The 101,462-nt window shown below is 46.1% G+C and overlaps 2 protein-coding genes and 1 pseudogene across 3 annotated transcripts; 2 read left to right on the top strand and 1 right to left on the bottom strand.

Annotated features, from left to right (window-relative positions):
• Positions 1 to 5,087: 5,087 nt before the first annotated feature.
• On the bottom strand, positions 5,088 to 34,558 carry KLHL36 (kelch like family member 36). Of its 2 annotated transcripts, none has more exons than XM_075009077.1 (5): positions 34,264 to 34,558; positions 25,451 to 25,532; positions 18,071 to 19,144; positions 16,420 to 16,577; positions 5,088 to 9,213 (listed from the first exon to the last, which is right to left on the bottom strand). In XM_075009077.1, exons 2-5 carry the CDS (start codon positions 25,508 to 25,510, stop codon positions 8,658 to 8,660), a joined length of 1,848 nt encoding a protein of 615 aa, XP_074865178.1. In that variant the 5' UTR covers positions 25,511 to 25,532; positions 34,264 to 34,558; the 3' UTR covers positions 5,088 to 8,657. The 2 variants fall into 2 exon arrangements, with proteins under 2 accessions (XP_074865178.1, XP_074865180.1); XM_075009079.1 differs by lacking the exon at positions 34,264 to 34,558 and adding an exon at positions 26,770 to 26,897.
• A 136-nt stretch (positions 34,559 to 34,694) lies between these two features.
• On the top strand, positions 34,695 to 68,603 carry COTL1 (coactosin like F-actin binding protein 1). The gene is made up of 4 exons (XM_075008650.1): positions 34,695 to 35,121; positions 35,433 to 35,515; positions 50,780 to 50,937; positions 67,000 to 68,603. Exons 1-4 carry the CDS (start codon positions 35,045 to 35,047, stop codon positions 67,108 to 67,110), a joined length of 429 nt encoding a protein of 142 aa, XP_074864751.1. The 5' UTR covers positions 34,695 to 35,044; the 3' UTR covers positions 67,111 to 68,603.
• On the top strand, positions 59,150 to 59,235 carry LOC142020944 (U6atac minor spliceosomal RNA; annotated as a pseudogene).
• Positions 68,604 to 101,462: the final 32,859 nt, after the last annotated feature.

The following is a 101,462-nucleotide window of genomic DNA, read 5'->3' as shown; positions in this document are numbered from 1 at the left end:
CCAGACTGATGCTTTGTCCTTTAAGCTTCATAAATGTTAGCGGTCCGGCTGTGGTGAGTCGGAGGTGCACAGTTGCAGTTGGCCAGTTGAAGTCTGGCCCCTCCCTGGAGTTGCCACCACGGGGAGAATTTTGCTTAGCCCAGGCTGGCTCTGCCTCCTATAAGGCTGCTGGCAGCAGCAAGATGTTTGTTCTAGAGCAGGTCCCAGGAAGTGTCACCTTTAGGGCTGCCACTTTTCATTCAGGTGTGGAGCTGTTTGCCCAACTGGAAAACCTCCAAAAGATGATGTTTCTGTTCACCACAGAATACCAAAGTAGATAAGCCATTAATGCACAGTATAAAATTGGTTCATTGGTGAGGATAATTTATCTTCAATATGTTAAGAAAGAACATACTTGCACGGTGGCAGTAGTACACCCAGCAAAAGGTTGCCTCCAAGAAATTAAAGTTTTTATACTTTGGTAGGTGACTGTAGCTGCTGCTACACTACCACTTTCCTGTTGGAGGAGCCACGGTAATGAGGCAATTCAAAGCAGGCTAATGAGGTGCTAACGTGCATATTCAGTGCCTCATTAGCATAACAGTGGCCATGCTAATTTCGAAGTGCAGACTTCTAATTGCAGATTGACAGTTAAGGTGGGGCAGCTTCAAAACAAGCAACCCATTTTGACATTCCCTTACTCTGATCTAGTTCTGTGGGAGGAAGGGAATGTCGAAGTGGGGTGCTTATTTCGAAGCTGCCCCCATCTTTGCTGTCAATCTGCAATTCAAAGTCTGTTTGCGTGGTCACTGTTATGCTAATGACTGCTGAATACGCACATTAGCACCTCATTACCATGGCTCCTCCAATTGGAGAATGATAGTGTAGCAGCAGCCTGTCACAATCCCTGCTGCAGCTTAGCAGAGTTTTTAGTTTTGACTTTACAGTACTGGTCAGATAATTCATTTCTAAAGTTTTCCTACCCAAAATACAAAATGTCTTTTAAAATGTTTCAGAAAGAGTTACATCATCTACTTCTCTTATCAGTGTTTTCCCAAGCCAGGAATCTCTGCAAATTTAGGAATGTGGGACAGGCAGACGCTCACAACCTCTACTATTGCCAAAACTTTAGTGTAAGTGAAAATGTTTTGCTTAAAATCCCAACTCATAGAGTCATGTTATTACTTGAAAATCTCAGCTTTAGTAACAAAATAACAAGAAAGGTAAGTTTCTAAACCTTGTGTTGCTGAGGAAAGTTTGAAAATATGGACCATAAAGCCTCAAACATCAGTAAACAAACTAAAAGGACTCAAAATCTGTATCTGAGGGGAAAAAATCTCAAATATTTAAGATAATTTAATGAGGCTCAGGGAGCCGATTCATACTTTTAGATTGCGAAAGATTGGCAATACTTCAGTCTCCAGGTTGAAAATCCACAATTTACTTCACTAATTAGCCCATCAGAGTGATGTATTTCTTTTGCTCTATATTTGTTCTCTTTTAAAAAAAAAATCTCACTGTGTCCTCCTAAAGAACAGCTGGAATCTCATGGTCAAAGTAACCTATGAATGTCTTGCTATGATTAAAACCTATGACTGTTTTTTAAGAAAATAGGCAACGGTAAAAATTTTTGAAGGAAGGATTTGAGGAGAGGGCTAACAAAATATACAGGAGAAGAGGGAGTAATGAATGAAAGGAGACATTCGTGTTGGGCAGTTCTTGGAGATTGTGAATTTTGAGCTCACCCAAGTTGCAATTTGAAAAGAAATTCCAATCATAAAAATAAATCTCCTTTTTTACCTGAATGGAAGTCTGTTTTGTATGCAATGAGACAGATTCCAACTAGTTTGAATGAAATAAAATATCACGCATGGAAATACAGTACCTGACTCTTGGGAAAGTTTGTGATTTTTGTTTAAGCTAAACTTAGTTATTTGAGGAGGTCACGTCATATATCAAAACAAAAAGCAGTCCAGTGGTACTTTAAAGACTAGCTAAATAGTTTATTAGGTGAGCTTTCATGGGACAGACCCACTTCTTCAAACCATAGCCATACCAGAACAGCATTTGGTCTGAAGAAGTGGGTCTGTCCCATGAAAGCTCACCTAATAAACTATTTTGCTAGTCTTTAAAGTGCTGCTGGACTGCTTTTTGTTTTGATAGTGTATAGACTAGCACGGCTCCCTCTCTGTTACTATTCACTTCATATAAAAAGTGTTCCTCCTCGATTTTGCTTTTGGTAACAGGGTTTACATCAGTCTTTTTAAGGTGAATCACTCAACACATTTGCTAACATATTGGCCTTTGCAATGTGAGGAAATCACACAGCTTAATTTCTCAGGCCATATCTACACAAGCAAACTTTCAGTGGCACAGCTGTTTTGATGCAGCTGTGCCACTGTGAGATCATTTTGTAGTCATTCTATGCCAATGAAAAAGAGCTCTCCTGCTGACACCATAAAGCCAGCTAAACAATCTGCAGTACCTCTGTTGGCAAAAGGAGCTCTCCTGCTCACATAGCTCTGTTGCAGGAGGCTTAGGCTGGCAAAATTTATTTAGCGGATGTTTTCACACCCCTGAGCAACACAACATAAGTGATAACGGAGGTGTAATGCAGACACCTTCTGGGTGTGGTGTACTTAGACATAACCTTCTTGAATAGATGTTGGGCATCCCTTTTCTTGCAACACACCCTGTCTCCACCACTCCCACTCTTGTTTCTGTTTCAGGAAAGTGTATCTCTTCTTCCTCAAATTGAGAGAAGCGAAAGTATTAAAATATTACCAAAATGAATGTTATTAGGTTGGGTGTTACTTATGATAAAATGCCAAGGAGTGGTTAGTTTATAAAGAGAACTATGGAGTACTGCACAAACCCAGAAGAAACACGACTAATTGGAGGCAAGATTTGCTTCAACATAGAGTACTGCCCCCAATAAACTGCTAGTATTTGTTAAGAACTGGCTGAGTGTACAAATGAGAGTTTTACAGCAAAGTGCCACCCACATAAACTGGGGATAATTAATTATTATAAAAGCAGTAGTTGGGAGAAAATTAGGGTGTGGCTAAAAAAGGAATGCAAGACCCAAAGAGTCAGTCAGGCTGAGACTGAGGAGGGAAAACGCCCAGAACTAAATTCTGGCCTTTCAAACATTGTCATAAGATGAGTTTGTGGGGAAGAGTGGGCTATTTATAACAGAAGTAACATTTCTAAACTGAAACACTCTTGCAGTGTTTTGGTGTGGTTCAAACTTTGTGAAATTACAGTCAGACATTCAATCTTTCAATAAGAGGATAGACGATTATATTGATTCTAGTTCCTGGTAGGCTAGCAGAGACTAAGGGTATGTCTAGATTACGCGAAAGACACTTCCGCAGTTCCAGATTTCATGCATCTACTTGGGATATGCAAAATCAAACTATCTGGGGTCAACAGTTGACCCCTGTACTCCATATTGCAAGGAGTAAGGAAAGTCAACCTAACTGTAATCATGACGATCCCCCTGCCAAGTTCCTTCTCACCAGTCATGTGTGGGTCTCTCCCACCACTCAGTGGGGGGCACAGGATTCTGTAATCACTGGGCTATGTGATATTCTAATATATATTTCCCTCATCTTCCACTGTGGCTCAATAATGAAAGAAGAATTGGAGCAGTGAGATGGACCCAAGGTGTCCCATCTATCAGCCCGAGCCCCCAGCCTACTGTCATTCTCGCTCACTCTCTTTATCTCTGGCTCAGTGAATGTCCAATTGTGGATGAATACTTGAGTGTACATAAGCTGACAGCAGGCATTTTTCAACCAATAGGAGGAGTTCAGGAGAGGCAGTAGCCAGAAAAATTCTTCTGGTGATCTAGCGGTGTCTACAGTGGGGATGAGGCAATTTACCTTTAGATTTTTCACACCTCTGATCCAAGTAGCTGAGTTGACCCCACTTTTTAAACCTCATCAAAGTCAGTCCAGTGCCCCTGCTCCAACCACTCTTTCATTATTCATCCTCAGTGGAATAGCTTCAACGGGCAGAATGAGGGAGCTCCCCAGGAAAGTTCAGTGATAAAGAACCTTCCTAGGTGGTGGGAGACCCCCTATTTAATCTCTGCTCCCTGTTTGGCAGAGAGGTGGGAACTGAACCGACATAGTCCACATTCCACACAAATGCCCTAACCCCTGGGGTAAAAGAAGTTATGAAGGTAGGTGGCCAGACTGTGAATAGGACCCAGTCCTATAAGCAGGCCTCTGAAATACCAACTGGCTTGAGTCCTCCGCTTTGGCAGATGAATGCCGATCTCCCCCTGAAGAACAGCTCTGTAGGAGCCTAATATCATGTCTCTCCCCCAATAGAAGTTGGTTCAATAAAAGATGTTTCCTCACCCTCTGTCTCTATGTTCCCCCAGTTTGTAAATTGCTTTGAGCTTAGTGGGATCTCAACCATCATGCTTCTGACAGTCTTCAGTTCTAAAATGCCCAATCATCATCATCATTATATCTCTAAACAGTTATTTCAGATCAGCTACAGCCAGCACATCTATGGTTACATAATCACTTCCAGGTGAAGTGAGCAATAGCTAGGGATCTTGCTGACAGTGTGGGCAAAGGGGACAGCTGCCCTGAGACCCAGTGATTTAAAAGCAGCAGTGGTAGCAGCCAGAGCCCCAGTCCCTTTAAATGACCACCAGACCCCTGGACAGCTCTGAAGGGCTGTCTCAGGGAGGCTAGCCCCAGCCTCGCTGCTTCCATCCAATGCCCCATCCATTCTGGGGCCCAGAGCAGCCTTGACCTCTTCCCCCCACCCACCTTACCCCAGAGCCCAGTGAAGTCTGTTGGCTGCCCTGATTTTGCCTAACAAATTAAGTCTTACTCTCATACAAGGCATTCACTGGGACTCGATCCAACTTGGTGAAATATTCTTTTTGACACCATTGGAATCTGAATGAGGTCCACTATGTTTTGACTGTCAAATGCTTTGCTGAGAAGTGGGGCAAGATCAAACTATTGCTACCATTTCTGAAAAAGTTATCAAAAAGCCATTTCCTTTCCAGTTATCAAGAAAGAAAAACATCAGTTAGGGGGTAAACAATGCCCACAAAGAAGAATAAAGTCAGATATTCTTAACTTGTTTAATTTTTTTAAATTGTGAACACATCATGACAACACACCAACATGTATAATTAAAACAAACACACAAACAAACAAAACTGACAAGCAGCCAATTAGTAGAAACAAAGAAGAGTCCTGGGGAATCTTTGTGTATTTACACATGAAAAGGGTTGCACAAAGATGAATTAGGAGTTGTCAGTCAAAGTAGTTTTCAGATCAACCATTCTTTTATCTTTTTTTTTTTAAGGTACGGTTAAAAATATTCACTAATGCAATGGAAAGGCATCATTACAAAAAGTTCTCTCCATGAGGCAATTTAGTAGTTTCTATTGTTTACAAAAATAAATAAAAATACAAAACAAAAAATATCCAGGTTTTTAAAATTATATTTCTCAAACCAGTTTTATTTAATCTTTTGTCTAACAAGGCATCAGTTGTTTCTTTTCTTTCACTCTATTCACAAGATGCCACTTTGAAATTTAAAAAAAACAAACAAACAAAAACAAAAAACAAAACCCTATTCATAGAGGACCCAGCATTCCCCAAACACTAAATGATGATAAACATGTTCTGTCTTTTAAAGTGCAAACAAGTTTTTCTTAGAAGAATTTTCACATTAAATGAGGCATACACACCCTAGGGGCAAAATCAGGCAGGGCATTGCTTGTACATGAGATGGAAAAGAAAATGGCAGTTCTGAAAACCTGGTTATGTTGTGCACTGAAGGAGATGTGGATGGAAAGGGACTTGGAAGAAATTTGGAGAAAAACTGATCAATAGCACCAAAGAAGTACTTTAAATCAAGGCTCTTGAAATCCACTCAGTGGATCACAGTGTGACAATAAAAGAGCGTTTGTTAGCAAATCTGACAATCTGCACTGCCAGAGAAAGCCTTGCAATAGTCACAATAGGGATGACAATGCTAAAAATCTAAATGCCGCCTTAACAGCTGCATCACATCACAACAGACTATACACAATGCCTGAAAGAGCCAACAAATTTTGAGCTCCTGATTATAACAATAGGACCATGATTATAGGTCAGACACTTCAACAGTAAATAACATAATATGGCAAACCAGAAATTAGGTATTAGCAAAGTGTGTTATAAAAAGTACAAAAGTTTCAAAAATTTCTCTACAAATTGCTTTGTGTTGGGATGAGAAATAGAAATCTGTGGCCTGGAATTATTAGCAATTGTTGTTATAAAAATGACAGAGACTGCATGAGATTGCTGGTTCTCAAACTCTTGCAAATCAAGCAGAAGATCCATTTGTAAACGGCTCTGGGGTGAATGCAGAATGGCTAGCCAGACATTTGGTGAATTTCAGTACTTGCAGTAGACACAACCCCGCCTGTGGCAGATGGAATGGCAGAAGGATTGTACCTGGTGGGGTAATGCAGAAGTGAGAAAACTTTTTAGGTCAGGCCCCAGTTTTCATCCCTGCAGTTAGTACACACTGCCTCCCGCCCAATCTGTCTAATGTCATCCAAACCAACGGACATTTCAGTTATGTTCAGAGGAGGGAAAAAAAATTTCGTACATGTAAAAAAATAAGTATGTAGAATGTAAAAAACCTTTATTAATCAGTATATCAATGTAAATACAGACATAAAAACAGTAACGTTTCAACATTTTTTATGAGATGGATGAGCCTGAGACCCAGCAGCCTATTGTGCTGCCCCCCCTTACAAAATTTCATACCTCCCTTGAGAAGGTGTGCCCCCCACTTTGCATCCCCCTGGATTAATACATTCTACTGGGGAGTGATTTTTCAAATGCAAGAACATGTCTGCGTTAATCCTGCTGGTGCACTTCAACTCAGTGCTGTTTTAAACTGTCATGTGAAAATGCATTGGCAATTTTTAGGGTGTACTGATAAAATCTACAATCAAAATTTGCTTTAGGGTGATAAGTATAGCCAGATCCCTTTGGTATCACTCTAATACAGTCATCCCTAAGTTACACGAGGGTTGCGTTCCCACGCACCTTTGCATAACTCAAATTTCGCGGAAATCAGGGGGTGGCTTTTTTCTCTGGCAGAACGCACATTCTGCAACCAGGGAAGCTGCAGGAAGACCTGGAGCTCCTTTTGAAGGTAAGTCCTGGGTTTTGGGGGACAGCTGGGGAGGGTTAAGCCTGGCAGTGAGTTGGCGCAGTGGGAGAGGGGCAGGGGGTTAAGCCTGGGGTGGCTTAGGGCTGAAGGGAGTGTGGTGGATGGAGTTGAGCAAGGACTGTGTGACCCTGCAGGGGGTTGAGCCACAGCCTCACAAGGGGGTGAGGGGTGTGGAGTTGAGCTGGAGCCAGAGCCATGCAGGGGGCAGGGGTTGAACCAGGGCCGGGGACAGCGGGATTTTGAGTTTTAACGCGAGTTAAGCACAACTTAATCACACATGGAGGGATTACGGTATATGATTTCCCCTTTCGTTCATTCATCATTTGTGCCCCAAAGGACATCCCAAGAATCCACCACAACTTTTCCCAATGGTAAGTCCATCCTTCCAAGAACAGTGTTGCAGTCACCTGACAAAGTAGTTCTGGGCCTTTTGCGCTGGTTGATCAAGGTCATAATTTTTCTAGGCCAATGCTAAATTCAGCAGTTCCCCGTTTCCGCAAATTCCCCCCACCCCAATCCCATGGATGGTTTGCTTTTTGTCTCACATTCATTAGGAGTTTTGGATTTCAAACTACTTTCCCTTCCGCCCACGTAACTCTCAGAGGACTTTATTTGTCTCACCTGGACAAAGTTCTCTATAATTTTTGCCCAAAGCCACAAACCCAGTCAAATTCTCTAAAAGGATTAAAAACCTGATCCTGAACTAGGAGATATCAACAAGACTGAACTTGGTAATGGGTTTTGTAATGAAAGTTTTGCACAGTTCTAGTGATTAACAAGTGACGTAAAGATTATGTAACCTCTCCTGAATCTTGTAGACCATTACACTATGGAAAGATCAGCCAACGTTCCAAAATAACCTTGCCGTGCAGACTTACCCTTTGTCAGCTGCAATTCATGAGACCTTATGCCCAAATAAATGTATTTGCTTACCAAGATGTCTTGATATACATACTTTAAATGGTTACTCATGCATACTAGAACTCTGGTACTCATAACTCTAGAATGCATTGTACATTAAATTTAATGAGGGAAGAACAACAGGATTTACAAGATCCATATCAAATTTTCAATTTCAACTGGTTCTAGATTTCTCTTTGTAACTGCGAATCAAAGTTGGGTCTTCTTTTACCTCCCCATCATTTAATTTGCTAAGTCAAAGTTTTCAATTTTTTAAATTTTATACCTTTATTATTTACAAGTGTGTAAAAACCGAGAACCACAGAAAGTAACCGACTGGACTGAAATGCACAAGACAGGTAGCATTCCACCCTTTGCAACCTCACCACTATTCTGAGTAATAGTTACGCTCACATGACCCTCACCCAATGATGTTCAACCACATGTTCTTTAAAGGTTCAGAAACTGTTTTCTTTTTTCCTTTTAAAAAAGTTGGGTTTAGAAAGAGATATTAGTGTCAAGTTTCCTTTGGATTCTGCCCACAAAGGTGAGTTATCTAAGCTGTGTCATCTTCCTCTATCCTGGTGCTTCTTTGTTTTTGTCTTTTTCTTTTTGTCCTCCTTTCTGGGTTTCAATGCGCAGACGCACGCAGACACACCAGCAATAGCTTTGGGAAGGTCGGTACCTCTATACCACTTATTTTTCTCCTTGTCATACACCTGGACGGTTTTGGAGAAGACGGTATCTTCCCAGCTGTAGCCACCCAAAATATAAATTTTGCCTTCCCAGACCGCCACTCCAGACTCACTGTTTGCTTGCAACAAGGGAGAGACTCTAGTCCACTGGTTACACTGAGGGCTGTAAGACTCCACGCTCAGAATGTCAAAGCGCGCCATGGTTTCTATGTTGTCATCACTTCCACCGATGGAGTAGATATTGTCCTCCAACGTGCACATGCTGTGCCACCCCCGGGCAGTGATCATTGGCCTCTTTTCCTCCCAGACATCTGTGCGGTAATCGTAGCAGAGGAGATTTTTTCTATAAGGACCAATTTGGTAATCATGGCCCCCAGATATATAAACAAATTCCTTGTAGACCGTGCCAGCATGTCCATAGGTAAACCTAGAATAGGCCAACAAGAACATTGTCATTGTTTTTGCAGACTAGGGTAACTGTTTAACCACGATGGGGACTTATCCACGCTGCCCATACAGTGAAGTGGTGAGTTACTTAATCTACTACAGTATATATATTGGAGGCTCTCTGTTGGCACTATGTTTGTTCAAGAACTCCTCTTAAACCATAAGAGCTACGACCACGTGAAGTGGCATGCAGCTTCCTCCTACCTTAGCTTATTCCCAGATCAGGGTTTGGCTGTGCCTGGAAATTGGGAAATGCCTGAAATCCCAGTATGTCCCAAACTATGGAAGGGGAGGGGCACCAACAGGAGGAACGACATATGCCACCACTAGAGGTGGTGAGCGCAGGGAATAGCCATACTGCAGTGACCACTGGGGGCAGCCAAAGCAGGAAAACAGTGTTCAAGTGGAGACAGGGCTCTGCACCCTGCCAGGAGAGGTAAGTGCCCCTCTACTCCACCCCACCCTGGTGCTTGGCCATAGAACTGCACAAGGGAAGCCCCACTGGCCCCCTTACAACTCCCCTCAACTAGATTCCCCACCACAAGAAGTTGCAGCCATAAACCCCAACTCTGACTCTCCCTCCCCTGCCACATCTCTCTCCCTGGGGCCGGGGAAAACACCCCTCCCTCCCCTCAACTGCCACTGTGCTGGGGCCATGGCTTTTTCCCAGCACCAGCTCTGGCCCCCCAGCTCTGCCTGGGCCAAGGCTGGGAAAAAAAAGCTCCATCCCCTCAGCTCCTGCTAAACCAGAGCTAAGAAAAAAAGCTGTGGCCCTGGTCTCTCCTCCTCTGCTGCTGGCCCCCGACTCTTGCTGGGCTGGGGAAAAAGCACGAGACCGGGGCCAGTGAAAAAAAATGTGACCCCCCTCCCACACAACCCAGCTGCCATGTCAGGGGGCAAAAAAGAGCTGTGACACCAACCCTGCCGCCGACTGCCACTATGCTGGGGCGGTGGGAAAAATGCTGCGGCTGCAGCCCAGCTCCAATGCTGGCCCTGGCTCTAACGCTGCCCCTGCCCCTCTGCTGCTGTGCCAGGGTCGGGGAAAAGAGCCCTGGCATTGGCTCCATCCCTCCCTCCCAGTCCACACTGGTGGGGGATGGGCCTCCCCACCCCAGAAAGGAGCTCAGCCCCAGCCTCCCCTGGAGTGAGGGAAGGCGTCCTCCCCTCCAGGAGCTATGGCTGGGGCTGCAGAAGCAATCATTTGCTTAGGCCATATACGTTTCCCTTTTATACGGGGCTGGGGTTGGGGGGGAACCCATTTACTTCACTTAAGCAGCTGAGCAAAGCTGGGTCAGTTTGCGAGTATGCGCTATATTTAAAAGCGATATTCCAAATTAAATTCTAATTATTCAGCAGGGATCCACCAAACAGCAGCATGAAAAAGGCTTTAGGGAACAGCAAAAGCAGCACTGGACTCACTAGTATTAATAATAATAAACCCATGGAGGGTTTGGGTCTATCAAAATCCCAAGGAAAGCATGGAGGAAAAAGAAGGTTGCTAGGCCAGGAGTGGTTACTCAGGTTTGCTGGGAGCAATGGTAGTGTTTGATAGTATGGTTCCTTTGGCATCTTTAATTCAGGGAAATGGGCAACCTAGGCTAGTGAATGGGCCACATGAGTGTCCCTCCATCTCAGTCGGCCGCAAGATTGTTGTGACCAAGATGCCCCCCGGGCCAGGGCAGTTGCGCTAACTGCGCTTGCGTACTTGGAATCTGTGGGGTGTGTTGACTGAACTGTGACAGTGCTTAGCCTAGATGCAGAGGGAGCACACAGCTGTGACAGCCGATGTTGCCTGCAATCAGCACGCATCCCCCTTCCTGTGCCCCTGCTATGCCTGCCTGTCGCGTTAGTAATACCAGTCTGGGAAAAAAGATCACAGGGATGGAAACCAGCAGAATCTGGCAACCCTGTGCATGAGCTATGGTAACAAAATATCCCGTGAGCCACACACCGAACGCTGATGAGCTGCACGTGACCCTCGGGCCACAGGTTGGCCACCACTGGTCTAGCTTCTGTTAAATTGAGGATGGGGATGTGAAATATAAGTCAATTCACCATGTGAGGGATTTTCAAAACCACTCAGCTTTGACTTCACAACTTCCAGTGGCATCAGCGCCCGTGGACTTCAACAGAAATAGAGTTAGACCAACAGTAAGTGGGTTTGAGAAATTCCCCCCTAAATCAATATGCTGGCGGACTTATAACCCTGGCACAGGCCAGGAAACATCATCCATAGGTAAAGAGCTTTTAAGTACCTAGAACCTAGTTCTGTAGGAGTAAGGGAATGTCGAAGTGGGGCACTTATCTCAAAGCTGTCCCCATCTTCACTGTCAACCTGCACTTTGAAATTCGCGTGGCCACCATTATGCTAATGAGGTGTTGAATATGCATGTTAGTGCCTCGTTAGCCTGCTTTGAATTGCCTCATTAGGAGGTGACATGCGTAGAAGCAGCCTCAGGAAAAAAAAAAGGCAAAAACCCTCTCTCAGGGTGCATGCACCATGACAGCAACTCCAAAGAGAATTCTGAGGCAAAAAAGTTTTGCAACCAAATAGTGGATTGCATAAAAACTGCATTGAAGAGGTATGAGAGTATCAGATTATTACTATCCTCTCACTCATTTTCCACTAAAAAGACAAAACAACCCCTATACTCACACAGCCCAAATGCACCTAGTTCAGAAGTAGCTAATTCTTAGTGATACATTTCCATATTCTTGTCATATAAAAATTCAACATTTCTATACATTCAGTTACAGCAGAGATAGATTTCAGTTAAAAACACTTCTCTCCAGGAAATCTGGGATTGCCATGAAGAATCCCCTGCCACTTCTTATTATTAGCTCTCTCTTTACTCTTCCATTTGAGTCTAACCCATATTTCTGTAACAAAGACATGGACAGCTGGCAAAGCCAACTAAAAACCAGAAACACATTTCACCTCCTACAGCAGCAGTGTCCAATACGTTCTCCGTTTGCCAGATGGTTGGAGGTGGCAAACACGGTTCAGGGGAGCCGCACACATGGGGTGCCCCCCCCACTGCCCAAAGCATGTGCCCCACCATTGGTGGGACAAGCGCATGGCAGCAGCAGCTAGGAGGCTTTTCCTGATGCTGGCGGAGGCCAGGACAGCTCTCATGGGGCTGAGCAGCTCGGATGGGTGGGCAGCGCGGCTCAGGGCAGCTGGGGTGGCACAGCTCTGGAGGTGGCCCTGTTGAGTCACCAGCGGGGGGTTGTGGGTTTTTTTTTCGGGTGGGGAGTGGGTGTCTGGCTCCGGGGGTGGTGTCTGGCTTAGTGGGGTGGAGAGTGGTGAATTTTTTTTGGACACCACTGTCCTATAAGGTGACTTGCACCACTCCAACCCATCTAGTCTTGTAATCCATCCATTAAAACCCATGATTCCTGATGCACTAACTTTAGCTTCACACTGAAATGGTTTTAGCAGCATTTAGGCTAACCCAATGGCAGCTGAATCCATACTAAAATCAGTTTAGCACAAAATGATTTAAACCTGTGCTTAACCACACTCTTGGCTCAATGTGGACAGAATCTAGACCTGTTTTTATTTCACAGAGCAAGATTCTTTCTCAGCTACAGACTCCAAACTCTTTGGGCCTCACTATCTTGGCTTCTCCTGCACCTATACAGTGCCATGAGCCAAGAAAAGGCAAAAAAAATTTTCTTAAATTATCACGTTGAGGGATGACAAAAGATGTATGTGTGTTAATCCAGCTGTCTGCTAAAGTCCATGTCTGGGCACTCCTTCACAATATTCCTAGTATGGAAGATTTAGTAACAATACACAAAAGCAAGCACCAATGATAGGGTACAGAAGCGTCTTTGAGATGGAACCCAAAGACTACCACAGTGCTGTCTCACTTGGTGAAATGTTACAACAGGGCTGGAGCCTGGGCAACTGAGCAGCAGTACCATCCACCCAGAGATTTTGGAGGAAAGACCCCTCCAAGACTTAGTTGCCTTTGACCAAGTGATCAGATTCTCAGAAGAGGCTTAAAAGTGCTACCTGAAGCGAGGACAATTGAAAGACCTTCCAAAGGGGGATCCAAACTCGGATGTTGTGAGCCTCAAGCTGAATCTGTGCTAGGACCTCACAGAGTTCATAGACAGTGCCAAGCATTCACATCCCCCTTTTAATACAGTGGAAGCTGGGGATACATAGCAGCTTTGAAAAAGAGGGGGGGAAAGAAACAGGCCAAATGAGCTTCCCCATTCCAGGGATATGCAACCTGTAGCTCTGGAGCTACATGCAGCTCTTTAAGGACTTCTTTGTGGCTCCTGGCACTACAATTACAAAGTGAAAATGAAAAAAAACCCTCCTGGCTATTTTCAATAAACAATTAATGTCTAAAAGCCCAAAAAGGAACCACTCCGATCTAAATAGCAAACGATGCAGGAACTTCAAATGCTGGATAATTCCCCATAGCATCTTCCAGAGAGAGAAAGTTTGGGAGTGAAAGTCTGGAAGACAGTGGTACAAAACGTACATGTGAGAAAATAGAATGCGTAAAAATTTGTGACCGTCCCACAGTAAACATGTATTGCATTACAAATCATTGTGTGTGCTCTGTTCTTAAAATAAGTGTTACAAAAAAGTATGGTTTGATGTTAACTGTCTCGTATTCACATCCACTGCAGCTCTTGAATTATTGAGTTTGTGAGCGACTTGGAAAAAAATGGCTCTTCTTGCTATTTTGGTTGCTGTCTCCTGCGTATACCCTGTTGCATTCTGGTGTACTGCTGAGGTGGACAGGGTCAGCAACGAGCAGCGCCCATCGTAGCAGTTCATAGTCCACCATGGGTTTTTGTTTGCTTTTATTGTCAACTCTGCTGACCCTGAGTGAACTCAGCTGACTTTTATCTCCACCAACAAGACAGCGGAGCTTAGTACTGGCTGAGCGAAGAACTGTGTTTGACACCCCCCTTCAACGCAGCTGGAAAATCTAGCATAAACACTGCCACAAAAAAGCACTGAGGTTTTTCCTCTTTGCCTTTGGACTGCTGAACAATTTCATCGAGTGAGTTCTACTGCAGTACTGTAAGCAGATTCCTTTGAAGCATCCAAGTGTCCATTGCTTCATTACTTTCCAGTACCACAGATCATCTGCTGAAACAGCCTAAACACCTTTCAGCTAACTGGACTTAAAATGTGCTTGTCTGCAGCCATACTAACCAAGCAGACTTCAAAATCCTAGCAAATGGTTCAGAACATGAAAGCAAATGGGGTGCAGGGTCACCTCAAATGCTGGGCAAACCCCACTGTGTAAGCCTTGGAAAAGGATGTGGGGTAGAACATGACTGTGGTAGTTTTAACACCGCAGGCCCAGGCATGCTCCCACTGAAGGCACCAGGTGTTCTGTCTTACATATCTAAGGGAATGTGTTAGACTGGCTGAGCAGAAATGTCAAGAGGAAAAGGCTGCAATCCACAATACCAGTTAGCCACCATGCCAGTTTTGAAGAACCTTCTGATTCAATGCAGTGCAAACTGCAGCTTCTGCCGCAGCACAGCCATCCAGCGACTGCTAGAACCCCTCAGGATTTCTCTTGGGAAAAAAAAAATCGTGAGGAATGTGGCAGCAGGAATGCAATGCAGCTGAAGGCTAGGAGGAATGTCTCCCCCAGAGATCATTTGGATGAGAATGCAAAGGGGTGCATGTGTGATACTGAGGCTGGGAGGAATGTGTCTCCCAGAGATCATTTGCATGAGAATGCAAAGGGGTGAATGTGTGATACCTTTCAGGCAAAGCCTAATGGGCAGCAGGTAAGCCATGAGATTTTGTCTATTGTAAACAAATTGTTGTAAAATCACAATTTATGCTGACACTCAGTGTGGGAGTTGTGGGATCTCACCAATGCTCTAGGTTGTTGTGGAGGACAGGGCAGTCGCCATAGCTGTGTAAGACATTGATTACACAGGGCACCCTGGTTTAAAGCATTGTAAGGGAGGAGGGGAGGGGTTTTAGTTGAATTAACTTGCTAAGTGCCTTGGACCTGCCTGTGCCTTGGTCATATAGCTATAAGCCTGCTTTGACTAGCCCTCCCCACCTGTTGAAAAATAGAGCTGGATATTAGAGTGTTCATGAAACCCCACACTGGAGATATTAAGAACTGAAATTATGAGTGGCAGCTGAGACAACACAGAGCTGAAATCCATACACAGGAGGCTGGGGAATTAAATGCTATTAATCACAACCTGCCTGATTGGCCCACGTATGCAGAAGAATATCTGCTTCTGGAATCGCAGGAACACGGAGGAATACCTACATGGGTCCAACACAGAACCGGAAAAAGGCAGCTCCCTGCCATCCGCGCCTACGCTAGCTGCCCATGACTCAAACTCAACAGCTAGGGCCTGAATTGTTAGTCTCAGAGCTTTAAGAAAAACACCAAAAACTCTAGGCAAAATAGACACTGAAGGGTTCTATTAGCGAGACGATCTATAACAGCCAAGCAAACATGACCACTGAAGCCACAGGCTGCCATGCACCCCAGTACCAATCGGCCCAGCAGCTACCTTTTCAAGCCTCTAAGACTCATGCAATATCACAGCAACATCTGAACCAGCATTTGCAAACATATCAAAATGAACTGCTACTGCACCAGACAGAAAGCTTTCGCTACACTCCCCACCCCTTCCAAAAGTCACCATCCTGAAGTTCTAGGTATCAGTTTGGGAGTAAAGTAAACTCGAGCGCTAATGCTGCCCGCTATAAAATAAAAGAACTCTCAAAGCTGGAGTAACTAAGACTTATCTTTGATTGCAGACCTGTGGAACATCATCTGTGCCTGGACCTCTCCATATTGGCATGCGTACAAGCGGCCACCAAAAAATACCCATAAGGAAGAGTAGGTGGCAAAAAACCCAAAATATATAGAGGACATAAAATCCACTTTAAGGAAGCCTTACTCTGAGATCTAAATGATAGGAGGGAATTCCGCTGAGACCGACCTCAGGAAAGATAGCCTACAGCCACAGAAGGCTCTTGATGTAGCTGTGATCCTAAGGTGCAGATCACAGACAGTCCAGTGAATCTCAAATTCATTGCTCCAAGGACACAGCTGCTCAGATTAAGCTTCTTTTCCCTCCCAGGAGATAAGACTGAACTCAGGGCATCTTGGAGGGGTCTTTCTTTAAGGAAAACATGGGTTTCTAAACAGACCACTGTTACCTTGGCAAGCCGGCTATGTAAGACCAGGAGTCTTTCTGAGGACTATACATCTCAGCTGAAGAAAGAGCCCCATTTTCATTCCTTCCACCAACAGCTACCAGCATATCTGTAATGGCTGCAAGATAGAAATCTACTCGTCGTTGTCTCATGGAGGCAGCCTGCAAAATAAATAGATAAAATACCAACATCCTCAAACAATTGGTAAGTTGGTTTAACGAGCAAAGATGTCTCCACCTATGAGCTTTAAAAAGAGCTACTATTTGTGTTTGCCTATATCAGTACACCAACAGAACTTTGTTCTGCTGCACATGGTGCATTGGCATTGAAGTGAAAGGACACAGAGGGAAAATGGAAAACATCTAAAGCTCGATCTACGGATGGAGCTAGGGGTGTGATCCCCAGCATACGCTGACATACTGGTGTTAGCTTGCAAGCTAAAAATAGTAGCATAATTGTGTCAGCATGGGCAATTGTATGGACTCGCTGTCCCAAGTAGAAACCTGCCTGGACCTCAGCGATATGTACTTGGGGCAGCTAGCCACAGCTGCTTGGGATTCTATGGTTACCGTATAGTTTTTAGCTTACAAGAGCAATAAGAGCTAGGAATCACATCCCTAGCTCCAAGTTCAAGTGCAGCCTTGGCTACAGCTACACTACCTCAGAAGAGCGACCCACCTCAGGGTCAATATTCAGGGATTTGATTTCGCGCTCATGTGAAAGAACGTTCTCCGGGGTCGAAGTTGCACCCTGTGGTCCTCACAAGGAGGAGGAGAAATAAAGAAAGTTGATGGGAGAAATGCTCCCATTGACTTTCCCCTGTGTAAACAGACATGGAAGTCAACTGCAGATACGTCGATTTTAGCTACGCAACTGGCATAGCTATAATTGCATATCTGTGGTCAACTTCTATGTCTTGTGTAGAGACAAACCACTCCATGCCTTTGTGATTTCTGGTCCATCTTGCAATAATGCAGAGTCTCTGGACACAGGGAATCAACTCAAACACTGAACTCCCAAGGGCTTCTGAATAGAAGATCAGTCCAAAATGTAGTATCGGTTTGATAAATCAGGAGTCGTCCTGTATTCCAACACAGAAGGGAAAAGACTTGTTTTCCATCTTTAAACACTCTCATCCTCTATGATCTTAAAGCCATGCTGTCCAACATGCTAGCCACATGTGGCTCTTTGGCTGGTGGAGCATGACTAGCTGGCTTCCACAATCAATATATTTTCAGAATAATGTGCCTAGTTCACTCTAATCATGGCTACTTCTTCAGAACTGGTTGGACTTGACAGCTTTAAAGTCTTGCAAAGTGGCCCTTACACAGTACTTTAGGCCAGATCTTCACAGGAATTTGGCAGGTGGGTGCCAAATGCGATTTGCAAAGCATCTGAGGAGGTTAGATGCTTACATCCCAAGGGGAGTTGGAAATCTGGCTCCTTGTCATGAGCCATTTTGGGACAGGCCTAGTCTTTTGCAGCTGGCATAAAACAACATTCACAGAAGTTATCCAACTAGTTGTTTCTACTCAGAGGGGTGCTTTATGTCTGCAAAAATATGTGGGTATATTTTAGTTCCCAGCACCAACAAAAGACAAAAATAAAGATTTAAAGAAAAAAAAAAAAAGATGTAATACAGCTTGAATCTCACCTTTATCCACTGGTTACAGCGGGGGTCATACCTATATAGAAGATTTGAAGCTGCATCCCCTCCATTGTCTCTTGAGAAGCTGCCTCCAGCTATGAAGATGAAACCTCCTAGCACCGCAACACAGTGGTGACTTCGCCTGGCTGGGAGTGGCGTCTCAGTTATCCATTGGCCCTTTTTGGTGTCCAGGAAGCAGGTATCGTCACTTAGTTCCAGACACCGTTCTGAAACCTCCCCACCCACAAAGAGGAGCCTCTCTTCGTTGGTACGCAGAGCTGTCCGCTTGTTCTGGAGCACTGGCTGGGCTGTGACGTTGTTATGATAGTTCACCGCTTCTTCGATAAACCCCTCACAGTTGGCTTCCTTTGGGAGAAGGGAGCAGACTGCAGGCTTGACTCGATGGAGGAGGTCGCTCTTTGGTATCAAGGGAAAGTGAATGTTGTCCAGTACCTGGTAAGCCTCGGTTTCCCTTTCAGGATACTGCGTCAGCCACTGCAATGCAGCCTGCAGCAAGTCATGTTCACACTCCTGCTGCACGTTGCTGCTCCCTAGATACTGGCAGAGTTTTTGCATGGAAATGTTCTGCAGAAAGTTCGGCGTGAAAGAGAGAGTGCCAAAATTCTGCAGGATGAAGGAGTCAATGTAGGAATCCAGGCGTTTCAGGTTGTAAATAGAGGCCAGCTCTTGCAGGTACAGGTAGTTCTCCTCGCTGACCTCGTTTTCCAGATACTCACAACAGAAGTCAACCACTTTCCAGATCTGCAGCAGGTGAGCGGTTTCTAGCACATAATCAATGTTGCCACCGTCTAGGGACAGCTCACTGCCATACAGGAAATCCACCACAGCTTTGAGTCCAATGTAGGAGGCTCCAAACAGTTCAACCTCTTTCTGATAGGCCTCTCGCATTCCAATGGTGAACATGGATTTGAAGTAGTCACTGCAAACAGCCAGGAGATTCCTGTGGGCAGGGACTCTCTGCTCGTCCACCACCAGAATAATATCACAGAAAAGTCCCTGGTGTCTCTGCTCATTTAGACTCTGAAGGACTAGACTAGAGTGGTCAGCCCATCTGTACACCTGAAATAAAGAATTTTGCTATATAAATCCATGATTCACACACCTTGAATAGCTCAAGAAGTTCTTGCCATCCTCTCTTTAAAAAGACACATTAGAATTGGAAACGGTACAGAGAATGGCAACAAAAACAAGGAGTCTGGAGCAGCTGTCATAAGGAGAGATTACAAAGATTGGGACTGTTCATCTTCGAAAAGAGAAGACTAAAGGGAGATATGACAGAGGTCCTTAAAAATCACAAATGGTGTGGAGAAAGTAAATGAAGTTTTATGGACTGCTTGACTTAACACATGAAGAATGGGTCAATGAGATTAATAGGCAGCATCTTTAAAACAAACATAAGATATAACACGAAGTCCTGTGGCACCTTAGGCTGTGTCTACATGGGCACATATCTTCGAAACAGCCATATTTCGAAGATTACTAATGAGGCGCTGACTTGAATATTCAGCGCCTCATTAGCATTAGGACGCTTCCGGCCGTGGCACTACGAAAGTGCGCAGCTCGGCGTGGCTACACAGGGGTCCTCTTCGAAAGGACCCCGCACCTTTCGAAATCCCTGACAAGTGGATTTCGAAAGGTGCGGGGTCCTTTCGAAAAAGGCCCCCGTGTAGCCGCGCACAGCCTCGCACTTTCAAAGTGCCGCAGCCAGAAGCGTCCTAATGCTAATGAGGTGCTGAATATTCAAGTCAGCGCCTCATTAGTAATCTTCAAAATGGCCATTAGCACGGCTATTTCGAAGATTTGTAACCTTGTTGACACACCCTTAGAGACCAACAGATATTTTGGAGCACAGGCTTTTGTGGGCAAAGACCCGCTTCATGTTCGCCCACGAAAGCTCATGCTCCAAAATATCAGTTAGTCTATAAGGTGCCACAGGACTTGTTGTTGTTTCTGAAGATACAGACTAACTCGGCGACCTCTCTGAAACATGAGAATGAACTTCATGCAACTCACAGTCAGCCAGTGGAACTGATCACCAGGGATGTTATGAAGAACAAAAGGATAACTGGGTTTAAAAAGAAATAAAAACTAGAGAAGTTCACGGAGGGCAGGTCTATTAATGGCATTAGTGATTGTCAAGGGCACTAGCCCATGTTCCAGGTATCCCTAAAGCTCAAATTGCCAGAAACTAAAACTACACGACAGGGGAGGGATCACTTGATAATTGCCCTGTTTTGAAGCATCTGGCATTGGCCACTGTCAGAAAACAGGGTACTGCGCTAAATGGGGCATTGGGTTAGAGCCAGGGGTGGGGGGCTGGTTGTGCCTGGATCTAAGGAGATGGGAAGGGCATCAAGCTATATATTATATATTTATTTTTATCTATCTTTAAAGATAGATATCTAATATCAAAAAATAAATATATATAGTAAACTCTTCATATCTGTCAGCCCCAGGACCACGAGGTTGCTAGATATTCAGATACTCTGGATAAGACAGAGGTAAACCTAGCAATGCATAAAACACTAAAGAAAAACAAGCTTAGATATTAAGAAACAAACAAAAAATGCATGCAGAGTGTTTTATTCACCACCAACAACATCACTGTACACTGTAAACTTACAGGCTACGTCTATACTGCATTCTGCTTTCGGAAGCGGGATGCAGATGAGGAAGATGAAAAATGCAAATGAAGCGCTGATTTACAAATCGTGCACTTAATTTGCATAATCTCGTGTGATCACATGTCCATAAGAGTCTTTTCCGAAAGCAAAACTACAGCTGTTTTTGCCGTATTTGTTTCCCTTTACTTTCACTATACTGTACTTATGGAAAATGTAACTAAGATTTAGTTATGGTTAAAACGCCAGTTACTTGAGAGTTCCAGATGATACGAGGCCGTGAATGAAAGTGTTCACTGTAATATGTGGCTCTTTGTGCTCTATCCACAGCTATTTTGGCGCCTTCTCTCTAACTGGTTGGGCGCGTGTGGTCTAGAACGTGGTACGTAGTTAATCAAATACTTGATCGATATTAATAACAGCAGATGTGGAGCAGGTTACATCAAGGTTGTGAAAGCTTCTGTGGGTGGGATTCTGCCCCTATGACCATGCCCCATCTCCACTCTGGCACCATACTACAGCTGGAACAGAGCTGCAAGGGCCTAGAGCAGTGGTGTCCACGAGTAAGTCAAGGATTGCTACGCTTGTGGTGAAGGTCCTTCCATATTCGCCACAGCCCCCTCCTCCCCTGCTTTACATACATGACCTCCCCTTCTCTCAGAGCCAAGCTTCCTTAGCCCCTCTCCCCTGCTCTAACTGAATGCCCCCTCCCTCCCCCAGAGACAGGCAACCTCAGCCTCCGCTACTAACTGAATGCTGGCAAGTCACCACAGCTGCCACCGCCAGAGTCACCGGGGCTGCCAAGGCCAGAGCTGCCAGGGATGCACCAGGGCCGCAGGAACTGCTGGGGCCGAAGCCACCGGGGCTGGAGGAGCCACGCTGGGGCCCGAGCTGCAGAGGCTGCTGCTGCTGCCACCACGTGCTTGTCCCACCAAGCGGTGGGGCACGTGCCTGGAGTGGGCGGAGCACATGCCACGTCGGCAGCTCTGTGGAGCCACATTTAAAAGACTCGAAGAGCCCTATGCGGTTCCAGATCCCAGAATCAACACACTGCAATGTCCTGTTCATCACACATGATGAGTGAGGAACATATTGGACCCCGCGGGACTAGAGAAACCTCAAATAAGCATCCTGAAACTAGGGAAGTTTTGCTAGTTATACTTTGAAGTATCACTATAGTTACCCCTGTGAGCACACACACTTTCTGGGTAAAAGTGGCTTTTTTAGGTTTATCTTAAACATATTCCTAAGCAACATAAAAAACAAACACACCGAAAAAACAAAAAAAACAAACCATGATTCTACTGCAAGACGAGGGTTTACACCGGGAATGGGGGAGATAACACCAGTATAACTGCGGTGGTTTAAACTTGCACCTTAAAAATTATTAAAATAAATCCCCATGTAGACAAGGTCTTTACATTTAAGTTCCTCAGGACAGGAGCACTGTTCCTGCTCGTTTCTTCCCCACCCATGAATGGAATAAATTTTGTTACGTGCACCAAGGCATGTGGAGATGTGCACTGCTGCCAGAAACACAAGCTGCTGGCTCTGAGCAGCTGTGGGTGCTCTGCTAATCAGTCGGGCAGCACCTGAATCTCTCCAGGTGAACACCCAAGTGCTCAGCTTACAGGGAACACTGGACAGGAAGTAAGTGTTTGCACAGGACCCAGCATCATGGGGCCCTGATCTCAGTGAATGTCTTCAGACACTACTGTAATATCAGTAATAAAAAACAAAAATAGCATTGAAAGGATCTTATTAATCACAGAACTGTTAAAATGCTGCCAGCAGACTCCAAAGTGAGCCTCCAATGACAAACCAAATGTATTTGAAACTTTGGGAAGATTTTCTCTTTGTTGAAGCATTTTTCACAAGCAGTCAGAAATCACACAGCAAACAAATTAAAGAGCGTGCCATGTCATTAGATGCACAGATAAAGGATTAAACTAAAAATCGTACAGGTTTTACTTCCCTGGTCTGGCACCTTCAGGAACTGAGTGATCCTGAATGAGAGATTTTGCCAGGCCAGGTGGGTTAATGTCCCCTGGTCCTACTCCCCAACCACCGCTGCTGGACCCCTGGCCATGGTTCACCACCGGTGCCCCAGTTCCCTGGCCCCACGTGGCTGCTTGGGTACACCAGCCACTGGCACTCCTGTCCCAACCCCATTTGGCTCCCCAGCCCTGCTGTCCCCTGCAGCTGCTGGAAGATGACAATGCTCCGGTCCCACTGCCCTCTGTGGGGCTGCCAGGTCTGGTCTTGCTGCCCCCTGCAGGGCTGCTGAAAGGCCAGATTTGCTTGAACTCCTGCCCCAGCTCTCTGGTCCAGCAGCATTCCTGGTCTGGTAAGGTGTTACCAGACAAGAGAGTGCCAGTTTTAAAAGGTGCAACCTATATATGCACTCTTTCCCTTTTAACAGGATTATCAGCACTCTCCAGTACTCTAATACCATCATCTTGCACAATAAGATTACAACAGAATTTTGCAAGTTACCAAAGGCTCCTTCCTATTTATTATATGTGCCACTGAGTCAGCAGTGTAATCCTGCCTGCCACTTACGATAACTAACATTCCCTGATTTTTATCTCTGTGGAGAAGTGCTGTCACAGTGAATGCCAAGCCTAAACTGAGCACACACATGGGACCATGCAGTCAAAACAAAAAGCAGTCAAGTAGCACTTTAAAGACTAGCAAAATAATTTATTAGGTGAGCTTTCATGGGATACACCCACTTCTTCAGACCATAGCTGTACCAGAACAGACTTAATATTTAAGGCACAGAGAACCAAAACAGTAATCAAGGAGGACAAATCAGAAAAAAATGATCAAGGTGATCAAATCAGAGAATGGAGGTGTGTAGGGGAAGGTCAAGAATTAGATTAAGCCAAGTGTGCAGACAAGCCCCTATAGTGACTCAGAAAATTCCCACCCAGGGACCATGCAGGTATGACTCAGAATATGTTCCTACACTTCATCTGCTTACCAAGTCATCTATTCGCCCTTGGAGCATTGAGGAGAAAAAGTCAAGACCACAGTGACTTTGACATAACTAGCATGAAACAACTGTTATTCTGTAGAATATTAAGTCTGTTAACTAGGAATTCTGAAAGTAATCACTGACAGCAAGGACATATGCAAAAAGACAAAACAATGCTGTTGAGGTCATTTGTAAAGTTGTTATTATTATGTTACAGTTTTTAAATGCTACCTGTGATCTGGCTAGTGGTAAAGGAACAAGACCGAAAGGCACGTATTTTAAATGTACCTGTTTCTCAGTTCTTGTAGATAAGATAGCCAAGAAAAGTTTGAAGATCCATTTTACTTTGGACTTCTCGTGCTTTATTTACTCTTTTCATTCAACTTTGACAACAAAAATGTCGGAACTGACGAATTCAGCTTTCCTGTCTCCCTTGTAGCACAAGGTCGTAGCGTTTAGATTGCAAAACTGTTGAGCAACGTTGCAATCCAATCCTCTCCCATTTTCATTAAGATAAATTAAAATTAATAGACTTATTATTAACATTAAGATGAGGTCTGCACTAGGCAAAGTAAGCCGACTGCAGATATGCAGTTGTGTAGCTAGAATCGACCTATCTGCACTCAGCTTACTTGGCCATCCTTTCTAAAAAGGTCTATGGGAGAGGTATTCCCACCAACCTCTCTTATTCCTTGCATCTTGCAAAGAATATGGGGTCGACGGCGACTCCTGAGAGGTTGATTTAACGTATCCCCACTAGTCATGCAAAATCAAGCCCTGGCAGATCAATCCTGAGTGGGTCGATCTTCCGGGATAGTGTAGATGTAGCATTAGCTTTCATTTCTGCACCAGAATCTACGCGTATGTACTACAGCATACACCCAAGTGCAGTCAATGCAGCTGCGCACTGGTGTAGAAACAGATTTCCGCACCACCCAGGGCCCTAACACAGAAAGTGAACATTGAGCATATGAGCAGTTCCATGGAGTTCACAGAGCCTGTTCACATGCGCATGTTTGCTTGGTCAAGGCTCTGCTTTGTACAAAACCTGAAACTGGGCCTAAAATTTAACTTGTCTCTTTAAAAAATCTTAAAGCATTTCAGTTCAGCAAGAAAATTAAGTACTGCCCCCCCCATTTCTCTTTTGAATTACTGGGGGGTGGGAACAACACAGAGAAGGGTTGCCAGTATGTGCCATTTATAAAAGCCAAGAGTCACTCTGAACAGACACTGACCTATTTGCTGCAGTAGTTTTAGTTACTGTCAATGGAATATGCTTGTATTTAAAAAGCAACTTATTACATGCTAACTATATTATATACCTAGGAACTAAATAGCCAACGATTTCATTGTACAGTAAACGCTTCCATATCCATCATTCTATCATCTGGAACTCTCAGATAACTGGCATTTTAACCATAGCTAAATTTTAGTTTCATTTTCCACAAGTATGGTATAGTGAAAGTAAATACAAAGAAACACAGCTAATAGAGTATAAGGCTACAGTGTACAATACTACTGTTGATGGTAAATAGTCTACGTACATTTTGGTTTATTTCTTAATATATCTGATCTTGTTTTTCTTTAGTATTGTGCATTGCTAGGTATACTGCTCTCTTATCTAGAATATTTGACTGTCTGGCAACCTCTCAGTCCCGGGGCTGCCACACATGAAAGAGTTTAGTGTAGTTGTCTCATGCTTCCCACCTTAAAGAAGGTCTCTTTCAACGTAATCATAATTTTAATTCACAAACACTCACTAACCTTGGAGGATTCACTTATCTTGTGTGGGCGTGAAATTCTTGTTTGTCTGCTTGCCTCCATTATAGTCTGACTTGTGATATTTCTGAAACAGAAAACAGAAGATAAACTCTAAGCAAATCAGCCAAATGAATGAGCAAAATGAGTCTCTTAAGGAGGGCCAAACAGTCACACAGTGATTAAAAATAAACAGAACACACACAAACATATATTATTGAGCTATATAATAAAAAATATTTCAGTGTTGGAAATACATTCCCTAACCCCTTCTATTAGTCAGCTAACATTTTGTTTTACCAAGTTTATTAATAACTCCAATATACATTTATGTATTATAATAGCTCATCACACACTTATTGCCTATTGGTTTACTGCCAGTTGCTCTTCTACCATGAGAAGTCTGAACAGTAATATTATACAGAGCTTTCCCCCCCTAGCTTGCTGGTTTCAATTCAGCCCAAGTCAGTAGCTCATAGCACACAAAGCAAGTTTTAAAGCTAGGTCACACTTTGGAGCCAGAAATTCTTGGAAAAGCTCGCTGCACCAGCAAGCACTAACAAGCAGATTTGGCCAGAGGGATGGGGAAGGGGGATGGATTCAAACTCAAATATTTTTGAGCCCAGTAACAGGTCAAGATGACATTCGAACCATTTTGTCTCCACACAGACAGAAATTCACCAGCAGCTGCACAGGTCTGCCTGCTGGCTTTTTAGGACTGGTGAGATATCACTCACCGCCACCCGGGGGCCTACTCCTGCTGCCCTGAGCAGAGCTGTCATTTGAAAGGGCCTTCAGAGCTTGGCCCTCTCCATAACCATGAGGCAGACGAACCACCACCTCATTTGGCTCAGTATTACAATTATTCATCCAGACTCAGATACACAGAGAGATCCTTTTGGAGGGAATCTGTGCTGGTCAGGTCAGATTCCCTCTCCCACTGGGGCTCAGGTTTTCTACACACACTTCTAACCCGTACAGCAGATCAGGTTCTGCACGCACACACAAACACACACTTCAGCTGTTACCAGACAACAGCCTGATCAGATGCTCTGCAAGCCCAGAGAAAAGGGAGAAAACCAGCAATGTGGAAGATTTGAAATTTTGACTGCAATGCCACAGAGCACTCCCTCAGGGAGGGGGTGGAATGAAAAGGGGGAGAGTTCCCCTGACGAAAGGGGTTGGAGGTTAACTAAGGTTTCCTTTGCTCTGCTCAGCTCCATGCTGCAGCAAGAGGCAGATCCATGCCTGTTGTTTAGTGCAACTGGGACAGATGAGAGGCTGGGAGCCAGGGCCGGCAAGGTACTCAGGAAGGGGGAATTTACCGCTCTGCAGCGTCCCTACAGTCTGCAGGCCGGAGCGCCAGCTGCCCCAAAGGGACTCAGCACCGCAGGCTGGGGCTGAGGCTGTCCTGTCCGCTGCTGCTTCTGCTGGTGTCTCTCTCTCCTCTCCCTCTGCAGCCATGTCTCATCCAGGAAATGCTGGGTAGATTGAAAGGGGAAGGAGCCAATGGGCAGAGAGAAGCGGTGCTGTTTGGAGGGGATAATAAACGGGGTGGGCTTAGGAAAGGCTGCTTGACATCAGGCCAAATTACTGCCAACAAAAACAACAAGCAGCCCCCAAGAACAGCAGCTGTTGCTGTGGCAGCCAGAGGCTCAGTCTGTGGGAATTAAATATTCTACTCAGGCATGATGCTGGGCTCCTGTCTGCCTGGCCTGGGGAAAAGGTGCAGCATTGGTTTGCAGGCAGAGGGGGGAAGGGACTGCATCCTCCTGCTCCCAGTCCTAGCTAGAACACTGCCTCCTACTTGCCCTCTTCGGGCCCAGTCCTGTGGAGTTGCAAAACGTTCCTGGTGTGCACCGATTTTTGCCTGACCAGGACTTCATACTGTTCAGTTATTTCCTGCAGAGGGAGATCAGTTAATGACTTCTAAGTTACTATCACCTCCCCACTCTTCTCAGTTCGCTTCCTCTCCTGCCAAAGCTAAGGCCCAGGCCAAGTCTGGTGGCTTGACTCTTGCTTGCTTCCCAACAGATCTGAGCACTCCCTTACTACAACAGACCCGATGCAGGAGGCTGCTCTAAGATCTCGGCCATGCACCATGCTGAACATCTCTTGACTTCCCATGGGGCTAAGGGGGTATCAAATCTTGCAAGATCAGGCCCTGAAGGAGAGGCAGACTCTCACTAAGGGCATTCTGAAAGCATATCCTGGCAGGAGGCTAGTTAGAAGAAGCCTTCATGCTCAGCATGCAGCTGGAGGCTTCCTTTATAATTATTCTTTTATGATCCTAGAGACATGGGGTCTAACATACTAACCACGAGCCACAGGTAGCTATTTGGCCAGTTGAGTGTGGCTAGTTGGCTTGAACAATCAATATATTTTCAGAACAATGTGGCTAGTAAGCTATAGCAGTAGCCACTAGTGGCTACTGCTTCAAAACTGGTTGGACACCTTGGTCCTGGAGGATGCCCATTTTGGGAGTAACTCGCCACACAAAATCCCTATCAATGAAAAAGTTATCCCTTGGTCACAGGTTGTCTGGCAAATAGCTAAATGCCACCAAGCATGACGCAGCCTATTAAGTTTTTCTAGCACTTCTTATGTGTGATATTTGCAGCTACTATTATAATTCCGCCCAGCAGCAGTAGGTCTGTAATACAACTACGGTAACGTTTGCAAACATTTGAATCACAACACTCACTATATGGAGATGTTTAGACTGTATCCCTAACTTGAAATAAGTAACCCAATTTATGCAATGCAAATTGCATAAATTATTTTGAGTTACCTTATTTCGAACTTGATGCTGCACCAATGTTCAAAATAAGCACTTATTTCTAGGTTTCCACTACCCCTCTCTCAACGAGGGGTAGCAGAACCAAAATACTGCTAGCAGTGCTATTTCGAGCACGGGGAGTAGCGGCAGAGTTGCTATTTCAGGATACATATCCCAAAATAGCAACCATAGACTGAACATAGCTTAAAAGACTACACAACTACTTGGGTGATGATCACTAGTTAGGTTCTATTTAACATTGTAATGTTAAGGGTGTATACACAAACACACAGATTTTAGCACATTGCCAAGCTGTCAAAAACATGCTCATAACAACCCTGGGAACCACAAGATCTTTTCATTTATCTGGATATCAAACTGTAAGCCCTGAGGAAAAGACGAGGCTAAAACACAGCAGCACACCGCATAAGCGACATGGGTTGTTATGAGCAGGCACGCTCATGACAACCCCAACATCCACCATTCCTGCGCACGTGCAATCATGCGTACACAGAGGATTTGCAGCTGGATTCCTGGGCTGATTTGGGTTTTGGAAACCCAACTGCCTGGCGGGGTAGAAAGCCACCTTTTCACAGGTCTTTGTTCTTCCGACCCCCGGCTGCAGAGCAAGCAGGAGTCCTGGTGGAGACTGGGAGGAAGCAGGAGGAAGTCAGCAGCCTCACAGCTTCATCCCACCCTGTACTAGGGGTTTTCACCCCTCTCATGGAGCAGAGGGGATTCTTCTCCCCTCCCCTCTGTGCCTGGCCCAGATGCGCACCAACATAGCAGGGTCACTTCCTGAAGCGTTACCTGCTGAGCGAGAAGCAAAAGGTGGCTCAGCAGCAGAGTGGAATGGCAGAAGCAGCTAAAAGAGACAGGACAGGAGTGCTGCAATGGTGTGATGGACAAGTGGTGAAGGACCAGTGGAAGCTACTAATGGGCAGTTTTAACTTTTTCTTCCATGGCCAAAAGCCTCTGGGACAGGGCCCTCCCTACTGATACGTGACCCATGCAGCTGCATCGAGCACCGTGAAATGTAAGGCGCTAAATTGCCCCTAATTTCAGTGTGCCCTAGCAGCTGTGTACTGCATATCAACTCTGGTGGCTGAACCCTGGCCACGCTCTCCCCAGCACGGGCTGGGTCCGGCTGCAACTCATCGGGCAGCAGCGTGAGCCTGCAGAGCGGAAGATTCAGGAGAAGCAGCGGGTGACTGCACTGCCCGCCAGAGAGAAGGACAGAAAGGAAAACTGTTGCTTCTTTTTGACTAGCGGTGCAGCTACCCACTGCTTCTCCACAGTCCTCCAGTCTGCAGGCTCACGCCATTCAACCCTCCACCCCACGGCTTCTGCCCCCTCCTGTGGAGGGGCCACGCCCCCACAGAGCACATGCCCCCCTCAAGGTGAGATGCAGGTTCTGAGCTGTGCAGGACACCAGCATTGCTAGAGACAGCCCTGCTCTGGGAATCTTTATAGAAACACCACTCAGTGAATTGCCTCCTCCCCTCTTTCTAATCCAGAGATTCTTTTACTGTGGATAAATACTTGCATGGTCACTGGGTCAAAGAGCAAGCGTGTGAGAGGTCTTCGGTCCAGTGGTTAGGGCACCCAGGTGAGAGGCATATGCAGCTTTCTACAACTCCCTCTCACCCACCCACATGGGAGGATCCATGCACAGGGGAACTGGGGGGCGAGGAAGAGGATTGTCTTTTTTTATGGCAGTTCAGGGGGCCAATGGGCCAAAATCTCCTTTCAGTTACACAGGTGCAAATTTGGTGCCAACTACCAAAGCAGTTATTCCCCTGGCCCTCCTGCCCAATTCATATCAATGCAGATGAGAGCATCATTTTATCTTATGTGCCTATAAAAGTAAATAGTACTTTTAAAAAAATTGCCAGGAGAGAGGAGCTGAAGGGAAGGAAGAAAAGCGTCACATAAAATGCAAGATGTGGTCACATGCCGAGGGCCTGAATTCCCAGGACTTCCACAACGTTTGGGGCTCAGTGGCCCATTGAGACATGAGCACCCAGGCTCCTGATTCATCGTGCCATCTGCATTAACCCCCTTCATCCCTCAGGACTTCAAACATTCCAACTCCAGAAGAGCCGAGAAGAGTTCTACTAAACTGGATGGTTGAGGCTTGACCACGCTTTAACTTTTTTCTTTCCATTTAAAAGCAACAAGAAGTCCTGTGCCACCTTATAGACTAACAGATATTTTGGAGCATAAGCTTTCATGGACAAAGATCCGATTCAACAAATGCATCTGATGAAGTTGGTCCTTGCCCACGAAAGCTTGTGCTCCAAAATATCTGTTAGTCTATAAGGTGCCACAGGACTATTTGTTGTTTTTGAAAATACAGACTAACTCGGCTACTTCTCCGATACTTCTTTCCATCTAGTGATAATGGAGCAGCTACCTGGTAAGTAAAAATGGACATCTCCGAGGCTGCATCTACATTACCTAGAAGATCGACCTGCTCAGGGTCGACTTCCAGGGTTCAGTTTTGTGCACCTAATAGAGATGCATGAAATCAACCTTTCAGGTGTCAACGGTTGACCCCTGTACTTGCTCTCTCGTGAAGTAAGGGAGATTGACAGGGGAATCTCTCCTGTGGATCTTCCTCAGTGAGGATAGGCAGGTAAGTCAATTGCAGATAAGTAGATTCTAGCTATGCAATTGCTGTAGCTAGAATTAGGTATGTTTCATTGACTTACCTGCCTAGTGTGTACCATGCCTTAGACCATGGCTGTCCAACCTTTTGGCTTGCCTGGGCCACACTGAGTGAAGAGGAATTGTCTTGGGCCGCATATAAAATATATAATATAGTTAATGTATATAAATCACATAATAATGTTAAAAGTTTACGATCTTGTGGGGCTGCATTACTAGCTGTCCAGGGCCACATGCCGCCCGCGGGCTGGACACGCCTGCCTTAGACTTTCAAACAGGTCCATAAAGGAGTGGAAAGTGTGCCCACACCACCACCTGGTGGCTGCAGCCTACCAGACTGTCCGGCCTCATGGTCCCACACGAGACGTGCCCTCTGCTCCTGCTGACTTTAACGTGGATCGTTCTCTCCTCTTGCTGACTTTAAACTTTACCTATACCCAGAGCCATTCTGTGGTGGGGTGCAGGGGAAGAGGAGGAGGGCAGGGCAACCTCCTGGTAATGCCCTAGGCAACCTCTCCCCATGCTGTAGGTTCCACCCCTTCCTTTGTTCTGTCCCCACCCTACCTGCTTACCCCCTCCCCAAACAGCCTGGCTGGGGATTGCCTGGGGCAGGGCACAGCAGACAGCAGCAGCAGCAGGGAGCCATCTCCCCTCAGTCCCCACACCTGCACTAGCCATACAGGACGAGCTGCAGCCTGCTCTGCTCAGCCACACCCTCCCGGCTTGCTGAGCCCCACTTCTCCACAGCAGCAGGAGGCAGTCAGTGCTCTCAAGTCCCACTTCCCCATGGGCGGCTAGCGGGCTGGGAGGCCGTACATGGGCAGGGCAGGGCAGGCTGCCGATCACGCCGCGTGGTGAGTGCAAGGGGGTCAGGGTGAGGAGAGTGGAAGTGAGGGGACTGCCTGCTGCTGCCACCCTTTGCCCCCACTACCTGCACCCTGTCCCACATAATCTTCCTTGCTCCCAGCCGTAGGCAGCCCCCGCGAAGCTCCCAAAAGCACAGAGAGCGGCCGCTGCACCTCATCCTAGCGACAAGGTATTTCTGCCTGGATCATGGAGATTCACTGCTAAGATTAGCCTGATAAACTGTGAGGTGCTCGAGCCTCTGCTTACGTGGATCAGGGCTTCTAACCGTACAGCGCTAAGCCACCTACTTTATAATTAACCCGTCAATGAGTGAACTTCATAGTGACCTATGAAGAAAGGCTGAAAGAATTGGGCTTGTTTAGTTTGGAAAAGAGAAGATTAAGGGGGGACATGATAGCGGTTTTCAGGTATCTAAAAGGGTGTCACAAGGAGGAGGGAGAAATCTTGTTCTTTTTGGCCTCTGAGGATAGAATAAGAAGCAATGGGCTTAAACTGCAGCAAGGGAGGTTTAGGTTGGACATTAGGAAAAAGTTCCCAACTGTCAGGGCGGTCAAACAGTGGAATAAATTGCCTAGGGAGGTGGTGGAATCGCCAACTCTGGAGATATTTAGGAACAGGTTAGATAAATGTCTGTCAGGGATGGTCTCGAGAGTACTTGGTCGTGCCATGAGGGCAGGGGGCTGGACTCGATGACCTCTCAAGGTCCCTTCCAGTCATAGTATTCTATGATTAAACTGTTATTCCCAGTAAGTTTCCCAGATCTGAGGAAGAGCCCTATGTAAGCTTGTCTGTCTTCCCAACAGAAGGTGGTACCTCATCCACCTTGTCTCGCTTTTAATTAAAACTATTTCCTGTTATCAGTGGAAATGAACAGAGTACAGTGCATTCAATGGGATGGAACAGGCTCTTTTTTATGCATTGTTTTGGATGCATTTGATGAAGTGGCTCTTTGCACATGAAAGCTTATGCTCCAATAAATCTGTCAGTCTGCACAGTGCCACAGGATTTCTCGTTTTTTGGGTACAGACTTAACACAGGTACCCTCTGATACTCTTTTTTTATTTTGGTTGTTTGTTTATTTGAGAAATTTAGTCACTCACAATGAATCTGTAAAATCTTTAAGAACTGAATCCTAGGACAACTGTCTAGTTTTCAGAACTCAGATTTTCTTCACTATTAATTACAAACTCTGGTTAATGGGGACATTTTTCCAGGTTAATTTCAGGCTCAGGGATACATTTCCATTCTTGCGTGTGCAAAAATGCAGGTCCAGATTTTACAGCTGCAAATTCACCTCTTGTACGAGCTCCAGCCCGGTTAAGCCTGGGTCCCAAATGCCCACATCCCTGTTCTGTTTTCCATAGCTTAAAACAGTCTCAGAGGGGCAGCCGTGTGATACAGCTTGAAAAGAAATGCTCCTCTACAATGTACATTGGGCAAACACTTCACCAAACAATGAATGGACACAGAGCAGGCATTAGGAATCTCAATACACATAAGCCATTCAGTGAGCATTTGAATGGAGTGGGACATTTTATTAAAGACCTGAGAATATGCATCCTATAATAAAAAGACTTTAACAGCAGATTACATCGGTGTGAACTGGGGTTCATACTCAGATTCGACACATTAACACTTGATATGAGTCTTAACAGAGAGGTAGCCATGTTAGTCTGTATGCTAACAAAACAAACCAGCAGTCCTGTAGCACTTTAAAGACTGACAAAATGAATTATTAGGTGATGAGCTTTGGTTGGACAGACCCACTTCTTCTGATCTATAGGATTTCCAGTCCAGACTCAGCATATAGCACAGAGGTCCAAAAAAACTGCAACAAAAACTGACAAATCAAATACATAGTATTCTAACAAAACAAAACAGCAGTCATGTAGCATTATGTATTCGATTTATTAGTTTTTATTGCAATTTTTGGAACCTCTTTGCTATATAACTGAGTCTGGAGCGCAAACGCTATAGATCTGAAGAAGTGGGTCTGTCCCACGGAAGCTCATCACCTAATAAATCATTTTGTCAGTCTTTAAAGTGCTACATGACCGCTGCTTTGTTTTGCTAGAATACAGCCTAACACGGCTACCTCCCTGTTACTATTCAGCTTGAAAGGCATGTTTGCAATTTGCAAACCAAAAGAGGGCGCTAGCTGCCTCTGTTTCAGAGTCCAACCCCCCCGCCCCCCAAGCCTAAATAGACACCGGGCGCTGACACGCCCCCGCCCCAAGTTCAAACCTAGGGTAATCCCGAATGACGGAAATGCGATACGACCCACAGCCAGAGTGCAAGATCTTCACTATTCCCGCCACGGTGCAAAGCTGCTGGCTGGCTCCCCTGCGGCGTGGCCCCTCTTTTTACCCTTGTAATGCCCTTTTTTTTTTAAACGTGCATCAGCAGCATCGCCTGCTTGGTTGCACCGGTGCGGCACCTCCGGCTCTGAAGCTCAGCGAGCGCCCCCCAGCAGCACCCAGGCCCGGTGTGTCCCAGCTCCTACCTGCCCCTGCTCAGGTGTGCTCATGTTGGGTGGCCCCTGGATCGCCGGGAGCCTCTGCGTGACCCCGGGAAGTACCAAGGGACCGAGTCATCTCGCGCCGCCTTTGTCCCCCGGGTCCTCCTGGCCGGTGGGGGTGAATCGCTCACGCTGCGCCGCGCTCTGCCGGAGCCGGGTGGGGGTTTAGCCTCAGACACTCCGCCAGGGCCTCGTCGTCACCGCCATGAGCCACTCGGGCAGGAGGGGGGAAGGTGGGGGGGGTCAGTTTCCAGCCCCCCCTCCCCCGCTAAAGCGATGACATCATAGCATTGCAATCCCAACCATGCGTGGCAGAGGAGAAAGGCGCGTGGGGCGGGGGGTGAGAAAAAAAAAAAAGCCGTGGGAGGTGGGGCAGCACCACTGTGCTGCAAAGCGGAGGGGTGTTTCCATCCCCGCGGTGTGTTTGCATTGGCAGCGATGAGCCCGGCGAGCAGGCAAGTCCCCCCTGCCGCCCGCCGGACTTGGGAGCAACAGCCCGAGCTTCATTAGGCCCCGCGGCGGCGAGGAAGGGGTTAAGACGGGCTCATTGAGGGAGGCTCGCGGCGGTCCTACGTTGCACCGGCGGCCGTGGGAATCCTGAGCCCGGAGCTGCTGCGTTATCTCCTCGCGCCCACGCTGCAGCTCCTCTGCGGGCTTTTTGGAAGGCGTGCACAGTCCCCAGCCGGGCTTCTCGCTGCTGATCTGTTCGGGGCTCGAGGGAGTCTCTGAAATCCCAGCCTCGCTCCTAGCTGCAGCTCCCGAGCCAATGGCAACGAAAATCGACAAGGAGGCATGCCGAGAAGCCTACAACCTCGTCCGAGATGATGGCACGAATATTAACTGGTAAGTTTCGCCTCCCCTTGGGATCAGGGCTTCTCTTAGCGCAGCCTGGGATGAGCTGCAGCATCGTCACACTGCCCTGGCAAGCAGAAGAGTCCAGACTTCTGCAGTTCGAGCAGGTCTTTTAAGGTGCTCTCAGAGAAATTTCAAATACCGGGCAGAATGCGTACTTCTTATTGACACTTGGCCAGCTACCATTCACAACTAGCACTGTATTGCTGGTAAGTGCTGGCATCCCTCAGTTTCAAATCTGTCTATTGAAAGCCTTCCACCTTCGGGAATTAACACTGTGTTATTTACCTCCCTTCCCCAAGGGTGACTTTTAAATACGATGGCTCTACAATAGTCCCTGGAGACCAAGGCACAGACTATGAAGCATTTACAAGGGAATGCACAGGTAAGGCCAGTCTCATTACTTGTGTAGATGAGAGAGAATTTGCTGCTGCTTAATAAAAGGGAGGCAAAAATTAGAGTAAACTTGTGTAAAGTGGAGTGCATTCCTGGTTGTTTCTGTCGCTCATCCTGCTATTGGCTTTCATGTTGCTACAGGCTATAACTAGTCTAACTCTGTGCACTCCTATCAGTCAAACTTGTTAGTAATTCCTTTGTTTTGTTCACAAATTAAAATATGTGCAGCATTTAAAATTTTCTTTCTTCTGCACAGTGGATGGAAAAAAAATTGATTCCCTTCCAGTTTCTCTCTAACTCGGATCTTATTGTTTAACTCTAAACTTTAGAGGCTGGACTCTCTCCCTGAAGGGGAGAAATACCTATTTCAGTTATTATGGCTTAGAGCGACACTGATATTTTCTTTAAAGAAGCTTTCAAAATAAATTATAATAATAACACTAATCTATGTAGTAAGAACAACACTAACTGAAAAATTACATAAGTTAAGAATTGATAGTGAGACATTCTATAGGAGGTTTGATTGAACAAATAATGTTGAAAAAGATTAATTGTATGACATGGCATAAGCCTAACAGTTGCAGTTCAAGGTTTAAATGTGGCAGCTTTGTGTTAAACTGTGCCCCAAAAATAGGGCTGATGGAAGGTATCAGGTAATGGAATAGTGGAATATCAGGGAATAGTTAACTGTTGCTGATGTTCAGAGGGAAGTGTTTGCAAAAACTAGTCTTTATTACTTTCAGATTATTTCTATGGGAATATTGTATGTGTATGCAGTTCCCTGCACACCTGTTGGCTCTGTGCTGTTTAATTCATTTGGTGCATGCCAGGCATAACATTTATTGCTATTTGTTTCAAACACTAGCATGCATTCATTTCAAAGTGTTGGTCTGTAGTTCTGGCAAAGGCTTTTTAGGTGATCTGTCCCAGCTATGCCTTGTGTCTGTAATGTTGTTCGTCTTCCATGAAACAGATAATTGAGGAGTGTTGTAGTAGTCCCAGACCTACTAAATGCTAACCATCTAGAAAAGTTAACTAGGGTCTGGTCCACTCACTCTGAATTCAATGGCAAAATTTCCATGGACATAAGTGGTGGAGGACTTGGGTCTCTAATCAGCACGTAGCTCTTGACAGAGAAGATATTACATCCTCGGGAGCTAAAAATATGGGTTGTCTGTCATTGGATCACAATGCCTTAATTGCCCAACTCAAACCATTGCTGGAAGATGCTGTCAGATTGCATGAATACTCAGGAGTGGTTTGTGGTACTCAAGGGACTGCCAAGAAGTCCCTAGCTGATCTCACTTACTTTGCAGAGAAACTTAAATGCATGGAGCTCCTATCAGAAGAATTGGATTCCTGTACCCTGAAGAATGTGGGTGGGAGGAGCTAGCAAGCAATTGAAAAAGAAGCTGTAAGAGGAAAAGGTATTTGTTCTAAGAGGGCCCATAGAAATCCACTGTGAAGAGAGGAGACATGTCCTGACGGAGGTGGGAACCAAGAAGGTTCTGAGCACCTGCAGCTCCCATTGACATCAGTTGTGTCTCTGTGTACTCAGCCCTTCTGAAATTCAGGCATGCTGTTGCTTAAGAAAGGGTCTGCTGCAGGGCTCTGGGCTTGAACAAGGATGGTTAATAGAGGAGACTGACGGACTGACTACCTTAGTCATTGGAAAGAGAGAGAGAAATGCTGAGCCAAACAGCTCTTGAGGCTGGAACCCATCCACAATTATTTCCTCTGCCATTTAATTTTAATCCTAAATCTCTTGTTTTGTCTGGTTTGATTCTAACTGATTGGTCTGGGGAGATACTGGCTGTACCTCTTCCTGACAAGTGCGGCTTACGTGCCATCTTCTCCCAAACCTGCATCCTCCTGAGCAGTAGTTGAGAGACCAGGCTGTGTCAGACAGTTGACCTCCAGCACTTATCCTGGGCAGGCTATGGAACCAGTAACTGCTGGAGTCGCAACCTCTTGGGATCATAATCCAATTTCAGTTTCTTGCTCCCAATTTTGTGTGTGTCAAACTCTTATTGCAGGTAGCCTATTAAAAGGGAGATAAATAGACCAAAGGGGGACTCATCTCGCCTCTTCTCTCGGGGAATGTCTCCATGCAAAGCTCACCCTAGGAGTCCTGCAGTTCCTTCAGCAAAAGGGATATTCCAGATCTATGCCGCTCAGCCTAACAGGAGGAGTTTCATATAAGGGGTGTGGCCAGGATAGACTTATGGCTTTGCATTAACCCAACAGTAGGGGCTGGCCTGGTCCCCAGCAGGCCTTGAATAGGAGACAAGAACAAGTTAACCCTTGACAATAAAATATGCTCAAAGCTTTATTAAACCAGAGGAAGTGAACAAGTACCAGGTATAGCGACTCGTCCAAATATAGGACAATTAATTCCTCCACCCACAAACTAACGGATGTTGCATGAGTTGAGGAAGGAAGATCTGCTGGTTTACAGATTCCATCTGTGCAACAAGCCTGGACTAGCCCACGAGGCATCAGTCCAGAAGTGGGATTGGAGCCAGCTGTGAAAGTGGAGCTTTCCTTCCCAGCTGGAGGAAAGGTGATGACCCTTAAGGCACCAGAGAGGTGGTTGGAGAACTTCTGTTGCAACAAATTAATTGGAAAAATGGGGCAGAGGAGAATTCCCCCATTTTTGCTGTTGTTGCCTACTGGAGAGTGGAAAGCGGCAGCAACAAAAAGATGGGAATTTGTCTCTGCTCCTATTTTTTTTTTGTTTTTTCCTTTTTTCTAATGAATTACTAACCAAATAGGAGCAACAGATACGTGTGGCTTAAAAGCCACTGGCTTCAAAGCAAACTACTTTCCTTGGTGTTGATTCCTATGTCTGAACAATACAGACATGAAACTCCCCAGACCTGCAGCTGCCTTTTGTAGAGCCTCCTGTGATTCAGTAGCTGAAGGTAAGAGTGAGAGCTGGAATACAAAACCACAGTGCGCTAGGTGTAGGCTGAGATACCTCCATGCAAACTCACTCTGCTCAGCTTCCCAAGCCATCTGTTTCAGTTTGCTGGCAAATAGAAAGCATGTGTGTCTCCTGCTTTCTGTAATGGCCATGCTTATTAAAAGCCCCTTGGTGTGTGCATATTGCATTCCTCCTGGGCATTTAGAGTACAGGGAAAGTGGAGTCAGTGGGTGCTAATCTACTTGGCTGGAAGATACCGGAAGCTCTTGCGCATGGTTTTTATGGGGTGGCTTGCTTTTTGCACTTTTTGCCTGGTGCTAGGCGTCCTCAGGATTGCTGCCTGCCCCTTTAATAAAGAGTGCCTCAGACCTTTGGTGATTGCAGAAAATATCCGTAACAGCTCTACTAATAGCCTCCATGGGGAATGTCAAGAAATTATGTAGAGTATTTATTTTTGGCTTTTTAATGTGCTTTGGCATCTGGAAAAAGCTCATGTGGCCAGCCAGCTCTTTATAGACATTCAGGACCGCCATGCAGTACATGCACTAAAAATCATTAGGTGTTCAGGTGCAATGGTTTTGGGGACCATGAAAGGATTGTGGATCCCAATCTGAGCACTGTGGCACCAGTGTTCCTTGTAAGGTGAGCACTTGGGCGGTTGCCCAGGAGAGATTCTGGTACCACCCGGCTGATTAACAGGGCACCCACAAACAGTGGCATGTTTCTATGTGTGGTGCACTTCCCTTCTGACTTGGTGCACATAATAAAATTTATTCTGTCCATGGCTGGAAAAAATTAAAGGGCACCCTGTTCTGCACTCAACAGAGCTCGTGAGGCTTTGTTCCTATGTATTTTGTGGATGTACAAGTCTGTTCTACACCAGAACTGTGGCTTAGAGGTCCCAGCTCTGGAGCCTCGTACCGATTGTGAGTCATCTGCAGAAAAGCAGAGCTTTGAGATAGGCAGTAAACCCACAATTTTACCACTTCCCTGTTCTGGGACACGGAAACTACATGGGTGACATTTTTAAATAGGAAGAGGGGAAATTGAATGGGAAACTAACAGACATGCATGGGGGGGGAAAAAAGTGACTGCACATGTGTCCATTTCCTTTAAGCCTAGACCAAAGGCTGCAGAAGTGGGTTTGCTAATATTCCCCAGGCTTGCTCGCCATTAAACGAGGATTTAATTCAAGGCTTTTGAGCCACTTCATTTGGCAGAAAGTGCTCTACAGCATTTGCCTGTGCAGGTGGCATGGATCCAGCTGTAGTATTAATTTGACATAACACTTCGTGCCATCAATACGCTCTTAAAAGCTGAGTTGTTGTAGTCAGAGCCAGGAATCTAGATAGGGATGGGAAGAATCTATTCTTATTTCAAACCCTTATCAATGGGGGCTACTGAACACATGGAACACTAGACCTGGAAGGGACTTTGAGAGGTCATCAAGGCCAGTCCTGAGCCCTCACAGCAAGATCAGGCATCATCTAGATCAGCGGTCCCCAGCCTTTTAGAAATGGCAACCTATTTTGACAATTCAGTACAATTTTGTGACCCAAGGCAATTCAACACCTGTTGGGGAGTTGTCCCCTGAGAAAAATGCACCCCCTGCCACCCTCCCAGTTTAAACCCCTCTCAGCCCCAAAACACCCCCTCACCTACCTCACACAAGCTCTGCACACTATTACTGCTGCTCCTTTGCCAGGCTGCCGCCACCACCTCCTTTTCTTGGCTTCCCCCATCCCTCCTATTCCCACCTACAGCCCGGGCGGTTCCCAGCCCTGCCATGCTGAAATGGGACTCGGTTTAATCAGTTTAACAGCCAGATCCCTCCTGCCAGCAACTAAATTGTTCCATTTCAGTGTGGCAGGGCAGGGGCTGGAGGAGTGAGTGGCAACAGCAGCAGAAGATGCAAATGGCTCCTTAAAGAGCCACAGGTGGCTCGATGCCACCCAACCAGTGACCCATGTTTGGGTCCTGACCCATAGACTGGGAATCCCTGATCTAGATCATCCCTGATAAATATTTATCTAACCTGCTCTTAAAGATCTCTAGTGATAGAGATTCTCCAACCTCCCTAGGCAATTTATTCCAGGGCTCAAGCACATGCCCTAGAAGAATGGACTGACCTTATCTGGAATCCTGAGCTAAAATAATACCAGTCAGAAACACACAGGTAAGGGTTTGTAAATGTCATTGATACCCGACTGTAATCTGTAGCTGGGCTTAATGTATAAGGCAAAGTCCATATCAGCATTTTTTTTATTGTTACACTTCAGTTTCTTAGTATGGCACTTAGAAGTTTCTTCACCCTAAAGAGAACCAAATACTTACAATCCCGACCAAAGAAATGATGAGCCTGCTGTTAGTCCCAGTACTGGTGAATTCCTGTATTGACAGCATGGGATGGAAGGACTATTTATGTGTCTGCAAAGAGCAGACCAAAGATACTATGCAGCTGGCGTAAGGGGGAATGAAAACTCTTGATATGGAATAGCTCAGAAATAAAGGGTTTCTGGTAGGCATCAGTATGGGGGTGGGATGGGAGAGGAGCCAGGCCCTAAGATGAGCAATGCAATATGGCTAGACCTTGCAACATTCCTCTTATAAAGGTGTGGGTTGGAGCAGGGAAGTATAGATTTTTAGTAGTTAAGAATCCCACTAAGGGCACGTCTACACTTGCATTCCTCTTTCGAAAGAGGCATGCAAATGAGGGAAACTGAAAATGCAGATGAGCTGCATATTTACATATCTGGCACATCATTTGCATATTATTTCAAAAGAGCTTCTTTTGAAAGAATAAAAGCAGTGCAGGCACTGCTCTTTCAAAAGTAAACTCCATCTTTGAAAGAATCATTCTTCCCTACGCTGCTTTTGTTCTTTTGAAAGAAGAAAGGTAAATCTACAGCTCATTTGCATTTTTGATTTCCCTCATTTGCATGCCTCTTTCAAAAGATGAATGCAAGTGTAGGTGCAGCCTAAGTGTTGGGTTTTTTGCATCATTAGGCATCAAAATTCCTTTGTAATTTTGGACTTTACAGGAAATGTTTCTTTCTTTCTCATGCTCAGTTGAGTTCTTGCTTTGCCTGCAATCCCCCTTAATATCTATTTGAAGGACAAGCCTGTGAAAATCAATGATCTGTCATTTGTGATTATTTCTGGGGATTTTTCACAATGACCCTATGTTCTTGACTGTGTATTCTCCAGCCCCATCCCCTACTGCTTTATAAGCCTAGCTCCTTGGAGGATCCGTTAAGTGGCATCTGTTTGCTAGCCACTTCCCTATGGCCATCTGGAACTTTGTTTGCTTCCACCATCCCCGTTTAAGCACAGGAACTAGTGGGAAAGGGTTTTATGTTCCCTCCTTTACAGTACCTGTACTCTCAAACCTATCAGAGGTCTGTCTGGTCCTTGGCATCAGAGTGGTCTTAGGGCTGCTGTGACTTAAACTCTGCTTCCCATAGGCTCAAAACGTGGCCATAGCATAGAGTTCTGGGTCCACTCCCAGTCCTTGCCCTACTAACATCATCATAGCTTGTTTCTTACACTTGTTAGCAGTAGACAGCCAGATGTCACAATACCTGTGTATTTTTTTCACAGTGCCTCAGTAAAAAATAGCCTCTCTGGGCCTCCAGTCCCTAAGTTATAGGCCCATAGTTATACAGGCAGTCTTTGCTGAGGCTGGGAATTTAAAACCAGGTTTCCCATGTCCTAAGTTATGCTCTAACCACTGGACAATGCTGCCCCTTATACGAGAAGAGAAGCCAATACAGGACCATTGTGGGTCTTGGAGGTATTCCCTGAAAGTCGCTTATATCACTTAAAGGCCTTTCATGCATTTGTTGCATGGGATGGATTGACTCAAGATGCTAATAATGGAGCAGCAAATGGGTTTTGAGGTGTTGGAGGAGGAATTGCACTGTTCACAATCCTGCCGGAATCTAAATCTTTCTTGTCTTTGAAATTTGTTTTCTCATATCTGTGGGAAGCTGCTGTGTCTCACGTTCATGAGCATGTGTCCAGAGATGTGCCCTCAGTCTTTAGAGAGACCAGATGCCCTGGTAAATGGCGTTCTGTGACACAGGTGCCTATTCCACTCCCCCTCGCCGCCCCCCCCCCCCCCCGCCCCCCAACTTTCCTGACTATCTGGTCATCCCAATCAGGCATCTAATAATTATAAGAAACAAAGGGCTCAGTTATGATACTACTGGAGTCAACAGATGGTTTTGTCATTAGAATGAACTGAACAGGTCTTGAGGACTTGGATCTTCTTCTCTCCGGACATCCTGGCTATGCTGAGACTTGATAGAATTTTGGTACACCGGGACAAGTACTGAGCACTTCCTTCACTGATGGGTGAAAGCAAGAGAGTTCTGCTGTGGCTAACAGTTCATCGTTCTCCTGAGCTCGTGTCTGCCCAACACTCATCACTTGCTTAGGACTTTGGAATGGACCATTGGCCTTGCTTACATTTTTGTCTCGTTAATAATCACAATACTATAAACCAGTGTTGTCTTTTATAGGATCTGAGCCAAAGCCCATTGAAGTCAATGGAAAGCCCCTGGGGCTTTCAGTAAGGTGCCGAAGGCCTGAATTTGCTAGGGACGAAGTGCTGCAGCAGGGCTGGGCCCTCAACATTGTGATGATACAGATGGTTGGTTGAGGAGTGCCCCATGCCAGAGATCTCAGAGCATAAGCATCCATGTACTGAGCTTTAACTAGTGAAGAACTACCGCCAGAGCCAGGTCTTTGAAAGAGAAAGCAGATGGTGTACCTTTCCCACTGCTAAACTAGGCTCGTGTCTTTTCCTTCCCTGGTATCTCTTACACAGCATGGTTCTGACGGCCTCCTTGAAATAAAACCGAAAAATGGCAGCTTAGACAGTCTTGCTTCCTCTTTGTTAACCTTAGCTTATCATTCTAGCTTGTATCAGGGAGGGTCAAGGTGGGGACAGAGCATGTGTCATGATAGCAGACCACTTTCTTTCCCGCTAAACAACTAGAGGACCCATGAGTGTTATTACCTGGCATATTTTGTACAGCTTACCCATGACAAGCAGTAGATATCAGTGAATGCTGACTGGGGCTGTAGAGTAATAATGGGTCACCGTGTTGGTCTGTATTCTAACAAAACCAGCAATCATGTAGGATTTTAAAGACGAACAAAATAATGTATTAGGTGATGAGCTTTTGTGGGACAGACCTTCTGATCTGAAGAAGTGGGTCTGTCCCACGAAAGCTCATCACCTAATACATAATTTTGTTAGCTTTTAAAGTGCTCCATGACACGGGGCTATAGAGTGATGCTTTGTGCATCTGGGCACAAAATGAGCATCCAAGGCCTTGAGGTGGTGCCTTCTGAGTCTCCAGTTTAATGTTCTATGAGACTGGAACCAGTATCTAGCCATAAGAATATGCTACATTGTCGCCATGCAGATTCCCTTTGGTTTCATGTCATGTTACTTTGAGTTTATGTATTTTTCACACTCAAGAGGAGCTGGTACTCAGCTGGCTTTCCCCACCCCTCCACACGCCACCAGGGATCCTGCAACTGGGTCTGCCAGCAGGATAGTGGGGGCTCCAGCTCCCTGCTCTCCTGTGCCTCTGGGCACAGGAACTCTGGCTTCTAGCCTCAGGGCAGCCTCCTGACCCCTGTGCTACTGTGGGGCCAGCGGGGGCTCTGTCTGCCAGCCCCTGCATTGCTGCAGAGCCATCAGGGCAGCCTGGATCCCCACCAGCAGCCCTAGCTGCAGGAATCCCGGCTGAGTGGTGGGATGGAAACCACAGCTGGGAGCTGGCTGGGGCATGGAGCCCTGCTGGCAGCCCCAGCTGCAGGAACTCTGGCAGGGGAACAGGGATGCAGAGGTGCTGGTACTGAGTACCAGCATGTACCACCACAAATAAAACTGTGTGTGTGTGTGTGTGTGTGTGTGTGTGTGTGTGTACATGCAGAGTTCTTCTGCCAAAGATCCCTAAAACACTTGCAGACATCTTGTTATGAACAAAAAGAGCTGCATCCATAAAAAATAGTATATCACTGAAATTAACGTCCTGCATATTGCCTTGTTCATGAGTGTCATATTTGCTGCTGGCATATGTAATGGGAGAGAAAAGTGGTGAACTTTTTCTAAGAGTTTTTGTTGTCTTTCTATTTTTACCCTCCGCTAATTAATCACGAATAAAAATATGTACATAGGAGATCATTTAAGGGAGGGGAGGCTACAATTCTTGCTTCCTGTTTGGATAGGGCTGCGGGGAGGGGAGGAAAACTGGTTCCCAAAATGTTGGCGCATGTTTGTCAGTGGTAGGGTTTATGGAAAACAGAGGTAGGAGGTCGATGATTGTAAATAGCTGTAGCTCAACTGTTCACACCATCTGTGGATCTGGACCCCTAATATTCACAGCCTGAAGAACGGAACTTCAGTTGTCCGGTTTTCCTTAATATACTTGGCCATATCAGTTAACAGTATGTTAAAGGTATGTCCTTGGAGGCTTTTAAAGGTTACTTTAATTAGTTATGAAAGTGGAGTAGCTCTTAGAGGAAAAATTCCTCCCCAGTTTCAGTTCCTTTTAAACTCTTTCCTTCCCCTTTTTACTTTGTGCTAGTACAGTAGCATACTTGCACTGTGGTATCCTGATTAAAATGAAATATGGCCTGGGTGCAACAAGAAGTGTAGGAAACTGAACTGTCTAATCTGTTCCTGGAAGATTCAGTTAAACGTGGAATGAAGAACTTTCACTTTCTCCATGCGAGTCTCTTTCTGTGAAGGCTAAATAAACAAAGTTTTTTCCAAGTAAAATATGAATAAAGCCCAATGGAAAGCAATAAGAGTTAGGAGGGGGAATCTGCCGCATAGTCAGGGCCCAGGTATTTATAACACAGAGTATGTGCCAGACTCATCCTTGCAGTCCCTAGGTGCCATAATGCTGGGATCCTATGACGAGTCAAACTGTGGGAGTGGTGACCTTGTCTAAGAATATGATTGGTTTTGTTAGAACAATGGGACTAATGTTCTAAGGCTTTTTGCAGTCAGTTTTACCTTTCATTGTTCTAGTTGGTGTGAAATGTCGCAGCTTTGCAGTCTGATGGGGAAACTTTGATTCAACTGTATTACATTTCTGATCCACTCAAGCAGGGGTCCTGTCATCATGGAAACCACTCCTACCACCTACTGATAAGGAAGGAACAAACCCGGAGGGGGAGATTAAGTGATCATACTGTTGAGGTGTTCCTTGTATTACTTCATTATTTACATAGTTCCTATCTCATGCTTAGCAGGGACAATTGGAAGGGAATATATCTGAGTTACTAGATCCAAGGTTCAGCTTGGTGATATCTTCCAAGCTATGCAAGGTCCAAAGCTATGAATAATACCCTTTTGTTTTTTCAGGCTGTCCTGATATTCCAGGGTTTATGCCTCAGAAGATGGCTATGTGGGAACCAAGGAGGGATTTCTATTTTTGGAGGAAATTTGCCAATTTTTTTTTTTTTTTACATATTTAAAAAAAAAAAAAAGCCCTCTTCAGATGCAGACATCCATCTTCTAAACCCAAATGCAATTGTTTTTGGAGACAGGGAGTAGGGAGCTGGGAGGGGTAGTGTCTTGGGGAGAGATCTGGATTTGACTAAGGTGCTAACTACCCTAAATAAGAACAGCCACATTGCATCAGACCAATAGGCCATCTAACCCAGTGTCCCATCTCCTGATGGTGGCCTGTGTCAGGAGGTGGATCATTTGAACTTGCACCAATCTTCCAGTTAAGTTGTCAGGAGCTGGGAGGCTGGGGCTTGGGCCTGCATCCCTACCGTCTTGGATAGAAGCCACTGATAGACTCATCCTCCATGAAACTATCTAATTGTTTCTGAACCCAGTGACACCTTTTGGCTTTCAGAACCTCTCTTGGCAACGAGGGTCACGGGTTGACTGTTCCAATGCTGTGTGAGGTGCTACTGATTGACTCTGGAAGAGGAAATCTGTGAACGCACAAGAATTTAAGCTCATATCCTGTTTCAGTGACATGTCCCTGTAAATGTGCTCCAGGCTGTTTGTGAAACTCAACCAGTTCTGCTCAGGGATTCTGACTGCACATCCTGAGCTTTGGCAGAAAGATCTGCTTCTCTGGGCAGTGAACTGTTAGTGATTATACCAGCTTCTTCTTCTGGGTCTAACCTTTTTCAGTTGGTAAACTCAATGGGTGTGTCTACACAGCAAAATTAAACACCCCCAGCTGGCTTGCACTGCAGGGCAGTAAAATTATGGTATGGACATTCAGACTAGGATTAGAGTCCAGGCTGTTGAACTGTGTGATGGGGGAGGGTCCCATCTGAGCCACTGTATTCCACACCCTCCGCTGTGGTCCCAAGAACAGAGGCCGGTGCTGGAGCCAGAGCCCTGCCCCTTCTTGGGGCCACCAGCAGAACAGAGAAGCTCTGTCCCCACCCACCATGATCCCAGGGTTGGAGCAGGGAGTGACAGGCCCTCCTGTTTAGGGGCCACAGATGGGGTCTGGATACAGGATTCCCCTGCCCAGCACTTCTGCTGAGGTTGAGGTGCTGTGGCTTTCCCTGTCTGCCCCATGGCTTCTGCCAGAACTCCATGCTTTCACTGCCCCACAGCAAACTTCTGCTGGAGTGGCCCATTTGTCTGGCACCCCCTAACTAGCCAGAGCCCCTGGGCATGGGTTCCATGGACCCATTGGCTAAACTGCCACTGGACTTGCATCATCACATTATGCCTTCCTAGGCAACAATTGGTCTACTAACCAGAACAGTGATGGGTTATAATGCCCCTTTGAGTTGCATTTTTGTCCGCTGCATTCTGAGCAGACGCTAAAATAGCAGCTCTTACAGAGGGCTCAAGCACCCTTCCTCCCGTACTTCCATTGGAATCAAAACTGTCCTGGCATCTGTGGGTCATAACTCAAGCTGAAGTTCATCTGTTAGATGGTTTGACTCTTCCTCAAAATGCAGACCAAGTTTTCTAGGCTTCTCTGGGACCAGGAACTTTCAGAGCTTAGCAGAACATGGCGTTGTTTCACTTTTCATTGTTAATATGTATTGTCCATTCCTCCCTTCTGGATGCATGCTAGCTCTTTCATTCAGGAGGTATAGAAGGTTCTAGAAATTCTCCAGGGAAGTAGAGTGAGGGTGCAGCTTTCTCTTCTGACTCTCTCCTCTGACGTCTTCTCAAAGCCCCAGCTTCTGCAATTGTGAAAGTTTTAGCCGTAAAAAGAAAATGTTGAGTTACTAGTCTGGTTGCAGAGAAAAGCTAAAGAACGTTACTCCTGAAGGTTCTGAAATGGCCTCAATTTACTGTTTATAAATTTACTGACTCCCGCCCGCCCACCCACCCACCCAGTTATGATTTTTTGGGTGACCTGACTGTTCAGTTTGGAAACCTGGGGGGTTGAAAACACTAGTGATGGTGCCCCCACCCCCATTCTGGAAAAAGCATCTTGTCCCATATTGAGGGGGAGAGGCATCTACACTGCCACCCTCCTTTGAAGGAAGGATGGTAATTAGGGTGTTGGGAGCTCACTAAAGAAGTGCTGCTGTGTATAGGCAGCACTTCATTAAGCAAATTCCTCCCCCCGCCCCCGCGGCAACTTTTGAGGAGTCAAGGGACTTCGAAGTTGCCCTGGCGGGCGCGTGCGCTACAGCTAGATGCGAGCTCGTACTTTGAAGTTTAAAACTTGGAAGTTGCCACAGGGGGGAATTTGCTTAAAGAAGCACTGCCCATGCCCAGCAGCACTTCATTAGTAAACTCCCTACACCCTAATTACCATCCTTCCTTCGGAGGAGGGTGGTAGTATTGACACAGCCTCTGTGGTTCTTGGCTACAGCCATGTGAGGGAGCACAGGAAGCAGGCGATGAGATGTCTTTTGAAGCTCACTCCTGATGCTGAAAAACGGGGGGATATTGGTAGGCCAGCTGCTTAACTGGGACATCGACAGGGCTTGGACTTTGGATTTCTCTCAACATGGCAGCGCCTCTGTAGACTAGACCAATTTGTAATGTGGCTCTTTGGGGACAGTAGGGAATAGTAATAGTCTGAGAGCTCTGAGATCTGAGGTCGTCTACAGATATCCAGAACGCAGGTCGGCCGACAGTGCGGGCGGGGGGGTGGGGTAGGGAGCTGTGGGTAGAGCAAAGGGAGCAATGGTGTCCGTGATTCCAAGGGGCCTGGGGTTCTGAGCTGCCCCCAGTGCTACAGGCCCAAGGTTAGCTCACCGCTGGAAAGCTGCGCTGTGCAGGCCAAGTGGCCCTGGGCAGGGGCTGAAGGTTGCATGCCCCCAGCCACTCCTTTTCTGCCTGGGGATGTGGAACCAGCCCCCACACTCCTGGCCCAGGGGCCTGTGGAAGCTGTCATCCCCCCCACCATCACATGCTTTTCAACATGAGACACTGTGAAAGGGCACATGGGTAACCACTAACCCAGACTTTAAAGGGTTAATGCAACTGTCAGTTCTTAAACCCTTGCACCACAAGTGGAGCATAGGTCCTCAACAAGTCCTCTCCACTCTGGCTCCAGACAAAGCTTCTACCTGACTCCAGGAGTACCCCAGTTGTCCTTCAGCCTCAGTGCATCTCCTCCATCCTGCCATATTAATGGGAGCAGAGGAAGTCTGAAGGGTTGCCTGGGAATAGCTCGGTGGGAGCGAGAGCCCTGCCCGGAGGTGTGTGTGGAGACCGGTGGCTGTAGTTACTGCTTCTGCCTTGTTTTGGTGGTGGTTCTGCTTGACTGGGAAGAAGGGATGACAACTGACTGGAAGCTGCCTGACTATCTTATTTTGTGGGCTGAGAAAGCGGCACACCAGCCTATTGATGCGTCTACACCTAAGCAACGACTGGTCTTAGTTCTTGTTCGGTCAGTGCTCTTCTTAGTCTCTCTGGTTCTTTTGGTGGCTGTAGACTAACAATGCCCTCTATGACAATAACCTGTGTTTGTGACTAGTCCCTGCTGTTGCTTGTATAGTCAGGCTTGAGTGTGAATCTGGTCAGAGGTCTGCTGTCCTTCCAACTGCCTTTCAATGAAGCATATTTGCCTTTCAAAAGCAGCATGTGGCATAGGGTCCAGTGATTTTAAGTCTTCTCTTCCCTGCATGTTAGAGTCTAAATGCATCATCCAAGCAAACTGTCTGGAGCAGCCAAGTCCACGAGAGAGCAAAAGCAAAAGGCAGATGTAACCTAGCAAGAATATATCCTGTATAGGGGGTGTGTTGTGCATGTGTAACCGACACCTCTAGGTGTGGTTGGTTCACTGTCCCATGTAGTGGCAGTTAACCTGTATCACAGAGAAAGGATAAGTGTCCTCTACAGCCAAAGCTGTAGAGCCAGCTGGCCTTTAGTGCAGGAGCCTCTACAGTCTGAGCTAATCTCCAGAGGTCCCAGGTTGGAATCTGCCTGTGGGCACTTACATACATATTTCCTCCCTTAAAATGGCTTTTATTTATTTATTAAATCCAGAATATTGGTAAAAATCATGAAATTCAGATTGGGAGATCTGGCTATGCTCAGAATCAACTAAGATGAATTCTTCAATGTTAACATAGAATCATAGAATACTAGGACTGAAAGGACCTTGAGAGATCGAGTCCAGCCCCCTGCCCTCATGGCAGGACAAAGTACGGTTGAGACCATCCCTGATAGACATTTATCTAACCTGTTCGTAAATATCTCCAGAGATGGAGATTCCACAACCTCCTGAGGAAATTTATTCCAGTATTTGACCACCCTGACAGTTATGAAATTTTTCCTAATGTCCAACCTAAACCTCCCTTGCTGCAGTATAAGCCCATTGCTTCTTGCTCTATCCTCAGAGGCCAAGAAGAGCAAGTTTGCTCTCTCCTCAGTCCCCCTCAATCCTCTCTTCTCCAAACTAAACAGCCCAATTCTTTCAGCCTTCCTTCATAAGTGATGTTCTCTAGAACTTTGATCATTCTTGTTGCTCTTTTCTGGATCCTCTCCAATTTCTCCATCTTTCTTGAAATGTGGTGCCCAGAACTGGACACAATACTCCAGCTAAGGCCAAACCAGCACAGAGTAGAGCAGAAGAATGTCATCTTTGTGTCTTGTTCACAACACACCTGTTAATGCATCCCAGAATCATGTTTGCTTTTTTTTGTAACAGCAGCACACTGTTGACTCGTGTTTAGCTTATGGTCCACTATAACTCCAATATCCCTTTCTGCCATACTCATTCCTAGACAGTCGCTTCCCATTCTGTATGTGTGAAACTGATTGTTCCTTCCTAAGTGAAGCACTTTGCATTTGTCTTTATTAAATGATTGTCTCCCTTCTAATGACATCTCCTTGTTCTTTTTAAGATGACATCCGGTTGTTTGGATTTGTCCGATTTACCACCGGGGATGCCATGAGCAAACGCGTCAAGTTTGCCCTCATCACTTGGATTGGCGAGAGCGTTAGTGGCCTGCAGCGAGCCAAAATTGGGACTGACAAAACTCTGGTCAAAGAAGTAGTACAGGTAAGGCCGCCCTTCTGACCTGCTCTGAAACATCACTGCTCCTAGCTTTTAAGAACCTGGGCAGAGGAATGGGGGAGGAATTTGGTCGCTGTTAGAAAAAGATTCTCTTTTTAAAGCTCTAATTTTCACTTTCCTTTACCATCATTGAGGCTCAGTTACAAATGATCTTTCAGAATAGCTGTGAGTCCAAAGGTGCTCATGGCTGTAAGTAGAGTAAAATTATGCGTCCCAGTCCTCTCCTGGGTAAGTCAGTCTCTCTCTCTCAGCCTCTGTTCTTTCTTCCTAGTGTGTAAACCGCTGAATACTGAGGGGTGTCTAGAAGCTGCAGAGGATTACATTGGACAAAGAGCCTAAGCAAAAGCACTGTCATGCGTAACTCTCTTGTTGCAGTGATTTTGCTTCCACACAGTGAGATATTTTTAAAAAAGTGAGAAGGCTGCAAATTAGACAAACTGCAAACCCAGCCTTGTAATCTCTATTAATTAACGAGCCACTTTTAATAGTTAACTAGATTTGAATAGCTTCCTGTTTTGGCAGTAAGTGAAACGGGAACATGGAGATGTGTGTACCAAGCATACATCTTGGAAAGTTTCCCTCAGGGCGTTCTGACAGTGGTGTGTTCCTGCAAAAGTCAACTCCAGTGGACCTTAGTAAACTTAGATCAAAGAGGAAGGGAACTTCAGCTGTTATCATTCCACAGTGTAGTATTCTGTGGATAAAATACCAAATCCTCTATTCTATTCTAAAATATCAAAGCAAAAAAGCAGTCAAGTCGCACTTTAAAGGCTAACAAAATAATTTATTAGGTGATGAGCTTTCATGGGGCAGACCCACTTCTTCAGACCATAGCCATACCAGAACAGACTCAATATTTAAGGCACAGAGAACCAAAAATAGTAATCAAGGTGGACAAATCAAAAAAAAAAAAAAAAAAATCAAAGTGAGCAAATCAGAGAGTAGGGGGGCAGAAGGTGGGAGGGGAAGTCAAGAATTAGATTAAGCCAAGTATGCAAACGAGCCCCTATAATGACCCAGAAAATTCCCATCCCAGTTCAAACCACATGTTAATGTGTCAAATTTGAATATAAAAGTTCAGCAGCCTCTCTTTCAAGAGTGTTGTGAAAGTGCATCTTACTGGAGAGGAAAACTCTAAAGCCGTTAACAGAATGGTCCACTCCATTAAAATGCTGGCTGACCGGTTTGTGAATCAGGAGTGTTTTTGTCTGTTTTGTGCCCGTTTAACTCTTTGTCTAAGAGTTTGAAGTCTGTCCAATATACACAGCATCTGGGCATTGTTGGCACCTGGTGGCATATATGATGTTAGCTGAGGAACATGAGAATGTGCTCGTGATTCTGTGAATAACCTGGTTAGGTCCAGTGATGGTATCTCCAGAATAGGTATGTGGACAAAGCTGGCAGCGGGTTTTGTTTCAAGGAAAAGTTCCAGGATCGGTGTTCCTGTGGTATAGACTGTGGTTGTGGGTGAGAATCCTCATAAGGTTGGGAGGTTGCTGTTCTCTTAGACTTAAGAGTTTGCATCTTACTGAAGAGGAATTTTCATGACACTCTTGAAAGAGAGGCTGCTGAACTCTTTTATATTCAGACTCGACACCATTAACATGCGGTTTGAACCGGGATGGGAATTTTCTGGATCATTATAGGGGCTCATTTGCATACTTGGCTTAATCTAAGTCTGTTCATCTAAGTGTATTCTGGTATGGCTATGGTCTGAAGAAGTGGTTCTGTCCCATGAAAGCTCACCTAATAAATTATTCTGTTAGTCTTTAAAGTGCTAGTTGACTGCTTTTTTGTTTTGATAGTATATAGACTAGCACAGCTTTCTTTCTGTTACTATTCTAAAATAGGTATAAGTGGAGGGCGCAGTGGGATGGGTTCTATTCTTGCTCTTCCACTGGCCTGCAGAGTAACCTTGGGCAAGTCCCATTTCTGCTTTTGTGCCTCTGTTTTCACATCTGTAAAATAGGATTAACAATCCTCTCTCACCCCTTAGTCAAGAGCTTTGAGATCTACTGAATGCACTGTCAGCTAGGCATTTAAACAGTCTTAGAGATTTAGGCAAGAAGGGACAACCAAAAATGCTCTCACCACAGTTGTAGGCAAGAATATGTAAGCCAACAGCAGCACAACTATGCTGAAACAGATTCATATGCTGAGGTATAATTCCTCTGAGGCAGATGGGTCCTACTACAAACAAGTATCCCTAAATGTACAGCCTTTTTTGGTGCCTGACATTTACCCTTTCTTGTTGGGCTGTTCAAAGAGGTTGAATATTGAAACTCATAGCAGGGTTTGGAAAGAGCCTCCATAGCTTATTTAGTCCCATCCTCTGTACTCAAGGCAAGAGAAAGTAAGAACAGGTTAGACCTGGCAGGATTATTAAACTTAACCTCCCTAGGCAATTTGTTCCAATGCTTAACTACCCTGACCCGAAGCTCTCTTTCCCCAGTGTTCAGTCTAACACTTGTTGCCATTTAAGCCTCTTTCTGCTTGTCTTATCCTCAGGTAACAAGAACAATTTTTACTCTCCTTGTAACAACCTTGTCCTATAGGATTTCGCTGTTATGAAATCCCTTTTTGAAAGGAGAAAGTGAAAGATGAAGACGAAGGTCCCTTCAGTTTACTGTTTCTTGTCTTTTTAATGGTTTTAACCTACAAATAACTTGGTGTGACAAGCCTGCTGAAATCCAAACTCCTTCCTAGGGAATGCCCATTTGTATTGCATCTCCCACTGTGGGAGCTACCCTGAAGGATTCGTGCCAAAATAGAACGTTTACCGTTAAAATGGTCATGATGAAAGCAAAGCTCTGTAAAGATGAAGTTGCTGAAACTGAGTGCTTGAAGTTGAAGCAGAAACTATACTGTATACAAATGCTGACAACTGAGCCATACAACAGTCCCTAACTTCCTATTATGTGTCATTTGAAAGATCATAGGTTGCCTATTTGATTTAATTGGCTAGTGGAGTGTTTAACCACTCTGGTATTGACATATACCCTTGATCTTCTAGCTAATCAATAGATACCCTGCGAAAGCTCTGAACCTGAAATATGAACACTGCTGTAAACCAGCCTTAGAAGACCAGCCCTTCTTTTTTGAGATGGTCTCCAAACATAGACCCTTCTTGTTCATCTTCTTTAGCAAGATATCTTGGGAGTTCTTTGAGGGTTTATTTAAGGCAATTTTAAGCTATGCAGACATCATAATTAAATACCAAGGACTGTCATTTGTTACTGGGCATATGTTGGAGGCAGTGTTCCATTGAATTGGTAATGCATAATACTAGCTAAGTATGTATGCCTGGGTTAGCTTTGAGAGAAACTCCACAATGAGCGGGAGAAGCAGCCAGCCATAGGACCAGCCTGCAAGACAGACATGATGCATGGATGTCCTCACATTGATAATTACATGCTCAGTTTTGATGAAAATGAGGACAATTGTAGGCATGTCTACAACTGCAGTGTAAACCAGGGATTAGACTGAGTCCAACACTCTCCTTCAGTCCCCACCTCAGTCTATCTGGTTTGGGTCACCAGGCACTCAAGTTCTCGATCCAAGGACCCACACAGCTGGTGGGTCTGAGCCTGCCCTACTAAGACTTGGGTCCAAGCCCCGTCACTTTGTAGGATGGGTCAGCTTGATCTGCAGACCCAAGGTCTGTACGGTGCCACATGATCACACTAGCCTGGTGGTGCGACCGAGGTCCACCAACTGTAAATCTAAATTTACAATGCAGCATGAATGCTCGAGCACTGGGCTGCCTTGTACTCACTGAATCCATCAGCCCCACTCCCCCACACCCAGGTTTACAATACTGGGTCTACATACCCTAAGAAATAAGACCCAGAGAATCCCTTACATCCCTTTCTCCGTGCTAAGCTACAGTTTGTCCTATGAAATAATGCCCTTTATAGCTGTTTTGCATAATGCCGTTTTTTGTGTTTCTGAATAAATAAAAAACTCACCATGACGGTGCTTATTTTCAACGGTGGGACAGTGAATTGGAAAAATGTCCACATTTCCTTGTGCATTGTGTTGTATGCTGGAAATGAATACATGACAAGCAAGGGGCCACACTTTGCTAGTTACAGAGGTGCAAATCTGGAGTCAACCCCCTTGATATAAGCTGTAATGGGATGCTAGGAGAACTATTAACATTTATTTTCTTTTTTTTTCTGAAAAAGTACAAGTTTTACCTAGTCTGATACAGTAGGTGGGGCAATGGGTGCTTTTAAAAGGAGAAATAACAGTTTTAAAAAAAAAATTCGGGCTGAGCTCTTCCCCATTCTGTGCCTTCTCTTGACGCCTCACCTCTATGTACGCTTTGTTTATATATCCTGTCTATGGTTGACACATGCAACACAGGAAACCCTTCAGACTTCACAGTGTGATAACAGGCTGTTTGTCTCTCTCTATTTTAAAAAGCTTTTGAGTTTGAAATCAGGACCAGTCTCAGGCTTTTGAACAACGGTTGCTGGGCCTTTGAGTAAAATGTGAAAGGCACTTGCTCTAGCAATAGGAGTGCTTTGTACTTCGTATACCAGAGGACCCTTGCATGGTATGCTTGTGTTTAATCATTGGGTTAGAAGGAACTGCAAGTCATCAGAATCAGAGTACTCTGGCTGAGGTCTAACCAGGTTACCATGTCCCAGTTTTGGTTAGTGTGTAGGAAGGAGGTAGAGAAATGGAAAGGATCCAGAAGTGAGCAGCAAAGATACATTCTATCCCTGGAGTTAAGCCATATGAGCAAAGGTGGGAAGGAACAGGGTAGGTGTAGCTTGAAAAGAGGAGATTAAGGGGGAATAGGAAAGGGTCTTGAAATAGCTGAAAGGTTGCTATAATGAAGAAGAAAAATTTTCTTTGCCCATAGAGGTAGGACAAGAAGCAGTGTATTAAAACTAGTCTGCTGATTCAGATTAAATCTCATTTTAAAAAAACTTCCTAACAATAGGACAATGAAAAAGACTCTAAGGTGGTTATAGAAGCCCCTTTCTTGGATGTTTTCAAAAGGAGGCTGGAGAGCCATTTCCCTTCTTTGGAGTGGACCAGTGATTGGCAACCAAGAATGGTGAGACACATGTGGCCCTCCTTCATCTCCGTGATCTGCAGCAGCCTTTATATAAACTGGTAGTACCAGGATTTCTCTTGTGGACTCCTTCCTTTCTATAGATTGTAGATTGTTTGTTTGTTTTTGTTTGTTTTTTAAGAGAAGTCTCTTAGTACTCCTTGCTCTTTTTTTTTTTTTCCCCAGGCTTCCGCTGTGTAATTCCCCTCTTAACTTAGGGTTTTAAGGTCTTCAGAGTAGGAAATCTTTGTTCTGTAACATGGGTTGGTATAAATAAAGGAATTTCCTGTCCCAGGATGGATGCATGTAACTCTTTGAAATAGTGTGTCTGAGCCAAATGCTCATATTTGCTGGTTCAACATTTGCATTCTCGAATGGTGATTATTCATGGTTTTCTCCAGCATTCCTGCCCAGAAAGTCGCATGCTCTGTCTGTCTGAAGCAAAATTGGACGGGAAACAGCTCGATATGTAGGAATTCATGGAATTCCTTTGGATGAGGAAATTGCTGAACTTTGAAGACAAATGCGTTGACTTGACTGTTTTTAAATGCAAAACATGCACTCTTGCTTCTTTTAAAACAAAAGAACGCTAGCCTGGATCTGGGTTTGTACTGAGGCTACTTTGCACTGCACCCGCCGTGCAAAACACCCTGAAAGCTGCTGGAATGGCCACTCCTAGGTTATTCCTGCCGCACATCTTTCCATCTGTGTTATAATAGCTGCAGGAAGCTAACTCTAGCACAGGGTGATTAACCTCTGGCATAGAGTGGTTCTTGCTCCATATCCCTTCTCTCTGGGTGGCATAGAGGATGTTGCTGGATAAGAGATTCTACTGATCCTTTGCCTGTCCTGTTGCTTGCTCGGGGCGGTTGACCACTTACCCAAATATTGCTGGGCTGGCCTGCAGCTGGCCCAGAACTGGGGAAGTTTTTTTTTTTAACAAAAAACAAACAAACAAACAAAAAAATAGCCTTACAGACACCTTTACTCGTGCAATTTCCTCTGGGACTGCAGCCCCAGAGGAACTGGGCCTAAATGTTCACTGTCCTCCTGGGTCTGAATAATTTATCTTCTCTTCAGTGTTTCTACTGTTGGAGAACTGACATGGCTAAAAATATGGACAAGCCCCCTCTTGGGGCTCTCTACTGGGCAAATGAAGTTGCTTTTAAATTGGGCTGGGCAATAACTTTTTTGATGGGTGGCCATGGCAAGATTTGAGTAAGTGGTCCAGGGCTGTACTTTTTCTATAAAGGGGGTGCAGGGTCTGGGGCAGAGGCTGGGTGCGGAAGGAAACTTGGAAGGAGGGGACTGGATGCAGGGGAATGGGGAGGGCCTGGGAGGAAGCTTGGGTGCAGAAAGGGACTGTAACTCGGAGGGGGGACTTGGGAGGGAGTGTGGGTGCAGGAGAAGAGTCTGTACGGAGAGTGGGGTGTAGAATGGGGTGTAAGCGTTGGGAAGGTGGTGTGGCCTGGAGCAGAGGGTTTACGTGATGACCTGGGGCAGGGAGAGGAAGGGAGGGACTTGGGTGCCAGAGGAAGTCTCGGGCCAGGAGGTACTTATCTGGGCATCTCCTGGCCAGCAGCCCACTGAGGCAGGCTCACTGCCTGTTGCAGCCACAGCCATGCGGCTCTTTGCTCCAGGTTCCGTGGGGAGGGTTTGTGCATTCCTCCGGCCCCAGCGAAATCTTTGAGTCCCTCTTGGTCAGAAACCATCCAACAGAAGCTGAGAGACTTTTGCTGGTGTTGCAGAAGAGGTGGTGCATGACTCCACCCCTGCTCTTTCCTTGGGGGGCTGGAGCAGAGAGCTACGTGGAGCAGGAAGCTGCTTACAGCAGCCTAGGGCAGCCCCACACTTCTTGAAGCAGCTTTCTGCTGGCTGCTGGAGGGTCCCAGTGGGGCCATCTGTGGGCCAGATTCAGTGGCTTGCTGCACCAGATCTTGCCCACTCCTTTTTCAAATCGTACCATCTCTGCTGCAGAGGTGTGGGAGGGAAGGGGGATGGGAATACACTGATGTGGTAAGCAATAAATTGCAGGCAGCTTTGTGGATAAAGCCTTTCACTATGACTCATGGAGCCAAGTATCCTGAGAGAGGAGTTGCTGGCTTAGCAGATGAGCTCAGTTAATATTGCCAGCCAGAAACCCTATTTAAACTCCCCTGACTCTGCCAGGGCAAATTACCCTTTGTTTAATATGTGGGTATGTCACAACCCAAGTTTGTTTGTGGTGCAAAGTGGAAGCTGCTTCCTCTTTGAAGGCAGGGTGAAGAGATTTCACTCAGAACCGAACTAGGTATGTTTAAACGACTGTTGGTGCTGGGATTTGATGAGACAGTCTGATAACCCACATTACTGAGGGCTGTCTTGTCTCGGGTGAAGATGAATCAGTCTCTCCCACATGAGCCTGAATGAATAAGAGTCCCTTCTCTTCATGTATAGTTCGTCTTCTCTCCTAGTGAGATCACACTTAATTTTTTCTTACTGCTGATGTTTTGATATAGTAGCTGTACCACATGGTGATAGAATTCCTCTACTTCGTTGCGCTGGCCCAGATGAGGTTGGCTTAGTGTCTGATTTCCTCAACGTAGGCTACAGCTACACTAGCCTGCAAGATCGACTCGCTCGGGGTTGCTCTTTTGGGGTTTGATTTCACATGTCTAGTAGGGACATGCGAAATCAGCCTCTCAGGGTTCACAGTCAACCCCTGTACTCCTTGCATCTCAGTAAGGAAGGTTGACAGGCGAATCTTTGCCATTGGCCTCGTTCAGTAGGGACGGCCAAGTAAGCCAGGTACAGATACACCAATTTGAGTGACGCAGGTGCTGTAGCTAGAACTAGCTATCTGCTGTTGTCTGCCTTTGTTTATCTGGGGCTATGTCTACACTAACCAATCTTCAGGCATTTGCTTTTTGACTGTGTTTCCGCCTTTGACCTCTTGGAAGACATTTGAGGTCAGCTCAGTATAACTGTCGCCAGCCTTGTCCATGTTTCTCAGAGGCCGGTACTGGCTTCTTCCTATGGCCAGAATTGGGGCATACCCAGGGTTAGTGAATGTTGCATTTGAAATAGCTTCACCTGAATCATAGGGCCAACATCCCTGCGGCTCAGGCACAAGCTACAATGCAGCAGCTTGGAGAGAAGGTTAGCACTCCCCTTGGTAAGGATGCAGGAGGTCCTACTGGCCTTTACAACACGCATACACCTACATTCTAGTTTCTAGAAGGCCCAGTCAAGGCTCCGTTAGGCGGGGCACTGCCCACCGACATGGTGAGAGTCTCTGGCCTGAGGTGCTGGTGAATTGAATGGACAAGGCCTGAGCAGAAGGAGCTATACTGTCCCCTTTGTACAGGTGGAGACGTTAGGCACAGGGAGAGCATGGGACTTGCCCAAGTTCACCCAGATCATGTCTCCTCTAAGCAGAGGTGAGAGTAATGCGGTGCACCCCCTGCGCTGCTCCAGTAAGAGCTGGCTGGGGCGCTCGGCTGCAGGAGGTGCACCACCTTAGCAGCTGGGCTCTCCAGCAGGCTGCTGCACTAAGCAGGCTGCCAGGCACATGAAAGGGGCTGGTTGGGGGTATACCCCTCCCCCCACCAGCCCTGAGCCCCCATCCCTGGGTGCCCCTGTAGGAGGGTGGGGGAGGGGCTGAAGCCCTTCAACCCCGACATAAGTACCAGCTTGTTGCTTGCTTGTCCTTTTCCATCTCTCTCAGGAGTGAGAGGAAAGCTCACAGCTCACCTGCCTTCCCCTCCCTTCTGGCTGGAGCAGGGAGGGCTGGGGCAGAGGAGTGCGTGACCCACCTGTGCACATCCCTCACTCCCAGTGAGTGCTTGAAGGGAAGAAACAGCCAAGTAGTGCTGGTGGCAATAGGGGGAGGGGCTTTAGCCCCTCCCACCTTCCCTAAAGGGCTCCTAACCTCCCCAGACACCACAGCCTTTTGCCCTGAGCCCCCTCCTCACACCCACCAATTCTGGCTCCTGCACGCGTCCCATATTCCCCTCCCTGAGCCCCCTGCACTCCATCTCCTGCTTAAATGTCTGAAGTGTGGCAGCTCCCCAGCTCCATGCTGTGTCACCCTCCTTCCAGTTTCTAAGGGAGCCTGTATAAGGCATCCACAGGCCTAGGCAATACCTGCCACCAAGCGCTTTCTGTCCTGGTTAGCCCAGGAGCCTTTATGACCCTTTTGTTAGAGCATTCAGTGGTCGGAGGGGAGGGATGTTTCTTCCGTGCAGCTGTTTGGTTGAGGAGAACAGGCTGGGAGTGTTACATAACTCCCTGGCCTCTAAGTGGGAGATACAGGCCCCAGTCCTGCAGTCTTGCCTCAGGGGTGGACCGCTGTAGCCAGGCAGAGTCCTGAAGAAGTCAGTGAGGCTCTCTGCAGGGCAGCAGGGCCTGCCTGCGTGGATCAGCTTGCAGGATCGGGGCCGCGGTCTGTCTCGCTTTCTCCTTTGCTAAGCACTCGAAAGGCTAAGCGTGTGGTGCTTTCCCATAGTGCAGGGCACTGGCTACACTTTATGTGGTATATTGTGTGAAACGATTCAAGAGGCAAAGCGAAGATGTTCCGGTTATTGCCGAGTTCTGCCCTCACTGAGATAAGAGCCGCATTGTTTGTGTTACCCCTGGGCCCATTGGTGGCTCTGGAGTGAGTACAAAGGCTGCAATTCACTGGAGAGGCTCTGCTATTGTTGTGAGAAAACATTTTGGAGGGAGGCAAACCAAGAGGTTTGTGAGCAGCCCCAGGATTTAGCGTCAGAGGTCTGCTTTGTGCCTGGGTCAGCTACGTCTGCTCTGAAATTCATTTGAGAGGAATTAGACACCCGAAGCCTTCCCCCGTTTCTCAGAGCTGCCTTAGAGGGCTACAGTAGAAATCTGACTAACGCCTGATGCTTGGTGGCCTCTTGCGTCCAAACTCTGCTGGGAATCTGGGAGCCAGTTTGCTTATTGCCAGACTATTTGAAACAACAGTTAAGTTCAGTGAACTGTATTAATGCAAGCAAAGATAGGACCATCCTGCGCCCTCCTTACAGTCAGAAAGAGGGCGAATTCTAGAGAGGAGAGCCCTCCATGGAACCAACAGCTCTGAGGAGGGCAGGAAGTGGCACCAGCTATGTGAAAGATGCTTGTCCAGGCCCATTATCGTAATATGTGGGCACCTCACGCACACTCCTGCATTTTTCCCTCTCTTCACGCTTGTAGGAAAAGTTTTGGTGTTTTTTTTGTTAATTTTGGTTTTACAACTGAGGAACTAGGGCACAGACTCATCAAGGGGCAGATGGTAAAGGTGTTTAGGCCTGTGACTCAACCTTGCCCTAAATGGCACGTACAAGGTTACACAGGGTATCTTTTTGGTGGCCGGAAGCTGAACCAAGGTCTCCAGACATCCAGGCAAATATCCAAACCCCTGAACCACACTTCTCTGTAGCACTTGCATGCCAGGGCATTCAGGCCTTAAAAGATACTCGCCAGCAACTGGGCTTACACCTGGAAGAGACCAGAAAACCAGAGCTGGAACCGTGCGCCATGTGGATGGTGTCTGCACACAGAAAATAGCAAAGTAAAGACTTAAGTATGGCAGTGCCCCATCTTTCACTTGTTTATGCTTCTAGGGTAAACAAACCAGCCCAAGGCGTGTCTAGGACATTTAATAGGCTAGCGATGGTAAAGAAACACAGAAATGGCAGAATGTAAACCTGATATCCTACCCTGATAACTCATGGGAATTCCTTCTGACCCTGCACGTTGCATCCTGTGCACCTGCTCACCCCTTGCCCACTGAGAACAAAACGTTTTCCCTGTATTTTTGGGCAGCTGTTTAATGGAAAAGGTGTTGTGTTGAAAAGTCTCTTCCTCCAACTGCTGCAGATGGATTCTCACTTATTTTAATGCATAGCTTTGTGAGACCACATCTACGCTAGACTGAGAAAGTCGACCACAGAGATGCACTTCGAGCCGCGGCAATTGCATATTTCAAATCAACATATCTGTGCTTGGCTAACTTGGCTATCTATACTGGGGAAGGTTGATCGGAGAGTTTCTTCTGTTGATCTCCTTACGCCTCGTGTCTGGCGAGGAGTACAGGGGGTCAACTGTGACCCCGGGAGCTGGATTTCATGCATCTCTACTAGGTGTGCGAAATTGAATCCTGAAAGATCAAGCCTGAGCAGGTCGATCTTCTGGGGTAGTGTAGAGCTGCCCTCAGCGCTCTAAAGCAGGTCCAAAAGGAAATACGATTATGCTGTTTTATCACGTCTCTTCTCTTCCCCTGGTTTTGGACAGAAAACTCTCAGTTGAAGTTGAGAAAGTTTTGACCAGATCCACAGACCATCAGGGCTGTATGGGGTTTTACTCCAGTCTGGCTGATCTTCGTTTTCTTCTCTCACCTTCCCTAACCTTCTCCTAAAACACTAATATTGAGGTAGGTGTGGCAATGTCAGACCCCCTCCTTCTGTTCTGTCATTCTTCAGCTCCTATTTGCAGGGGCTGGTATGCCATTCTGTTAAATTCCTTCCAGTCTTTGGCAACCATGAAAGAGCCAAAAACAGCTTGTGGTATTCCACGACCTTAGCACTAACTCTCTCCTGACTGTGGAGTGATACATAGGTAATGCCTTAGCTGCAGTATAACAGCGCCTACTGTGCAAAGAACGGCATTTGGCTCAGAGATCTGCTGCTGACACATGAGCAGGAAGAATCCTCGTGTGAATTTCAGAGTCTAGGGTTGACCTGCAGACTATCAGGTAAGGCGAAACCTCATCTGCCGGGTTTCCTGTAAGCTCATCACGTGGGTGGTCGCCCAGGATTGATTCAGGTGCAACCCAGCTGATTAGCAGAGTGCCCACACCCAGTAGCCTGTGTTTCTACTGGTGGCGCACATCCCCATATGCCTTGGTGCATGTAACAAAAAATTATTCTGCACATGGTTGGGGAAAAAATGAGGGAACCCTGCTTCTCAGAGGACTGGATTAGATGACTCAGCAAGGTCTCTGCTCCCATTCCTACATCTTTATGATGCATGTGCAAGTTTTTCATGAAGGGAGAGTTGTTAAAAAAGGCACTGTGGGCCAGCTACAACTCTCATGGAAGTCTTTATAAAGCTTACATTACTTTTAAAGTAACCTTGGTATGGGTGAGCCTTGTGCTGGGGAGGGGGAAGGCTAGTGGGGCCAATAGCCACAGGCCCCTAGGGCCAGGTGGGAGTGGGAGGCCTGGCTTTGCACCCTGGAAGGGGTGGGGCCAAGGGCAGAAGGGGCAGAGCCTATCACTTTAGCCCACAGGCCCTCCTGGACCACAGCACTGCCCCCTCCCCACTACAGAGCTGTACGCAGCAGTGCTTCACAGGGGCCCAGACCTATGGCTGCCTTCGCTGCCAAAATAGCAGTGGCCGCAGTCCTGGGCCCTTCTGAAAAGCTGGGTGCGGGGATCCACTGCCCCCTTGCCCTACCCATCAGTGGGCCTGGGGGAGGTTTACAAGTCCCCAAGGGGAACCAGACTGAAATGGCTAAGCTCACAAGTGGGTGCGGTAAGACAGGTCAGTGAGCAGCAACCAGCTCACCCTCCGTTTACTTGGAATTAACAGAAAGCTGAGCCCTTCTACAGCCCTTCACACACAATACTTGGAAGCACAACAGCTCTTTTGGTTTCTTAGCCGGGTGAGTGCTCGGGGAACGCGAATGTCTTAAAACAATACCTTCCCCTTCCTATATTCCAGGCTGCTGAGCCTGGCTAGATGAAGCACTTCTGAGTTGCTCCCTTTTCAACGCCAAACATCTTATTGTAAGGAGCCACAAGCAGTCAGTTATCAGCCGGCGCAGTCAGTGAATGTAGCCTGGGTCTGTTCCGGTATCCAAAAAGAACCAAGGGGACTGATTTGATTGGCGGAAGATGAGGGTCAAAAGAGCTGCCAAACCACTGTCCTAGAATTCCTTCTGACTCCGATTTAAGCTAAAGCCGAGAGGCCCAAGCTTCACTTAGCTGCTATCAACATTTTCTTTTATTTTTGTATTTCTTAAGAATTGAGGCTTTTCTGCAATTGCAACCCGGATGCTTTCCTCCCCCCCCCCACCGCCCCGCATGAAAAATGGGGCAAATCTTTTCCAAACTGATACTTTTTTTTTTTTTTTTTCCTCCTTCACCCAGTACAAATGGAGGCACTTGAGAAACTGCCAATTAAAAGCTGTCTATGTGATGTTGATCTTGATGCCAATATATAAAATACACTTCCTACCTACACACATACAGATGGACTCGGCTGGGCTGTTGCAGAAAAGAGTCTAGACCCCAACAAGGTGGTTGCTTCCCCATGAAAGACTTGCCTAGTTGTGCTAGGCTGCCTCTGGACTTTTAGGTCTTTTGCTAGCCAGCAATCCTAGCTCTGCTGGCTTCTTGATGTGGTCCAGCTGCTGGGAGATGAGGCTACTGGTATTAAGAATCCACGGCCCCAGGGAGGACAAGAGAATGGATTCTTCTTGTTTAGTTGTCTGACATGAGGAAAGGATAAATGGAGATACTTTCCACTGTGGGAAGCGGTTAATTTTAGGGAGCGAGGGCAAAATAGGAAGCAAGAGTCAATTTGTGTGTACGAATGCACTCATGCAAACACACACCCAACGCCGGCAGAAGTGCATTTTACTAGTGATTAGAAAATGCTGATTCTGCACCAGTAGGCTTGCTGCAGGATAGTTGTCGTAGTTTCCTATCGGTGGGGAAGGAACCTCTTTTGTAATCCACTCTGAAAATAAAATCTCTTGTACGAAACCCGCATCAAATTAGGGCTTCACAACTGACCTTCCTGCAAGCTGCCCATAGCGCCGCATCTCCTCTGAATATCTGTGCTATAGCACCTAGGTGTTTAACAGCCAGGGTCCCAAATAAGTTTATCTTGAGTTAACTCCGCTAAAGGAAGCACAGAACATTTAGAGCCTAGGGATTGTCAGACTGGCACAGAGCCAAGGTCCTTTTAGTCTGATATCCTGTCTCCTGCAGTGGTTGATTTGAGATGCTTTGGAGAACTGTTTAAGAAATCAGTTTAGCAATTAGAAATGCTTCATCCCCATTGCTGTGACATCTGAGCATCTCGTAGTTTAATAGTTTTTATCCTCCCCGCACTGGTGTGAGGTAGGGTAGTTCTGTCATCCTTACTATAGAGACTGAGGAACTGAGGCCCAAAGGCTAAACGATTTGCCCATGTCGCACAGGAGACCAGTGGCAGAGCCAGGGAATTGACCCTTGTGTCTCAAGTCCAAGGCTAGTGCCCTAACCACTGGAACCTCCTTCCTCAGCCCTGCAGCCTGCTGGATTAAATGGCAATATTTCCTGCTTTCCATAAATAATCTACAGAATGTATTTGGAATAGCTTTTTCTCTTGCATGGGCCTAGGCCAGCTTCTGATGGCAGTAGAATGACGACAGCAGTTTTTTAAAGCAGCCTTGGTGAAACTGGCAGCACACAACCCCAGTGTCTGTCTGACTGTAAAGCAATTAAAAAGTAGGGGAGGGAGGAGGGTTAGCTTTCAAGCAGTGGATGGGATTTATTTTCAAAAAAAAAGAAAAATCCTATCCCAGTGTTGTGGAAATTAGCCTCCCACGCAGATCACGAAACGAGAGCAGAATGGCCTTTTGCTAATGGGCTCAGAAATACCAGTTCAAAATTTCACTTTCAAATGCATATTTTTATTAATTCATAATGACATGTGCTTCTGTAACCCACACACCTACTGGTTGCGGTTCACGGTCCCGTGTAGCGGCTCCTAGATGACTTTTGGAGAGAAAGCGAGAGAGAGAAAGAGAATGAGTCTCCTCTGCAGCCTTAGCTGGAGGCTCACAGCTTTTAGCTCAAGAGGTAGAGGCTCCTGCTCTAAGCCAGAGGTCTCGGGTTTGGTTTCACCTGTTGGCAGTTACAAGTGGAGGCTCATCTGGGATTTGAACTAGGTCTCTAGGTGCTTCCTCAGCTAGGAGAGGTAGGTAACCCATGTGCCTACTGGATATGGTTGACTGTCCTGTGTAGTGGCATTTAGACCACGTACAGAGAGAGAATGAGGGTATGTCTGCACTACCAGGAAGCTTGACCTGGAGTTCAATTTTGTGTACCTGGTAGAGACGCACTAATATCTGGGGTCGGCAGTCAACGCCTGTGCTTCTTGATATCGCCAGGCGTGAGGGAGGTTGACGAGAAACTTTCCTGTCGACCTCCTGCTTTATAGACAGCCAGGTAAGTTGGTTGCAGATAAGTCGATTCTAGTTATGCAATTGTCATAGCTAGAATTTCATATCTGCAATTGACTTAGCTCCCTAGCATATACCAAACCTTAGTCTCCTCGACAGTCTTAACTTGCTTGCTTTCAGGTCAAGGGGCAGAGCGTTATGCACTATGTTCCAGAAGTCCCAGGTTTGGTTCCACCTGATGGCACTACACTTTTCAAACAGCTGTGCTCAGCAGAATGGGCACAATTGCCAGTTCTTGGCACATTGGGTAGAAGGAAGGGTGATGAGGGAACTTGACAGAAAATGGCTACAAAAATACCTGCAAGAGCTTTGTTCTGCCAGGGAACCTGATCGTGTTCTGTCTTCAGTCATATTGGCTTTCAGCCATTTGTTGCCTGCATTATTGCACAATCTCCACTTCTATCGACATGGTTCTACATGATTCTATTAATTGCTTCATTGAAAAATCTTACCTGTACTGCGCTTGGGGGAAAAACCTAGTCCTTTTTCAAAGTTCAACAGCTCTGCAATGACCTTTCCATCTCTGTTACAGTAGTACTTACAAGCAAAATTGGCACGCCATCATGCACAGGTGGAGTAAAAGCTCACTGCTATATTGAAGAAATGTGGGAGAAAGAGTTGAAACTTTTTTATCTTCCTTAACTTGAAGTGTTCTGGGCCAAAGGGAGGTTCCGGGGGAAACAGCTTCCCAGTGTTTACACAGCTGAACGGATCCTGGTCCCCAGACAAGGTCATTTCTGTTTACCTTTTTCTCTATCTCTTTTAGAACTTTGCCAAAGAATTTGTGATCAGCGACCGCAAGGAGCTGGAGGAGGAGTACATCAAGAATGAGCTGAAGAAAGCAGGAGGTGCTAATTATGATGCCCAGACTGAGTAAATGCACAGGTGCCCCCAGGTGCCATCTGCCTGGATCAGGAAGGGGGAGGGCCAAAGCACAACCACCCAACTAAATTGTGATGGAGTGAACGAGAGAAGACATGGCTCATTTGTGGCCACCAAGAAGTCCCTTCCCTTCTTCCAATATGGACTTTTATTTTCCATTTCACTTAATGAATCTTCCCTCTCCCTTAGGAGCTGTTCTTTTTTTTTTTTTTTTTTTTTTTTTTTTTTTTTTTTTTTTTTTTTTAACAAAAGTTGCAGAAGTAACTCAGTTCCTCAAGCAGATGCTGTTGCTTTCTATAGCATGGTGGTTTATCTTTCTTTTTGGCTCTGCACTTCTTATGGTCAGCCTTGCTGTTCTAACAGGCCTGCTATTAGAGGGTTTTTTGGTATGTTTGCAATTCAGTGGGGTTCGAAATGGCCTCCAGTTACTAGCAGGAGAAAAATCTCTAGGAATAAGTAGTTCCTAATGATGATCTTGGGACTACGTAATTTTGCTTCATCAATATTCAGGTCTACTTGAATTGACTCCAGTTAAACTTTGATTAAATTGCCTGAGCTTAAACGTCTCATAGTGCTAAAGATGCTTAGCAGTTCAAAAAGCAAATCTTGGTGTTAACTCTGAATAAATGGGAAAAGTAAACTTGCCTTAAAAATTGCTTGAGGATTGCTGGGCTGTGTGCTGCACCTTCCCCCCCCACCCCCTCCCCGCCTTTTTAAATTTGATCCAATGCCATTTGAATGTTTTGAAGTTACAGCAACAGTAAACTGGAAAAAAAAAAGGAAAATGTCTGGACAGTTGTTCCCTGTTTTTGTATGCAGCAGTCTTTGGGGCTGTACCCTGAATTTCCCAGTGTAAAAAGGCATTGCTGGTGAGTGGCCGAAGAGGAGAAATTCTAATAGATTTTTCTTAAGCGATTGCAAAAATAACAGTTGCTGCAGCTAAGCAGCCTTTTTATGTTTGCCCTCTTGCAACGGTCCGTTTGAAACATCTTGAGTCATTTGGGAGCTATAAGGCAGCTCAGTGATGATCTATGTTATAACTCAAGAGATGGAGCAAAGCAGAATGTCTGGTGGAAATCACTGTTCCCTTTTTCCATCCATGGGCAGAATAAATTTTATGTGCACCTAGACATGTGCTGATGTGCACCACCAGTAGAATCACATGCTGCCAGCTGTGGGCACTCTGCTCATCAGCTAGGTGGTACCTAAATTTCTCCTGGGCGGCCGCCCATGCACTCATCTTACAGGGACCACTGGTTGGAATACAATGTTCCACATCTGTAGGCCAGTGTTTAACAGTCAGGGATTAATAAAATACCAGGGGCACAGTTTTAGTGACCAAACAAAGATCTTTTCTGTATGTGTTGTTTTTTTTTTTTTTTGTTTTGTTTTTTTTTTTCTCCTTCCATTTATGATTCTTGTCCCTGGAATTAAGTTTAGAGAAAACTGCGTATTGGGGTTTGGGAGCTGGTGCTAACGACAACAGTAAAGAAGTGTTTTTCAAAATACTTTTGTCTGTGAGCATGGAGTTCTTTTCCCGCAACCTATCTGCGTCTGAGGCTCTCTTAATTCTGTGTGCATAGGAGGTGAAGGGAGTTGGGGTATAGATCATGCAGTCTTTGGGATCATTAGGAGAGCTTAGCACTGGTTTAAATTTATATTGGTGCCTTTAACATATACAGACCCTGCCTGCTCTTTCTGGTCTTGTAAGGCAGAGCTGACCCTTTGGAGAGCTTTGTTCAGGAGCTCTGGGTGTGAATTTCCAGCACAGCAGATACAAGTTGGGATTTGTAATTAGGCCAGAGCACATTTCTCTTTCTCTCAGAGAAGATGCAGGAAGGTCAGAAGTAGATTTCTGAGCAAGGAGTGCGTTTTCAGAGCAATTCCCCATGCATTACAATGCAGAACTAACTGTGGTGAAAACATACCTAAAAGTAAATGAGATGGGCATTAGGTGACAAATTAGACACAACAAACAACAGAATGGGGTTTTCTCTTCCATCTCATGAGTTCACATGCAGCCCAGGTCACTAAGCATTTAAACACTCTATTAGCTGCGGCTACACCACCACAGAAAAGCACCCCACTCAGGGTTGATCTTCCAGGGTTCAATTTCATGTGTCTGGTGGGGAAGCATGATATTGACCTCTCAGGGGTTGCACTCAACACCAATACTCCTCATGAGGTGGGAGAAGTAAGGGAGGTTTTGGGGAGAAAATCGCCCATTGACCTTCCCCAGCAAGGAAGGACAAGTTAGAATGTCGTCATCATCAATAACCATAGGCTCAGTGCCCATTTGGTGTCTGATGCCTCTATCACTATTTCCTTCCATCTTTCCCTGTCCAGTGCGGAGTGGCTTAGTTTCTGTAGACTAGCTTCGCACCAATCTACTATATCATCTATCTGTTTTCTGTGGGATCTGCCTCTCCTATTCGAACCATCCATTATGCCAAATACCAGGGTCTTGATTTTTTTGTTCGTCATTCATTCTGCAAATATGACATCCCCTTCCAAAGCAGCTCTAATTTTCCAGTTGCCCACACTGTTCGGATTTTCCATGTTCCAATGGATAGCATATGTGTTAGTTGTAATTTTCTTTCAGTAGCCAACTTATCGACCCAACCCTGATTGCTCGATTGGTATCACGGACCTTATTTATCCAGGTGACGTCCGAGCCAGCATCTTGTAACGTTTAGTTGTACTGGCATCAGATTTCATTTGTACGGTTGTTTGATGGTCAGTGGATTGACACGCATCTGACCAACCCTCCTCCTTCATCCAGGCTTGGGACTGGCGTGGAGCTCATAGAGGCTTCATGGCAGACTTAACTTAGAACGTCACTAAGTTATTTCTGAAAAACTCTGCTGTATAGGCATAGCCTGAGGATCTCTCTCTCAGTGGTTAGAAATGTGAGCCCAGCACTCTTCAACCCTAATGCCTCTTAAAGGACATAGGAAGAGAAGCAATTATTTATGCCATCTACCAGCTCAGGAGGACTAGCCCTGAATGTAGTTTGTTGGGCTGAAATCTCCTTAATAGCAAAGAGCTTTTTGAAACCATTGTGCACCTGGGCTAGAAGTCACAAGAGTAGAGTTAAACAAGTGGGCCTATAAACAATAGCCAGGGTTCAGATTTTCCAAAGCATGGTGTTGGCCTGATTCCGACTTTAGTTTATTTTGTTTGCACTCTTTTAATAACAGCATGATTGCAAATGTAAGGTGTTGCTGGGCATCAGGTCAGCACTTGTCTGCCTCTTAAAATACAAGATTTGCTTTGTCTGAACAAAATGTTTTGATCCACTTCCTTTTCTGCCCATAGATCAAGCTGATGACATAACGTTCCAGATGGTGGTTTATAAACACATGGAGCAAACTCTTCCTCCCAAATTCAGACTCTCCCTTTGTCCTTCTCAGCTCCATTTCCATTTCAAATTTAAAGAAATTAAAGCCTCTGTTTTGTAACAAGCTGAGATATCTCCCTAACAAAGCAACCTCTCATTCTCTCAGGTGTCCAGTTTCTTGCTAGGAAGCTGAATGCTCCTCTGTTTACGTGTAAGATCAGTTATAGTAAAGTCACCAGGGAATCTCTGCTAACACTGTTGTTCATACAATAAATCTCCTATGAAGACTATAACTCTTTCTGGGGCATTTGCTATGGCCTGTCTGGCATTCAGCCAGTGTTCTGTGTGGACATTCCATTCAGTGCATTTCTTGCTTAGTCAATGTAATAGTCATCCCTTGCTCTTGTGGAACACTCTTCAGTAGGAGATTGCAACACAGACAGCGTGGTCAGTCCTGTAATAGCCACCCTCACTTTGACTAGGACCTTACATCACATGCAGTCTCAAGTCACCGTGATAACCTGAAAAGTAAACCACCACCTGGTGTGAGGTAGGACATCCCAATCTGGCTTTCTAATCTGTGTGTCCTCCCTTCCTTCCTCCAGGGCCCACCAAGGATAGGGCGAAGAGGGCAACTGCATAGGGGACTGGTGTTTCAAAGGGTTCCCAGTGTCAGTCTGCCACTTGGTGCAGCTTCCGCGGACTGGCGAGAGGGCAGCCTTGTGGTCTGGGTGGTGCTAAGGGCTGATTGCCCTTAGCCTCACCCCTTCCATTCGAGGCTCTGCCCCTTCTGGCGGTGTGGAGGCAGCCCTCTCCCCCACACACACACCTTGCCCTTGGGCTGCAGTGGTGGTTGGCCCTGCTGGCTGAGACTGATAAGTACCACTCTCTGGGGTATATGTTAATTGGTGCAGTTCAGAGGGTGTGTGAAGAACTCAAGTTTGACACCGCGTAGATCCAAGCACAAGGCTTTCATTACACACAGCTGGCGGAGCGTCCCTTAGCTTGTTAGCCTTCGTGAGAGTGACAAACTGCTGATTACAATGAATTCTGTAGGGTGCCAATGGGTGGAGGGAAGCAAAGGGGCTGGGTGTTCCCCAAGACCTGGACAGATGCTAGCCCCAAGACATAATGAGCACAAATAAGCCAATCATCTAAAAGATTACGTAAGTGCTCCCCTCATGGCTCAGGTTTACATGTGAATACAAAGATCTTATCCCTTAAGTTTTCTCTCGCAGAAGGTAGGTTAAATTCCCATTCCAAGTATTTAGGAATGACATATGGCACCTGCGGGGAGGTGTTTTCCATAGGTACATTCTTATATGGTCTTGAGACATAAAGAACCAAATAAGCAATACGTATATTGGTACAATTATAAATGCTACCCTCCTTTCTGGGCTCAGCTTGGCATCTGTGAACATCTACACAATCACTCATGTTGACATAGTAGACCTTTTCTTGAACTGGGCTGATGAAGATTCGTTGTCTTTCTTCTTTCCACCCGAGAGCAGACTTTTGGGCACCTCTTCAATGAATTACAATGCTATAATTCAAGATAAGCCCCCATTACTGCTTTCACACCCAAGGTTTATACTGAGTAATTACAACAAGCCTTTGTCCGTGAATCTGCCATGGCTGGCTCACTTAGAATGAAAGGTTCGGGGCCTGCTTTGTGTAACTTTATGTTAAAGATTTTTGAACAAAGACTGGGGCCAGAATCCAACATAACACAATATCAGGATCCTGGCCTTCTGTGTGCTTTTTAGAAATGCAGGACTCCTATTTCTTGCCACACACACTGCATCTGTAAGCCCGGTGCTTCTCCCCTCCCACGCCTCCTACCCTCTTTCCTTATGCTTTAAAGTACTCTTGTTGCACAGAAGCTGCTAGGTCCTTGTTGCCGGTGCTTTAAGTCTTTAAAGCACCTTGATTATTACCATGCGTCATGGCTCAAGCTGCACAGACTTTGTGTGGGTGGGGTTCTCAGGTAAGAATCCCCTTTCCCCCTCTGTGGAAGCCAAGGAGTGAATCAGCTGGCATGTTGAACTGAGGGGGAAGGAGGGTGCCTTAGGCACAGAATGGAGTGAAACTGCTCCATGTTTTACGTCTGGCATCAGAAAACGGGTTCCTAAAATCCTCAACATGCCCAGTGCAGCAGGGAAGCAACTCTAAAATTCTGGGCTGAAAAATCTTTTTGTATGAGAGAAACCCCTGACCGCTGCCTGCTCACAACCCTCTGCTCCAAGTCAGACAGGGACAGTCTCTCTTGTAGATGACTGGGTCTGTGGCAGGCAAATTTCCTCCTAAGAACAGAAACTAGCTGAACGACAGGAGTGCCCAAGCTGGGGTAAGTACTCAGAGCTGTGCGTATGTTTTCATATGCTGATGAGCCACACAACATTAGGCTGGATTACTGGCTGGTGTTAAGTAGGACACGCTGTACAGAACCCTGTGATGAGGTGCTAATCTCTGCAGGACTGAGTGTGGTGTTGTAGGTAGTCAATGCCAGGGCACCAGGGGGTGAAGGAGATTCCTTGTGAGTGACAGACTGGTTTGCTTGTGTGCCCCATACATATCGCATGTTTGGCGCCGGGGCACAAATTGCTAATGGATTCTTTATTCCATGATTTTGCTTTGTGACCTGGTGCCTGAATTTCTCCAACAACCTGGGTTTTTTAGAATTATTCACTAAACAAGCTATGCAAATATATTCTTGGTCTGTAGGTTTCAATTGGAATCACAGGGTTAGAGCCTCAGCTGGACGCATGCCATGAACACCACACAAGGCTTAAGTAGCGATCTCTTTTCCAGCCCTGTGATCCCAGGGGAATCTGGGAACCAAATTTGCCAATGATACAAGGTCAGAGCCATTTCAGGCTGCTCTAATTTGTATCAACAGACAAAGGCTTGCAAGGGATCTCCGTGCCAGCCGTTGTAACTGGAACCTCATTGAATTCTGGTTGCACTGCCTCCCAGGGCTGGCATGCCCAGGGAAACTCCCACTAACAAACTGCCTACAACTGGGATGGGCAACCACGAATAGTGTATGGGCTCCATGAGCACCCCTCCTTCATCTCAGTGGGCCGCTGCAGCCCATGGCCAACTGGGGTTCCACCTGCAGCCCCACAGCTCCCCCATCTACCTCTCATGCACTGGAGGGGCTGGAGCCCCACACTTACCTGCTCCTCCCCCTACCCCCCGGACCTGGAATGCCACGAACAGATGATTCGCAGTATTACAGCTCTGGGAGGCAGGGGGAGCCAGGCTGGAGTGTGAAATTCCTCTGTAAGTGCTGGGGGAGATAGAGGAAGTGGGGGTCTCTGGTGCTCCAATGCATGAGAGGTGTTGTGCGGGGAGAGCCAGGCCCACAGGTTGCCCACCACTGGCCTACAGACAGTGCCAAGGATCTGGCTGGGAGGTCTGACAGCACCGAGATGAGCTTACAGGAGGCTGCCTCTTTCTTACCTTTGGTAGGTCCCCCAGGCTGGATCTGAAGAGATCTAGGTATTTACGGGGGTGGAACTTCCAGGATCTTTTATCAGGTCATGGTGGAAAGGCACAGAAGGGAAGATTAGAAGGGCAAATTCATGCAAATTCCATTCCCCGACATGGGCAATTCCCCCTCTGGAGCAGCATCAAGGGCTTGGATGTTCTCAAACAGGAGTGTCATTGCAGAAAAGTTGTGGGCAGGGGGGCAAAGCCATGTCAGCCTATAGACCATTAAACGTGATCAAATTATATCCTGCAAAGGGGGTGTGTCCTATAGCCCTACAAGAAGTCTGATGGGGAGCAAAGCAAAGCGTGAGATGAACAACTGCTACCGTCCAGACCCATAGCAAATAAGTGCCCCTGCCTCCCACTGTTCTCAATAGACCCAGTAACCATCATGGATGCAGCCTCAGGTGATGATATGTGGGGAGCACATTGCGGGGGAAGCAAAGTGGCTCCAAATCAGGTGGCAGCAGCAGCAGGAGCAATCAAATAAAACAAAGCAGGCTGGAAAATGGTTCAGAGTGGCCTGCTGGTGCAGGACTGACAGCTAGTGCTGGTGACCGCTGGCTTCTGGGGCCCCGCTTGGAAGTGTTTTGTTCCCTGTTCTCATAGGCCCAACTTAAGGCGCTGGGCAGCAGGGCCGCCAACATGGGAGGGCAATGGTGTTTTACAGCCTGATAAACTGTGCTTTCTTATAGGAGTCAGTGCCGTGTCAGACCATTCATGCCCACTCAGTCCTGCATTACTGCACAGGTCTGTCGTGTTCCTTGATTTGCTTGGCATGCATGCCCTACGCCACCCATGTGCTCCAAAGACAGCCTCTTCAGCCTTCACGGTGGGACCCTGTTCCTGTCACCCAGGCAAGCTTACTGCTGCCATAAAACAAAGAGAAACGACAAGACTAGGTCACATTTCTTCCATCAGACTGTCCCATGAGCTTTGGTCATTAACCTTACCTCTTCTTTAGAGCCTTTCGATTTCAATACAACTGGTGGGAAGAGAACGGAGTCTGTTCAGTGCATATTACTGAGGCTCTAGCTGAATGGTCTTATCTCCTTCATCGTAATTGGCCACACAGCTGCCTTGTAATTTGGCTTATCACTCGACAAAGACCATAATCAGGATGCAATGCATCCTATTGGGAAGGGACAGCAATGCAGCTGCTCGAAGTGCATTCACCAGTCCAAATAGGGTTTTGTCACCATGCAAGCCGGTTACTTAGCTAAAGGTTCCAATAATTAAGTAGTTAAATGCTGTGAAAATAATCAGGGTGAAATCTTGGCTCCATGGGAGTCAGTTTTGCTATTGATTTCAATGGGGTTAGAATCTCATTCTGAGTCACAAACTCAGAGCTGTTATCAGTCAAGTTAAAGGCAAAGCTCTTGTTGACTTCTGTGCCAGACCTGTGGGGAAGTAGGTGTGAGGTTATGGCAGTCCCTGATGACAGCTGGCGCGTATGCTCAGATACAGGCACGTCTGAAATGGGGACTGTCCATGAGCTGGTCACCCGGCCATGTCCTTTTATGGGCATTCTGCCACTGGCAGTCTCCCAGACTACATATCCATAGCCCAATTCCTCAGTTGTGCATTGGAGTCAAGTGCTGCTTTACCTGGCTGGGCCTCCTTGTATGGTAAGTTGCCACGCCTCCTATTGTGGTCTTCCAGAGACTGCAATTTCAACTACAAGCCCAGAGCCAATACTTACAACCCCACATATAAAAAGGATACAAGCATATAAGCAGCATAAACAGATTCAGTGAATCACCAGCTTTCATTACACACCTCCCTTGACCCACTTGGCACAAGATTTGGTGCAAACCTAGGACAGCGGCTGCAATCGTGTTTTGCATGTTTATTTTAAAATCCAATAGCATCCCAGTGTGTTTGACTGAACCATTTCCATTCCTGCTGTACATACAAGTTCCCCAAAAGAACTTGACTGTGATCTCAGCTACTCTGCAAAAACGGGTGATGTTTTAATCATGTCAAGCCGAGATTAATATGTTGTAATGGAGTCCCTTGATACAGGTGACATTTTGGTGCAGATGCGGTAGACGTGTGGATGAGCTACACTATGAGATACATTTGAATTTATAAAATTTGAATTTGTAATGCTGGGTTTTAAAAATTTGAATTTGAGTATCTGGACCTCCGCACAAATTCGAGTTAGTGCTGCCCCACTAAATCGCCTAAGGTCGACTGTTGCAGCAGTGCATTGTGGGAGCCTGTCCCACAGTTCCCTCAGCCCCATAGCATTCTGGGTTTTTTTCCTGGTGCAGTATGGGGACATTTCACCCCTGGTGACAGCCAGCCCCTGAAATCTTTGCTGCAGTGGGGGAGACTTCCCCCTCGTGGACAGCCACCCCCGAGAGATGCAACCGGCCAGAACAGGCAACTGGGGAGCATTGTAGGATATATGTGGGGCTCCTCTGGAAGCCAGTAAAACTAGTTTAAATGGAAGCTGTTTCCACACTACTATTAATCTGAATGCTTACATTCAAACTTCCTGTTAATCCCATGCAGGTTGTTGAGGTAAGAATATCAGCCGTAGCGCCCTCTAAATTCGAAATAATGATATTCGATGTGTGAACAGTCACAATTTAAAATTAGGCTATGTGCCTTAGATTCGAGTTTATGCTGCAATGTAGACATAGCCACAGTTCCAGCACACTAGAATGGTCATGCAGACCAGTCCTTAGTGAAATGTTACATTTTGAAACTAAAGATGCCCTTGGAATGAGATGCCACATACCTAGAGGAACAAAAGACCTCTTTGTATATGTGTGAAAGCTGGCCCATTATTGGCTCAAGGGCTCTGCGCTAGCAAACTAGGAAATCTGCACCAGCAATCAACCATTTGGGGACTTTTTACAATAGAGTTTTCGCCTATCATTCATAGCAATAATTTTTTGAATTCTTGGCTTTTGAAAGGTTCTTTGTGAAGGAAGCGTGGTTTTGATTGGATCAGGGATATGGAGGTGGAATAGATACACTTTCCCCTTCAATAGAATTCACATCATGTGGAAGCATGAGATGAATCAGATGAATCAGAGATAGGCTTAATTTACAAACTTTGGATCCACAGCCAGATTTCAACTTCTCCTCTCTTTTAGGTCTGGAGAAGGGAAAAGAAAGTCACATTTCAGGTTTTGGTACCAGATCAACTCTTATATAAATCACTGACCAATTTAAAAAGGAAAAGAATTGCAACTCCAGGGACTTAGGCCTCAATTGCTGCATGAGAGTTATGTGCTTCAGTGCCTTAACTGGAAATGTTCTGCACCTCCCTGGAGGCTCTCAGCACCTTGTAGGATCCATCCCTTAGTTCACAATTTCAGCTGATGCTATGTGACTTTTTGTTTCTCTGCCCATGTCATCCATCTGTTGAAAGACTGAGGAGGCATGCAAGGACTTGAACAATCATTTCTGAGGCTGCTTCCTGCTGAGTGATTTATGGGACTGTGTTGCCATTGGTCTGTAAGTAGGGAGTAACCATGACCTGGGGAATCAAACACATGCAGATAAACGGGGCATATCTACTGGCACTCACAGTTTTTCTTATCGATGATAGTGATGCTGTGTTAGCTACATAAAGCCATGCCAGCATTTCCAGTTTGAATCAGGGACTGAGATTAAATTAATTTCATATCACCAGGAGAACTGACTCCTACTAATTTCAACTGTGAAGGAATTTTTCAAAGGGGTGGATGCCAGCACATTAGACCCAAATATATCATGAGGAAATATGTAGTAGTAGGTGCAAATAGCTGAATGTAAATGTTCCTACTTGAAGTGCTGGTTTTCATTCACACAACTCCCTCTGCCAGTGCCTATTAAGCAGCATTTTTTACAAGCTGAGCCTTCAATGTCCCACTGTCAAAAATGTTTCTCAGTTTTCTATATTATACATTAATAGTTGCCATTCAAAAGCCTTCCTGCAATTCAACAATCAAGCTGATGACTTGATATAGAAAGAAAAATATCATTATATTTCCACACATAAAGATCCCTCTCCAAATGTCAGTTTCAAGGGAATTTTCTCGGTAGCTCCAATGATAAAACGGCTGGATGAATTCTGTTCTGTAACTGTTCTCTGGGTAGTCAATGCCCACTCACAAAACAGAATTCTAGCACCTTGTCTGCCATGGAATATCAGCATGTGTACTTCCCCAGCACTCCAGAACCATTAGGAACGTTGTGCAAGAAATAGTCCAGCAATAGGGCAGTAAGAACATACTCAAGGAGGAGCCGCTTGGTATCAGGGTGCCCTCTCACACTGGATCAGTGATAGGCCTGGCACTGGTTCAAGAAGATAGATATCTGCCCTAGTAGGTCACCTGATCTATCCCTCTGCCAGTGCAAAATTGTTCTTTATAGTCAGGTTAGTTTTTCCTAATATCCAACCTACTCCTCTCCTTCTGTAACTTTAGACCATTGCTCCTCGTTCTGCCATCTGTTACCACTGAGAACAATTGCTCTCCATCCTCTTTAGAGCTCCACTTCAGGAAGCTATTTTGGGATAGTTCAGTATACTGAAATAGCTCTGCAGTGGAAACGTAGCTGGGATCTGATTCACTCTCCGACATAGTGGCAATGAGACCACTTACAGAGAGGAAAGTGAGGCTCCTCCACAGCCTTAGCTGAGAGCCAGCTGACTTTTAGCTCAAACTGTAGAGGTTCATGCCATTTAGTCTGCCTTTGGGAAGTTATATGAACACAAAGCAAGAAGACACTTCCTTACGCAAGCCAAAAAGCAAACCCGGTTTTCTTTATTTGAACACTGGGGCTATGGTTACACTAATGAGTTTTGTTGACAAAACTCATTGAACATGCACACACAAAATGGGATTTGTCGACAGTAGCTGGACAAAACACAGCATTTTTGCTGACAGCATTCTGCCTCAAAACTCTGAGGCACAATGCTGCTGTCAACAGATTCTGTTGACAAAAAAGCTGTGTGGACACTCTGGGGTTCCTTCTCTTGACAGACAGGGCACCAAGAACAATGGGCAGGCCTGTCTGCTGTGCTTCCCATTACCTGTTTTGTTGAGAGAGCAGCTGAGCAGTCCAGCTGCTATTGACAGAGCAGAGTGCTCTCCGTTTTGTGTGTGGCCGCATTCTGTCAACAGAAGTTTTTCCGACAGTCACTTCTGTTGACAGAGCACTGTAGTGTAACTGTAGCCTATACGGTTAGGTCTGACACAGATCCGGTTAGGTCTGACTCCTGGGATTTCTTGCACAATTTGATACAGATTACAGGGACTGTGACATTTTCTTTTTACCAGGTTATACATTTACAAGTCTAAGGTATGGAAAGTATCTACTTAGTGGTTGCTGGTGGTAACTTTACAGCATCTATTTAACTTGGTAATTTTTGAAAAGCTCACAGCTGGAAGAACAAGTAGCTTGTCAGGCTGACCTGAGCTCAACATTTTCAGTTTGTTTTTAAGCGTAAAATGATGCCTTGGTTTATGAAAAATGTGTCATGTGTTTAGTTGTCACGAAAAGGGACATTTTGATTCCCTGTTATATGGCCAAGTTATTAGTAAAACACCACAAGATGGCCTCTTTCACGCTGATAGGTGTTGGAAGCCAGTTTCTATCCATCTCTTTGCCTGTGTGCATCCCTGCACAATGTACTACAATCCAGCCCACCCACACTTTCAAGCTGGATATGTCACTTCTGGCCAGCTACCATCCCCTCCTAAGCAAGCTCATAGGGAACAGGAACAAAGGCCAACTTCATGCTCCTTTAATTGTTGATAATATTCTAGAAGAGGCACAACTTGTGTTCAAGCCAGGACACGGAACTCACAAGGCTTTGGTGCTACTCATGGATGATTTCCTGCCATTGCTGTATAAAAGGCAGACAGCCACTCACATCCTCTGGGTCTCTAGGAAGCATGTCACCCATGAGATACTACTTTCTCACCTGCAGTGGGAGAGAGGGGGGAGTCTATGATAACATGCTAAAATGGTTTGAGTCCTTCCTGGAATGATGCATCCATTGAGTGTTGGTGGGAGACTGCACTTCTGTCATTAGACTCCTAATTGATGGAGTCCCATAAAGCTGAATTCACCCTTTGGTCCCATTCAATATCTTCATGGTGCCATTGAGTGGACTGGTGAGATAACATGAACTTAAGGTCAGTAGCAATACTCAGCGAGCATACAGCTCTACAGATACGTCACCACATAGGACCACACCACCACCCCTGAGATGGCCCAGTACCTGAATGAGATCAGTTCATAGATGAAAACAGTTGGCTGAAGCTGAACCCAACAACACGCAGCTTATGCTGATGCTTGAGGAAGGCATCATGATGTGTTTGCAGTGCAGTCTTCTTTAGCTGAAAGCCCACACTCATAAATGTTTGGTTTTAAGTTTCTTAGCATTCCTGGATCCCCCTCGGGTACCGAACTCCTCTTAGTAGCATCCATGATTAACTTGTTACCATCTCCACTTGTCTAGGAGACGTTATCCCACTCTGGGGGGTGGTGATCTGGCCTTCATTATTCACGTCTCCATCATCTTCAGTCTGAACTACAGCGCTACAATTTATCTTGGCATGAAGCCTTCAGCATTTAGGAAACTGTGGCTAGTGCATGGCCTCAGCAACACAGGTTATAGTGAGAACATCTCACCTGTCCTTTGCTTTCTTCACTGGCCACCAGCAGAATATTGATTCAAGTTCAATGTTTCGGTCCTTATCTTCAAGACACTCAGTGGCCTGGGCCCAGCATATCTAAAAGAATGACTCCAGCTCTGGGGTAAAGACTGTGATCATCAATTTCACTTGTTTGGCACAATGGATATTTCTACAATCAGGGTAGAGCTTGTTTGTGCAGGAGACAGACCTTCCTCGAGAGCTGGCCTGAGACAGCAGAAGGAATGCTCCCAGCATTAAGGGCCATCCCAAACGTCACAGTCTTTTACTCCAAGGTACGTTTTTTGACTTGCCTTCTCCAACATAAAGCAGCTTGAGTAGAAAATAGATTTTTAAAAAATCCTACCACAACAAAACAAACTTCTCCCCGATGACAATTCAGAGAATAAACAAGATCAGACTGAAGGTTAGTAAGATTGCTTACAGCAGTACTACAAGACACTTAAAGGAAACAACAGTGTGCCAAGTATACAGGCTGTGTGGGTCAGGATTAAGTGCGAAACCAGCAGTAATAATACAATACTTGTTTGACACCTTTGACCAAAAAAATGGTTGTCAAATATACAAAGGAGGTGAGGAGAAACAGTTTTCATGAGGGATTAAGGATTAAGAAACTCCTAAATCATTAATCTTTTAAAATGAATCCCAGAGCAAAAAGTAAAATCAGTTTTGAACAGTATATTTGACCCAGCTACTGAGAAATAAGCTGACTGAACTCTCTGCCTTTTCACATCTGCTTTGTCCACATGTGAGGGGAACTGGCCATTCTCCATAATAGCCTGTAATGGGAAATAGAGGAAATCCCCTTGTCTGAATCACTTAAATCTGGACTGGTGTAGGGAGCGATAAAACGGTTTAATCATTTTTTCCGTTTCTGATTTGTAAAGTTCTGTGAGACCATTTGTTGACCAAGAGATGTCTTCTCACATACACACAGGGAAGCTGAGAGCCTCCAGGGGCCCCTGGGCAAGGTGTTTGCATGCAGGGGCAAATCCGTACTCCCAGAAGAGGCGGAGCCTCGGGTGGAAGGGGTGGAGACAGGGCAGCCAGCCCTCCATGCTAGGTACAGCGCACTGCCCCCCCACCAACCCACAGAGCCTCATCTACCTTGTCTCTCTAAGGCCGTGTCTACACTAGCTCCAAACTTCGAAATGGCCATTCAAAGTTTCGAAGTTTACTAATGAAGCGCATATTCAGTGCTTCATTAGAATGCTTATTCCCATGAGCAGATGGGAATAAGGGGACTTCGAAGTAGGCGGGGTCCTTTCGAAAAGAAGCCCCATCAGGACGAGCCGCGTGGCGGCGAGCCGTATCAATTTCGAAGTGCTTGCTGATGAAGCACTGAATATGCATTTCAGCGCTTCATTAGTAAACTTCGACATGGCCATTTGAATGGCCATTTTGAAGTTTGGGGCTAGTGTAGACACGGCCATTGTTAGTCTTTAAAGTGCTATATGACTGCTGTTTTGTTTTAGTAATAGTTAGTTCTTGTACTGATCCCAGTACATATTCTGCCTAGACCAGGACTGACTATTTGATATGCATAATTGTACATGTTTGCCACTAATGTGGGAGTGTTCAGTGAGGAAAAAGCTACTTGCCTTTTTAAAAAGAAACAAATAACAGCTGTTCACTGGGTTCCCTTTAACTTGTGACTTCTCTGCATCACTCAGTGTTTTCCAGTGCGAATCTTCAGTGGACTCGGATGCATAGCTCCAAAGACAGCTTAGTCCGGATTTTTAGCTGGCGTTCACTGAGATACGGCTATTGAAGTCAATGGAATTATTCCAGTTAACACTAGCCAAGGCTCTACCCCAATGATTCCTAATTCAGTTGCTTCCATTGCCACCTTATCTCCAATTTCCCTCCTAATGACTTTCCTTTAATACCAATCCATTCCACAGAGAGAATCCTCCACAACCTGGTAGCCAGACTCAAGCGTTTACCTTTCTCTACTTTGTACAGTTCACCACATTGAAACTCGTAGGGTCTGATCTGCCACTCCACGGAATTATTTATCCCAGGCACCAAAAAAAAAGGAGGTAATGCCACCAGCTCAGAAAGGCAACATTTTATATCCACTTGGCACAAGTACCAGGAATTGAAGAATCAGGCCCACTACCCTTTCAGTTCCCATGACAATGTGAACCCTCGGTGCATTGACTGAGGAGGTTGTTTAGCATGCACACAAATCAATGCTTACAAAGTACTTAATCAAGCGTACTGTATTATGTTCCCGTAGGGCCAGACGAATAGCCTTTAAAGGCAGAATTTCCAGGCCCTGTTATTGTAATACAGCTCTGTAACTTAAGGAGACTTGTGTTATATAACAGTATGTGCTGAGCAATCTACTCTGCTTTTTGTACCGTTTGCACGTACAATTATGATAGATTGATTTGGGATTAAGGGGCTAAATATTTTAAATATAGATTATTAATCCAGCCTGTGGATGGGAAGTGCCTCCTGCCAGTCAGTCTTAAGGTGACATGACGGTGCTCAGCTCCACACAAGATTTGTCATGCAGGCCCCTTTCCTCGTGCAACTCGGAAGACATCTTTGCAGGGCCGTCATCTGAATGGCAGTAGCCACTTCTTTGAATGGTAGCGTTTTCCAACCGAAAGCAACACTAAGGAATTAGGGCAAAAACCTCCTTTCAGATCATCGCAGAGGCTCTTGACTCCAAATGGACTCCCTTCTTCACACACAACACTCCTGTTGGCTCGGGGGTCTGATGCAAGTATAAGAGCAAGATTTTGGCCTGTATATTTCACTCTAGTGCAGAGTTCGTGTCTGTGGGGGCAGGGCACAGAGTAATGTTCAGAGGGATGTGGCTAGGGCCCAGGCCAGCCCGCCCCGCTACCAATGTGGCCAAGGAGAGAGCACCACCAGATCTGCTCTTGACCCTGGCTACCAGCTCTAAGTGCTGGACTCTGTTCCCAGCCCTGCATCCCCGCTGCTCGTCCAGTGCTTGGGGCTTCTGCCCCCAGCTATAGGTTCATTCGTCTCCACATCCCTGCCCTTCTCAGAGCTGTGGTCCCACTCCTGGCCCCAGTGGGGTATAATAAGGGGTAAGAAGGGGCAAAGGCAAAAAGTTTTGGGGACGACTACACTAGTGAATGGAGTGAAATGGGGATTAGATGTGTCTTCTGAACAAGAAGCTGCATTCATGAATTGCTGACTCATACTGAGAGATCAACACTGTCTCCCAGAAATAAGTAATTAAAGAGCTGATATCAGATCTAGGCCCAGTTAAAGGGCAGTGGACTTTGTTACACAGAACTGGAGTGAAAAGTTTTCTCTGTCTGTAGGTTGACACACATTCTTTTACACAAGTAAATCCTTCCTGAAAGAGCTTGTCTTCTGTTCCTAAGGCGAAAATTATAAAGTATTGTTAATGGAGAATGGGGAAAAGAGAATGTGAGTTCAACAGCAGGTAAACAGTTATCTTGCTCTTTGTGGGTGCCGTGCAGTAAATATAATCTAGCATATTCCAATAATACATAATCCAAATATAATCCAGTACATTCTCATCCCAAGGATGAGAATTTCATAGACAGTGGTCCTTTGTGCAAAGCAACTCAGTCTGGTATTGCATGTGTTTTCCCTCTCATTACAGCAGCCTGACTTCACTAAGGGCACATCTACACTTCCGGGAAGATTGACCTGGTCAGGATCAATCTTTCAGAGTTCAATTTTGCACGTCTGGTAGAGACTCACAAAGTCGATGTCTGGGGTCAGCAGTCGACCGCTGTACTCCTCCCTGTCACGAGGAGTAAGGGAGGTCGACAAGCGAAACTTCCCTGTCGACCTCCCTCAGTGAAGACAGTCAGGTGAGTCAATTTCAGAGATGTCAATTCTAGCTGCACAATTGCCGTTGCTAGAATTGCATATCTGAAATCGACTTACCTGCCTAGTGTAGACCTGGCCTAAGCTTTCAACACTTGTTGACTGGGCTTAAGAATGACAATGGAAACACGACTGTGAACTCTGAAGTGTAGGACTCATACTTTCTGCAGGAATTGCTCAATGCTTATCCCATTCATGTTCATATTCCTGGCATGATGGGCCCAGTGCTTTTAAATCTACTCATACATTGTCTAGAACAGAGGTGAGCAAAGTTCTGACATCAGGCCCCACTTTTCATTCACACAATGAGCAGGGCCCCGCCCCACCTTTCTCATGTAATTCAAACCTATGGAAATTAGTTATGGTCATATGAAAAAAAAAAGAAAAAAACTTTCGATATACGTAACAAAACAAGTCTGTAGAATGTAAAAACTGTATTAATCAGTTTATAAACGTGAATATGCATATATATGTTGGCTGCATCTACACGGGCAGCATCTGTTGACAGAACAGCCCTTCTGTAGACAAAACTCGCCAAGTGTCTACACAGCTAAAGCGATCTGTCAAGAGTTTGTCCACAAAACTCAGCTGTTCAGTCAGCAGCATTATCCCTGTTCTGGATCAGGATTAGCACCTCTGGCTACAGTGTTTTTTTTTTTGTTTTTTTTTTTTTGACAGAATGCCTGTATAGGCAGTTCTGTTGACAGAGAGGGTTTTCAGTTCCCCGGGGCAGACCTGTTTTCAGAGTTTCCAGTCAGCCGTTCTGTCCAGAGAAGGCAGGGCAGTGCGGCTGCTGTCTGTCGACAGAGTGGATTGCTCTTTCGATTTCCTTTAAAGTGCAGACACAATCTGCCAACAGAGGCTGCCTGTGTAGACGTAGCCAAAACCAGTACCATTTCAATATTTTTTAATGAGCTGGATGAGTCTGAGACCCAGCAGCTGATCATGCTGCACCCCACTTTCAAAATGTCATGCCCCCTGAGGGGGCCTGCCTTCCACTTTGTGCACCCCTGATCTAGAAAAAGCAGTAAACAATGAGGTGGCAAAGTTTGCAGATATTACAAAATTGCTCAGGAAAGCTAAGTCCAAAGCTAACTTTGAAGCGTTGCAAAGGGATCCCACAACACTGGGTAAACAGACAACAAAGTAGCAGATGAAATTCAGTGTTGATAAAGGCAAAGTAATGCACATTGGAAAACAAAATCCCAACTATACGTATAAACTGATGGAGTTTAAATCCACTGGCAGCAAAAAGATCGTGGAGTTATTGTGGATAATTATCTGAGAACATCTGCTCAATTTGCAGTGGCAGTTGAAAAATCTAATAGACATTAGGAATCATTAGGAAATTGATAAATAATCAGATAGAAAAATATCCCAATGCCACAACAGTAGTCCATGGTATACTCACACTTCTAGGAAGTTCTGGTCATCCCAACTCAAAAAAGATAGATTAGAATTGTAAAATTTACTGAGAAGGGCACAAAAATGATTGGGGGATTAGGGGTATAGAACAGCTTCTATGTAAGAAGAGATGAAAAAAAAAACCAACAACCCAAAAACCTGGGACTGTTCATGTTAGAAAAGAGACAACTAAGTGGTGGGGGATAGGACAGAGGTCTATAAAATCATGACTATTGTGGAGAATAGGGAAGCGATCTTTACTCCTTCATATAACACAAGAACCAGGGGTCTCCCAGTGAAATAGGCAGTAGGTTTAAAACAAACAAAAGGAAATACTTCTTCACATGATATAAAGTCAATCTGTGGAACTCAATGCAATTGGATATTCTAAACGGCAACAATATAAGTAGGCTCAAAAAAGAAGTAGATACATTCATGGAAAATAGGTCCATCCATGGCTATTATGAAGATGGTCAGAGACACCCCACTCCCATGTTCTTGATATCCCTAAACATCTGACTATGAGAAGCTTGAACAGGATGAAAGAGGATAGATCACTCAATGAATTGCCATGTTCACTTTCAACAGGCTTCAATTTTGATCTGTATGGTATCACCTGCTGCTGTTCATGCACATTTCCAACTCTTAGAATCATCAGCCGATGAGGGCTCTATTAATAACTGGGACTTCATCCCTACATCCAATGTTTTTCCCTACTTGTAGCATATTGTGAGATGGGGGAATTGACATTTTGGACCTTTTGCTGGCATGAATACAAATGCCTCTCATACATTAGGTGCTATTGAATTGCCATGGCAACGGTTGTCAAAGAGACTTCTAAAATACCAATTCATTGGGTGCAATGGTAAAAGTTTCTGATGATAATAGAAAATGTTTTTCTGTAATGTGTATTTCTCAGGGGCTTCAAGCTCCAAATAAAGTACAATTAGCTTGTATGTTGTTTTGATCCTACATTCCTTAGCTGTTCCAGTGTAACTTGGTGAAACACAGTTCATTGTAATTCACTTTCATAAACTTCATGCACCGTGAAATGTTTCAGCTACCACATTTGCTTTGCTTAGAAAAACTGGCAAGATATGGTATGGTCCTTATTTCTGCAGCTGGTTCCTTTTATGCTAATAGACTGATGTAACTAGTCAAAAACAAAAGAGAAAAAAATTATGAGCTTCACATTGAACTCCATTGCTGTTAAACATCTGATGTTTGCATGTCTCCCTCTTCCACAGTGACAGATGATGGTTGATTTGATGATGTTCAGGTAGAAGAGGTAGAGTGGATAGCATGCTAGAGTAGGAGCAAAGAGATCTGGATTCTGTTCTTGGCTCTGAGGTGTTGTGTGATCACACACAAGTAACTTCACCTTTCTGTCTCTCTTCCTCTTACTAACCTCTTTCTTGTCACTTAGGGCAGGGCTACAATACACAGTTATTCCAGAATATTTTATTTCAGAGTTATTGTTCCAAAACAAGCTATTCCGGGATATAGGACTGCCTACTCACCAAGGTATGGAGGACAGCTGAACACAGCCAAACCCTGACACGCAGATGGGGGAATGTCACAGGGAGTGGAGAGACCCCAAGTCCAAGAGAAAGAAGACTTGAGAGACTCTGGTAGGAAGCGACCCAGAGAAGCAGTGAAAGAAACGCTTTTGTTTTGGTCTGACCCCCACTGAGCTGGTGGTGGGTAAACCTAACAACAACAGGGCCTTGGTTTGGGACCTGGTGGAGAAAGAGGTCTCAAATCCCCTTAACCTGGCCACCACCCACCTTGGGGTGATGGCCCAGCCCATCATGCCTCTTCCCTGCTCAAAGGATGCTGGGGTAAATCTGCCCCACAACACTCATCATGAAGGTACTACATGAGTAACCACACAAGAGTGATTAAACTCTCAAAGTCCTGTCCCAACATGCCCTGGGAGCTCTGTAAAATTTGGCCTGGATGCCTTGCAGGAAGCTTTTGCTTTGGTTGTTCAGGCTCCTTGCCATCTCAAAGGCACACCCATTAAAAACATGCTGACTTTTGTGCATAGTAACCTAAGATTTCTGTATCTTTATTAGTAATTCAACATTTATTAGTGTGGTCTGTCCTTGTTGAAAGACACTAATGATGTGGAAAGTTCCCCAGGAAAGACAAGTTTTCTATGTAGCAGGGTGTGGAGCTGCCAACTACCATTTGATTAAAAAAAATAGGTCCACAAGGTTCCAGAGTGTTTCCTAAAGAGATACTTTCTGATTAGAATCACAGACACAATCAGAAGCAGACTAATTTCACAATTACATGTTTCTTAAGAAAAGGAGAGCTGCATTGGAACACTGTATTCTATTGTAAGCAAATGTAATGAAGACTTCAAGCTATAAAAAGCAGTCAGGCTTACGAAAATTTACAATCGGGAACCAGTCATTTTGTTATTAGAAATACAATCTTTCTATGCTACATGCCCAGAGTGAAAATGTGTTTCATTTTATTACAATCAGATGCTGTTAGCAAAGCAGTTGTATAAATTAGACAAATTGTCTAATTGCCAACAAATTGCCACTTCTCTCTGCTGATTCAGCTAAAATTTATTTAAAACTTATTTCAGCTGCAAGTGCTTTAACTCTTGGCAAGGATACTAATGCAGTGAAAGAACACACCACAGGAGCATTTTAAATCTTCATTGTAAAGCAGGGATTATAAACAGCTCTGTAATACAACCACAGCTCTGATGGTTCACGGCTTCTTTGTGACTTTGTAACATCTCAATCCTTCCACCACTTTTTCAGCATCCCTTGAAGTGACCTGCATGTAGCCAATAGACAAATCAGAAGGACAGCTGGTGTTCTTCCTGCTGAAAGGATTATGTGCTAATGGCCTCAGTCCTGCAATAACATAAAAACAGTAATAAATAAATTTCAGGCCTTCCTGTTTCCCTGAAGAACAAATGGATTTGTGATAGAGATGAGTTGAAACCAGCGATGGTCAATAAGCAGCCCACCAGATGCTTTATTTACCTGTGCATCTGCAGGTGTGGCTGCTCGCAGCTCCTGTTGGCCACAGTTTGGAATTCCTGGCCAATAGAAGCAGCAGGAAGTGCATCTGGGGTACTGTGTCCAGTTCTGGGCCCCCTACTATAGGAAGGATGTGGATACACTGGAGAGGGTCCAGTGGAGGGTGACCAAAATAATTAGGGGGCTGGAGCACATGACTTATGAAGAAAGGATGAGGGAATTGGGACTGTTTCATCTGCAGAAGAGAAGAATGAGAGGGGACTTGATAACAGCCTTCAACTTACTGAAGGGAGGCTGCAAAGAGGCTGGAGAGAGGCTGTTCACAGTGGTCCCGGACGGCAGAACACGGAACAATGGTCTCAAGTTGTGGCTGGAAAGGTCCTGGTTGAATATTAGGAAATACTTTTTCACTAGGAGGATGGTGAAGCATTGGAATGGTCTACCCAGGGAAGCAGTGGAGTCTCCATCCCTGGAGGTGTTTAAGTCTCAGCTCGACAAAGCCCTGGCGGGGCTGATCTGATGGGTTTGGTCCTGCTTAGAGCAGGGGGCTGGACTCGATGGCTTTTTTAGGTCTCTTCCAGATCTATTGTTCTATGATTCTAGTGTGGGGTCAGAATTTATCCTAAGGTTGGTTTTTAGATTCCAGTCTGTGCCTGGTCTTTATCTCTGTAACAGTGTCTAAGCAAAGGCCTGGCTTATGAATAGCCCTGTGCTGTAGTAAAGTTACAGCAGAGCTTCACGAGCTGGGCCATTTCCCCATTTGCACTATTTTCTCTGCCTTGGGAGAGCAGAGAGATGTGTGCTCAGTAGTGTCAACAGCTGCCGCCAGGCTGAGGTCAAGGTGAGAGGGAGGCTGGCTCCTCCTCACCCCAGAAGGGGCGGGGCCAAAGACAGAAGGGGCGGGGCTTCAGGCAGTCAGCCCTGGGGCCCCCCCATGCTCCCTCAGAGCCACATGAAGAGCAGAAGCACAGCACTCCAACGCGTTTCAAAGGGGCTCAAAGCTCCAGCCACTGCTACTTGGGCCCACATGCCAGTTTTGAATCTCACCTATGTAGCCCCCAAGGTACTGAGACCCCGACAAGGGAGACTGAAGTCTGGCTTCTAGCTCATGCAGTAGAGCACATGGCCTTAGCCACTAAGGTTACAGGCTCATTCCCTCCTGCCGATGATCTGGGTCTGTCGGCCTTATGCAAAGAACAGGAAATTCAGCCTCCAGCTCTCCACAGAACATTCCTCTCACTGTGTGCTTGGAGGTGATGCGAATTAATTCATGTGCCACACCTCAACCAGTGCTGCAAATCTTCTAGCTTAGGGCAAATCACGGTGGTCTTTCCTCTAGTTAGAAGAGAAGCGCTCTCCCTCAGCTCTCTGGATGGAATAGCTAACTCTGGAAGGCAGGCCTGCGGATGGGCACTGGTGTGTGGGGAAGGGGGCTGCCCCCCCGGGCCCAGCATTTCAAAGGGACCCAGAGTTTCAGTTGCTGCTGCTGCCGAAGTATCAGCAGTGGCGACTGGAGCACCATGTCCCTTTGAAACGCTGCAGTGGTGCTACACCACTGCTATGCAGGTGGCTCTGATGGAGCGTGGGGGAAGCCCAGGCCTGACTGCTCTAAGCATGGCCCCTTCCATTCTTGGCCCAACAGATTTCAGGGCCATGGAGTCAGCTCCCTCTCCCGCCTTGCCCTCAGGCCCATGAGTGGCTGTTGGCAAGACATGTATTAGACTGAGCAGGGATTCCCAACCTATGGGTTGAGACCCAAATATGAGTTGTGATTGGATTTGTTAAGGGTTGTCAGCAGGCTGGAGCTGCATGTGGCTCTTCAAGAAGCCATTTACAGCTCCTCAAGGCTGCTATATCCAGCAGCTATTGCTATCAATAGAGAAGCAATTAGGCATTACAAAAACAGCCTCTCCACCTTTGATATACATAGTCATCCCAGGCAAGCCACTTAATAGACGCTTGCCGTAAGTAATTTCCTCCCTCACCCTTCCCCACTTTTGCTCCCCCTTCTGTTCTATGTAGCTGATTTGTCAGTTTTCCTTTTTTTTTTGCTTCTATCTCTCCCAGCCTCTGAGTGTGACCGTCTCAGCCTCACCAGCCCGAGTGTGACTCCCTCAGCCTCTGAGTGTGACTGTCTTCAGCCTCTGAGTGTGGGGTTTAAGCTGGGAGAACTGGGGGAGCAATTTGGGGATAAGGCTCTTTCCCCCACCACAACGCTGATCAACTATAATAATAAAATAATTAACTACAATAAACACAGTGCTATTATTTTATTATTATTAATGTATTTTCCCTTTTTCTATGAAATAACTATAATGACTATATAAACATGAAGGGAAGCAATTTTATATTTTTGCCTCAGGCGCAAAATTAGCTAGTTACAGTACCGCTATTCCCCACCCCCTGGCCCATATTTGAATTGTCTTGGGTCACCAAGTCTTCCTAAATTGTCAAAATGGGTCCCTGTCAGGAAAAGGTTGGGAACTACTGTATTAGAGTAATTCTACACATGGATTATTCCCTAACCGTTACCCAGACTTAACACCTTCCAATCCTTTTCACAATGAACATCACTTACAAACATGGATTGTCCTGTCCTTTGAAAGATCCATGCTGACAGAACATCAATCCCCAGCTGCTTTCACAGGCAAAGCAGGAGAATGCAATGAACAGAGACCAGGAGCTGATGAGCTAGCTCCATGCCCCCACATGCCCGCTTGGGCTACTCAACCCAGAAGCTGCCTTAACAAACCCTCTGGAGATATGAGCTTGTAGAGATGTCAATGAGGGGATGGGGTGCTGGTCCATGCCTGGCCTTCTAGGTGCTCCAACAATACAAACGATAGATCATCATTGTAATTTTGTCTGGAGAATCTTCATTGCTGGTGATGACCCAAGAGGGTATGACAGGTCTGCTGACAGGAGAGTGACAGGGAGAAGGGGGTCATTGCACCAAGACCCAGATAGTTAAAGGGGCCCAGAGCTCCTGGCCATTACTGCCATTACTGTGTCAGTGGCGGCGGCTAGAGCCCTGGGCCCCTTTGAATTGCCACCAGATTGCTCCATGGTCTAAGCAGCACTAAGGGCTGACTGTCTGAGACCCCACCCTTTCCACCTGACCTCCGCCCCTTCCAGCACACAGACACCCCCTCCCCCCCACACCTTTCCTCGGGGCCCCCCATGTCTGTCGGCCCTAGCTGGGTAGGAGAGGAACCTACTGTAACACTCAGATTGCAGGCTTAGTGTCCAGAGTAGTCAGTGGTGTACCCTGTAAGCTGAGCACTTGTGTAGCTGCCCAGGATTGATTCAGGTGCTGCCCAGCTCATTAGCAGAGTGCCCACACCATCCACTTCTGGCAGCATGTGTTTCTACTGTGGTGCACAACCACACTTTTTGGTGCATGTAACAAAATTTATTCCACCCTCAGATGGAAAAAAATAGAGGGAATCCTGATCGGCAGACAGAAAAACAACGTTTTTTGCCTGCAGCCTGAACACTTTGGGAACAAAAATTACAGAGGGACAATAAACATAGGCCTCCATATTGCTATGTCAGAGCCATGCTCTGAAATAGCTCCGAGCACTTGGGTAGCTTGTGACATGTTCATAAGAAATGAAGATACAAATCAAACATTCAAAACTTCAACCCAAAACCAGTTTCATTTTTGGTTTTTCATTTTAATTTTCAACGAAAACTTGGTAAGAAAATGTGAAGCGTTTCACTTGCAAAAAGCTTATATACCCGTCTGTCTGTCTGTCTATATGTATTTGTTTTAAAAAATATCAAAATTTGATCAGCACAAATCCAAAGAGGAAGTTTTGACAAAGAACCGGTAGGGACTGACTCAGCTAGAAGAGCGCTGAATGTGGAATCTTTATCATCCCTCTTACAACAGCACAGTCTTTCCTTAGAGGTTTCTTACCCAAGCACTGGCGAAACACAATACTGCTTAGCATTCAAGAGCTGATCTACAAAAGCCATAAACTATGGGGTGGATTTTCATCCAAAGACTGGTGGCTGTTCAGGTACAAGCTGAATAGCAGTTTTCAGAGGAAGTACAGAACACAACATTGGCATCGGGGCCTTCATGCCCTATCTGAAATGAAACCAACCACGGACTTAACAGCTGCCGCCCTTCTTGTCAATATGTAAGATGTTGCTGCGTACATAATGGTGGCCATGTTTATATGTTCTCTTCACTTGTCACTCCTTTACCGCGCTATCATTTTGTGTTTTGTAACGCTCCTTTGGGACATTTGATGATCTGAATAGTTCCATAGAAATGCAATGTGATGTCATTTTTGTGCGGCAATCAAAGCTTCAGCCAGACTGGAAGCATAGAAAATAGGGCACTTTAACCTTAATTTGACACACTATTCAATTCTAGAAGCATGAGAACAAAACAGTTAGTGGAAGGGGATCACAATGTCTTTTTTTCTTTCCCCCTCACAACCTGCTGACAGTAATCAGTATTCAGTGTACTAGGAAGCAGGAAGGCTTTGTCTCTTATAATTGTACTTTATTAGCTTCTGAGAATGAATTTCTAGGTCTATGGAGACCAGTGCAAGTCATTAAAACAAAGAAATGTGCTAAGAACCACTCTGGCTTTTGCTAGGGGTTTATCCTTCAGCGACCCTGTGCCTTGTTCGTCTATTATTTTTAGGATCCAAAAAGGGAAACAGTTTCACCCTTCTGTTATCCAGCATAACAAAATAAGCCATGATTCCTTGTGAGAGGGTCTGTATTAGTGGACGGAATAGTGAGCTGCCTGTAATTCTAGCTCTGACACTGATTTGCTGGGCGGCCTTGGGCAAGTCACTTAAGTTAGGTCTAAACTTGCAGTGGCATATAGCATACAGGCATCGTACACCCAGCTAGCCTGGGTAAAAATAGTAGTGCAGATGGAGAGTGCAATAAAGTAAATGCCCTAGATGTCTGAACCGCAGGGTACGTATTTCTATGGATGTTTACAGCCACAAGCAGTGCCTTGTACCCTTTCACTACTATTTTTAACTGTGCAATGTCCCTCTGCCCCGCTCACAGTGAAAGGCTCCAGCAGTGAGGAACGGCACGGGCAGCAGGGCAAGACTGAGCATGGGAAAGCCATTAGCCATGGCTGGGGAGCCAGATCCATCTTGCTGCTTGCATGCATCCAGTCTACAAGGCTGCAGGCTCCCCCTGCACCATCATACAGCCTGCAGGCCAGAGTCAGGCAAGCCAGAGTTGGGGCCAGAAGCAGCCCTATATGTTCTCCCCATCCCCGACTAGGGGACAGCACTGCTTGGACCTTTTCCTCCCACTGCTCTGATTAGCAGTGGGGGGCATTGCCTGGGAGTGGCGGGGGGCAGGGAGTCATGTGCCCCCCAGGAAGCTGTGCCAGGCAGTGGGGCTGACAGCACTATAGCCCATGAGATGAGGTCAGAAGAAGGCCTGGCTCCAAATCCCAGAGGGGGCATAGCCACGTTTGGAAGGGGCCCAGGACTCAGCAGCCAGGAGCGCTGTCCCCCAGATCATGGGTCACGGCAGAGCCAGGCCGCCAGCACTCAGAGAGGTCTGGAGCTGTCTGTTGCTGCTGCCAAAGTACCAGTGGCCATGACCAGAGCTCGGGGACCCTTTGAAACACTAGGTCCTGGGGCAATTGCCCCCTGTGCCCACCCATTGGTGGGCCTGGCACAAGATAAGCCCCCCCACCTTTCCCAGACCCAGCACCCCCAGATTGCTCCTGACCCACTCAGAATCCACACCCCTGCCCTTCTTTTTCCTCTCTTCCTGCCCAGGTCCCTTCCCCCATCCCACTCCTGCACCCTTTCCCATCAGACCTCCTCCTCACCCTGTTCCCGCAACCCCTCCCAGCCAGGTCCCCCACCCCCAGCTAGCCTGAGCACAGAACTCCTGCCCAGATTGCCACCCCCCAGCCCACTCCCGCATCCTCCCTCCCACCCGGACCCTGCACACCCAAGCCTGCTTCTTCAAGAGCCTAGGGGCCCCACAAAATCTATTAGCCCTGGTCCCCCTCGGCGCTGGGGCTGATGTGCGAGGGGAATGAGTGGAGGGTCTTTTTTCTGTTTTTCAGTCAGCGACCACATGTGTGAAGTGTTTTATTGTGTTTTCGGCTCACTTGTGTGGCCCCCGACTGATTTTGTTGTGGGTCAGTGTCCCCTGAACCCCAAAAGCTTCTCCGCCCCTGCACTAGACTTAGCCTCCGGTGAAAGGAAGAGGCTCTGGTAGAGCTGTGGGGCAGCAGTGGGGAAGGCTCCAGCAGTGGGGATGCAGAGGGGAAAGGCTCTTGCATGGGGAGAGCCATCAGGAAGGGATCCAGCAGCTGTTCCCTCCTATTTCCATCCTACCAGAACCTTTTCCCTGTGGTGTGCAGTTATACATGTGGTGCCTCTGGTCATACTCTATGCCCTGCTGAAAGGGTAGGTGTAGCTTTAGGGACTGAGCCTAGTGCGGCGAATTTCCATTTTCTTGGACGCGGCCTGCCCTGGAGTTCTGCTCCTCTTAAAAATGCTTTCCCAATCTGCCAGAGGGCCAGTGAGAATAAGGCAGTTGCTGTCTGTAAAGCACTTGGAAGTGATCAAAGTGCTTATTCTATCAAAGTCATCAAGTTGGGTAGTGGGGAAAAAAAATCCCACTTCTCGCTTTTGGGTCCTTCTGAGGCTGAGATGATCATTGCTTCTGCTTCACTCACTGTAAAAATAGTGTTGGCAAGGCCAGAAAAGCAGGAGTCTGTAATTAGAGCTGCCGTTAGCTTCTGACCAGAGAACCAGCCTCACTGGGATCACTTAGAAAATTCCTTCTGGGGGTGATCTGAAGCAAATGCAAGAGTCAATATACTGAATGTTGCACAATTGTAACCAGTGAGCAAATTTCTCCTTTCCCTGACACTAGCAGTATTATGTATATCACAGATGGAGAGCCTCTGTAAAAAAGGGAAAACAGCATTGGTCTGACTGTCCTGACAGTCAACTATTATTGTACTTTGTGAATCACGGAGGGTGCAAGCCAAGTGCATTCTCTGTAGGCAACTTGCATGAGTAGCCAGAGTGAGCAGCAGACCTATGGGGAAGGAAGTCAGGGTAGGGATGACTCTGGGTGAGAAGGGAAAGTTATCCCTGGAGTGGGGGTTTCTGTGACAGGAGAACTTTAACCCAGGGCTAGGGGATACATGTATGTATATCTCCATATGTATATATAATCACCTTTACTGAAGATCCTAATGGAAGAGACAAGGAAGTAGAGGTGGCAGCCTGAGTCATTTGGGTTATCTAGGGAGGTGGTGGAACCTCCATCCTTAGAGAGCTTTAAGGCCCAGCTTGACAAAGCCCAGACTGGGATGATTTAGCTGGAGTTGGCCTGGCTTTGGGAAAAGGTGTGGATTAGAGGGGCCCCTGGGGTCTCTTCCACTACTAATCTTCTATGATTCTGTGATTTGAAATGTGAGACGCAGAGGGTCTACATTGCAACATAAGTTCAAGGTTGTTGGGACTCGAGTTAGCCATTAGGGACCTGAGATTCTACGTTGTATTTTAACCCTCTGTTAAGAGTTTTCTAACCTGTGATCAGCACACAGCTCTAGTGTCTACACTGTAATGTGCAGACCTGGGTCAAAGTAACTGTATCCCAGAGCCCCGAGCCCCTGCCCCTCCTCCCACAAAATGTGGTTGCTCTCACTCTAGGACCATGGTGCGCTGGGGGAAAACTTTACTGTCTGCCCTGCACATTGTGATGAAGAAGTTTGCTTTGCAAAAGTCTTGATTGGTTTGCGCTCCATTGCCAACCTGGGAGGCTCTCTGATTGTGTGCTGGCAGATCCCTGATCAGAAGAGGTGAGCTGCTGCACAGGGGGCAGGGGATTCCATTTTCCGTAGAGTGCACTGCAGCTTGGTGGGACAGAGAAGACTAAGGACGTTGTTCCATGGACTTGCGGAATCCTTCCAGCTGATTCCTGAGGGTGGAGTCAGCTGGAGATACGTCTACACTGCAGAGCAACAGGCTGGGCCCTGGCTTAACGTGAGGTTTAGTTTATCAAGACCCTGAGCCCTAGGTGAACACATTTGCAGTGTAGGCAAAAGGGAATTCACGTTCGAACACAGGCCCCAGCATGGGCATACACGTTGGAACCGGGAAGTAGAACCAGCAGAATGACTTTCCTTTCTCTCATGCAGTAGTTGGCAGAGGAGATGGGTGGGAGACGCACAGGACACCAGATGTACCCCAAGCCCCACCCCCAGCACCCATGAGACGTGGCACAGTGGTTCTGGAGGTAATGGTGGGTGGGGACTGAGCAGGGGAGTGGGTGGGGAGAACTGTAGCATAGGGAGGGAAGAGGATGGGCATGGTTGGCGCACGGGCTGGGGACAGAGACACGTGGCAAATGTCCTCCCTGGGATCCCCCTCACCGGCTGCCACTGGTGGCTGGATCTGAAATGTGAGACAGTGAGTGTATGTCTACACTGCAACCTGAGCTCTGAGTTAGTAGGACTCAAGTCAGCTGTTAGGGAACTATGAAAATTAAAATTCTGAGGAAGAAGAAAATAATATAAAATGGAGCCTGGCTCAGGGGAGGGAGGGGAGAGAAAGCTAGATGGGGGAGAGGTGGGAAAAGCACTGCTACTGTGTGACCTCTTGGCTTTTTTCATTTCTCCTAGCCTCATGCATGTTTTTGCCCCGAGCTCTGAGGGCAAAGCTCATGTCCTCCAGTGGTCTGTACAGGGTGCCCCCGGATCCTGCCTCCTGCAGAATAAGTAATAGTAATTCTGAATCCCCATCCCACACTGAAGTACTTTATCTCTTCTTCTTAGAGGTTTTCCACTGACTTCACTGAGGCTTTTCCCTAGACCTGCCATCTTGGAAAGATTTTAAATCAAAACAATCTACACAGCACGGAAGACCCAGCTGAGACTGGCCTGCTAGTCCCTTCTCACCACTCTCATATGACATATCTGGTTGACCTTTCAGTGTCTCCATTAACATCAGTCGCTGCAGCATTTTAATCTCCTCCGGCATTAAGAGAAAATTACCGAGGAAGTGTTCTCATCTGCAAGAGTTTCAAAATCAGGTACAGAGGAATTTTAACAGATTTGGGATATCTGTGTATTGCTTTCGGTGACGCCGCGTACAAGACAACGGACGGCAGTCTGTCATTTTGCATGACTCTGAACTATGCAGAATGGCACACCTGGATCTTGGCATGAACCTTACTTGGGATGATGGAACAGCCCTCGGGGTACTTGTGCTGTTTAGACAGGTATTAAGAGGGAGCAGTGGTATAGGACATTATTGGAAACTCCCCAAAAAAGATGAGTTCTACACTGTGCACCAAAATCCAGTTCAATTTGTCCCTTCTTTCCAGGTGCATTAACAACCATAAGGAGCCTTCTGCCTGCCTGACCCAGCTCTGGTTGGTTAATGCTTGCTTAAAATCACAGAAAATCCACTGACTTCCCTTTTTGCAGCCTCTCGGAATGGATTCCCAATCTGCCCTTGCAAGTGAGCTATCTGAGCTAATTCAGAGGGTGAAATAGCAACACAGGTGCTTGGCGAAAGAACGTTCAGCGAGGTAGTTGCTCTGAATGAGTTAGTTGCTCTGTGCTAAGACGGACTACGGGGAAGTGAAACGGTTCTTTGTGCCCATATTATTGTAAATGGGAAGTCGTGCACAATACTATTTATTGAACAAAGACTTCCCCTCCTCCTGCTACCTGCCTGCACCGTTGCGGTGGGATCCAGGACCGCCAGGCAGTCTGCTCCGCTCCACTGTTCTGCCCTCTCCCAGCCTGCTGTGCTCTGTGTTACCATGGCGGTGGAAAGCAGAGCACCCCAGCCCCACCTTCTCTGCTTGCCGCCACTGCAGAGAAGTGGGGTGCAACGGGCCGAGAGAGGCAAGTGGAGGCCAAGTGGGGCAGGCTGCCCAGCTGCTCTGGCTCCTGCCACTGTGGGGAGTGTGCAGGGAGGGGGCACAACCCCTGCTGCTGCCCCATGCCCGGCCCTTGTTACCCCCCACCTTGCGTTGCTCGAGGGGAGGGGGTAAGGGGCAGAAAAAGGGTGGGGCTCGGGGAAAGGGTAGAATGGGGGCAGGGCCAGGTGGAGCAGAGCCAGAGGAAGGACAGGGCCTGCTGCAGTGGGGTTACCCTGGGCCTCCATGCCGGGGGGCCTGTGGAGGGTTGCTGCAGGCGTTGTGCACCTTGAGAAATGGCATAGGAGGCTTAGAGCAGTCCCATTGTGTCCAGTTCTGCCAGGAAGGTCTATAGAGAGCCAGGTGATCCTTCCGGGTTCTTAAAGAGAGAACAGGGAGTGGGTAGTTGGTCTACAGGCAGAAAGCCTGATATATAGTGGTTTTATAAAGGCCAGGCAATCAGGTGGCTCCCATTACAAATTTCTACATAAATAAAGCCTGCGAGATAGGTATTTTTATCTCCATGGTACCAAAGGGCACATGAGGTAGCCAGAAGTTAAAGGCATCTATCTTTCCTAATCACTGCCCGCTGTAGAAATGGACGCCGATGTGCTCCGGAGCACGGCTGGGAGGTTTCTTTTACACAAATGGAGCACTTTCAAATCCTCAGAGAAAGGACCCACAAGCCGTAGTATTATAACGATTCTTATGAATCATTATTGTCTCTAGTGCAGCTACCAAAATAGTCCTGTGAAATGCTCCTGCTGCTCCTCAGCACATGGCTTCAGTACCAGTGTGTATTTGCAATCATATTTTTTCCCAGCTTAATTGCTCCTTGCTATCTTTCAGGGAGTCTCTCCGCTATCTCATGATGGAGTTCCTATTTTTGGAGACTACTCTCCACTGCAAGGTGATTGTGCTATTACAAGTCTGAGGTAACCCAGGGGAAAGCCAACCTAATCCAGGTGTCCTGGGAGACCTGGTGGCTTCCCCGGGGAGAGGGGTTCAAGAGCACATCATGAAATTAACCTGAGACAAAAGGAAGAGGGGGAAAATATTCCTGAAGTAAAGAAATCAGCTGAGTTCAAAACAAAGACTTTTGCACTGGGGTTTGTACATGAAACAGCATGGAAAGCAATTAACCTACTTAGGGCTATTTAGGACCTTATTTGACTTCCTGTGACATCCCATCAATTTCAATACTAGAAGAATCAGGCCTTTTATTGTGTAGCCACCAGTCAGTGGGGCTGACAGCCCCTCCGGACAGGATGGGAGAGCCTCGGCTCTGCCCCCTGTGCCCCGGAAGGAGAGGGGCCTCAGGCAGAAGGGGTGGGGGTCCAAGAGAGTATTTTCACACACCCCAACCCCAGCAGCCCTGAGTGCTGCCCAGAACATGTTGCATAGAGCTCCAGCTGCAGATTAAAGGGCCAGGGTTCCATGGGCTTTTGTATCATGGGGCACAGTGGCAGTTGCCTCCTTTGCCACCCTCCCCCCTTCAGCAGGCCTGCCACCTCTTGCTGAGATAATTAAGTACCTGGTGAGTTTTCTCATCATAAGTACATGATCATCCCCAGATAAGCCCGTTCTGTTCTCAATGGAGTGAGCATTTACATACCAGCAATAATATTGGCACAACAGGAGCTAGTGTACATGGATTTGTGTTCCTCATAAAACCTCCGGAGTACTTCTACAAGGTACTCAAAACTGGGTGAGAATGAGAGCTGTGCTTATCACAAGTGACTCGAAAGACATAAGGTATGTATTTCAAAGCACGAGTGGCCTCAGTGAGCCTTAGGATTAATATTGCAACCTCCTCTACAGGCAAGAAGAAGTAAATACATTTTGGGCCAAGTTCATCTTCAGTTAATACATCAGGGAATGATGTGTCCCATTTTATGTATCTCAATTTGTTTCATTGCTTTAGATGATGCTCATAGCTTAGCAAAAGAACAAGATTTATATAACCAAGCATATATAATTCATGGACGTTACAACGCTAATGAAAACATAATGGCCTTGTGGCTGTGACCTTACCTAAAACAATATGCTTTTACTGCTAGTAACTGCAGTCAGTTTCGGGAGTTATGTGGAAATTAATAATACCGAGAATGCCAGGGTTGTTCAAGTCTGAGACCAGGCTTCTGATGGTGCTGGATAATTGCTAACTCACCTTCCACAATGGCTTCCCTTCTCCTTCCTCATCAAATTCCAGGTCCCTGCCCCCTCCTTCAGGGCTCTGTCCACACATCTTATCTTATTTCATCCAACAACCTTCCCCATTTCCTGCCTTCCATCCTCCCACCTTCTCCTCCATAAACCCTCCTCAAGCAGTGTTGCCATGGTAACTGGTTAGCGCAGCTACCCACTTCCTGTGCCTAGTCAGGTTCCCTTTCCTCTTCAGTACCCACCGAAAACAGACTTTCCTTGGGAGACCTTCCTATCTCAGGCTTCTCTTTATCTTAGGCATGAGTCTATTGACCTGCATATGCTTATCCTGTGCCTAACTTTGACAGTAAGTACATTTGGGAAGATTGGTTTTCATAAACTCTCGTCAGTATAAGGAATGGTACTGGTGATGGCACAGGAAAAATGGCATATTTAAGGGGATTGATTGTGTGGTTTCTGGTTAGCTAGGGTGTCAAACAGAAGTGCTCTTTATGTCTGGTTTGATGTGTCTTATATTCAAGGACTA

Source organism: Carettochelys insculpta, chromosome 14, assembly GCF_033958435.1.
Source record: "Carettochelys insculpta isolate YL-2023 chromosome 14, ASM3395843v1, whole genome shotgun sequence".
NCBI classification, from domain to species: Eukaryota; Metazoa; Chordata; order Testudines; family Carettochelyidae; genus Carettochelys; species Carettochelys insculpta.
The sequence above is the reverse complement of the archived record's forward strand: the minus strand, read 5'-3'. Positions and strand labels throughout refer to the sequence as shown.

Coding starts and splice junctions, on each gene's coding strand:
- COTL1 (XM_075008650.1), top strand. CDS start 35,045: ATGGCAACGAAAATCGACAAGGAGGCATGCCGAGAAGCCTACAACCTC. Junction 35,516..50,779: donor ATTTACAAGGGAATGCACAG/GTAAGGCCAGTC, acceptor GTTCTTTTTAAG/ATGACATCCGGTTGTTTGGA. Junction 50,938..66,999: donor TGGTCAAAGAAGTAGTACAG/GTAAGGCCGCCC, acceptor TATCTCTTTTAG/AACTTTGCCAAAGAATTTGT.
- KLHL36 (XM_075009077.1), bottom strand. CDS start 25,510: ATGGAGGCAAGCAGACAAACAAGAATTTCACGCCCACACAAGATAAGT. Junction 19,145..25,450: donor AGATAAGTGAATCCTCCAAG/GTTAGTGAGTGT, acceptor TCTTTATTTCAG/GTGTACAGATGGGCTGACCA. Junction 16,578..18,070: donor GCTGTAACCAGTGGATAAAG/GTGAGATTCAAG, acceptor TTTATTTTGCAG/GCTGCCTCCATGAGACAACG.